Below are 144,179 nucleotides of genomic sequence, written 5' to 3' on the forward strand. Positions count from 1 at the left end.
TGCTCGGCCTCCTGCACCACTGCGGGGTGGTGGAGTTTCACCCTTCCCAAGCTCCAGAGGCTTTCCTTGAGCCTCCAGGAGAGAGAAAACAGTCTCTCCCGGGCTCCGGGTGAGGGAAATGGGCCCATTTTCGGACTTCCAAAACTTCTGGGAGGCCCGTTTTTTCACCCTCCCCAGGCTCTGGAGGCTTTCCTTGAGCCTCAAGGAGGGTAAAAATGGCCTCCCCAGGCTCCGGAGACCCTCTGGAGCCTGGATACAGCTCCGTTTCTGGATGTCCGAAAGACCGGTATTTCGCCCTCCCAGAGCCTCCGCGCGGGGCCTGCACTTACCTGGCATCCAAAATGGGCTGCGTGGAGAGGGACAGGGTGGACAGGGCCAACCAGTACTTGCAACTACTGATTCGGTGAACCAGATGTAAAATTAGCATCTGGTTCGCCCGAGTGGTCCTAACCGGCAAAATTTTGGAGCAACTCTGAGCCTCAAATCTTAACCTCTTGTTTTCTCCCTTGGAGAGAAAGAGATCTTTATTTGGAGGCTGCTGAAGCTAGACACCAAAGTGCATTAGATCAAAAGCAATCTAGATCTAACAACCATCTTTTTTCTATGCTGGCCTCTCCTGAATCATTTAATCAGGAAGCCTCAAGATCTTTCTTGGCAATTTCTCCTTCTTTCAAGTTCACGCCCCCTGAGGCAAGAGGTACTCTGCAAGAGGTTGAGTCAACCTTTCTTTTCCTGGCTCCCTTCTGGTCATGTTGGACTTCAACTACCAAGAACTGACCCTGTAATTTCAAAGATCTCGAAGCATGCATGTATACAAGAAATGGCTTTTTTTTAAAAAAAAGCACAACCTCAGAGAGAAGATATTTTTACCCAGACTTAAGAATTATGTAGCTTCTGCTCCAAAAAGAAACAATTCCCACGTACAGATTTCTCCACCTGATCAGAAAAATCTTTTGACCGTTCTCCCAAAGGTGCTTTTTCCAAAAGGCAACTTGGAACTTTCTTGGGTTTTTCTTTGGAAACGTTTCGCTTCTCGTCCAAGAAACTTCTTCAGTTAAACGTTTGCAAAGAAGCAACCAAGAAAGTTGAGTTGCGTTTTGGGAAAAGCACATTTGGGACAACCATGACCAGGATGATTGAGACTACAGACATACACTCTTTTGACAGCTGCCATGCCTTCTCTTCAAGAGGGAAATTTACGCACCACTGATCTGGCAAGGTGGAAGGTCTGTTGTGCAGTTGTGTGCAAAATTCTTGCCAGGCCAATCTGATCTTCTAAGTCATTCCTTGCCATAATCTGTGTCCTTTTAAAGCAAGCCGCAACTTTCATGATCAAAGCACACCTCAACCCCAGCACTTCAGAGAAACTCACATGCACTGAAAGCTAGCTTTGAATTTTTCACAGATAACAGAACAAAGAATTCCTGGGATTCTCTTTTTCAGCTCAATGGATGGGTGGATGCAAAAAATAAAAATAAAAAATCCCCCATCCTTGAAAAAAAAAAGGAAAAGATCTTGAATCAAAAATCCTATCTAGCTAAACCTCTCCTGAAATTTATGCTTCTTAAAAACAGTCCTACTGGCCACTCTACATATGTATAGAAAGAAAAAGCACATATACGACATTACATTAAAACGACACCCTCCTTCCCCCCCCTCCCCATTCTATTAAAAAAAAGGTTGAAAAATCAAACGGAATTGCAAAGCGAATTTGTTCTTTTCTTTTTTTTAAACAAATTAAAGAGTTCCAACTGGGGGTCGTCTGGTTTAAAGAAATATTTATTATTTGATCATATCTTATTACAAAGGGTCCCAGTCCAGAGGTGGTATTCAGCAGGTTCTGAACAGTTCTGGAGAACCGGTAGCAAAAATTTTGAGTAGTCTGGAGAACCGGAAAATACCACCTCTGACTGGCCCCGCCCCCATCTATTGTCTGCCTCCCGAGTCCCAGCTGATCGGGAGGGAATGGGGATTTTGCAGTATCTTTCCCCTGCCATGCCCACCAAGTCACGCCCAGCAAGCCACGCCCACAGAACAGGTAGTAAAATCTTTTGAATCCCAACACTGGTCTCAGTCCAGGAGCTCTTAGACCAGTGTTTTTCAACCTTGGGAAATTTAAGATGTATGGACTTCAACTCCCAGAATTCCCCAGCTGGCAGGAGGAACAAGTGGGCCTGATACCCAATGACAACCAGAATTGCACTCCAGACCCTTTCTAAGCAAAAGCTGAATCTAGTCGTGTAATAGAAATAGGTAAGAAGTCTGGAAATCTACATGGCTACATTCAGGCCACTGAATCGTTCAGCTTGAAACTTGGCATTTCCTCTGATGTGTCAGCTACTCAAAGATTAGAGCATTCCCATGAAGCCAGTGGTGGGACCAGAAAACTAAGTCTATGCAACAAACAATTGTGTTAAGATTTTAATGCTTAAAAGTTTATTCTTTCTCATGTGTTTCTCCCCTCCCCTCCCTTTTTGCACACTTATAGTTTGGCACATTTGTGAGTTTAAGCAATACATCAAATTTTTAAAAAAAGAAGTAAAAATGGATGTCTATTCTGAACATTCACAATGTAAAAACAATGTCACAACGACAACTTATTTCAGTAGATAAATCTAACCGCTCTACTTGATCACACCAGATCATACTGGTCCGAACTTGGAAATGCTTTGTAACATTTAGATTTGCCATTCTATTTCTAGGGAAAATCCCCAATTCTCAAAAGAATAGAGTCCCAGCCTTAAATGCCAAAAGAAGACCAGGTGCCAAGTGAAATTTTGCTTCTGCTGATGAATTTAGAACTGAGATACTTCATTAAGCAAAGGGGGGGGGGAGACTAAACACCCTTTTAGAACTATAAAGTCTATTTGTGTCTTGGTGAGATTTTGTTAGAAGTAAAAGGAATTTTTTAGAAGAAAAGACATGACTGCTTCTGAATTTGGAATCACCGGTTTCTATTAAAAAGGTTAAAAAAAACCTGCCATCTCCCTCTGAAAGAAAAACTAAAGCTCTTAAAATCTAAAACACGAACCAGATCACATATAGTAACCAACCCTGTTCAGACAGACAAGATGATCTGCATAACAGTAGGACAGTGGGCCCCTCTTGAAGGGATCTCAGGAGGAAGGTTGAACTTCCATCACTTGCCGTTCCTCCTGATGTCCCTTCTTATCTATCTAGTGACAAGGAGGAGAGCAGAGGTGGGCTGTTGCCGGGTTGCACCAGTTCACACGAACCTGTAGTTAAGATTCTCTGCTGTTCGGCGAACTGGCAAATCCCACAACTGGCTTGTTTTTTGGCCTGTTTTTTGGGCCAAAAACAACGGCCTGAAAACAGCCCGAAAAACGGCTGAAAAACAGGCTGAAAAATGGGTGGGGGCGGGGCCAGCCAATGGTGGAATTAGTCTCAACCGGCTGAACCCTACTTCTGCCTTTGAGGCGAGTGGCCAGAAGGTGGGACTGGGTGTGATGAGTGACGTCACCCACCCCGTCTCATAACCAACCGGCCACGCCTATCCAGCCAGAGACTGGTGGTTAAGTTATTCAAGTCCCACCACTGGAAGAGAGAATATGATTGAGGATACATAGCAAAGAGAGACAGACAGAAGGAAAGACATCAGTCCTTGCTTCTATTTCTCTTTTCTCTCCACCAGTTGGTCTGCCGCTCTGTGTTGGGAGACCAGTCTTCAGTAGTTTTTTTCCTCCACTTTCATCATGACTCGTTCAAAGCCAGAAGCCACTCAAAGCTAAAAATGAAACTGACCTTCCTAAGGGTGCTCAACTCTTCCACTGGTTCAATGTGATTCTGGACAAAACAATCGGATGCTGAGAGGAGAACATGGGCCCAACGTCTGCCATAGTAAAGCAATTGGCAGAACTCTCTCATTGCCTAGGAAATACTTGTGCTACCTCCACCTACAGGGAAGGAGGATTGGAAGTTTGTCAAGCAGCAACTAACTTAGCTTAGTTTGGTGGTTGGGTGGTTGGTGCCTGCACCAAGTCCCCATTCTTGTCCCAGTTTGATTTAACAGCTGTCTCCATTCAACTGAATGTCCACCCAAGAGGCAGAACTGCAGAAAATATAACAGCAGGAGGGAGAATCATGTTTTAGGTGGCTGGGGAAAATAATTTTTTCTTTTTTAAAAAAGTTGGTTTTTACAATTTCTAAATTTCTTGAAGAGAAGTCACATCTGTGCAACAATGCAGCTGATAGAAATCCGTAGTGTACAGTAAATGTATCCCCCAGAGAATGCAGTTATCAAAAATAGCTTACGGTTCCACATACAGAAGAAAACTCTGCACAGGAGAATGAACACAATCATTTCAACATCTGAAAGAGGGGAGGGGGCGGAAGAGGGGGAGGAGAACAACATCCTATCACAAAGGATGGTAAGTAAAGTTTTGAAAAGTTCAACAAAATAACCTTGGTCTGGTCTATTTTTTTTTAAACATGGAAAGTACTATTATAAAACAAGCGATTATGAAAATCTTTCTTTTTTGGGGGGGAACGATTCTATTTTGTTTTCTACAGCTCATTTAGAAAACCCATTTCATTCATTTCCAAAGCGCAGGAAAAAGAAAAAAAACTGGGGTCAGTCTTAAGCCAGGAAAAGGGGAAGGTGAGTGGGTGGGTGGGTGAGGGAAGAATTGACATCAAAACAAGTCGAGCCGAAGTTAGTCACAACTGGCAATCTGGTTGCCAAAATGTTGGTCAGTGCTTAAGATTTATTGGTAGATTAAGACCACTCGAAGGGCAGTGGGCAAGTTGTCAACTCTGACAAAACAGTCACAGTTGGGCCAAAAGCAGCTTAGATTTCAATGGGACTTAGTTATGACTAACGTTCCCTGGATTAAGCCCATCACTGAAAAGTCACTGCTTCAGTGGGTCAGTATTCAGGCACTTTGCTTGAAACGCAACGTAACACACTTAAAGCTATTAAAAACACGAGTAACTTGTGCTCTAAAACTGCAAAGAGTGTGCCCTCAAGCACCACAGAGATGGGATCTTTTTTTTAAAAAATTGGGCGGGGGGGGGCAATTCACATCTTTCTCTAAAAAAGGCCAGCCGCCAATGGTTGCTACCTCTTCGAAGCGATTGTGGCCCTTTTGCCACAGTCGCTTCTCAGGAACCTGGTGTCTCCATTGGAAGGAACCGAGACCCCACAGAAACAAATGGGGCTCTGGGCTCTGCCCAGAAGTGGCATTCTACCAGTTCGGACCAGTTCGCCTGAACTGGGAACGGAAGTAGTGGGTGGCCCCGCCCACCTGCTCCGGCTCTATGGCATCCCATTAAGGCCCTTTTTTTCGCCAAAAGCACATGCGCAGAAGGCTCAGGCGCCGCTCATGGTAGGGAAGGTGAGCTAATACCACCTCTGGCTGTGCCCCGGTTTTGTTTTAATAGCGGCTTTGGCAATGTGGGAGTAGATGATTGTTCAAGGCAAGCAATCCAAGGTTAGGAACAACGCTTGGGAAAGAACAAACTGCTGATCCCCAGATGTTCTGAATAGGACTTTTCAGCAGGAAGTTTGTTGGGTGCGGGAACCTTGCCTTTCTGCTCAAATATTGCACTTCCTTTGTTCACTCATGACAACACACAGAAACATGATTCATAGCTTTAAAATATAGATTTTATATATATATATATATATATATATATATATATATATATATATATATATATATATATATATATATATATATATATATGCATATATAAAAACCTGCTCTGACACTATCACTCAGGGAAATACGAGAAGAATGAAACTTCTTAAAAGTTTGAATCAACACCACCATCGTTACTCTTCTATATATATTTTTTTCTTTAAAAAAAGAAAGAAACAGCAATGGGAGAAAGATGTAACTTCACGAAAGCACTTTCTCTGCTTGTGGAAGGGGTGGGTGGGCATCTCGAGAGAAACGATCTCAAGTTGTGCAAGGGAATTTAAAGAGGCCCGCCTGCGATTCTAGTCGAGCAACCGTCAACCAGAACTCATAATAATGGCTGAGGCGGAACAACGATCTCGCCCAACGGGAGGCAGCGTAACATGGAACTTTCCGGGAAACCGCTACAGATCAGCAAAAGAATCCATGCTTCGGGTGCACAAGTTTGGGGAAACCGAAGAGGAGAAGAAATAGGGCCTCAACTCTCCAGTGATACGAGTTAACACAAACTTTCCTATTTGGACCAAACCAACTTAACTTGCGTAGGTCTTTTTTTTTTCCTCTCTCCCCCTTTTGATCAGGCAGTGCGTGTTGAACTTGTACAAGGACTCACTGCTGCCTGATCCGTGCACCAGTTAAAAGTTACAAAGCAACCTGGTTTAAAAATAAAAAAATCCCCACATGCCAAGTTAAAACTGAGTTGCTGGCCTGGGTTGCCAAGAACCTCCATGCAAACGGGAAAGGCAGAAAGCGACACAATCGTAGGGCCAAAGAGGGTAGGCCATCCCTGAACCTGTACAGTTGAAATGGATAGGGGAAGAACCACTGCATTCAGGAAAAGAGTCTTCCAATGCCGTGTTGTCAGTAACATGCCGCGGGGGTTTGCCGCAGTTGCTTTCACATTTTTCTTTTTTTTTTAAAAAAAAAAGGTAAACACAATAGTTGCATTCATTCCACACGACCTCCGACCTACCACCGAAGAATTAACATTTCTTGGGAGTTTATGCAAGAACAAGCTTAACTGAGCAATTCAGCTTAAAACGTAGCGTACACAGTATTAAGGGAAATGGCATGTTAATATTCCAGAAAGAGCTAAAAAGAAAGAGGGGAGAAGAGATGGACAAATCCATCCGGGCACGATACCGTCTACAGGACAGACCGGATGCGATAGTTGGAACCTCAAGAGAGACATTTTAAATTCTGAGTGCGAGGGGAAAAAAACACAAACACAGCAAAGGATCAGAGATAGCAAACCAGCTTACAGCAATACTTCAACGGGAAACCGCTTCAGGAGAAGCGTTCCGCAGTGTTATTGTTTGCGATCGCTAGTAAATTTAAGCATCGGGAAAGAGATAGACGGACAGAGAAAAGAGCGAGAGATTCATTGCACGATAAACAGCTGCCAGACACACAGCTTCAGCTTTCAACACTACGGAATCCAATAGGCCTGATGCCACCCCAAAAAGGGCAGCCTTTTACTGCTCGTCTTATTTGGAAGTTTGGCTCCTAAGACCGCGTTGGGCCTGTCAGGTCAAGTGACGGGTGATGGCACGAAAGGCGTAGAGCAACTCCGCCTGCATTCGAGCTTCCATCAGAAGAAGATTCACGTGGACCTAAGGAAATAGTGAAGCAAATTGATAAATGTCTCAAAGGTGCTTTTTTAAAAAGCAACTAGACTAGTTGGTTGTTGTTGTTTTGAGGAAGACGGAGATGTTTCGCTTCTCCTCCAAGAGGCTTCATCAGATGGGGGGATGTAAAGAAGGTTTCCATCCCGCCACCATAAGAACTGATGATGCTTCCTGGAAGAGAAGAGAAGTGTCTTCTTTTTCGTCCTCAAAATAAAATAGTCCAGTTGCCTTTTGGTTTAAAACCACATTTTCATCCAATCTCCTTTCTTTTAAACATAGAAAATTCCACCCACCAGTTTCGAAGAGGAAAGAGGTGGCCATCACTCTTGATCACTGGGAAGAATATTAAACGCAATGAGAAGGTGTGTTTAGTGTATGGATATGACAATTTGCTGCCCATTTCTCAGGGTAGATTCAAAAAGGAGGTGTGTTAATGTGTTTGAGCAGGGGTGTCAAACTCAAGTCCCACGGGGCCGGCCTGGAAATATCAAAGGACTGGCCCACAGTGCTTCTGCTGGCTTCCATAGCCTCCTGCAGCATTCTGCCGGCCGAAAATGTGTCATGCGAAGGCCCCGCGAGGGCTGCCCGTGCCTTGTTTTTGGCCTCTATGGCCTCCTACAGCACTCTGCTGGCCCAAAACGGATCCTGTGGAGGCCCCACAAGGGCCGCCCATGCCTTGTTTGTGGCCTCCATGGCCTCCTGCAGCACTCTGCTGGGCGAAAATGGCTGGCAGAGTGCTGCAGAAGGCCAAAAACAAGGCACGGGCGACCCTCGCGGGGCTTCTGCACGGCCTGTTTTTGGCCGGCAAGGTGCTGCAGGAGGTGTACATCCCATCTCCCTCCCACTCCCTGCCCCCCCATCCCCCCACTATCGGCCCGTGGAGAACTTCCATGCTGATTTGACTGTCGAAGAAATCCAGTTTGACACCCTGCGTTTGAGGGACTCACCTTTTCTGAGTGCTTGAACTGGCGCCAGTAGCTGTCGTACATGCGCTTGGTAGTTCTCTCTGGGTAGCAGGTCACGGTCTTAATGTAAATCTTCAGGTTCCGTTCAAGTAGTTGATTAACTTCGCCATAATCATAGTCATCATATCTAAATGAGATGAAGATTTTCTTGAGCATGTGATATTTTGAAAAAGCAATTCTTTTTCCTTTTTTGGAGGTTGGGGGAATTTGGAAAATCCCTTCAAATTGCGCATCAGGATAAAAATGCCTGGTTGTGACTCTTATCGTTCCAATATCATATAGTTCAATTAGCTTTGTCAAACCTTTAACCTGAAATGCCTTTGAAAAAACCCAATCTCTCTCTCTCTCTGTATGTATATTTATATTTTCGTAGATTTTAACGGGTGTAGGTATGCTGGTCTTGTTGTATTCGGTTCTTTTCTCATGTAAAATTTAGATTGTCTTGGCAACGTTTCGCCGAGGTCTTACTCGCCATCTTCAGGCTGGTGTTTTCGGCTTAAAGCGTGGTCGGAACTGCCGTCTTTCTATAAATCTTGGTGGGAGTTTATATATATATAAATGAGGCTGTGTGTGTGTGTGAGAGAGAGAGAGAGAGAATCCCGAGTTATTTAGTTAGCAAAATTTCACCCACAATTCAATCATGGTCATCGATCTGAAAAGTTCCGTGAAGAATAATGCAGAAGTGGGGGGTGGAAGAGATATTGCAAACATAGGATTGTATATTGCACTGTATGTGTGTATATGTGTATATGAGTGTCCTTGAACAAACTGTGCTCCAGAATTGATGCAGGTCAGACTCACAAAGATTGAATAGGCAAGTGGAGAAAAATAGACTAGAAGACCTCCAAGGTCCCTTCCAACTCTGTTATTCTATTCTGTTGCTTTACCCAAACTAGGTAACATTAGATGTGTGGATGTTACCTAATTTGGCCAATTAAACGTTGGCAAGAAAAACCGCAAACTCAGAGAACACCAAGGACCAGGGGTGGGATTCAGCCAGTTCGGACTGGTTCAGGTGAACCGGACACTAATTTTACATATGATTCGCCGAACCGGTAGTTGCAAGGGCTGGCTAGCCCTGCCCCCCCTGGAGTCTCCACGCGGCTCATTTTGGATGCCAGGTTAAGTGCAGGGCCCGCGTGGAGGCTCTGGGAGGACAAAAAACAGGCCTCCTGGAAGTTCCAGAAACGGGCCCGTTTCCTGCCGCCAGAGAACCTCCGGAGCCTGGGGGAGGCCGTTTTTGCCCTCCCGGAGGCTCGATAAAAGCCTCCAGAGCCTCCAGGAGGGCGAAAACGTGCCCTTCCACTGTATAAGAGGCCGAGTAGGCTACACCCGCCATGGCCACGCCCACCCAGCAACTGGGCAGAGAACCGGTTGCTAAAATTTTTCAATCCCACCCTGCCGAGGACTCCTCGCTGACCCAGATGGCAGGGGACAGGAGAGGACACCGGAGGTTTCTCAGGCTATTTCTCCAGCACGGCCCAAAGGAGGGCTTGGAATTGGAATCTGGTGTTTATCATGGCCAACAATCCAGAAGATAGGCTAAAGATACAGAAGGATCTTGACAAACTTGAACATTGGGCGCTATCTAATAAAATGAAATTCAATGGTGAAAAGAGTAAGGTTCTAGATTTAGGCAAGAAAAACGAAATGCACAGGTACAGTATAGGTGGCACCTTGCTCAACAGTAGTAACTGTGAAAGGGATCTTGGAGTCCTAATGGACAACCATTTAAATATGAGCCAGCCGTGTGCAGCAGCTGCCAAAAAAGCCAACATAGTTCTAGGCTGCATCAACAGAGGGATAGAATCAAGATCACGTGAAGTTTTAATACCACTTTATAAGGCCTTGGTAAGGCCACACTTGGAATACTGCATCCAGTTTTGGTCGCCACGATGTAGAAAAGATGTGGAGACTCTAGAAAGAGTGCAGAGAAGAGCAACGGAGGATTAGGGGACTGGAGACTAAAACATATGAAGAATGGTTGCAGGAACTGGGTATGTCTAGTTTAATAGAAAGAAGGAGTAAGGGAGACATGATAGCAGTGTTGCAATATCTCAGGGGTTGCCACAAAGAAGAGGGAGTCAAACTATTCTCCAAGACACCTGAGGGTAGAACAAGAAGCAATGGGTGGAAACTAATCAAGAAGAGAAGCAACTTAGAACTGAGGAGAAATTTCCTGACAGTTAGAACAATTAATCAGTGGAACAGCTTGCCTCCAGAAGTTGTGAATGCTCCAACACTGGAGGTTTTAAAGAAGATGTTGGATAATCATTTGTCTGAAGTGGTGTAGGGTTTCCTGCCTAGGCAGGGGGTTGGACTAGAAGACCTCCAAGGTCCCTTCCAAGTTTGCTATTGTATTGTATGGTGTGAAAATTTAATGCTGCTCTTCCGTCCTGTGGTCCAGATGAGGAACATTCTTTTGAAGCTGATTAAGTGGGCTACCTAACAGAAATAAGGAAGTGAGATTTCTTCCAATTATCTCCCCCCCAAATAGCAGCATTTGTAGAAAGTTTCATCAGGACTACAGCAGGGAAAGGAAAATAGGGTTAAATATTAAAAGAACACAGGTAATCCTCCCCTTATAACAATTCATTTAGTGACCGTTCAAAGTTCACGACGACACTGGAAAAAAGTGACTTATGACCCTTTTTCACTCTTACGGGCACTGAAGCGTCCCCAGGATGCACGTAATCAAAATTCCGGCGCTTGACCACTGACTCATATTTATGACAGTTGCAGAATCTTGGAGTCATGTGATCACCTTGTGCGACCCTCTGACAACTTAACAACCATGTTACTTATTTAACAGATGCAGTGATTCACTTAACAATCGTGGCCAGAAAAGATATAAAATGGGGATGTAAAACTCACTTAACAACGGCCCCAGAGCAATTAGCAAGAGAAATCTGGGCTCAATTGTGGTCATAAGTTGTGGACTACCGGTATTAAAAAGCAAGGCATAGTTAACATCATATTTACTCTGCCCCTAAATGGAAAAAGAAAGCTTCCTGATCCTACAGCATTTCTTCAGTTCTTGGGAAAACAAACAAACAAATAGTGGCTGGATATTACTATACCTCGAGCGAATGCCATCATATTACTTTTGACTGTGTTTATTTCTGTTCTCTAATTATACATGCATATTCACTTATGCCTTTCTATCTCACTGTGTTCAGGGGAATGCAAGATAACGTATACTGAGGTTCTCTCACTCAAAAGGGTAATGTTTATGACTATGGTTATAACTGCCTCTATTGCATCGTATTCAATTTTTCAAACATAAAGTACTATTTAACTACAATACATAACACCGCTGATTATAGAGAGTCCGGGAACTACGGAATACCATCCATTATCCCAACCAGTGTATAATCTACCTTATTCCAAACATACAGTGAACGTAATTAAATAAAGCTCTTCTTAACATGGTGGTGTCAACATCTTCATGGCTGGCCATGGTATTGTAGGTGAGGTTGTAGACCATCCGAAATTTCTCGTCCAGGAGATGGCCAATGTCAGAATACAGTCTGTTCACAAGGGAGAAGCCATGATTTTCCCAAGTGTAGTCCTATAAAAAGAAATCAATTCCACCAATTTGTTTATGGTTCAGCAGTTCTTTTTCTACACCTAAACAGTTCTGGTACAGCAGGGGTGGGATTCAGCAGGTTCGGACCGGCTTGGGCAAACCGGTAGCTCCGACCATCAGCTGGGAGCGAACGGTTTGTATCAGTGGTGGGATTCACAGAATTTAACAACCGGTTCTCTGCCCTAATGACCAGCTGGGTAGGCGTGGCTCAGTGGTCATGTGACTGGGTGGGCGTGACCAACTCAACGTCACTCCCGTTGATGGGCACTTAGCTGTTACAATGTAATAAGGTTTAACCGGAGAGGCAGTTTCTGTAAACAGGGCAATAAAGATTAGGCTAGAAACAATACCAGGATGTTTCCTTCCTGCCTTCTTTACAGGATTAGCCCTGAAAAAGTGGGGAAAAACCAAAAACCCAAGAGATTTCTTCCAACAACCGGATCTCCCGAATATGTTCGAACTGGCTGAATCCTACCACTGGTTTGCACTGACGATGAAGTGGGCCCACCTGCCTGCCCCCGAGCTATATCGACCTATATTTCTTTTGTTTGAAGATGAGCTGATAGGTGCGGGAGAGCGGATTCACACACCACAGTTGTTTGACTCACTGGGGCTGCAGTAGAAGGTAAGTTTTGAGCTGTTTTCAAAGCCACTGAGCATGCGCAGAGCATGCATTTGGTGTGTGTGTGTGTGTATGTGTGTGTGTGCGAGTGAAGTGCGCACTCAGCGAACCGGTTGTTACACTGGTTAAATCCCACCACTGTGGTACACGTAATCCTTTAGTGACCGTTCAAAGTTACGGCACTGAAAATAGTGACTTATCACCATTTTTCACACTTATGAGTCCCAGGATCACGTGGTCAAAATTCAGATGCTTGGCAACTGGTTCATACTTACTGCTGATCATTGCTGTGTCCCGGGGTCATGTGATCCCCCTTTGCAACCTTCTGACCAGCAAAATCAATGGGGTAGCCAGATTCACTTAACAACTTATCAATTGCGGGGATTCACTTAGCGACTGTAGCCAGAAAGGTCATAAAACGGGGTAAAACTCACTTGACAAATGTCTCACTCAGCAACAGAAATTTTGGGCTCAATTGTGGTCGTAAAGTCAAGGACTACCTGTATATTGTTGGTTGCTCCCTGAAAGTTGTTCTAATTTGCTTGAAGAAAGAGCTTAAGTGTCATCAGAAAATGAATTCATCATTGGGGTTAAAAAAGGAAACTTTTCTGACAAACATGTTTTCTTACATTAATTTATCTTAGAATCTTTTGAGATATTTTTACTCCAACAATAACGCTTTTTAAAGAATCTATTAATCACAGACAAAGAACAAAGTAAAGTTAAAGGTAAAGATTCCCCTCGCACATATGTGCTAGTTGTTCCCGACTCTAGGGGGCAGTGCTCATCTCCGTTTCAAAGCTGAAGAGCCAGCGCTGTCCGAAGATGTCTCCGTGGTCAAATGGCCGACATGACTAAATGCCCAAGCTGTGCGGAACGCTGTTATCTTCCCACCAAAGGTGGTCCCTATTTTTCTACTTGCATTTTCTGCTAGGTTGGCAGAAGCTGGGACAAGTAATAGGAGCTCACTCCGATATGTGGCACTAGGGATTCGAACCACCGAACGGCTGACCTTTCGATTCACGAGCTCAGTGTCTTAGCCACTGAGCCACCGCGTCCCTCACTGAACCACTGTCAAAGCTGAAGCTGGCCTGACTGAGGCAAATTTTGAGGCTCCAGGGTTGCCACAATGGAGATTGAGGGTTAGGGAAGGGGGGGGAATAGTGATAGCTGGGGTTTTGTTTTAGTCAAAACAAAATAGTTCCCTGTGAACCAAGGATATTCCCACAGGTGGATGAAGAAAGGAGGAGTGATGTTATCAAGCAACCGGACTGCGCTTTGATTGGACCATGTGACTGATTGTTTGGAAAAAGGGGGAAAACATTTATTTACAATACAATACAATAGTAGAGTTGGAAGGGACCTTGGAGGTCTTCTAGTCCAACCCCCTTACTTTTAATTAGGTGAAAACCGCAGGAACCTTTAGAGTCGGTTTTCACCAGCCTGTGCCGATACAATATATCCAGAATAAATTTGAGGAATCCACCTGCCTTGCTATGGGTGTATTACTTGGAATCCCGACAGTCACCAGGACAATCCCAGGCATCTCTAGGTAAGGCTGGGAAGATTCCTAGTGTTAAGTTTCAGGAAGGAGCTTTCAATTCTGGCCTTGATAGTACAGCTTTCCCGTGTTCAGAGATGTAACAGAAAAAGAGTCATTTTGAGCAAAAGCCAAGGATGCTCACTTCAAAAAACTTAGGACTGACAAGAAGCTGCCTTCTTTACTTCTTATTTTGGTTCTCCAACGGTAAGTTTGCACATGTCACGTAAGAGTTACCTGGGCTCGAAATGTTGGAAGATGATCTTCTCCCCGTCTTGCAAAATCTTTGTAACCAAACCCAGGGTCTTCAACGTAGCAGGAAACGTCGCCGATGGAAATTAATTTGTCATCAAACGCTATTAAAGAAAAGGACAGCAGACAGTAAAATATACCCTTTTCCCCCCTGATCAGATTCATCTCAAAACAATTGTATGTTACCAAATGGGGCATGAGCCCGGGGTTGGTTCCTCATTAGCTTCCCCCAACCTAATCTTACTTCCTAATTTAGAAAGGAAATTGAGCTGCGGTGGCACAGTGGTTAGAGTACAGTACTGCGGGCTACTTCTGCGGATCACTGGCTGAAGACGTCTCCGTGGTCATGTGGCCGGCATGACTAAACGCTGAAGGCGCACAGAACACAGTTACCTTCTCACCAAAGGTGGTCCCTATTTTTCTACTTGCATTTTTAAAAAGTTTTCAAACTGCTAGGGTGGCAGAAGCTGGGACAAGTAACGGGAGCTCACTCCGTTACGCGGCACTGGGGATTCAAACTGCCGATACGCCGACCTTTCTGATCGACAAGCTCAGCGTCTTAGCCACTGAGCCATCGTGTCCCTATGGATTAGCAGCACCAACCATTGAAGGCAGGGCATCTCTCTTACCAAGAAACCCTCCATCCGTTTTCTCCTCTCTGCCAACTAAATGTTCAAAGGATTTAAGTTTGCTAAATACCCTTTTTGAAGCTTGACTGCTGCAAAGGTGTTTGCAAATTATCTCACTTCCCCATCTGGGCTGACTCCCAGGCATCCTAATGAAATTGGGTGGGGAACCTGCTCGGTGTCTATTAGAAGCCCCATTAAAAAGAAACCCTTGAGTTCACCCAACTGTTACAAGGCCACCTTTATTTTTTTAAAAAAATTCTGGCTCATTCATTAGCCAATTAAAACATAAGTATGTGGGAAGAAACCTTATTGGCAAGCATCCAAATAGTTTCTTAATGCGGTTTAACAAATCAGAAGTTGTCAAGCCTTGAATTATGTCTTGTTTTGTGACTGATTCCTGCCATTTCTTTTGAAACAGGCTTTCTGGAAGGTATGTGACAGCATTTTTAAAAAACAACAACAACAACTCCAACATGTTATTAAAAGCAGAAACTAAGCAGTAAAAGAGTTTCTATCTGCCTTGTCTTTGCAGCCTACATCCTTTTCGTTTTCCATTTTGAGTGGTATAAAAAACATTTACTGTATGGGATAACTTGCTTCAAAAACATTATTTTTTAAAAAAAAAAGTCAAGGTTGATCAAAAGACTTAAAAAGTTATTTAAAGGCAAAGGAAATGCTTTCAGGCTGCTAACCAGCCCCATGGCTGCATGGTCCTCTGAGCTCTTCACCCAAGGCCTCAGAGCAGGGGTGCCAAACTCACGGCCCGATGGCCAGATCTGTCCCACGGGGTGCTTAGATCTGACCCTGGAAACAGTGAAGGTCTGGCCCATGGCGCCTTTGCCAGTGAAAACGGTGCTTGTGAGGGCCGCTTGTGGCCCTCCCGAGCGCCATTTTCACTGGCAGAGGGTTGCAGGAGGCCGTGGCGGCTGAAAACGGAGCTTGGAAGCCCATTTTTTCTGGCAGAGTGCTTGGGCTACCACAGGCGCCCCTGACACGAGTGACATCAAGCTGGTCACATCCCCTGCCCTCCCGAGGTCAAACACAACCCTGATACGGCCCTTAATGAAATCGAGTTTGACACCCCTGCCTTAGAGCCATGTTTCACTCCTTTTTGGAAGGCCAGGACAGTAGGGGCCTGCCTCACTTCCAGGAGAATAATAATCCACATGGCAGAGCCCGCCAATCAAAATGCTTACACTCAGCAATATCCCTTCCCTGCCTGATCGGGTAGGACAGGCTGATTTAATGGGACGAAGATGGTTCCCTAGAGAGCCAGGCCCCATGACATATAGGACTTTAAAGGGCATAACGAAACACCTTGGATTGGACCTGGGAGCAAACTGGCACCCAAAATGCAGTTTGCAGAGCAAAAGTGTTACATGGCTGGCTGAGGAATTCCAGGAATTGAAATTCACACCTCTCGAAATTGCTGAGGTTGGGAAATACATTGCTCTAAAGTCTCTAAGATTTCACTGAGCTACCTGGGGCAAATCTTTTATTATTATTATTTTTGAATATGTCACTTCATATTCCCGGTGATGAATGAGCTATTTGAACATTCCAAGACTCTTTGTACATCTTCTAATCTCGTTTTCATTTTCTTTTTGCAAAGTTAGCATGTCAGAGAGAAGACGAGCTAAAGCCTTCCAGACTTTTTTTTTTTTATGACTAAAAATTTATTGCCGGTGTAGGGAAACATACAAAGAGTGTCCCACTTAGAATACTCCGAGTCTGAAGAAAGCAGATTTCTCTGCATGTATAAACTGGCTCAGAAAAACCTCCAGCAAGTGAGAACAGATCTGTAAGTTTAGCTTGATTTTATTGCATTCAGCGGACGGATCTGAATTACGAAAGGAGCTCCTGTAGAGCAGAGAGGGCAATACCTTCAGTAACAACTAGGAGGCTCTCTGATTGTTCTTTCTCAAAGCGTGTATCCATTTCTTCTGGGGAAGCCTCGTCCTCCTCTTGCAGCCTCTTCATTCTATCCATCAAGGCCTCCAACTCACTTAACGAATCAGAGAGCTAAAACAGACCACAAGTAGGAAGAATGTTAACAGTTATTGATTTCTCTTTTGAGATGAAACTAATTTTTGCTTACTATTCTACTCCTACCGTATTTCCCCCAAAATAAGGCAGGGTCTTATTTTCTTTTGACCCCTGAAATAAGCGCTTGGCCTTATTTTCGGGGAGGTCTTATTATTTTTGAGGTGCAGGAAGCAGCGAGCGTGGTCACCTGATGGCTACTGCTGTGTTGCAATATTTTTGGGGAGGGCCTATTTTCAGGGGAAGGGTTATTTTAGTGCATGCACTCAAAAACCCGATTGGGCTTATTATTCGGGGAGATCTTATTTTGGGGAAAACAGGGTACTACGACTACTACATTTATGTTGGGAGCACAGAAGCGCTTCCAGGTTGAAAGGTTTGAACAGTGATACCACTCTTGCCTGTGGGACACCCAGTTTGGGTGTGTGTGTTCCTTTCATGTGCCCATTAACCTGCGCACTGAAGTGGTACCCATCTACCTACTCATGGTTGCCCTCTTTCAAACTGCTGAGTCAGCAGGAGCTGGAGAGTATGATGGCAGCTCATCCCTATTTTATATTCTATTCTATATGGCTATTCTGCTTTTTATATTTTATACTCACCAAAGTTTTTTGGGGGGCAGAGGGATACTTGTGTTCTATTCCTGGCTAAATTAATTGGAGGGGAAGCATTTATATTCTTTCCTAGCCATGGTAGACAAGTTATTAAGAAAAGAGTCAAAATACACCATAGGGCTGAAAATACCATTTAGGCTCTTGGATCTAAATTCTCACTTCATGCAAAAATCCAAATTAAAGCATCTAGAACAGATTGGTGACCAGATGGGGATTTTCTGGCTAATCAAGCTTCTGATAAAGGAGATATTATGGGATCACCCATTTGCACTCCAGACAGCAGCTCCTCATAAGTGGACTGCTCATGATTAGAATGGCTGGGAGTCAAGGGATTTCCACCAAGTTCACAGCCATCATGTAGCCTTATGGACAGAAAGTTCTGTGGAAACATATTTCTTAATCACTTTTTGAAATTGCTCACCTGTTATTCAACTATTAAGAGCCTTCTGTACTACAAATTTGATGTTATGCACAAGGGGAATTTAACTTCTTGAAAGACGTTTCAAAGGTAAGTTTAAGGGAGATTACAATATTGATTTTAAAAATTTATAATAAATAGATGAAGGGCCCAGATGGATTTAGAATAAACATTTCAAATTATCATTACTTCTCATTAGAAAAAGCTGTCTTAAAGGAAATGATAGGATGTCAAGTTGAATCTTGGACACTGGAGGGAATCAGAAGAAACTAAAGTTTACAATTATAAGAGAACACTACTTATATTTGACTTGTTACTACAGAATGGGGCAAAATATTTGAACACATGGGTGTTTTGGAGAATATTTTTGAACAATGGACCCCGAAGACAATTTTAAGAGTGTCTGTTTTAAGAGTGTAGATAGACTGTGTTTAAAAGATGTTATGGAAGAAGAACAAGTTTTACTGGATAAGACTGACACCAATCTGAAAGTGGATTTAAAAATGATAAATTACAAGAATGGTATGGAAAAAGATGCTAGACTGGATTTACAAATGAAACCAGCTAACGTCTTAATAATTATAGGGGATGCATAAATGGGAAACCAAAAGAGCAACTTGGATATCTCTCTTATATTGGATTTACAAAAGAGACTTTTCAAAGTTCTGAAGAATTTTGTGAGAAGGGGCAAAGGAAAAAAAAATTGAAAAGAAAACCAGTTCTAGAATTAGAGTTTGAAAGAACTAAAGATCAAGATGGTTACAAAGAAAAAGAATGAATTTAAAATATTTTTTAAAAAATCAAATTTAAAATAGATGCGATGATATTTCTGGGTAACCTGTTAATAGACTTTTGCTGACGAGGATTGAATGAGGGGTTTAAGAATTTGTTTACAGATAAGAGATGAGCTACAAAATATTGTTTGTTGCATTTGAAGAGATGGTGATAAGTTACTAAAATTGTTTATACTTGTGAAAGGGAATTCATTTCTTTATATATTTGTTCTTTCTTTTCTTTATTACATTCTTATTTTTCTTTTCTGTGTCCTTTTTTAATCCTTTCTGCACTTTCTATTTTTTTCTATTTTGTAGTTTATCAATGTACTTATCCGTATTAATAAAATTTTCTGAAGTTTAGGAAAACTTTTATTTTTCTTTCCAGCTTTGGGATTCAATGACATTTTCTGTATAAGAAGGAAATCACTATTGCCAAGAAATTTAAAAGGCGAATTGTTGGGAAATGTGGTTCCCTCCCTTCCTATGGGTCATTTCTTCAGACTCTTTACCAACTGCTTGCATCTTAATCCCAACAATATTTTCTCCTCCAAGAACAGACGGTGCCCTACAACTACCACTTCTGTTGACTTTTTAGCCCCTGCTCTCCATCCAACCCTTGGATCTTAGTTCTGCTGGGATTTGCTTCCCACATGCCGAGCATTGATAGACTCCAGAGAAAACCCGCAAGCCAAAATGATCTCCCCTTCCAAGCCAGCTTTTATAACATCAACGAAAGTCAGAGGAGAGACGAGAAAGGAACAACCTTCAAACAACTAACCCCAAAGCTGTTACTTTTGAGGGTTGCGTTTTCAATGTTGTTGTCATTGGCGAGATCACAGACGCAGAAGTGGTTAACTGATATGAGTCGGTAGCCGTTGGAGGTCCCAAAATCTCTCTCTGGATTGATGCCACTGCCAAAAACGAAACTTGCCAGGGAGTGATAATGTGCCAAAAGGACCACAGCATGCACTAGTTCAGGAAGAGACCAATTATTTTCTCCTGTCTTCACAAGTTTCTGAAACAAAAGAAGAGGGGAAAAAAACACTACATATGTGAAAAAACACTACATAAATTCATATATATATATATTTGAGTCATATTTAGTCATACCAGGGGTTGTAACACAAATACATACCTATTTCCCTGGCTCAACTGATAAGGAACAGAGCCCGTGGCTTAGTGGCTAAAACTCCTGCCTAAGATATATACAGCCCGGGTTCAAATCCCAGTAAGGGTATGGCTAGCTGATGAGAGCTAATTAGCTCGAAATAGATCTATACTAGTCTCCCTTTATTTATTTATCAGTACAAATATAACACAAATATATATATGTGTGTATATGTATATGTATATGTATATGTATATGTATATGTATATGTATATGTACATGTACATGTACATGTATAGGAACAGGCAGGATGTGTTTTCCCCGGCTGAGTTTTAATTTCTGAATTGGAAGCAGCAAAACCAGAGTATGCCAGGAAGCCTTCTAATCTAATCTCCTTGAATCATTTCAGCACAATTTAGAGATACTGTGTGTTTCCCACCCTTTCAGTTGCAAAATATAAATCAAAATGGAAAAAACAAGACTCTTTAGGGTTTAACCAGGATTGTAATTAACTGGTTTGATATCTCAAGACAGATTGATTTTTTAAATGGAAAAGCTCAGGGGCTCTTAGCTCTCAAACTTTGAACAAAAATGATGGTTACAAATCGCAAACATTGCATGTTGGCTATTCCTCCTCTGGAATATTTATAGATAATAAGGTTCCTCAGCTACATTTCATCCACAAAGCCAAAGTCCTTCCAAAGATGGTAGGTTTTTTTTCTGCTTTATATGAAAGGGAGGCATCGTGAAAATCATATTAATTTAACTCATTTAGAGTTAAATTAATATGATTTAGATTTAACTCATAACTTTTAAAAGTAAATTAACTTAAATCAAGATGGATTGTATTCTGGCCTTGCCAAATTACTGGGATCTTGGCTCTGGGGTGCTATTGAAATGGCAAGAGTTGCCTTAGCCTTGTGCATGCCCGCTTTAAGGTATTTTACAGTTTAATTGTATTAAATTAGGTGAGAAAAACCAAAAGTACACATATAAACTGGGTGAAACCAGGCTTAATAGCAGTGATGGTGAGAAGGATCATGGAGTCTTAATGGACAACCAGCTAAATATGAGCCTGCAGTGTGCAGTGGCAGCAAAAAAAGCCAATGCAATCCTAAATTGCATTAACAGAAGGATACAATCAAGTGAGGTACTAATACCACTCTATAAAGCCCTAGTAAGACCACACCTAGAGTACTGCATCCAGTTTTGGTCATCATCACATTATAAAAAAGATGTTGAGACTCTAGAAAAAGTGCAGAGAAGAGCAACCAGGATGATTAGGGGACTGGAGACTAAAAGATATGAAGAACAGTTACAGGCACTGGGCATGGCTAGTCCAGTGAAGAGAAGGACTAGGGGAGACATGATAGCAGTGTTCCAATATTTGAGGGGTTGCCACAGAAAGGAGGGGGGGGATGTCAAACTATTTTCCAAAGCACCTGAAGGCCACACAATGAATAATAGATGGAAACTGACCAAGGAGAGATTCAACCTAGAAATAAGGAGGAACTTTCTGACAGTGAGAACAATCAACCAATGGAACAGGAGTTGCCTTCAGAAGTTGTGCATGCTTCATCACTGGAGGCTTTCAAGAAGAGACTGGACTGCCATCTGTCAGAAATGATGTAGGGTCTCCTGCTTGAGAGGGGATTGGACTAGATGGTCTATAAGGTCCCTTCCAACTCTTGTCAATGTGTTTGAAATTTCAAGTGGAGTGGCAGGAAGGCAAGCCATACCTGCTTTTGTAACAAACTGTAAAATGAGCCAGTTCTTTTCTGAAAAAAAAGTCAAAAGCATAAACACTTTTCTCTTTTGGCTCTGCCTCATTCCCTCTAGAAGGGGCCAGTTATCACTTCCCAGGCACTACAACATGACTTAGATATGCAAGGAGAAGTTTCGGTAGGTGGGGTTTTGGATGATAAACCATGCCTGCAAACTTCTTCCTCCTTTGAAAAGAAACAAACAGACTTCCCCATGGCCTGACAGATCTTTTAATGACAAAGCCCCCAAACCCCTCAACCAAACAGGAAAAACGGCTTTAGGAGGTATCGACGGGAGAGAAGCGACATCTATAAAATGTTCCTTCTGGCTGCTCTTCTATTCCTTGACTCTGTGACGTCCGATTTACAGAAAGGTGACACAGAGCTCAAAGAAAGCTGGAAGGAGAGCTCATTCCCATCAAATCCTAGCAAAAGCTGTAAAGCAGGGGTGTCAAATTCAAAGCCCGGGGCCCAAATCTGGCTCACAGGTGTTGTGGTCTGCCAGTGGCCAGCAGAGCTGGCAGCAGAGTCGGACAGTGAGGAGGTTGGGGAGGAGCATGGGCCAGTCCTGGAGGCTGGGGAAGGCTCGGACGAGTACTCTGCGTCGGAGGCAGAGGTTGGGCCAAGGCCATCTGGTAGTGATCAAGTGCCTTTTGGAGCTAGACAGCAGTGAGGCAGAGGAGCAGTTGAAGCCTGTTCCCAGCGCAGAGCTGCCAGAAGAAAACAACAGCTAAGAAATCAGGGTTGACTTGGGAGTAAAGCCACAGGTGGACGATGAATGGCCTCTCCCATAGGAAATAAAAGAGGAGTGGAAGGGGAGTGCGGTTTGCAGGAAACAATTTGTTTGTTTGTTTGTTCGTTTCAGGAGTGCGAAGATCTGTCCATGAATCTCAGAGACTCTGTGCCAAGTCTTTCCTTGCACAGGACCTCATTTGGAAAATATTTACATGGCAGCTTTCCAAGGTAGATAAGGTTTATGGTCATAACTTCACCTTTGAAAGACTGTTTACCAGGCCTTTGCTGAATGGGAATAAGAGGAATTCACATTCGTTTAATAAAAGGAGTTTTGTCAGGACCAGGAATCTGCTTTGTGTTTTTTGGGGAAGCCTCGATCAGAACAGCAGGGTGCTTAGATCTGGCCCACGAATACCCTGGAACAGTGAAGGACAAGCCCACAGTGCCTCTGCCAGTGAAAACAGAGCTCGGGAGGGCCGCGAGCACTCGGGCCACCCCAAGGGCCCCTGACACAAGTGACGTTGAGCTGGCCACACCCACCCTGGCCATGCCCCCCATCCGACAGAGGTGGGTTGCTGCTGGTTCAGCCCGGATCAGCCAAACTGGTAGTATTGGTGACGGGAGGCTCCGCCCATCAACCCGGACGCTTCTGCACATTGCGCATGTGCAGGAGTGCATGCAGGAGCGCCCCTCAAACCAGTAGTAAAAAAAATTAGCAACCCATCTCTGCTCCCCCACCCCCTGAGAACAAACACAACCCTGATGTGGCTCTCAATGCAATCGAGTTTGACACCCCTGCTGTAAAGTTTTGGCACAGGCAAATGCTTGAACATCTGGCTTTGCCTTCTCTAGCCGATTCTTTAAAAAAACAAAGTAAATGTACCTGAATGTGCTCTTTGGAAACCAGCCACGGTCGGTGTGCAAGCAGCTTGTTGATTTCGTTCAGATTTTTCAGCCTTTGAGGAATGTATTCTAAGCCGTTCAGCCATTCTGGTATCCCTCCAGTCTTCAGGAACTCTTCCACATGTATATTTATTAGATAGGAACACTGGTGCCTGGCAGCAGCCTAAAGGCGACACCCAAAGAAGCAGATTGGAAAACAGATAGGCAGATGTAAGAGGGGAAATAAAATCGCTTTACAACAAGGAAGAGAGAACCCGGCATTCAAGTCTTTTCACAAGAAAAGTTTACAAGAAATTTCGCTGCGATTGTTTTTAACAGAAAAGAAGATGTGTGAAACATATTCAGGTAGACCTCGACTTACAACCAGTGGTGGGATTCAGTCAATTCAGACCGGTTCGGGCGAACCAGATGTTAATTTTAATCTGGTTCACTGAAGCTGTAGTTACAAGGACTGGCTGACCCCACCTACTCCTCCCCGCCTCTCCGCAGGAGTGTCACACGGCCCATTTTGGATGCCAGGTAAGTGCAGGGCCCTCGTGGAAGCTCTGGGAGGGCAAAAAACTGGCCTACTGGAAGTATTGGAAGTCCGGAAATGAGCCCATTTCCGGCCTCCAGAGCCAGGGGTGGCTGTTTTCGCCCTCTCGGAGGTTCGAGCAAAGCATCCAGAGCCTGGGGAGGGCGAAAACGCCTCCCTGTCGCCATGGTGCAGGACGCCAACTAGGTCACACCCACCATGGCCACGCCCACCTAGCAACTGGGCAGAGAACCGGCTGCTAAAATTTTTAAATCCCACCCCTGCTTACAACAGTCGGTTCAGTAACTGTTTGAAGTTGCAACGGCATTGGGGGGAAAAAGATTTATGACCATTTTTCACACTCATGGACCACTGCAGCACACACACACACACACACGCCCATGGTCACATGATCAAAATTCAGATGCTTGGCAACCGGTTCACGTTTGTGATGCATTGTCCTGGGGTCCTTCTGCGACCTTCTTACAAGCAAAGTCAATGGGGAAACCAGATTCACTTACCTTGTTACTGACTTAACAACTGCAGAGATTCACTTAACAACTGTGGCAAGAAAGGTTCTAAAATGGGGGGGAAAACTCACTTTTCAAATGTCTCACCTAGCATCGGAAATTATGGGCTCAATTCTGGTTGTTAAGTTAAGGTCTACCTGTATATTGCCTAAAATGGCCAAGGCTAGGTGTACCCATTACGTCAACGTTCTGTACAAAAATAAGAACTCTGGCACAACACTTATGACTGTTAAGCTGTTAAGTGTAGAAGCCATTCGCTTAAATTTTGCCTTTCTCAGGAATTCATTGTGGCTTTAAGAAAACGGGTATTATTCAACCATAACTTTTCCAATACCACCACGAGAATAACAATATATTGTACTGCAGTAGAAAGTTTTGACTACTGGAAAAAGTATTTACCAATGCTGAATGCTGTATTTTAGCTATTGCAAAATTTTGAAAACTATAGATTATAGTTTTAATTGATTCCAAGCGCAGAATTCAGAGTTCCTTGTTTAAGATGGGTGCTTCGATCTGGCCCTGGAAACAGGGAATGACTAGTGCACGGTGCCTCTGCCAGCAAAAACAGAGCTTGTGAGGGCCACGTGCAGCCCTCCTGAGCTCCGTTTTTACTGGCGGTGGGTTGCAGGAGGCTGTCGCAACTGAAAACAGAACTCGGGAGCCCATTTTTGCTGGCAGAGCACTCGGGCTACCACGGGCGCCCCCGACACAAGTGACATCGAGCTGGCCATGCCCACCCTGAAACTCTGAAGTCAAACACAATCCTGATGCAGCCCTCAATGAAATCAAGATTGACACCCCTGATTTAAAAGATTATTGGCAACGTATTATTATGGATTATTGGCCACGTATCTCACACAATGATCGTAGATAGCTCACAACCGCCACATTTTGAGTGAACAAAGCATACCGTACCCGTAAAGTGTTAAAAATGAAGAGACTCCATCTATGACTATAGACTAGATATGTGTGTGTGTGTGTGTGTGTGTGTGTGTGTGTGTGTGTGTGTGTGTGTGTGCATGTGTCTGTGTGTCTTAGGTCCAGCTGCTGGGTATCTTGGAGGAAAGATCAACTAGATGTGGGTGACAGGGTTATCTCTTTTCAGTTCAGAAGAAGATCACGCTTGCTTTAACTTACAACACTAGGGGAAAACATAATGTAATTATGACAGGAGATGAATCAAGACTTTTTCAGGGCTTACCATGATTGCTATGTAGTGCCGGTAGGGCAAAGGAAGAGGACCATCCACACGCAACATATAAAACTGACTGCGGAGAAAAGACTCCAGGTACTGAATGTGTAAACTCATGACCTGAGTGACATTGTCTAGGCGACCAGATGTAGAATATTCTTCCACCAGCAGATGCATACGTTCATTCAAACTATTGGCTTGCATAACCTTTGGAGAAAGTTCAAACGAAAAAAAAAGAAGACATTATTGATCTGATTCAGTTTTACATGTTATAAATAATTATTCCAAGAGATTATTTAAGAAGAAGCAGGTGTGGAAGTTTAAATGAGATTAAGTGAAAGAACTAAAATAATAATAAAATAATAGCAGGAGCAATAGCACTTAGACGTATATAACGTTTCATAGTGCTTTTACAGCCCTTTCTAAGCTGTTTACAAAGTCAGCATATTGCCCCCAACAATCTGGGTCCTCATTTTACCGATGTCAGAAGGATGGAAGGCTGAACAATATATATATATATATATATATATATATATATATATATATATATATATATATATATATATATATATATATATATATATATATATATATATATATATATATATATATATATATAATATCAGCCATAGTATAACAGAATTTCAGCTGCACTGAAGGCCATCTGAAGAAACCTACTGTATTTTTCAGAGTATAAGACATACCTTTTTCCCTGAAAAAAAGAGGCTGAAAATCTAAGTGCGTCTTATACACTGAATACAGCATTTTTTTTTTGCCTCCAGAAACCCCGCCCCCTTTACCAAAATGGCTGTGCAGAGCCTCTAGGAAGCTTCTAGAGTGCTCCTGGGGGGCTGGGGAGGGTAGAAATGAGCCAAAAACACTCCGTTTTTTGCTCAATTTTGCCCCCCCCCCCCCGTCCCCAGGAGCACTCTATAAGCCTCCTAAAGGCTATCCATGCCCTTTTTAAATTGCTTTTGCGCGCGCCCCCCCAGGAGCACTCAGCTAGCCTCCTAAAGGCTATTCATGTCCTTTTAAAAAAACCGGGCCCATTTTTGTGAAAAATGGGCCCTTTTTGGGAGATTTGCAGAGTGCAAAACCTTTTTTTAAAAAAATTTGCCTCTTCAAAACCTAGGTGGGTTTTATACTCCGGTGCGTCTTATACTCCGAAAAATGCGGTAGTTGTTTATCCTAAGTGGTTTAGCAGAATGCTGAACTAAAATCTGTTGAACAAAGCCTGTGTTAGTCTTGAAGATAGGTTGACAGATCTGCTGCAACTTAGGCTTCTAAGTAAAAAATGATCCTTAACACCATTGGGCTGAGAAAGGCATAATTTGCACAATCCCTATAGTAGATTATTTCTCCGGATGGATTGGTAATGCAATCCTGGCTTGATGTCAGACCTTCCTCAGCTTGATCTTCTCACTAAAAACGATCCTTAACTCCATTTGGTGAGCAAGGTATAGTGTACTAGAAGTCAAGTGAATGACAGTACTGCAAAGCCAGAACTGAAATTCGTGCGCCAAAACCTCAGGTGAAAACTGTCCAATAATTTCAAAGAAGAGATTTTGGAATCGGCCACTCTGATTGTAGGCTGGCTTGCAGCACCATTCTTCTCATCATGGAGCAACCTTAAGCGCCGTCTCGGGCAGGCAACTTCGCTTTCTTAACTTAACCCTCCCGCCAAGTTTCATGACAGACTGGTACTGAAACGATTGCAGAGTGCAGGCCTGAGGCGGCAGTTCTGACTTAAGCAATCTGTTCTTTTTGTTCTTTGGTCAATACCAGAAAAAGTAGGCAGAGCAAAGAACAAAAATGAAGCAATATCTTAAGTCCAGACACAGCAAAATAAAATACGACAGGATATGAAAAACAGAAGACAAAGTCCTTAGTGTCCCAAGATTATGTGATTACCTTTTGCAACCTTCTGATGAGCAAAGTCAATGGGGAAACCAGACTCACTTAACAATCGGGTTACTAACTTATCAACTGCAGTGATTTATTTAACAACTGAGGCAAGAAAGGTTGTAAAATGGGGTAAAATCACTTAACAACTATCTCACTAAACAACAGAAATTTCGGGCTCAATTCTGGTCATAAGTTGAGGACTACCTGTAGTTAAAGGTAAAGGTTCCCCTCGCACATATATGCTACTCGTTCCCGACTCTAGGGGGTGGTGTTCATCTCCATTTCAAAGCTGAAGAGCCAGCGCTATCCGAAGACGTCTCCGTGGTCATGTGGGTGGCATGACTAAACACTGAAGGCGCACAGAACGCTGTTACTTTCCCACCAAAGAAGGTCCCTATTTTTCTACTTGCATTTTTTAATGTGCTTTCGAACTGCTAGGTTGGCAGAAGCTGGGACAAGTGACGGGAGTTATATTCCGTTACCCGGCGCTAGGGATTCGAACCAACGAACTGCCGACCTTTCTGATTGACAAGCTCATCGTCTTAGCCACTGAGCCACCTGTAGTTAGAGTTGCTCAAATTCAATAGTAAAATGGCCAAACAAGTTTTCCTCAGCCATTCTATCATTGCTAAGCCATTACCAAGAAAGTACCGCTCTGTGTATTATCTCCCCATATTCTGACAATTTAGCTACAGTTTTATCCTAATTCTTCCTTAACAAATTCCCTCTCCCAAAACCCTTAATTTTCAGTGTCATATCCTTGTATTGCACAATTTGGGTACATTCCTGCACATTAGGCACAAATAAAGATCTATTACTATTCAGCACCAGATTCATATTATTTTCAAATCTATCCTAATATTCCTCCTCGATACAGTTTTTCCTCTGTCAAAAAGCTAAAGAAGCTTAGACCATTATTAAAAAGCAAAGTTTTAATGTGGCATAAATATTCATAACATGCAGTCCACTCTAGCTGATACATTTTTAACAACCAAAAGCATTCAAATCATTTCAAATCAAATACATAAATATCCAAGTTCAAAATAACTATTTTAATTTACAAGAGGGGAAAAATAGAATTTTTAGTAAGTTTTGCTACCAAAGTTTAAGCTTTTGAATTTCCTGTACATCAGACTTAAGCCTCAAAAGCTTGATTCAAAGCTTTGGATTTTAAACTGTTGGGACATTCCAGAAATTAAAATGGCCATGGTGGAAATTATTCAATAGGTCCATAATCTCCTTGCACTGCTTTGCTGCTTCATGTTCATTTCTTCAAAGGAAGGAAAAAAGAAGAACAACTTACATCCTTCTCTGGTATAAAGGCACTTGGTCCTCTTGTTAAAGGCAGAGATACTCTGATTTTCTTTTCCTGTAAAAGAAAGTAACAGATGCAATTTTTAGCATAACTTTATTTGAGTGATCTTTAATATTAATATTTCCAGATGGTAATGAATCAATTGATGTTGATTGCAAAGCTTTTATGAAATCAATGGCTATATTTTAATATCTTGTCTCACGACTAACCTAAGTAAGAGGTCAATGTCAGAAGTCCACGGCATGGCCCACAAACCCTTCTACAAACTGAAAAAAACTATCTGTCTGTCTGTCTGTCTATCTGTCTGTCTGTCTGTCTGTCTGTCTGTCTGTCTGTCTGTCTGTCTATCATCTATCTATCTATCTATCTATCTATCATCTATCTATCTATCTATCATCTATCTAAAGTGGTGTGTGTGTGTGTGTGTGTGTGTGTGTGTGTTCCAGCATAACTCTGGAACGCCTCAAGCAATTTCAATCAAATTGGTACACAAATGACTTACTCTCTGGAAACAAATACTGTGGGGGTAAGACACCCCTAACACCCCTAGGGGTATGTGTTCTGTTAAGATACAGCCTGTTGTGCCTTAAAATGGATTCTACTATACAGCGCAGTGGAGTTGGCATGGTAACAGTTTCACAGTACTCCACAAGGAGGCTCCCTTGGGTATGAAGGGGGGCGGAATCCAACATTAGAAATTATGCTTCTGGGGACACAGGGAAAACATTTTAAACTATATAATTGTTGCCAAAATCAGGGCTTCGGAAGAAGTTCAGAGGTGGGTTGCTACCGGTTCGCACCGGTTCGGGCGAACCAGTGGTAGAAATTGTGACAGGGTCCCCAAACCAGTAGGAACGGCAGGCTTGCCACATCCCCAAACCGGTTCCCCAGTCACTGTGGCATGTTTTTTTGACATTTGTAATGTTCTGCGTATGCATAGACCTATTTACAGGCAACTGCACAAGCGCCAAACCGGCAGTAATGCCAGCACTCCTTGCCATTGCCTCTTCAGGAATTGTGGCGACATTCACGGAAAGAGGGAGGACAGCCCATTGCGCACTTACGTTGCCACTTGACATCGCCATTCCTGTCTAGTACAGGACTGGGATAAGTAAATACCCAGGCAACACCAGGTTATCAGCTAGTATTCTATAAATGCTACTTTCAAACTCAACTTCCATTGTTCCAATCCAATTGCAGAGCTGGATAGAATGGGTGATACAGGTGGGAAAAAATAAAGATAATTTAAAAAAGCAACAAAAGTGGTCTCAGAATTCATAAAAAGACACCCAATTTAGTAAGCTATCCCATTAAAAAAAGCATACTACAGCACTGTCGAAACCACAGAAAAGATTTTCATATTTATATATCTCATTTTTACTAAATTCTGACTCCAAGACAGTATTAAAAGCAAAAATGCAATATTATCTTAAAAGCAACTGGAATCCCATCGCCATGCACATTAAGAACCTGCTGACCAATTCTTGTGGCAAAACAGCTTTGGGAAGAGGTCACTTATTGCAAGAGAGGCATTAGCAAGCAGAATGAATCAACACTATTATCAAATTATTGTCAAATTTATTTACCATCTCATGCTACAAGGCGACTCTGAACATGCCATTCCTTTTGTTACTCCACCCGCCCAAATTCCAGATCTTGGTTCACTTTTGTTTATTACACTCACAAATCTCATCTCTACCCTGCAGTCTCAGATTCCTGGTTGTCAACAATTCTATCAACTGTGCTGTAGTGCTTATGGTTAAAATTCATTTCCACGATACATACTACCCGTTCAATCTTTTGCATTCCTTCTTAATATTCACCGCTTTGGCTTACTTCCTTAACCTCCAGCCTCAATTGCAACATAATCCCTCAATGTCTCATCAATCATGCTTTCTATCCAATCTTTCATTCCCAATCTTCCCTGTGATATTAAAGGGATCTGTAGGGTAATGACAGGATACAGCCTCCCTCATGGTCTGTATACAGAATTGATTTCTTAAGAACAGATCATTATTAGATACTTATTGGATATGGGCGTGAGCTCAGTATTAGAGCAGAGGGGCCTCTGTTTAATCTTCAGTCTCTCTAGGCCAGGGGTGTCCAAACTTGGCAACTTGAAGACTTGTGGACTTCAACTCCCAGAATTCCCCAGCCAGCAGAGCTGGCTGGGGAATTCTGGGAGTTGAAGTCCACAAGTCTTCAAGTTGCCAAGTTTGGACACCCCTGCTCTAGGCAGAGTTAGAAAGACCCCTATTCTGAAAAATTGGATACCAGAAGCCAACCCCAATGGCCTAAAGTAGTTCAATCCAACAGTATATAATCTAATATAATCCTCCAGGCTTGGATAAGATCTCTGCACCAATTGTGATTGTTAATATGACAGAAAGGGGAAATTATTTAAAATGCAAGGAATAATCACATTAACCGTATTTAATTCAATTCAATTAAAATCCTACTTCTTTTTCCCTTTTTCTGATCAAATCAGAGTTCACAATATGTGCTCCCTTCATTCATGCTTCTCAAGGCCAAAAGAGACCTTAAATCTGAAAGAGACTGGGCTACCTAGCCAGGGGTGGCAAACTACAAGTTCGCGAGCCTGCACAGTTTGCAGGAAAACAGCTGAGGCGCGGCAATCCACTCTGCCGCGCTGATCAGCTGGGCTAAAAAACAAGGAAATATAGGTGAGTATAACCTGGAGATAGGCGGCCCACCTGAAGGCTGGAGTGAACTGGTTCTCTCTCGGCTGATCTTTGCAGATACTGGTTCACCCGAAACAGTATAATCCCACTCCTGTACCTAAGCCAGAGGTGGGTTGCTCCCGGTTTGGCCCGGTTCAGCTGAACTGGTAGTGGTAATCTGGGCTGGGTCGCAGAACCGGCAGCCACCCAGGCTAGCCATGTCCTCAAACCGGTTCCCTGGTCTCCCTTGCTGGCATCTTGTTTATTAGCTTTTAATGGTCTTCACGCATGGGCACAACCATTAACAATGATCTGCGCATGTGCAAGCAATGCATGGCCAGCACGCGCAAGCGAAGTGAGCAGTGTATGTGCAAAAAGCGCACGAGAGCGAACTGGTACCATTTCACTCAGAATTAGACATCTTTAAAAGTTCTACGTACATGGTCAGAAATGAGGCAACTGTAACCCTCCAGATATTGCTTAACTATCATTGTTATAACTCTAGTTTGCATGATCAACGACAAAGGATGTTGGAAATTTAAGTTGAGCAACTCTGGTGGGTGACACCTCCTTTGTCAACAGAATGAAGACAGATCACAACCTTGGTTTGTCCTGTCCTCTTGCCTAGCTTTTGTTTAAGGTTTAGGAGTCTTATGTGCCTAATATATGGTATCTCTGTTACTACAACTACCTGCCATAAACCCAGAGACAAATGCTGTTCAGTTCTGATGATTGGACAGAGTAATTAGTTATGAGGCTATTATTTTTTAAAGCATTATTTGACAAGAACATCTCTAGGCAGAGTTAGAAAGACCCCTATTCTGAAAAATTGGATACCGGAAGCCAACCACAATGGCCTAAAGTAGTTCAATCCAACAGTATATAATCTAATATAATCCTCCAGGCTTGGATAAGATCTCTACATCAGCAAGAAGCCTGAACATTCAAAGGGTTCTTAACCAAAGTCTTTTAAACAAGTCAGATTTATTTCATATTGAAATCTACCTCCCATAGATTGCTATGTCAGTAATATGACAAAACAAGATATTTGGAAACCCTTCTGGTCTGACAGCAATTTTCACTAACCACAGGCAGCCATTTGTAAGACTGTTGTAAGATTAGAATGTTTTATTCCAGGTGGGCACAAAAACGAATCTGACATCTCAACAATTCATGCTCTAAGGCAGTCAAACAATATGTCAGTTCTTGGAAAGTATTAGAAAAATAAGCTGCAGCAAGTTCCAACAAGAAAAAAATAAAATAAAATGAAGACCTGCCAAGTCAAAATGCATCTGTCAAGCTTGCTGAGCAGAAAAGCAGACTCATAAAGAATTAATGCAAATTGTTTCCAACTCTTGAAAATGTTGGACTAGAGTGGAAGATATAAAGAAAAGTAGGCTTGTTCCATGATGGCTGTTTATTAATTTTAAATTTCCCATGTTTTGTACTTTTAGAGTGTTCTTTTTTTTGTCACTTTAGTCTCAAGTTCAAAAACAATATTTAAATATTCAGAAAAATGTAATGTAGCACCTTCTCAATCTTGACTTTCCCTCCATGGAAAATTTTCCTAACATAATGCCTTTCAGATCCGTTGGAACCCCATATCCTTAATCTGCAAAATCATTGGCCATTTTGCCTGTAATTCCTGGACTTCTGCATTTATATGAGATGGAGAAATTCATTTTAGTTCTGTTCTCTCTAAACCAGTATCTCTCAACAACTTGAAGAACTTAATTTCCAATACCTTAAGTATCTAATACTATAACAATCCCATTATAATTTATTTCAATCTATTAGTTATATTGACTAATAATACATTTTCTATACTTTAGATCATTTCTTTTACTATTAATTCTTATTACCGTGTTTCCCCGAAATTACAACATGTCCTGATAATAAGGCCATGCCACATTTTTCTGGTGGGCAAAAATATAAGTCCTGCCCCGCAAATAAGCACCCTGGCAACCCCCCACCTCCGGCCAGGCAGAGTGCTGCTCACCAACCTAGCGGTATGCCGAAGATGCCAAGCCGCGGGAACAGGGGAGGAGGCAAAGGTGATCGCATTGCTTAGCGCCTTCGGGATACCGCTAGGTTGGTGAGCGGCTTTGTGCCAAGCTGAAGAGGGGGATTGCCAGGCGGCTGCTCTCTTGCATTCAGGCTCCCAAAGAGCCGGGCACAGCCTCATGGGCGAATGGCTGTGTTGCGCTGTCGCAGCAGCGCAACACAGCAGCCATGAAGCAACCACACTCATGAACAGTCACCCGACAAACCCCCTTTCCAGCCGGGCACAGCGCCATTCACTGACCTAGGGGTATCACCAAGCCATGTGAGCGCCTGTTCGCCGCCGGCCGGCTCCCGCGGCTTGGCACCTTTGAAATGGCAGTGAATGGCACTCTGCATGGCTGGAGAGAGGGGGTGCGCGAGCGGCTGTTCCGCTCTCGCTCTCGCGCCTCCCAGCCTCACAATGCCCTGGCCCAGCTCTCTCCGCAGAGCCAGGCGAGCTCTGCTGCCGCTGCATGGCTTTTTCTGCAGCTTCCAAACCAAGTGTTTCGGCAGTGCCCGCTCTGGGCATACACTCTATGGTTGTACACGCTGCCGGCAGCTGGCCCACAACCATAGAGCGTACACCCAGAGCAGCTTCTACGCAAGTCCACCACATATGATAGTACGAGCCTGGTGTCTGATGGCATTTCCAACATTTGGCTGATTTATCTTGGAACATCTTCACCAGTCTTGCCGGTGACCAATGCCGTCTATTAAAAATGGTGGATTTGAACCTGAAATTCGTTGAACCTCCTGACGAGCATCATCATTAAAAAAGTGGGAGAGATATAAAGATCTTGTGTGTATGTGTGCATGTCACTAATATAAAATAAGATATTGTTCATAAACTAATGGCAACATTAAAATGGTCAAGTGTTTACATAGCTATTCATCAGGAACTAAAAACATGGGAGTGAACATAAACGTCTTAAGATGCTGGGATTAATTTATTAAAATATCTTCATGAGGCAGACTTACTGCAACTAGTCGTTTATTAATTTGATTTATGTCTTGCTTCTCATGCAGGTGCTCAAGGAATCCTCCTACTTTTCCCCACAGCAAAAACATCATTTTGCTGAGTGGTGGTTTTCCAAACACTTTTACTTCTCAGACAGCTGACATTCAGTGGCATACTGCTTCAGACACTGGCAATACCCTACAGCAGGGGTGTCAAACTCGATTTCCCTGAGGAACGCATCATGGTTGTGTTTGACCTCGGGTGGGAGGGGGACGTGGCCAAGGGGGCGTGGCCAGCTTGATGTCACTCGTATCAGGGATCCCTGTGATGGCCTGAATGCTCTGCCAACAAAAACGGGCTCCCAATCTCCGTTTTCGGCTGCAACGGCCTCCTGAAACCCTCTGTCAGTGAAAATGGAGATCGGGCGGGCCACGCGCAATCCTCCTGAACTCCTTTTTCACTGGCAGAGGGTTGCAAGAGGCCGTCCCAGCCGGAAACGGAGATTGGGAGCCTGTTTTCACTGGCAAAGGCACCGTGGGCTGGTCCTTTGCTGTTTTCAGGACGGCCCCACGGACCAGTTCTAAGCACACCGCGGGCCAGGTTCGGCCTATGGATCTTGAGTTCGACACCCCTGCAGCCATTGACAATCGTCTTCTTTACAAGTGAACTTTTTTTTAAAAAAGTAATCTAAAATACAATAGTCAGTATTCCATCATTTAGGTTATGGTACTAGCCAGAAGAACTGTAGCTGGGGGTCAGCATCAAGTGGCTGCACATAGACCATAAATCAGTTACAGGAAGAGTATACATTTATTTCTCCTCTCCTCCTAATACCAACTGGGCAGTAAGACAGCCTCTTTCATGAAGGTCATTTTGGAGATACTACCTTCTCAAAACCCTACTTAAACTTCCAGCAAAAACACCAGCCTGATCAAACAGCAAACATTTGAGTCTGAAGGATGTGTATCTGCATTTGTATGATTTTAAATTATTCCTCATATTACCCACTTTTCCATAAGACATTATTCTACCCAGGAACTAAGCAGGTCCAGACCTGCATACTTTCAGAGATGGAACTATATTATGGAGCCAACTGTTCCCTGGGCCTGGGCCATTCTTTAATTGCAAACTTAGTTCCAGGAAAACATTAAATTGGTGTGGGTGAAGTGAAAGTTTTGAAGGGGGAAATGGTTTTTCTAATAAAATGCAGCTTTTGATTAAAAAAAGAAAGAAAGAATGCAATGAAGAGCTGTCAGAATTCCAAGTTCCTTCTGTACAAAACACAAACACTGATTTACTTTCTAAAAAAGATACTAGACAATAAATAACTGAAAAGGGGAAGACTCAGAAGTCTCAGATGCTTTATTTTATTCTCGGATAGTGTTCAGAGGTTAACTACTACTGTGTTTCCCCGAAAATATGACCTGTCCTGAAACTAACGCCTTGCCACATTTTTTGCATGGGCAAAAGTATAAGCCCACCCCTGAAAATAAGCCCCCTGGACACACACACCCGTCCGGCCAGGCAGAGCACCGCTCACCAACTAGCGGTATCCCGAAGGTGCGAAGCTGCGGGAGCAGGGAGGGAAAGGTGCTCAAGTTGCTTGCTGCTTTCGGGATACCGCTAGGTTGGGGAGTAGCATTCTGCCTGGCTGGAGGGGAGAGTTGCCGGGTGGCTGCTCCCTTGCAAGCAGACTCCCAAACAGCTGGGCACAGCCTCAGGGGCGAAGCAGCAATGAGGTGACCATGCTCACGAGCAGCCGCCCGGCAAACCCCATCTCCAGCCAGGCAGAGCACCATTCACTGACCTAGAGGGTATCCCTAAGGCGCCAAGGCCCGTGGCGCTCTGCCCACCCCCCAGCTTCCGCGGCTTGGCACATTCAGGATACCCCCTAGGTCAGTGCATGGAGCTCTGCCCAGCTGGAGAAGGGGTTGCGTGAGCACCTGTTCCGCCCCCACCGGGTTCCGAGCCTTCCAGCAGCGGTCACTCTAGGTGTGCGCTCTATGGTTGTAGGCTGGCTACTGGAAGACTCTCTGTCCGGAAGACTCCCTGTCTGGCAGCCGGACCACAACCATAGGCACTCCTAGAGCGGCCGCTGCTGGAAGACTCGGCAGCCGAGTTTTGGAGTTTGGAAGCCGGAGAAGTAGTTATGCTTGGAGAGTGGCGGGGGCGGAACAAGCCCTCGCGCAACCCCCTTCTCCAGCTGGGCAGAACTCCATGAGCTGACCTAGGGGGTATCCCGATTGTGCCAAGAGTTGGGGGGCGGGCAGAGCGCCACATGACTTGGCGCCTTAGGGATACCCCCTAGGTCAGTGAATGGCGCTCTGCCCGGCTGGAGAGGGGGGTTGCCGGGCAGCTGCTCATGAGCGTGGTCACCTCATGGTTGCTTCGCCCATGAGACTATGTCTGGCTCTTCGGGAGCCAGTTCGCAAGGGAGAAGCTGCCCGGCAACCCCAAAACAATAAACCCTTCCTCTATAATAAGCCCAAGGCCATATTTCATGGGGCAAAAGAAATAAGACCCTGTCTTATTTTCGGGGAAACATGGTCTGAACTTAACAACTATCTGTAAAGGTAAAGGTTTCCCCTGTCTAGTCAAGTCCTACTCTATGGACTTGTGCTCATCTCCTTTTCTTAGTTGAGGGAGCCAACGTTGCCCAAAGACACTTCTGTGCCCATATGGCCATCATAACTACAAGTTGAGGCGCACAGAATGTTGCTACCATTCTATCGAAGTGGTACCTATTTATCTACTTGCACTTGCATGCTTTCAAACTGCTAGGTAGGCAAGAACACTTAATAGCTGTATGATTGGATTTGAAACATTTGGGCCTTTCTTCCCCATCAAGAATCGTTTTAGGAGACTTTCCTTGAGGAAATAGGAAGTAGTCCTTGAGGACTTTCCTTGGTGCACTGATGTCTGCTTCTCCTCCCATGAAGACAGGACGGGTCAAGAAATGTCTATAGAGACAACCAATAAAAATATTACATTTCTTAGATAGGTCAGTCGAAAGAGGCTAAGTGTGGTCCCAGGGCTAGCAATTGTGAATCTCTCAACTTTTTTCACCAAGTTGTTTTTCCTCCCTATATAAAATATTAAATCCCTTGAGATCCTCGTTTCTATTTTGGAGGGAAGAAACAAATAAAAGTGCAAGCATTATGGAACAGCGAATGCCTTCGAACTATTAATCCGGGAAGGGCCAGCTTCCCATATTTTATTGCAGGTTAAAGTCAAGACCAAACATATAACACCATGTCAAGCACAAACCAGAACCATAAACTTGTTTGTTATATGGCATTTCAGAGTATTAGAAGAACATTTATTCCACACAGTACTTCTGAGCAGCTGGGATTACGAGTTTCAATGTTCTACTGGCAAATCAGTCAAAGGGGAACTCATTAGATGGCAGCACTAAGCAAGTTATTGCTTACAACAAAGCAGTTCAGCTGCAGGGAAATTCACCTTAGCAGATGCTGCAAAGGTGAGCATAAATACACACACTCATAACACCGTGCAAGAATTGGTGCTTTCGGCTGTATTCACATTATTTTTAATGCTATTTATGCACGCAGGAGGGTGAACTGGTCTTTTGAGTACAGCCAGTTGCCGGAAGTCAAATTGAAATTTTCCTGCCTTGGCCAGTTCGAATGGTAACATGTTTGCCCATCCAGGGCATTTATTGGGGGAGATTTAAAAACCAGAGGAAAAAGTACTTCTATTTCAAAAACATACTTCTACCAAATGTTTAGAAAAATAAATAAAACAGGAAAAATATAGACCAGAATGATCATATTTCACATGGCTGACTTTATTTATTTTTTTTTTTTTACTGGTTGCTAGAGCCCAGAGGTTCTTAAATTGTGGGTAATTATCTCCAAGTGAATAATTTGGGCATATCCAGGAGGTAGTGGAGAATTTGTAATTGCTTGTTTGTGAGTGAAGGATCCAGTTTGGGATTGCTGCTATTGAGACCTGTGTATTTAAAAAAAGGTTTGTTGTTTTGTGGGGCTAATGGCATTGTTTGATACCAGGAAAGGGGGTAATTGGGTCTCCCTGCTTTAACCCAATTAGATCACAAAGGAAATCTGAGCAAATGGAATATTCAACCATCCCCACATAATGCTACTGCTTTGATTAAATCCATCTCTTCCAAAGAGATTGGATCCACATAGGAAGACACCTTTATTTCTCCATTCATTTTGGACAAAACACAGCTTTGCAGCTGGGGGAAGATTTTCATGAAGTACTGAAGTGTTAAATTCCCTATCCCTATAGCTCAAATGTTGTTGTTGTTGTTGTTGTTGTTGTTGTTGTTGTTATACTTTATTCATTAAACATGAAACTCAGCCAACTGAACATTCAAAAACGCGTCACAAATACCACTGACTGGTGCTAATAGTTGACATGGGTTGGTGCAGGAAGCTGCAATTCGTTGATGTATATTATAAAATTCTTGGACATGGTACCAAGTGCCCCGATGACAAGGGGCATCACTGTTACATGTTTCATCCATAATTGTGTAGTTTTGATGGCCAGGTCGCGGTATTTTGTGGTATTTTCCAGGTTTTTTTCTTCAACTCTGGCATCTCCTGGTACCGCGATGTCAATAAATTGTACGTTTCAGTTTTCGACAACTGTGATATCTGGCATGTTGTGTTCCAAATGACGATCCGTCTGTATTCAAAAGTCCCACAAGATCTTTACCTTCTCATTTTTGATAACGTTTTCCGCTTTATGTTCCCATGACTTTCTGGATACAGTAAATTGTATTTTTTACATAATGACCAGTGGATTAATTTAGCAACTCAGTCATATCTAGCTTTGTAATCAGTTTGTGCGATTTTGCTGCATTCACATATTAAATGTGAAACAGTTTCGACTTTGTTGTTGCAAAGTCAGCAGTTTGGATTGTCGGTGGATTTTTGTATCTTTGCTTTCATGGCATTAGTTTGTAGTGCTTGTTCTTGAGCAGCAAGTATTAAACTTTCTTTCTTGATGGTTCCCATCTTAAGCCATGCCCATGTAAGGTTGTCATCACATTTTCCTTCAATGTTTTTCAAGTGTTGTCCATGCAAAACTTTGGTTTTCCATCTATTTAATCTGTCATCCAGCTGTTTTTCCTTATATTCTGCCTTTGTTTCTGTTGTTTTTATAATGTTCTCTGTTTCCACAGCCTGCAGCAAATTTTCTGTACTTTGGTTCACATATTATTATTATTATTGTTATTATTACTATTGCTATTATTATTGTTATATTATGGTATTTTTAAAAAAAAGGCAGAGGTAGAAAATGCATTCATGTATTTTACATAGCATCTCATTTGATCTCATCAAGGGGTACAAACCATGTTTCTGTTGAGCGTTTTTAAATCAATCTGTTCCCAGTTGAGGCCATGTATTGGTTTGTCCATCTTGGAAATTATGGGACTTTATAATTGTGCACAGGCTAATAAAAATATGGAGCAAGTAGTGCCTCTACATTAAAAAAAAATCCTAGTAAAATTTTATACTATACTACACGGTTAACAACATAGCTGTGCTGTTGATTTACTCTGCCTTGTCCAAGCCCCGTGTTACATGCACGGGGTAGCAGATCAAGTGTAAAGATCAAAGGCTGATTACAACCACAGGAAGGTCGGTGGAAACACCCTCCTATTCACACTTTCCTCAAAATAGAACAAAAATTGCTGCTTTAGAAGGGCAGGTGAACAGTTACCATTCATAAATGTGAACAAATGAACAAAGAAGAGCTACTAAGGTAGAGCTGAGACCTTTTCTTTCCTTCTTTTGTTAAGTGGGGAGAGAAACCGTCACACACACACAAAAAGATTTTGTTCACATCAACTTTTATCATTAACCTGTGGAGTTTGCTCCCCCAGGGTGAGCGCCTCTTGAGAACTTTCGGTTATATAGCTTTTGAAAGGACTTATTAGACTCAGCCTGTCAATAATTTGAAGTCACAACAGCTCCAATGGAAACTTCAGTCTATCTAATGTTTGGGTGAATGTGGGAGAAATGTTGCCTCCCGATCTAGGCTTGTGATAACCACTACATCTGGAGGCATCTGGTTACTATAGGTCAGTGATGGCGAACCTATGGCACCCGTGCCTGAAACGGCACTCAGAGCCATGTCGCCTGGCACGTGCAGCGTCGCCTGTTCCTCTTCCGGTTACTGCCACACATGCGCATGTGAAGATCAACTGGCTTTTGTGCGTGCGGCAGTGCCGGAAACCGGAAGTGCTTGTTGGTGTGTGCGCATGTGTGGCAGCAACCAGAAGACTAGCTGGCCGGCGCACATGCACGCACAGGAAACTGAAAGTTCATTTTCCAGCGCGCGCATGTTCCCTGGGCAGCTCCTCTTCCTGTTCGCGGCCCAGTTGATCATGCACGTGCGTAAAGTGCTCCCTTTTTGGCACTTGGTGCCACAGGTGCGCATACATGCTCCCTTTTTGGAACTCAGTGCCGAAAAGGTTCGCCATCATTGCTATAGATGGAATATCGTTACCAGTATGGCATATCGAATGCCCTCCTTTATGAAATAATACTAGGGGAGGGGGTAATCGCAGGGGATTTTTAAAAAATGGATCTGTGTGGCTTATGCCTTTAAGAACCCTGCATTTATTTGTTCCAGTGGAATAATCTACAGAAGAGTTCCCCACACGTTTCCAGCTTCGCAGACTGGCGGGAGGGGGGGGAGAGGGGATGGTTCTGTGTGAGTGGCCAGCAAGCCTGTGTGTACCCACGCAGCTCCACTTGCACAAGCAGTGTGCGCACACGCCCGCCGCTTACTGAAATGGAGCACATGGGCTCACCTGCTGCTCACACAAACGAGGATGCGTGCCTACACTTGTCGGCCGTTTCCGTGGCTCAGTTACAAAGCCCAGAAAGGGCTATAAAGCACTGTGAAGTGGTATATGTCTAGGGTCTATTGCTATAAACCCAGGATGGTGAACCTGTGGCACGCAGAGCCATTTGTCAGGGCACGCGAGGCATTGCCCTGTTCAGGGTTTTTTAAAGCCATTTTTCACCCTCCACAGGCTCCAGAGGCTTTATAGGAGCCTGGGGAGGGTGAAAAGAGCCTCCCCCGCTACCCCGGAGGCCCTCCGGAGGCTTCAGGAGCCCCCGGAGTGCAAAAAACTGGCCCTATGGGCAAACCGGAAGTTCGGGAACGGACTTCCGGTTTGCTTGTAGTGTCGGTTTAAGCCCTCCAGAGGTTTCAGGGACCTTCAGGAGGCTTCCTTGAAGCCTCCGGAGGACTAGAAACAACCCTACGAGCAAACCAGAAGTCACTTCGCTCCCCCCCTTTATGGCACGCGAGCCAAAAAAGGTTCGCCATCGCTGCTATAAACTGTACAGAATTGCTATAAATAATTCTAAATAATTTGGCTTCAACTGCCTTTTCTTTTCCTAAATAGTTCCCAGGGTTAATCTCCAGCTGTGCTAATACTCTATGAAGATGTCATGGTTCTCTTTACTTCTGTTCTCGGCTTATCTAGAAATATGTTTCTTATCCTTAAGGTTGAGGAGATGTATGAGGTACGGGTTACAGCATGTTTTTTCTATATCTTCAGGATCCAAAATGGGGATATATTCAAACAGAAACATGCTTGGTCTTCAAGGGCTGGAGTCATGGGCACAGAGAACATATTTAATTCTGAGAAAGCTAAAAGTATCCTTTTCCTTTATGATATAACTGCAAGGTTATTTTGGAAAAAAAAACCATGCACGGAAATATTTGGACAAATAAAAATGTTACGGTATCTTGTCATCTACCCCAGTAGCAACCACCTGACAAACAAGGCCAAAAGGGTTATTGTTGTGCCCCCCCCCCCAGCAGTCAGTGGAGCTGGTAGCAGATTTGGACAGTGTGGAGGTTTGGGAGGAACATGGGCGAGTCCTAGAGTCTGGGGAAGGCTCTGATGAGGGCTCTGTGTCGGAAGCAGAGATGGGGCCAGGGCCGCCTGACAGTTATCAGCTGCCTTCGGAGTCAGACATCAGTGAGGCAGACAAACATCTGGAGCCTGTTTCCAGTGTGTGCATGCACAGAGTTGCCAGAAGAAGGGAACAGCTAAGGAACAAGGGCCGACTTGGGAGTAAAGCCACAGGTGGACGTTGTATTGCCCCTTCCATAGGGAATAAGAGGAGCGAAATGGGAGGGGTGTTTGCAGGAGACAATTAGTTTAGTCCTGCATTCTTGCCAAGTATTGCGGTGTCTGAAAGATATTGGCCTAGCCCCTCTCCAAGCCTGATAAAGGTTGGTAATTGTGAACTATCTTGAAAGGCTGTGGGGCCAGGACTTTGCTGGAGAAGTAAATTCACTGTAAATTAAATAAAAAAGAGGTTTATCGTGACGAGGACTTGGCTTCGTACTGCTGGGGAAGCTTACGTCAGAACAGTTACGTACAGGCATGGCCAACCGAAAATTGTCTACCCCCCTATCCCTTTTTAACAATCAAGACATCTCCCTCTACACAAACAAACTCACTAGCTCATAAAAGTGGTGTAATGCCAATTACATATACTTGGTTTGTATAATAGCTGCATAAACAAAAAAAAAACATTACACATACGCTTACAGCAATAACATGGAATACCTGACCACATGAATTCTGCTGATCTTTGTAGTTAAATTTGAAAACCAGTTCTAGTTATATTTTTATACACATGCAGTCCTTGCCTTACAACAATTCATTTACTGAGTTTGTTCAACAGTTCATTCAAAGTTACTGAAAAAAGTGAGCTGTGAGCATTTTTCACATTTATAACTATTGCCATATCCCCACGATCACGTGATCAAAATCCAGACACTTAGTGACTGGTTCATATTTAAGATAGTTGCAGCGTCCTGGGGTCATGTGATCACCTTCTGTGACCTTCTGACCAGCAAAGTCAATGAGGAAGCCAGATTCATTCAACAACCATCCTATTAACTGCAGCAATTCATTTAACAACGGTGGCAAGAAAGGTCATAAAATGGGGCAAAACCCATGTAACAATTGTCTCACTGAGCAACTGAAATTTTGGGCTCAGCTGTGGTCTTACGTTGAGGATTACTTGTGAACATTTTATTGGCAGCATCATGGAAAAGAGGCTGTTAGCTATAATAATAGAATGAACCTTCTCTCGAAATGCTGCTGAAAACATGAAACGTTGAAATCTAACTCAATTGTTAGACAAAAGGACTTGGTGTTATCTTAAGTAATGAACCAATTTAGTTACGCATACTTTGCTCCTACAAAACATATTTCCTATTATTCCTATAATAAATAAAACATATTTATTGTTTAGGTTTCAGTAGATATTCCAATGTCACATTTTGCTTCATATAAATAATGTGAAAAGATCTGCTTTAAAAGTAATATAGGGGTTTCCCCCCCATGATCTACTTGTTTTTCTTCTGTTTGGTAAGTAGATATGAACGTTGAATTATTTAACTTATCTCGGTTTAGAGGTTTTTCGAGACTTTGGGACAATCATAGCAGGGATGTTTCTGTTGGAAACATCATAGGTTTAACAGGTGGAGTATGTTGATCTCATAAACAAGTAAACAACCTAGTAATCAGCATAATTTACCATCCCAGCCTCAGCCGAGGCTCAAGGAGATAAACTAACTTAGGCAGGATTTACAACCCTGGCCTCCTCCCATATGCCTTAGGATGTCTCATGTTTTTCAAGGGGCATCAAGTGGAGATGAACTGCACATCACAAAATGAAAGCAAAAACCAAAAACAGAGAAAATAATCCTATTTATTGCATAGTTAAGATGTCACAGTATTCTGGTCTGGATCAATTCAGAATTTGGATGAGAACACCAGTTTATGTTCTTCATCAACAAAGCTGTTGTTGCAATAATTATATTACTTAATATGTAGCTAATTAAAAATAAACAAAGCACATTCTTCCTATTTCTAGGATGGTGTAATATAGCTTGCATTTTGCCATCTACTATCCTAGATCTGGAGCATGGTGCCTATAGACATTAACATACCAGTATATCCTCCTTTGGTGGTCATTATGCACGAAACTATCTGACTTACATGCCCACGGTGGCAGCCGTTTTGTGAGAACACGGACAGTCCGTTTGGAAATGTACCAAGTCCTTCTAAAAGACTGGGGTCACCGATTTAAATATAGAAATGTTCTTAGTGTTGCAAAGTCAGCCAAAGGTGTAAGAACACAAATGAGTGTCTTCATCTACTTTGATCTGTTTAGGCCAGGGATGTCCAAACTTGGGAACTTTAAGACTTGTGGATTTCAACTCCCAGAATTCCCCAGCCAGCATGGCTGGCTGGGGAATTCTGGGAGTTGAAGTCCACAAGTCTTAAAGTTCCCAAGTTTGGACACCCCTGGCTTAGGCTGTGACTCGCTTACAAGAAAAGTAGAGGTGTGTGGTTTAGCTACATACTATTTAATTGTACATGTGTACACAATTTTAATGGTGGATGGATGGATGGGTGGGTGGATGGATGGATGGATGGATATATTCTCTAAAATAAATTTGTTCCTTCCTCCCTACAAATGATTATGTTTGCTGCTTGATACCAAAAGCTAGCATACCATAGGCAACATGTTTATTTTTATTCTTAAATTATCCTGCCTTTATTATTTTTATAAATAGCTCAAGGCAGTGAACATAATACTCCTTCCTCCTCTTCTTTTCCCTACAACAACCCTGTGAGGTAAGTTGGGGTGAAAGAATGACTGGCCAGTTTTCATGCTCAACTAGAACTCACTATTTTGGCTTTTTCTATCACACAACTTTTTCCATATGTTAAGCATAGCATATATAAGCGAGGTGCCCTTTAAATATGCAGTCCCCACATACTGTTAGCATCCAGATAACTCAAAATGTAACAGCCACCTTCTAGGCAGGTGTGTTGCAACTTGAGCAATTTTAAGTTGTGTGGACTTCAGTTCTCAGAATTCCAAAAGTTGAAGTCCGCGTATCTTAAGAGTTGCTAAGGCTGAAAAACATCGCTCTACTCTAATGCGCTTAACATTTGTTAAATTGAAATAACTATTTTTGAAAGCAGGACTTATGTTTCATTTGAAAGTCTCCTGAGATTAATCTGTGATTTCTTTCTCTTTTTTTTCAGTTTTAAAAGTAGTCAGTTAGGTACCCTGCAGGCTTTCTTCAAATCGTTTTAGAATTAAACATTCAACTAAATGATGGACTATAGGATAGCATAATTTTCCATTAACCTTTGTGAATTGAAGCATTTTGGAAAGTTGCTCTGCCAGTTCAAGTATACATTTGGCACAGCTTAATGGGTGTGGGAGGCAATATTCTGTACAGGCAGGTAAATAAGGGGGAAGTGGGGAGAAATGAGTGCTTTGTTTAAACACTGAACCAGAAACCTAGACTGTATAATAGACCAAATGTTTATTGACGTAAATTTTCAGAGGAATCAGGCTTTTTTAAAAGCAAAAGTAATCCATAAGGTATCCAACATTTCTATTAAATAGTGCATATGCATTTCCAAAAAAATATGCATTATTCTTTCTTAATTTCCAAATTTTACTTATAAGTCAGAATTTTGATTAATCTTAAAAGAAAAATCCCACATAATGGTTCGGATGGCTTTAAACCTAGTCAGTCTATCACCCTACAGTCTTTTCAAGACAGATAAGGGACTATACCTTTTATCAGCATAAATCACAGTCATGTGACCATGGATCACTGCAAATGGCCATAAATGTGCGTCAATTGCTAAACGCCCAAAATACAGTTATGTCACCATGGAGGCCGTTGGAATTTTGCAACTGAGTTGTAAGTATCTTTTGGTTTGTCCGTCATAACTTTGAATGGTCACTAAGCAACTGGTTGTAAGTATATGGTAAATGCACAGTCAAATAATTTCTTATCCGTGTGGAAGAAAGAATATGTACATTAGAAAATCCCTGGAATCTCAGAGGGATGTATGTAAACCAGTTACACCAGGGGTGTCAAACTCAATTTTATTGAAGGCCGCATCAGGGTTGTGTTTGGCCTCAGGGGGTTGGGGTGGGTGTGGCCAGAGTGGGTGTTGCCTGCTCGATGTCACTCATGTCGGGGGCAGCCCGAGTGCTCTGCTAGCGAAAACAGCCTCCTGAGCTCCGTTTCCGGCTGTGATGGGCTCCTGCAATCCTCTGCCAGCATGGCCCTCCCGAGCTCCCTTTTCACTGGCAGAGGATTGCAGGAGACCATCGCAGCCAGAAATGGAACTTGGGAGCCCGTTTTCCATGGCAGAGGCACTGCGGGCCTGTCCCTCACTGTGGGTCCACGGACCAGATCTAAGCACCCTGCGGGCTGGATCCTTGAGTTTGACACCCCAGACTTCATACTGGTAGCTTAGAAGGAAGAAAGAGGCCAACAGTATATGAAGAGTTAATACTGACCAAGGAAGAAAATGTATTTAGTTAACCTTGCCTATGACAAAACTCCAATTCAGCAATAGAACCAAAGGCAACAGTGCAAAGCCATTTCCTGCCTCTGGCAGATAATAAAGCAATTCTAATAACGAAACTCCATGTAATCTTTCTTTTGTTTTGTTTTTACATTAACTCGAGCAGGAACTAGGACAGGCACTTCAAGACTACGTAGGAGTCAGGCCACTCCGTGTTCAATCATTTCCAGTGTGGGTCCTGACTGCCACAGACTGGTGCCTTGCAAAGCTGCATGAAGCTGGCAACCAACCTGGGAGGATTATTATTTTTAATATGGATCAGAGTTCAGAAATGTTCTTGTAATATGTTCCAGGAAACTGAACAGACATCCCAATATCATAGCACATCTAATCTCTCTGGAGGCTATTAAGAAATGTAAAAACAGTACTGAACAAGCAGACGATCCAATGGCTTTTTCAATAAGAGCTACTGCTATGAAATCATTAGATAATATATAAAGTTTTCCTGGTTAGGGTTCATTACAGTTTTCTCTAGGTAATTTTTTAACTTGCATCTCCTGGGAACAAAGTAAATAAAAAAGGAGAATTGGTTCTGGGGAAGTGGGCTCTTTTTTTTTTTTTTTTTTTGAACGCTCGTCAGCTGGGCATGATCTACAGATGAAGCAAAATGAAAAAATTACCATGGGTTTCTGTATGCATGGGTAGAAGTACACAAAAATACTACATTTAATATATTTCCACATTTTTTTAAAAAAAATGAAATTCTTTGTGTGTAGACTCCATACAACAGAGAGACTGGACAAGGATGACTTTTAAAATAATATTTCATTTTTCTAACTTGGGCTGTTGTGCAAATAGGTACAAGATATGCATACCACAAAATGAATAGGAGTTGAGGCAAATTAATTGGGTGTACTGTCCTTTACTTTAAAAAACTACGAGTTGATTGCGATGACAAAGACCAGAATTTATGTTCTCTTTTGAACACTCTCTCTCCCCCTTTCGTGTCTTTATAATGAACTAAAACCCCATATGTGACCTCTGGATGTGTATTTCTTAAATCTGTCTCGTAAAGCTTCCAGAATTGAAACTGACCAACAAAACAGAATATTAAATATTCTTTCACTACATCTCAGCCTATTTCCAGAAATATCAAATAGTGCTGGTGAAGTCTTATGCACTACCAGCATTACCCCTCACCTTATGCTATGCCCATGATGGCAAACCTATGGCACGCATGGCAGAGGTAGCACGCAGCACCCTCTCTGATGGCACGTGCGCCTCCCACCGGCCAGCTGGTCTTTGGGTCTCTGCCGTGCATGCGTGGGGGGCATGTGGGGGGCACCATGTGTACATGGGGGGAATGCAGGGGGTACGCGTGCATGCGCATGGGGTGGGGTGCAAGCAGGGGTACACATGCATGTACCGGGGGGGGGGGATGATTGCATTTTGGTGATTCAGGCGTGCGTGGTTTGGGCACTCGGTCCGAAAAAGGTTTGCCATCACTATGCTATATTATCACCAGGCCATCTTTGTAAGGTTCAGTAAGTAATGTGGGAACAGTTGTACATAGACAAAGGATGCATTTTTTGGCTATATTGCACCACTTCTAAGAATTTCTTCTATAGTGCTCATTGGCCACTGTATCTACCATCTATCTCCAACTGAGAACCTTCAGTATACATTCACAAAAAGCTGAAATGGGTAGAAAACTAGGATTCTTTGGGAGAAGTCAAGTTTAGAAGACTAACTGAAGTTCATGGTTTCGACAAAACTTGGAGAACACTAGAGGCTGCTGTTCCCCTTCCACCCATCCACCCCAATCCCGCAGAATTGAAATGAGTCCTTGGGTGCTTCGCTCATTGAACAATTCTCCATTTCACAGATTAAGAAATCAGCTTTACATCTTGGCACAAAGGTTGCAACATAAACCTTGACATGAATCACATTTAAGAGTTTCTAAAGCAAATATCAATGCTTCACAGAATAGTTAAACAAACCTTGAGTGCCACAGGTTGTTTTCCTGGAAAGTAATTGTAGACCTTCCAAAAAGTGTATACAATATAAGCAATGAAGAGTGTTTTGCACGATATATAAAATCTATTTCATTCCGACAAGAGGAAGCTTGATTAAACTGCCATAGGAAGAGTTGAACTTCATGTTTGTTATACATTAATTTTGCAACCAGGGATGGGCTTCTCTTTGGTCAGTATAACTGCTGAGGCTGCAGTATGAAGAGCCAAATTGACTCATGGTTCTTTTGTCAGAAGAATAGGATAAGGCGAAGAGATACATCTTTCCTAACAAGTCTTCTTTCTCAAACTACTATGGTTTGTAGTTTCACTCTTGTACAAAGTTTAAAATGAACAAACAAACAAACAAAAAGAACAGAGGTGCATGGAATTAAAAAAAATCATTGCCATCAGTTGATCCTAAGGCTTTTCTCACAAACACGTTTAATACAGAACAAAACTGTAATAAGCTTATTTATTAAAGCTTGTTAATTTTAAGGACTTAAATGCATTAAATTAATATGATTTATTTTCAAGAAAACACAGATTGTTTCCAGCTGAAACTTTTACCCTGCAATCACCTTGCTACATTAATTTTACTGAGAACTCTAATCATTATATTCCACTTACAATTCTTCTATATTTTTTAATCTTCCTTTTTTTCAGTCAGAGAGAGGGAGAGCAGTGGTGGGTTGCCAATTTTTTTTACTACCGGTTCGGGTGTGATCCCATATGTGCTCAGACTCATGTGAAACGCTTCTGCGCATGTGCAGAAGCGTCCGAGTGGGTGGGCGGAGCTTCCTGCCACTGCTACTAACCAGTTCGCTCGATCCGGGCTGAACTGACAGCAACCCACCTCTAAGGGGGAGGGGGAGAAGAGAGAGGAGGGAGGGACAGAGAAAGGGGGGGGAGAGGGACAGAGGGAGGGAGGGAGGGAGGGAGGGAGGGAGAGACAGACAGAGACAGAGACAGAGAAAGAGACCGACCTTTGTCTAGAAGCATTTCTGCTTAAGTTGGAAAAATAATTAACACATTGCTCCTTCTGATGAAGAAAACTGAGCCAACATGGACTCCATTTTAACCTTTCATTTTTCAGGTGTACAGGTAACAATGCAGAGCGAAAATGCTACGTAGAAGTGGGTACCACATTTTAAGAATGCTATTGATCAACTTGCCTTGGCAGAAGTAGGAGGAATCTGGAAGAGCTGTGCAAATTTAGCCTGCTGGCAAGATGCAATATAAATCTTTAGATATCTAAATAGATGTACATAATGATGGAGGAGGAGGAGGAGGAGGAGGAGGAGGAGGAGGAGGAGGAGGAGGAGGAGGAGGAGGAGGAGGAGGAGGAGGAGGAGAAGAAGAAGAGGAAGACAGCTTGTTCTTGTTTCTGATCCAGAGGCAAGGTAGATAGTCACTGCAAGAAAGCAGCATTCAGTTAAACCTTGGGAGAAAAAGCCCAATAGTAAACCATGGAGATTGATGGCTTTTCTTTCAAGGAAGGTATTTTAACAGAGCTCCATTAGCCAAGCATTGCAACCTGAACTGCAAATCCTGCACCGAGTTAAGTAGACTGGAACAAGATCCCTTCCAAAACCACCTTTCATCAAGCATTTATGAAGAAACACATAACGACGATACCATTATCAAAAACATTGCTTCCTGCGTCTCCCTAGGGACTTGTTGGAAACTCAGGAGTCCCTCCATATGATGTGTGAAATGATCCTTACCAAGATGAAAAACAGAAATTGATAGTGTATTCTGCAAAAAAAAAAAAAAGCCCTCTATGTTCTAATCATAATCCTTGTTTATCCCTTTCTTATCTTTTCATCAAAACAACACTTGATATCTAAGATGCTTTTTAAGGCAGCCTTTTGCTTCCCAGCCAATGTCAAAGTAAGAATATGCATTTCAGCCACATCTGAAAACTGCCTGCTGACCACTATTCCTCTGCTCAAGAAAAGGCAGCTTCCCATAGCTGCAGTTCAAAGCCAACGTCTAATGAACGGGTAAATAAAGCAACATGATATTATTGTTCTGACCTAGGCTTCCCCAAACCACGAAGCAGGCTCTTTGTCCTGACAAAAAATCCTTTTTATTAAGTTACTGTGAATTCCTCTTTCACATCCAGGAAAGTCTTTCAAAGGCGAATGTACAGTCACAGACCTTATCTGGCTTGGAGAGCTGCCAGACCGCTATCTTCAGAACGTGGCAAGGAGTCTCGGAGAGTCATGAGTCAATTAAGTGAACTAATTGTCTCCTGCAAACTCCACTCCCCTTTTGCTTCTCTTTCATTTCCTCTGGGAGGGACCGTTCATCATCCATCTGTGGCCTTATTCCCAAATCAACCCGTTCTTTAGCTGTTCCTTTCGTCTGGCAACTCTGCGCATGCGCACACTGGGAAGAGGCTCCAGTTATTCGTCTGCCCCACTGATGTCCGACTCCGAACACAGTCAACAACTGTCAGACAGCCCCCTCTCTGCCTCCGACACAGAGCCCTCATCAGAGCCTTCCCCAGACTCCAGGACTGGCCCATGTTCCTCCCCAACTTCCTCACTGTCCAAATCTGATGCCAGCTCTGCTGGCTGCTGGTGGGCCACAACAATTATACCACTGTCTACTGTAACTTAATGGCAATTGAATAGCAAGAGGTAATGTTTGCTTTTATAAAACAAAGTTTTCCATCATTCTTCTTCTTCAATGGATTCGTCCCCACACCATCCACATCAATGGAAACATCCTGCCATTGTGCCCTAAATAACATGCAAAAATGTATTTCTCATTCAAAAGAAGGAAGCTGGTTTTGGGTTACCCCCCACAGTATTAGAAGAAAAGGAAACTTATTTATGCAAACGGATCGAATGTAGAAAGTACAAGGGAGATATGCAAAGTATTCAAATGCACTGAAAGTCTCAAGAGTTTTGCTTTTGAACATATCTGAAATGACCTGTATTTAAAAATAAAAATTCAAAACGTTTTTGGATGAAAATACTTCAGCAACAGAGTGGTCAACACATGGAATGCTCTACCTGACTCTGTTGTTACATCCTCAAACCCCCACAGCTTCAACCTCAAACTGTCTACTGTGGACCTCACCCCATTCTTAAAAGAGGTCCGTAAAAGGGGGCGTGCATAAGCGCACCATCGTGCCTTCCGTCCCTGTCCTACTGTCTCCATTTATTTGTACTCATTTCCTTTGTTCATGTCCATGTTTATATTTATACCTGCTATCCTGTACATATTTGACAAACTAAATAAAATAAAAATAAAATAAATAAAATATATGTCCTACCTGAAAAATTTAGAGCAATCTGCATCAAACAGAAGCCAAAGAAACAAAAGTTTCGCAGCAATAAAATAAATCTTTAAAAAGCTGCATTCTCATAATAAAGACCCATAGGAGGAACAGAATCCCACATTAATATCTGCAGATGGCTTTGATTTTACTTAGGAGAGCTCCTGAGGTCTGTTTGGCATCTTCTGCAGAAACTGATAGGAATTAAGAAGTAATTATTCAAATAGTCCATTTTATAGACTTAGGATGTAGTTTAGCTACACAGTTTTAGACCTTGGCCTTTTGCCTTTCTCCTTTAGCAAGACAGTCCATATACAAATATATATTATTTCAACCTTTTTATCCCATGCCACAGGTGAAAAAAGAAGACAAAATACTCTGAGTGTATATATGACATGGTATAAATGCTTAAATCACAGCACTGGGATAATTTCTGACAGTTTGACATGGGATTTGTTTATTTTTAAAAGGCACCATTTTTAAGAAATATTTTAATAGTAGGTTTCTTTCTTCCAAAATGGAGCGAATATGTATGTATGTATGTATGCATGCATCATGCATGCATGCATGCATACATTCATACATACATACATACATACATTCATTCATACATACATACATACATACATACATACATACATACATACATACATACATACATATATATATATATATATATATATATATATATATATATATATTCATAGCTAAATAAGGATATTTTAAACATGTTTTTTTCTGAAAAACAAATCAGTATTCTTTAAGCAGAACACAGCTTAAAGTATTATTTAAATTAAGAGCATAACTCTTAATTTGCCAAATTCATGCTCAATGCACAGCTTGTAGGGATCTAGCTGGTTACCATTTTCTGTCTTTCTCTTGGAGGTCACATTTATAATTTGCAGCGGTTCTCTCTCCCCATTGGTTTCCAACATTTTAATTAAGGTATGTCTATACTAAAGGATCCAACATGAAAGTCATACAATACCAAGTAAAATTAACCCCTTTTCTTAGTGTTGTACTTCAATGAATAGTGATGCTACAAATTCATTATCAGTGATGACCGTCTTGCAATGCAAGGCATGCAAAAATAATACTGTACCTCTTAAACCTGAAATGCAAGAATTAGATTCCCCCCAATTCCTGAGATGGGAACTTGACTTCTATTTTTGTCAGAAAGGAAGAATGAATAAACAGTGACAATTTTACTAAAGGTCAAGTCAGTCAATCTCAGGAACATTTCATAATCAGTTGATTATTTCTGGAAAAAAAATCTTTTGCAAGTGATTTGTCCATCATCATATCCCACAGATCTGCCTTTACTGCTACCCACACAATGTTCAACAAACCTATTACCCTGTTTTCCCAAAAATAAGACCTCCCCGGGCAATAAGCCCAATCAGGCTTTTGAGCATATGCGCTAAAATAAGCCCGCCCCTGAACATAAGCCCTCCCCTAAAATATTTAAATGCATGCGCAGCCAGTCCCCACCATTTCCTAGAGGGGGAAAGGGGGGGGAGATACCCCACACGCACCACATGCACTTACCATCCACGCAGAACGGGCTCACGGAGGCTGCTGCCGCAAAACCTAGCTACTCACCCCTTCTCTTAGTGGCGGCCACAAAAAGAGCGACAGGCCCAGTGACGCTAGGGCTGGCAAGAGTATGCCAGAAACAGAGACAGAACTTCCAGCCCTCTCTGGATTGGCTGATCCGCGGGCCAAGGTTAAGGGGCCTCCTGCACCTCAAAATTAACAAGACCTCCCCGAAAATAAAGCCAAGGTCTTTACAGGGGAGAGCAGAAGCTGAAATCCATGCTAGAATCCGAAGAGAATAAGGTTACTAGTGAAGACGCCGGAAAATATCAATTAATCCAGAATGCAGAGCCCTGCTTTTTGGCTGATAAAAGATGGACTGTGCCCATGACAGCAGTGCACTGGGTCCTGTACTGTCTATCTTGTTTTTCCCGAGTAGAGAGAAAATGAAGAAGAGTAGGATTATGGAAGTAAGGTTTCCCTCTCTTCCTACCTGATGGTCTCTGGTATCCATGAGCTGGTTTCAGGATTTACATGTAAATCAGCTCTGCAGATTGCATCACTCAGGAGAGGCAGGTAAAAATAACTTACTTGAGACACCTAAGTTCTTTGTAGATGGACTTAGATGGATACCTATCCAATGTTGGATCATTTCACATGTCCCTTGTATTTCTCTGAGTTCACTACCTCCTTCCTCCACCAAACTATGCTATCTTCTTCTGTTGTGCTCTCAATGGAGTAGAGCAAGATAAGAGTTGCTAATCCAGAGAATCACTGGGTGCTATACTGTAATTTCCAGCTTCAAAGCTACCCCAAGGGCCACGGCCAATATTTTGTAAGGTGTACACCTTGCTGGCTAGTTTAGAGTTGGCGCTGCCCAGTGACTAATATATCATGGAAGGATGGATTCCATTTGGTGTTCCAAGGATTTGCAGGCCTTGTTGCCAATCCTTTGCTTGTCCAGCCTCAAGTGACCCTAGTTTTGTTTCCTCCCTTTAGTCCTTTATAGATCCCGTAAGCACATAATTATGCCTCTCAACAGACTGAAAGCCAACATATCAAAAGGACTTCTTAAACACCAAGCTGTTTCTTTTTATAGCACAGCATTATTATTAATGACCAACCTACAAGGCCTTTCAAAGCAAGAGAAGGACAAGTTGTAGGTAGGCCAACCCAGTCAGGATGAGACAGAAGCCCCAAGTAGATGATGTTTCTGTTGGAGAACCCCCCCTTAAATCCCAGTTAACAAGCAAATGATGTCTATATGATTAGCAATGCTGGTTTGTTGCTGAATTGCGCTTCATTAACTCACTTCCTCTTGACTAATGATGGCCACCACCGTTGAGAACGCAGAATAATTCAATAGACAGACAAGGAAGCAGGCATTTCATATCATGCATCCAAAGCAACGACCCTGCCACGTGTTGCTTTGCCCATAATACATGCATTGCAATGTGCCCTGTTGCATATTGTACTGCACCATTTGCTGAAAATCAAAAGTGAGTGACAGGAAAGCACCAGAAGGACTGAGGATTGGCTTGGGAACACTTCCTGAACTACTTTATTTTTCTGTAGGTATGAATGAAGATGCTTGCCTGTTATTGGGGCATCTGTCTATATGACTTTTTAAAATATCCAGAGGGAATAAGACATCATCTTGCTTGTCTCCTCAAGCACCAGAATGTCTTACTTTGGTGCTGCTGATTGTGTGGAAAACTTCAGGCATTTAATTTATTTTTCATGTTCATATGCATGACTGTTCCTGTTTTGATTTAAACACACACACTCCTATTTCTCAATGTTTATACATTTGTGAGTGCTCAAAATACGTGTAAATAATACATGCTTCTTGTAACTAATGCATCCTCTCCAGGAAGATCACTGAACTCCCAATAGTTTTTCAGGGATATTAAAAACTTAGGATAAACATCTGACTCGAAAGATCTAGGATAGGTAAGACATAAAATAGCAAAGCAGCACTCATCTCCATGGAAACCCAAAACAATTATACAAACAACACAATTAAAGCAGACAGTTTTCAATCTTTTGGTTGAATGGGCTGAATTAAGACATTACATTTGTGATTTCAAGACAGCAATTTACAGAATAATTAGGAAACTAGCAAGGACACAAAGGTTATTCTACAAGATGTACCAAGAATGAAGAGTGTACTTTAGTCTAAAATTACTATTATTTGTCCTGGGCTTTTGGAAGAAGTTTAGAATAATAAACCTGAGGTTTGGGGACACCAAATCCCAAGTAAAACACTTTATTTCATCCAGCATTACACACATGGGTGAATATTCATATGTTAAATCTCAGAGTTCAGTAAGAATTGCCTGTGCTTGTTTAAATCAATGCTGGAGAGCTGATTCATTATAATCACAAGGTCAGGACAATGAGCCAAGCTGGGTTCAGAGATGGCACTAAGTCATGGTTTGATTAACTGTAAAACACAAATATCTTGGTTTCCACTGTATACTAAGCTAAAGCCAGATAACCACGTACAAATCTCTGAATGAATAGTCTGAATCCAATACTTTTAAGTCCCTAGACATTTAGTTATATTGGTAATGAAGAATTCTTGCCCATCTACCACCATCTCCTGTGTGGCCCTTGGGATTGTATTTATAATTTATTTTTATGAATGCAATTACTGAACTCTTAAATTGCACCTAGCAGAGGTAAGCATAAGCAGTTCTAGTTATCATAGTTGAAAACACCAGACAATTGGAACACACAGTAGATCTACAAGAGGGTATGCATTATAGGTAGTACTCACCACTCTCATCATGGAAAAAAAAAGTAAAAGGAAAAAGCTGAGCTAGTTGCTGCCTCACCGTGGATGACTCTGCTTAACCTCACTGGTGCTCTCCCTCCCCAAGTGTAGTGACTTCCTCCCCAGGCCCCCATTCTTTCTCTCTCTCACACACACACAGCTGGATAAAACTATATAAAAATCTAGCCCAGCTTCACTGATTACAAGTTTGAAAAGGCAACGTGGCTCCACCTGCAATCAAACTACACTTGGGGAGGGAGAGCACAAGTGAGCACTGAGGAGACCACAGGAGGAGGCAGGAAGCCAGGCAAAGAGCCATGCTGTAGTACACACACTTCCCCCCAGCCTCTTTCTTTTGGAAGGCTCGGATCGGCTCCCCTCCAGCTTCTCTGCCTCTCCTCTCACCCCAGCCTGCCAGCAGGAGGTGGTGGGTGGGCTTTATTGTGTTCCAGGCATTTCCCACCCAGACAGCAGGCTGCATTTGCAATGGTGGAGGTGTTTAGGAAAGGCAGCAGGGGAATGGGGGGGGGGGATGGCAGAGGAGCTGCTTTCAAGCCACTGGAAAAGATATCCAATCCAACTTTTGTGTGTGTGGGGGGGTTTGTTTCAGAGTGAGTGAGAGAGGGAAGGGGTAGGATAGTCCAATCCAACTTCTGTGTGTGTGTGTGTGTCTGTGTGTGTGTGTGTGTGTGTGTGTGTGTCTGTGTGTTTCAGAGAGGGGGAGGAAGGGAGAGAGGGAGGAAGGAGGGGAAGGAGAAGAAAAAGAAAGAAGGAGCAAAGGAGAAAAACAAATGCTGTTGCTTTAAATTGGAACTGAGCATGCCTGGCTGTGGAATTCTGGGAGTTGAAGTCCACAAGTCTAAAAATATTTGAAACTCAGCACTGTGTCAGTGCCTCACCAGTCATAAACCTCACCGCACGTCACTGGTAGTACTCACCTTACGACCATAATCGAGCCCAACATTTCTGTTACTAAGGGAAACATTTAAGTAAATTTTGCCCCATTTGACGACCTTTCTTGCCACAAGTAAGTGAATCACTGCAGTTGTTAAGTTAGTGTCATTGTTAAATGAACATGGATTGGATTTATTAGATTTATATGCCGCCCTTCTCCCAAAGGACTCAGGGCGGCGTACAACATTAAAAAACACATATCACAAAAGTTAAAAAGAAAATAAATAAGTATCCAAAAAAACAAACCCAATTAATATAACAATAACATTTTAAAAATTAGATAAAATTAACAGGCCAGGCAAGCTTGCTGGAAAAGTCAACTTTTTAGGGCGCGTCAGAAGGACCGGAGATTGGGGATTATGCGAAGCTCCGGGGGCAGCTCATTCCAGAGAGAAGGCGCTCCCACAGAGAAGGCTCTCCCCCTGGGGATCGCCAGCCGACACTGTCTGGCCAACAGCACCCTGAGGAGGCCAACCCTGTGGGATCGCACTGGATGGTGGGAGGCTACTGGTGGCAGTAGGTGGTCTCACAGGTACCCTGGGCCTAAGCCATGGAGCGCTTTAAAGGTCATAATTAGTACCTTGAATCGCACCCGGAAAACAACCGGCAACCAGTGCAGGCCGCCTAAAAGGGGTGTAACATGGGAGCACCTAGGTACCCCCATGATAACCCGCGCGGCCGCATTCTGGACCAGCAGAAGCCTCCGGGTACTCTTCAAGGGCAGCCCCATGTAGAGAGCGTTGCAGTAGTCCAGGTGAGAAAGGACGAGGGCATGAGTGACTGTGCATAGAGCATCCCGATATGCAACTGACGTACCAGGCGAACCTGGTAAAAGCCCCCCCCTAAAAGGCTTCCGCATTGACTTTGCTGGTCAGGAGGTTACAAAAGGTGTTATCATAACTTAGTGGTGGGATTCAGTTTTTTACTACCGGTTCTGTGGGTGTGGCTTTGTGGGCGTGGCTTTGTGGGCATGGCAGGGGAAGGATACTGTAAAATCTCCATTCCCTCCCCACTCCAGGGGAAGTTTACTGCAAAATCCTCATTTCCTCCCGATCAGCTGGGACTGGGGAGGCAGAGAATAGATGGGGGCAGGGCCAGTCAGAGGTGGTATTTACCGGTTCTCTGAAGTACTCAAAATTTCTGCTACCGATTCTCCAGAACTGGTCAGAACCTGCTGAATACCACCTCTGAACATAACCCCGGGACACTGCAGCCGTTATAGGTATGAGTCAGTCGCCAAGCATCTGAATTTTGATCATGTGACCATGGGGAGGCCGCAATAGTCGTTAAAAGTGTGAAAAATGGCCATAAGACACTTTTTACAGTGCCATTGCTACTTTGAACAGTCACTAAACCAGGGGTGTCCAAGCTGGCTGGGGAATTCTGGGAGTTGAAGTCCACAAGTCTTAAAGTTCCCAAGTTTGGACACCCCTGCACTAAACGAACTCTTGTAATTTGAGGATTACCTAGTATTCAGTTCAGCCAGAGCCCAAGGTGAAGGATGTTGCACAGACAATATTTCAGCATTGGGAAGGTCAGAAAAAGATTTTTTTTTAAAAAAAAAACTGCTCGACTTCCCAGTTTTACAAGCAAGAGAAGGAAGATATGAGAACTGACTGTGAACCTGGCAGCCTGCCAGACAAAGTATGTTGACCCACCCATCCAGAGCCAGATTTTCAGCTCAGCAAGTAGAATAACAGCGTCCCTTTACTTGTTTACTCTTATCCCCAGTGGGAATTGGAAGCAGAAGTTAGAGCCCAATCCCTCTCCCCACCCACCCCCAGCTTGTTTGGATAAAGGAAGGACTGTGTCTGCCTTGCAACTAGAAAGGCAGATGCTTTGCATCAAAACAAAATGGCACATCTCAAAACGGCCACCATCCTTTAGAAAAGAAGGGCCAGGCGGTCTTAAATTGCACGATGGGGTGTATTCTAAATTCATGCTGAAATGAACTACCAAATGGAGCTCCCCGCTATCGTGTTTCCCCAAAAATAAGGCAGGGTCTTATTTTCTTTTGACCCCCAAAATAAGCACTTGGCCTTATTTTTGGGGAGGTCTTTTTATTTTTGAGGTGCAGGAGGCGGCGAGCGTAGTTACCTCATGGCTGCTGCTGCTGTCTTGCAATATTTTCGGAGAGGGCTTATTTTTGGGGGAGGGCTTATTTTAGCGCATGCGCTAAAAAGCTTGAGTGGGCTTATTATCCAGAGAGGTCTTATTTTCAGGGAAATAGACTAACAACTTAGTGTTCCTCATGCTAATATGTAAAGCAGAGGTGTCAAACTCTCAAGGCCTGGGGGCCAGATCCAGCCCACAGGGTGTTTAGATCTGGCCCGCGGGGCCACCCTGGAAACAGCAAAGGAGCCGGCCATGGTGCTTCTGCCAATAAAAATGGAACTCGGGAGGGCCGCGGGCTCTGTTTTCACTGGCAAGGTTTGCAGAAAGCTGTCCCAGCCAAAACCGGAGCTTAGAAGTCCAAGCGACCCTAACACAAGTGACGTTTAGCTGGCCATGCCCATCCTGACCACGCCCACCCTGCCCATGAGACCGTGGTGGGATCCGGCAGCATCCACATGGACGCACGCAGTGCGCGCATGTGTTTTAGCACCTCATCGACCTCCAGCTGCTCAGCGGAGCATCGCCAGGTGCTGTATGTGCCATGCGCGTAAGTGCTGAAGACTTAAAAGACCGGTAAGGAGCTCAGGTGGGCAGGTGCTCCGGGCAGGCAACGGTACACCCGTACCGGGGCATACCGCCTGCAACCCACCACTGCCATGAGACCACATATAACCCTGATGTGGTCCTCAAGGAAATTGAGTTTGACACCCCTGATGTAAAGCAACCCCTAGTTTCGCCTTCCACGTGATTTCTTAAGGATTTTAGACACACTTGTGCTCGCTTATTTTCATATAATATTTGGAAGGAAAACTGCTGGTCCAGTAGGCGTATGGATGGTTCGTGATGATATTAGCTCTTGTGTAACAAACTTAAAATTGGAAAGCACCCAACAAACTCTTAGGCTATATTAGAAAAATAGTCAGGGAATCAAAAACATATCCACCAATCACTAACGAAAGGATGATTGAGCAATTGATAAAATGACTTAATCCTCTTTTGGAATGTTTTAAGGGGTCTTGAATTAATTCAAATCTATCTTCATCAGACAAAACAGGCCATTCTGTGTACTGTATGTAAAGACTGTAGAACAGCAGTCAACTGTCTTCAGAATCAGAGGGGGTATTTCCAGGCCTACTTCAGCTAACAAAAGTGAAGCTATTAAGGCAGGGGTGTCCATGCTGGCTGGGGAATTCTGGGAGTTGAAGTCCACGAGTCTTAAAGTTCCCAAGTTTGGACACCCCTGTATTAAGGAGTGTGCCTAGATGTAGCATATTTATATGTCTATATCTTTCTTGGCATTTCAACAAATCCTGATTTATGTTAACATTGCCTAACTGTGTCAACATGGATATTCTTCTTTTGAACCTAATGAAGTGGGTAACATTAGTGACAGCAAAGGTTAATTCAATAACAGTGGATGTAGAATCATATAAAGGTTGCATAAAAGCTTGGCATTAGGATATGCAAGTTTTAAAAAATTAAATTAAATTAAATTAAGAGAGGGTTTCCCCTCTCTTCTAAGGCTGATTGATTTGAAACAAGGTAATTTAAACCATGGTTTAAAACAAAAACACCACCCTAATGTAACTAATTTTCCATCGCTAGAAACTAACACGACAAGAAATATTCATCATCTCTTTTCTAAACAATGGAGCCATTGTCACCACTAAAAATGTTTATGAGGACATATTACTTGAATTGTAGCTTTTTCATTTTTTGGAAGCTGAGTCTTGCATCTTTGTGACACTGTATACTGTGTATATTATTGTTTAAAAAGTATAAAATCTCTGTTAAATAATTCGACGTAGAGATTCTTTACAACTAGTTAACATTAACTAGTTCATAAAATATAGACATTTTAAAAAACACATATGGGGTAACCTACCTGTTAGGCTGCACTGATTCATTTTAGAGACTCTACAACTAATGTGTTCATATTTATGTTTAGCATTAACTTCAGTTATTATTTAACAGAAAATAGGCAACACATTTGCACAGGCGCTCATTGATTTTTACATACTATTTTTCCATGGCAACTCCCTTCTCTAGGTTTTATTTAATACTGAAATCTAGAAAAATCTGATGCTATATGTGGCAACTTTATGGGGAATTCCATCTTCCCTTGCCAGAGGGTAGTGAAACCAGCATATCCAAGCAAATAATGTAAGCACATTGGGAGGATAAATAGTATGGTTATAGCAAGACATGTTACTCAAATATATGTGGGATGAGGGGCACACTCCAAAGACAGATATGACAGCAAGTTCCGGATCCCGTTCCAACCCGTACGGTTGGAACGGGCCCGGCGTCACCCACATGGGTGGCCAGGCGTCACACAGATCGTACCTGCCTGCGACGCCTCCGCAAGCCTCCGCGATGCTCCAGCTGCTCGGCGGAGTGTCACACAGGTGCTGTATGCGCCATGCACGTGCACAGAAGCACCAAAGGCTTAAAAGACAGGTAAGGAGCCTGGGCGGGCGGGCGGGTGGGCCCTCCGGAGCACCGTACCAGAACTCCAGTACTGTATCCAGTACTCTAGGCAGGCTCCGGTACGCCCGTACTGGGGCGTACCGCCTGCAACCCACCACTGGATGAGAGGCACACTCCAAAGAGAGATGCTTGTTAGTCCAGAGGTACAGGTAACCCTTAACTTAGAACAGTTCATTTAGTGACTGTTTGAAGTTACAACGATAATGAAAAAAAGTGTCTTACAATCAATTTTCACTTTTGACCATTGCAACATCGCCATGGTCACATGATCAAGAATCAGATGCTTGGCAACTGGCTCATATTTATGACGGTTGCAGTGCCCGGGGTCATGTGATCCCCTTTTGTGACTTTTTGATAATGGGGAAGCCGGATTCACTTAACAACCGGGTTACAGGTAATCCTCAACTTATGGCCACAACTGAGCCCAGATTTTATGTTGCTAAAATGAGACATTCGCTAAGTGAGTTTTGCCCCATTTTATAGCTTTTCTTGTCACATTTGTTAAGTGAATCACTGTACCTGTTAAATTAGTAACACGGTTGTTAAGTGAATCTGGGTATTCTGCTGACTTTGCTAGTTCAGTAGGTCGCAAAAGTTGATCACATGACTCCGGGACACTGCAACTGTCATAAACATATCAGCTGTCAAGCATCCGAATGTAAATCATTTGACCATGGGGATGTTGCAATGGTCCTAAGTGTGAAAAATGGTCATAAGTCACTTTTTCCAATGCCATAATCACTCTGAACGGTCACTAAATGAACTGTCGAGGAGTACATGTGCTAGGTTAATAGCTGCAATGATTTACTTAACAACTGTGGAAAGTAAGGTTGTAAAATGGAGCAAAACTCACTTAACAAACGTCTCACTCAGCAACAGAAACGTTGGGCTCAATTTTGGTCGTAAGTTGAGAACTTCCATCTGTCACAGTCACATTCAGAATACGAAATCGTGCCAGATGTTTCTTTTTTTGCAGACCATACGGCAATGAAGGAAAAGGAAACACCAGCCCCATTGCTCAGTAAAGTCAGGTACATAATCACAGGTAACAATGAAAAACTTGAGCTATTCAACTTATCTTTTGGGCTCAGTCTCCCTGGAGAAGAGGCTGACTTTTCTGTATTTGATTTCAGGTAATTGGTCAAAGTAGCAGGCTCAAGCCTGACTGAAAAGTCAGGGAACGCCTATAGAGGAAATCTCTTGGGGTAGCTAAGGTACTGAAATAGAACTACCCATTAGCCTGCACTTCTGAGGAATTTTGGAGAAAAGGCGATGCGATCCCCTTTTGCTACCTCCTTCCAAGCAAAGTCAGGGGGGAAGCCAGATAGCAATAGCACTTAGATTTATATACCACTTCACAGTGCTTTATAACCCTCTCTAAGCGGTTTACAAGGTCAACCTATTGCCCCCAACAATTTGCGTCCTCATTTTACCCATCTCGGAAGGATGGGAGGCTGAGTCAACCTTGAACCTGGTGAGATTTGAACTGCCAAATTGCGGGCAGCCGGCCGTCAGCAGAAGTAGCCTGCAGTACTGCACTCTAACCACTGCTGCATCGTGGCTCAGATTCACTTAACTGTGTTAAACCGTAATCGCTGCAGCGATTCACTTAACAACGGTGGCAGAAAAGGTTGTAAAATGGGGCATAATGCACTTAACAGCCGTCTTGCTTAGCGACAGAAATTTTGGGCTGAATTTGTGGTCGTAGTCTCAAAGACAAAAATGAAGCACACAGATACTCCGATAGCTTAGAAAATTAGACTGAAATTAACTTTAAGTAAATGTAAACAATTTCATGTAAGAAAGAGTCATCAATGCACACATATACCATCAAGGATATCTGTGAAAAAGGATCTTGGGAGTTATAGATTATCAGAAGATGAACACTGTTTGAGTTTGGCTGTCAAATGGAGAAACAGAGTTGTCAGCTGAACATAAGTTTCTAAATCATGGGAACAAAGAGTTCACACTTTATTTTGCATTGGTCAGATGACATGTTAAGGATCTAAATAAACTAGAACAGATTCAGAGAAGAGCAATGGGAATGTTCAAGGATAAAGAAATGAAATGAAAACAAATTGAATGAATAGAAAACAAACAACACTATTAAAACTAGCAGATTCCAGTTAAAAAGCTATAAAAATCACATTAACAATAGTAGCGGCTCACCAGTAGAAGCATTTCTTTATTTCAAGGTCCCCTTCATTATCTATCTATCTATCTATCTATCTATCTATCTATCTATCTATCTATCTATCTATCTATCTATCTATCTATCTATCTATCATCTATCTATAAAAAAGATAGATAGAAATCACTCATCACAAAATTTCCAGAACCATAAAGCCTACAAACTTGAAATTTGGCACGTATGCTCCTCTTGGCTTCTAGGGGCTCACTTAAGAAAGGATTTTTTGAAATGACCATCAGATCATTAGTATTTCTCATACAGTAATTAAAAAGCTCTGATGCTAAGGAGTTCTACTCCCCCTCCCCACCTGAAAAGAACTCTGTTCCAACTGCCAGTTGCCTTATATTAACAAGCTCTGATGCTGAGGACTTAGACATTCTACTCCCCCTCTCTTATGTGTTTCAATCACCGACCACCACTGATCCAACAAATTGTGAACTGAATTTCTCCTGCATAGCCCGATCACATAGTTTTGTCGTGAAGCACGGATATCCAGCTAGTGCTGGGATGGCGAACCTATGGCACACGTGCCAAAGGTGGCATGCGGAGCCATTTGTCAGGGCACGCGTGAGTTCATCCTTTTTAAAAGCCATTTTCGCCAGAGGCTTTATAGCAGCCTGGGGAGGGCAAAAAGAGCCTCCTTCCCCCCCCCCCCCTGGAGGCCCTCCGGAGGCTTCAAGCCTATGGGCAAACCGGAGGTTCGGGAACGGACTTCCAGTTTGCTCGTAGGGCCGTTTTTAGTCCTCCGGAGGCTTCAGGGAAGCATCCTGAAGGTCCCTGAAGCCTCAGGGGGGGGCAGGGGAAGCTGTTTTTGCCCTCCCCAGGCTCCTATAAAGCCTTTGGAGCCTGGGGAGGGCGAAGAAAGCATGCAAAAAATGGGGGTTGCGCCTCTCATGCGGGCATGCACACTGGGGGGGGGTTGTGCATTGCATTATGGGTGCGGCATGCCCGTGCATGCCCTCCCTGCGCTCCCCCCCTTATGGCACGCGAGCCAAAAAAGGCTCACATCGCTGAGCTAGTGTATGTATAAACAGAAGCAGGAGAGTCATCTGACTTATGGTTTTCCCATGATTGTAGAAACCCTGAGGAGAATCAAGACTGGCAAACTCTAGTGCACCTACCCTCTGTATATAAATAGAGATTGCATCTGCACCACTATGTTTTTATTTATTGTTTTCTTAGACTTTCACTTTCATCTATATGCTGAATTAAACAAGTGTTAATCTAATTTAATAGTTCTTTTAAAAAATAATTCCAACGACTTTCACAAATAATTTTCTAGTTACAGCTGTCAAAATGTTTCGGCAGAACTGCAAAATGCAAACAAGCAGCAAATTAATGGTGAATACTTAAAACATTTCTGCTTCTTTTAGAGATCTGTACTCAGAACACTCCTATAACAAAATACATTGTGACTCCTTCAAGTCAGATATGAAGTCTACAAAGTAAAATATTTGGCAGCATTCTTAAAATCCTCATCAAAACCACAGCCTTCTCTTAACCACCATTTAATCAGTTTAACATGATGGAATGTCTTATCTTCCTTGATCAACCACTCAAAAGGCCTCTTAAAAAATAAAAGAATGCCAACACATGTCTCTTCCATTATATCCACTTAATATTTTTTTTCAAATTGCTTGGTTCTTGGCAATAACAATTTAACTTTGTTAGACTGCATTCTGGCATTTACTTGCCACTGTTGGTCAATACTGTAAAAGGTTAGCGGTTTTCTACAGAAACTCAAGAGAACGTGTCTTCTTGCTTCTATAAAGCTTCTTATTGGAGAATTCTGCTAAAAAAGATATGATTCAGTGGCCTGCAAGGACTGAAAGACTCCGGATTGTTGGAAGAAAAAAACAACACACAGGGAAAAGTGACACAATAAGAATCACTAGCTCAGACTGTCAGCAAACACTGGTTTACCCTTGGCCCAGAATGGCAAGATTACAGTAGAATCAGCTCAACTTTCCTGGATGTGACCAAGTTAGCCAAAACATCTGTCCATTGCTTTTTCTCAATCTGCTTTGGAAGGTGTGTGTGTGTGTGTGTATTTGTGTTACAACCCCTGGTATGCCCAAATATGGGAGGGAGCTCACTACTCCCCCTTTCTGTCCTTCGGCTCATTCCAGAAGACCATCCAGGCCGAAAACCATATTTTTATTTTTAATGTTGCCTTTGCTATGTTTGTGTTGTATTTGTGCTGATAAATAAATAAAGGGAGACTGGTATAGATCTATTTCAAGCTATTTAGCTCTCATCAGCTAGCCATACCCTTACTGGGATTTATGGACATAAAGTTTTTATGGACAGCATTAATCTACAACAGGGGCAGTGGTGGGTTCCGGATTCCATTCCAACCGGTACAGTCACCCACATGTTCGCTATTTGCCTGTGACGCTTCCGCAAGCCTCGACACTCCAGCTGCTCGGTGGAGCGTCGCGCAGGCGCCGTATGTGCCATGTGAATGCTCGGAAGTGCCAAAGGCTTAAAGCACAGGTAAGGAGCTCGGGCAGGCGAGTAGGCCCTCCGCAGCACCATACCAGAATGGTATCCGGTGCTCCAGGCAGGCTCCAATATGCCCATACCGGGGTGTACCACCTGCAACCACCACTGAACAGGGGTGTGACAAACTCACGTCGTCACGGTGGCATCATGTGACATATAGGCGGGAGTGGCACCAGCATGCGACGTATCCAGCCCGCAGACCGCGAGTTTGACACCCCTGATCTACAAGTAGGGAAACCAATGACTACTAAAATTATACATGAGGTCATTCCAAATGTTGACATGACTAAATAGACATATGGTACTGATGATATACTAACTAGGTGATATACAAATTTTGGCCAAAAATATATTTAAAACAATTAAGTTAACGTCGGGCAGGAGCCAAACATTACCTTATTAGAATGAGTTCCCAGTCTTCATAACCTACTTTACGGAGCAAATAAACCTGTTCACTAATTAAGATTTAAGGGCCTGCTTCATCCTTAGAGCACTAGGTGAACACAGAGGTATCATTTTTTTAAATGCTCACAATAACCCCTCACAAACGAGCAAAAACCGTATTTTTCAGAGTATAAGACGCAGGGGCGTATAAGACGCACCATAAGACCTCCCAAAAAAGGGCAGGCATAGCCTTTAGGAGGCTTATAGAGTGCTCCTGCGGGCGCCCCCTTCCAAAATGAGCAAATAAATTGCCTGTTTTTTGCGAAAACAGGCCCGGTTTTTGTTTTAAAAAAGGGCAGGCATAGCTTTTAGGAGGCTTATAGAGTGCTCCTGGGGGCTGGGGTAAATAAAGCGAAAAACAGTCAATTTTTCGCTCATTTCTGCCCCCCCCCCAGCACCCAGGAGCATTCTGCAAGGCTCCTAAAGCAGTTATCTATTCTTTAAAAATTGGTACCGCCAGTCCATTCTTTCAAGTCTTGGAAAAAGCTCACATTGCTTGACGCCTTTGGGATACGGCTAGGTTGGTGGGGGCACTGTGCCCAGCTGGAGCGGGGGGGTTGCCGGGCAGCTGCTCTCATGAGCAGCTGCCCGGCAACGCCCCTTTCGAGCCGGGCAGAGCGCCACTCACCGACCCAGTAATATCCCAAAGGTGCTAAGCCGCGTGGCGCTCTGCCCGGCTGGAAAGAGAGGTTGCGCGAGCACTTGATCTGCCTCCAGCTCATGTGCCTCCCTGCCTCACCATTCCCAACTCTCCCTGCAGGGCTGGGCCAGGGAGTTGCCGCCGCCTCCATGGTCCGAGCATAACCGGCTTCCAAACTCCAGAGATCTGGTGCCGAGACGTCCGGCAGCAGCCGCTCTGGGACTATGCTCTATGGTTGTGGGCTGGCTGTTGGAAGACTCTAGTACACCTCATGGCGGCTTTGTTGCACTGCTGCAACAGCGCAACACAGCCGTTTGCCCCTGAGGCTGTGCCCAGGTCTTCGGGCGCCCACTTGCAAGAGCAGCCACCCGGCAACCCCAAACCAATAAGCCCCTCCCCCAATAATAAGGCCCAAGCAAAATTTGGGAGCCAAAAGAAAATAAGACCCTGTCTTATTTTCGAGGAAACACGGTATATACTATGTTTTTAAAAGATTACCAAGATTGAAGATTGGTAATCTTTGGCTCTGATAAACTATAATAATAATAATAATAATTTGAATTTATTAGCCGCTCCCTTTCCAGGCAGGACTCGGGGCGGCGTACAATGGAACATATAGAACATAACACATGTGTACAAACACATAAACATACATATATACAAAGACATACATGCACGGAGGAGGTAACAAATTACAACATGTAAACAATTAAAATCACCATTAACATACCCCAATAGTAAAAACCCAATGTACAATTAAAATTTAAAATTTAAAAAAAGACAGTCAGGAGGAGTAAGAAAAATTACGGTTGAGCCAGGCCAGATAATTGAAAGAGGTGGGTCTTCAGCTGTACACGGAAGGAGCGGAGATCGGAAGTAATCCTGATGTCACGGGGGAGGTCATTCCACAGGGCTGGGCCCATCACAGAGAAGGCTCTGCTCCTGGGTGTCGCCCCCCGACACTGTTTGGCGGACGGCACCCGGAGAAGTCCCTCTCTGTGTGAGCGAATTGGTCGTAGGGATGTGTGGGGCAGGATGCGATCCTGCATGTAACTAGGTCCTGTGCCATGAAGCGCTTTAAAGATCATAATCAAAATAATAATAATAATAATAAATATTTATTTCTTAGCCGCACACTCTCCCGAAGGACTCGGGGCGGCGTACAACAAAACATAGGAAATAAATATATCGACATACATATAACAAAACATATACCAAGACATATATACGACATATACAAGGAGGAGGTGAACTGATAGATAAAAACCTTGAAACGCACTCGGTAGACCACAGGAAGCTAGTGCAGCTCGCGCAGGAGAGGTGTTACAGGGGAGTATCTAGTCCTCCCCATAATCACCCGCGCGGCCGCGTTCTGGACCAACTGTAGTCTCCGAGTGCATCTCAAGGGAAGCCCCATGTAGAGAGCATTGCAGTAGTCCAGGCGAGACGTCACTAGCGCATGGGTGACTGTGCGTAGGGCATCCCGGTCCAATAAGGGGCGCAATTGGCGCATCAGGCGAACCTGATGGAACGCCCCCCTTGCCACGGCTGTTACATGGTCATCCATGGACAGCCGGGCATCTAGGAGGACGCCCAAATTGCGCACCTGTTCCATGGGGGCTAGTTGCACGCCCCCAATGGCCAGAGATGGAAGCACCTGGTTGAACCGGGAGGCCGGAAGCCACAGCCACTCCGTCTTGGAAGGGTTGAGTTTTAGTCGGTTGCCATCCATCCAGACCCGTACGGCCTCCAAACACCGGGACATCATTTCGACGGCCTCATTGGGGTGGTTCGGGGTGGAAATGTATAGCTGAGTATCATCAGCATACAGATGATATCCCACCCCAAAACCACGGATGATCTCGCCCAGCGGTTTCATGTATGTGTTGAACAGGAGAGGCACCGATCCCTGTGGCACTCCACATGTGAGTGACCTCCGGGTCGAACTCTGCTCCCCTGCCAACACACGTTGCGTCCGGTCGGAGAGGTAGGAGCCAAACCACCGTAAAACGGTGCCCCTGACTCCCAGCCCCTCTAGCCGGTGCAACAGGATACCATGGTCGATGGTATCGAACGCCGCCGAGAGATCTAATAGGACCAGCATAGAGGAACAACCCCTATCTCTGGCCCTCCAGAGATCATCAACCAATGCGACCAAGGCCGTCTCCGTGCTGTGCCCGGGTCGGAAGCCGGACTGGCGCGGGTCTAGATAATCATTCTCCTCCAGGTGACGTGGGAACTGCTGTGCCACCACACTCTCTACAACCTTCGCTAAAAAAGGAAGGTTGGAGACTGGAGGATAATTGACTAGGTCCGTTGGGTCCAGGGAAGGCTTCTTGAGCAGGGGCCTCACCACCGCCTCTTTCAAGGCGGCCGGTAGAGACCCCTCACCCAGCGAGGCGTTCACTAGGCCCAGGAGCCAGTCGCGCGTAACCTCCCAGGATGCCAGTACAAGCCAGGAGGGACACGGGTCCAATAAACATGTGGTGGGTCGCAGACGTCCACGCAACCTGTCCAAATTCTCGATGGCAACCGAGTCAAACTCCTCCCAAAGCGGTCCCTCAAGACTCGCCACGGGCGTCTCTACTGGACCACTGAAAGGGGCCCATCCCATCCGGATTTGAGCGACTTTGTCCTGTAGATATTTCCCAAACTCCTCTGCTCTGCCCTATGGATGCAATCCAGCTGCCCTTAAACACAAAATAATCTTGGCAAGGATAGTATGATTTCTGAAATTCCCTTTGTGATGAAGTGAAAGAGGGTAACATTTATCTCAAAGCTGCGAAGTTAGTGTAACTGTAAAACTTACTAATAACATAGTATTATTCAAGTATATTTAGCCCACAATGGAGAAATTGGTCCTCCCTATTATAACTCTCTTTATGTTTTATCAGTAACCATAGTAGCTGGCTGCAATTTTTTTTTTACTTTAGTATTGATAAATTGCATAGTATATTTGTTAGTATAACAAATTGCAGGCAGTCGACAGTCAGCAGAAGTAGCCTGCAGTACTCCACTCTAACCACTGCGCCACCGTGGCTTAACAACTCACTTAACAAATGTCTCGCTCATCAACTGAAATTTTGGGCTCAACTGAGGTCGTAATTCGAGGACTACCTGTCTTTCCCACATCATACTGGTGTGGGGAAGTGTCGAATAACATCTTTAGTGGAATAGGTAAGTTGTGACACTAAGATATTTATGAACTACAACCAGGTAAATGCAGGGCCCATGTGGCGGTTCGGGGAGGGGGGGGAATGGGCCTACTAGAGGTTCTGGAAGTCCGGAAATGGGCCTGTTTCTGGCCTCTGGAGCCTGGGGGGAGCAGTTTTCGCCCTCCCAGAGACTTGGGGAAAGTCTCCAGAGCCTGGGGAGGGCAAAAAACACTCCCCCCACCATGGTGCAGGAGGTCAACTAGGCCACACCCACCAGGGCCACACCCACCCAGCAACGGGGCAGCGAACCTGTTGCTGCAATTTTTGAAGCCCACCCTGACTACAACTCCCAGAAAGCATTAGTCACTTTTGAAGACTGCGGGGATTTCTAATTCAACAATAGCACAAGTTTCCTACCCTGGTCTCTGCACCTGGATTTTTAAAATAAAATCTGAATCGGGGATGATCTAATTCACACGTCTATTCCACTGTCTGCACGGTGGAGCTTATCCAAGACAGAAGACCCTCTAGTGAAGGGAAACCTCAGTCAAGACTGGAATTCAGCTGTACATTTCTGTGCTTCTCAAGTTCATGAAATTTCTCACAAGTTGCAAAAGGGGTGAGGGGGAAAGATCAAGTAGGATGTGTAATATGATCCATTAATACGAGTGCCTGGAGAGCTAGAAGTAAATACCCGTAGCAAACATAGACATCGGTTAGCGTAGGATACAGTTTTTATGAATCTAAAGCACTTACAGGAGAGCTTTAAAAAAAAAGTTTTATCCCCCTACCTCCCATGCCTGTTTTCCAGAGCCAAACCCTTTGGGAGAACGGAAGACAGAATTCTACAATTTCATGGCTTGAAAAACAACTTTGATTGGCACTTGGCCTCACAGAGGAAGGAGCGGGGGGGGGGGGGGGGGGAACAGCTTTGGGACAAAGAGCACAAATATTTCAGCTCATTGCCTTACATGTTTCTTCATATTTACAAGAGAAATCATGGTGCAAAGATATAATTAGAAAGAGGTTGCCAAAGTGAGACTTGAGGTTTTCCCACCCTTCTCTCTCTCTCTCTCTCTCTCTCTCTCTCTCTCTCTCTCTCTCTCTCTCTCTCTCTCTCTCTCGAGAGAGAGAGAGAGAGAGAGAGAGAGAGAGAGAGAGAGAGAGAGAGAGAGAGAGAGAGAGACCAGAACAAAGGCAAACAAAACTTTTGCTGTAAGTTGATGCTTTTGCACAGCTCAGCAGTTTTAATTCATTTGCACTAGACAAATAAAAAACATCTCAGCTAATGCATTCAGTTAGCCACATATCCTAAGAGATAAACTGATCAGAATATTGCTAACCGGTAGATGACCAGGATGTTAATATTGTTAAGAATGCGCTGTGAGAAGTTTGGGAGGGTTTTTTTTTGGGGGGGGGGAGAGGGGGAAACAGAGTTTGGTTTATTGTTTATAGGGCTTCGACTTTACTTACACAGAGCTGGGAACAAGCATTACTGTCAAGTACTCCTCCTTATCCTTTCCCCACTCCCCCTGTGTTCAACCATTACTTAGCTTAGAATCTTACTTGTGTTAATGTCCCTTGTAGGAATTTAATTGGAGAGTTTCAACTTTGTGCCAGTTTACAAGCTAGCCAGGGTTCTTAACATTTTTTCCCCAGCCTGCCTGTATTCCACAGAGAAGTGGAAGATAAGCTTAATTAGGAGACAGGTGGCACAAGAATCACCAGTGAATATCATTGCTGAACAAAGATTTGAACCAAAATTCCTCCTGTGTATACTATAACCCATATTCTTATTACTGTAACAAAGTAGCTGCTATTGCCAACTAATGGAATATAATGTTGATGCAGTTGCAGGGACTTTTACCCGAGTGTCACGTGGCAAACAAATTACATTGTGTTTGGTTTATTTATTTCTTTTGTATCCCACCTTGTCAGGAGCGCAAGGTGGGCACAGTGTTCTTTTCCTCAGTATTTCTATCACACAAAAAGGGTGCAATCCAAATACGTCGTTCCTTTGAATAAACTTGCACATGGGTGCGCATGATGATTCAAAGCCCCCCCTTCCCTGGCACCCACCAACTTGCCCTCCTGGGAAATTGCTTTACCAAAAATAAAAAGCTGACATGCTGGAAACAAAATGTCAACCTCTGTCATGACTTTTTTTTATTTATAAAATGCCTTTGTAATCCAAATGGGCCCCAGAAATCTCCTTGGAAATAAACATTGTGAAGGATGCCTCCAGTGATTTGATGCAGGTACACTACTCATCCCTGCTTGAAAAGCGTAAATGTTGCATAAGTAGGAGCCACATAGATGGTACTTGTGTGAGGAAGTAGCAAGATGTTTGCTAAATTGGGGATTTACAGAGCAGACATTTTATGAGCAGAAAACTTTACTCGCAAGCAGTTACTTTGGAAGAATGCCTGCCATGTTCCTGAAATTCCAGTTGTAATCTCCATCTACCAGAATTTGAAGCCTTCCCTGCTTAGACATGATTTTGTTTACCACTGTTTATTGAACGGCCTTAATTCACACAACACACTGGCAATCATGATTTCCCCAAGGCATTAAGGACTTGGATGAAAACCAATGACATTGTGGCTTAGCTCACTTTCAGAACCAGATTGAGTTTCAAAATGCAAATTAAATAAGTGGTTAGGTACCATCTACCTGGACAATAACAGCAAATTGACTCTTTTCCTTTGTGAAAACAGTGGGAAAAGTCTCTCGACATATTAACAATTTATACTTTTTAATATCATACATTAAAATAATAGATCTATTTAAATTCAGGGCAACTTTTATTAATTGGATAAGACAAATCTATGCATGTCTTAGATTTGTATTTTTATGATTACATAAAAACACCAATATGGACAGCATGCATGGATTTCTCTTGTCCAATCAATTACAATGTAGCTATTCAACAACAGATTATGTGCCATCAAGATAGTGTTGATTCTTCACAATCACATAGATTTTCTTCAATAATGATAATACATTTATTATTATTTGGACAGAGTAAAAACAAGTTACCTCTACTGCTATTAATACAATAAACATATTTATACATCAATTGAGCCACAGTCTGCTAAACTATGGTTTACTGAACAAACAACTGGATCCATATACTATATGATGTAATGCCTGGTTCAGACAACAAGTTAGAGTATAATATGGTTTGCATCATTGTGGTCTAGTGCAATGCATGTACCCAGCCGATGATATGCAGGGAGTAAGGAATGTTCCCTTAATTGTATACTTCAACATAACAAAGATCTCACAAAACATTGATGGAGCATAACCAATCAGCTGCACAAACGTATCCATTTTCCCCAAGACTTGTGTTGAAAACAATATTTGGAAGACACACAAATCACTCAGTCTGATTGTAGCAACCTCACTCCCCAGCCATTCCTCACTTTTACAATTTTATTCTGCTATCAGAAGGAATTTATTATTGTGATGGATAACACAAGAACAATCAATTCTGAAGACAGTGTTAGTCCTTTAGTGTCCTTTGTTAAAAGTTCATCAGATGCAAAATCTTAGCATTGTCCAAAAGCATTTTCATTAGCAATAACTATATAATGAAGGAAAGAAGGGTAAGATGAGAAAAATATAGTGAAATTTTCACACACACAATTATGCTAGGGAGAAATTGATATAGGAGACAATATCTGTAGAGGTCAAAGCTTTGAAAGAGGAATACATAATCTAAACAAAAGAACTTGGTCACAGTATTTGTTCTGAATTTTTCCAAGATTGAATCTTCAGGGTCAACAGAGCAGAATTGAAATAATAGGGGGAAAAGCAATAGTATAAAAAAAACCAATAGAAATGCAGCAATACAAACATTATAGTTATTAAAATATGAACCCACGTCAGTTTAGTTGCCAACTGAAATCAGTGGGATTTATAAATGCTTATAGTACTGGATGAAATATAGATATGTATGGATAATGTTTAATACAGCCTTCCCTACCTTAGACCATATAAGGTGATTATAGAAACTGTGATCCATCTGTAAGGCACCAGATTGGTGAAGGCTGATCTTAAGATATTAAACAAAACACAGTATGATTTCAAAAAACCTGCAAATCATGAATCTGCTGTTTTTGGCACTTGGATCTATGACACAACAAATATCATTTATCTTTCTGTGATGGAAGTGCAGAAGGCACTGCAGTGTTCACAGTTATTTAGCCATTATCTATTTTTGTATTTTATTGCAGCATAAAGATTACTAGCATTGCTTGTATTTTATTACTAGCGCAAGTATTAGTAGCATTCACAAAGACTCCATTCCTACATCCATATTTACTTGCAGTAAGCCCTATATTCTAGTTGGATATCAAGTTATCACTTAGAGATGATCAAATGAACATCTCCTCCATTTTTTTGATGTTAATGAACATGATTACCTACTATATTTGTTCCTGAGTATCATGCACTATTTTATTCAAAGCTGTTTTTCTTATGCATTATCCCCAACTCTTTTCCTCTTAAACAAAGTGAGGTCTCAATTAAAAAAAAAAACCACATTTGTTTGGGAAAAGGCAAAACCAGAAGCACCACCACATACAGGAAAGGCACAATGGGAATGCAACATTACCAAACGGTATTCACACAACATGCAATCAGCACATAAGTTGACACAAAAACGCTAGGTGTTTTTTTACTGCCTGTGCCTTAATTTATATCCCTGAAGCAGGAGAAGAGATATAGGGAAATGTGAGTGCACATTTATTGCTATAAAAAAAAAACTTAGCGATCTAATACATATATGTCTATATATACATAATTTCTCCTATATTTGTGTATACATATATCTGAATGAAGCAGCAGAGGAGCAGGAGTGTGTGTATATATACACACACATATAAATAACATATATACATATATACATACATATACACATACATATATATACATACATACATACATATACACACATACATATACATACATATACATATATACATGCATATACACACACATATATATACATATATACATACATACACACATATGTACCTGCGTGTGTATGTTTATGTGCATCTATATCTAGATTTTTGAGGAAATCGTTACAAAACCCTCCCCAAGGTACAAAACAACCCGAAAGCAATAACAGATTTTCTTTTCTTTTTTTAAAAAAAGGAGACGATTCCTGCCCAGCTTCCCTCTCAAAAGCCATTCTGAAAGGAGGTGTGGCCGGAGCCAAGCAGCCCCAGCCGCCTTCCCTCAGCCTTTTCCTCGGCCGAATCCCCACACCCCCAGGGGGACCGAAAAACTACATAACCCGTCATCCTCGGCCAGCGCCGCGGATGATGGGCGCTGTTGTCCTGCGCTTCCGGAAGAAGGGCACCGGGGAAGGCTAGCCAAGGCGGAGCAGCCCCACGGCGTGTCTGGGAGAGAGAGAGAGAGAGGGCAGACCCACCTGCCTCAGGACTTTCCGACAGTTGCTACAGACCCGGCGGCACTCGCTGCGCCCGTGCCCGCTGCTGTGGCCGTCGCCGGGGACCGTTGGAGGGCACGACGTAGCGCCGCTGCTTCTGTTCATGGTGCAGCCGGCGAGCGGGGGGCAGAGGAGGGAAGCGGTGGAGGGCTCAGCGTCCGGCTGCCTTCGGAGCCCGGCGGCGGCAGCGGCAGCGGCGGCGGCGACTGCAGCCCCAGCAGAAGCGCCTCCGGCCGCCGCCCCCTCCCCCCGCCCCTTCCAGCAGCGCCGCTCGGCTTCCCCAGCCCAGGAACAGCCGCGGCCATTCCCCCTCTCGCGCACACCCCTCCGCCGCGGCCAATCGCCGCGCTCCGGCCACGCCCCCCTCGCTCCCCGACCGGCCAGTAGAAACGCCGGGAGAGCGCGAACCAATCCGGACGCTTCTCTCGCGTCCTCATCTCCGGGCAGTCTCCGAGTGAGGGGGCGTGGAACACCCACCTCCCCAGAAGGTAAAGGGGACGGGGCGAAGAGGAGGCGCGCCGTCCAGCTGGAGGTTTGGTGGGCTGGGCTTCGCCGCCAGCCAACCAGAGGCGCCTCTGTCAAGGGAAACCGGGGGGGGGGGGAGCGCGCGCGCACGAGGGCTGTCACGCCCCCCTTTTGCAGGCTCCCGGGGAAGGAAGGAAAGAAGGAGGCAAAAATAAAGCTCAGTTTTTCCTTAGGAAACTGTAAAGCTGCGGGAATGCATCATCCTTAGTTTAGCTGCTTCCAAAAACGGGAGCAGAAAATTATTAAAGTCTAGTCTCTCTCTCTTTTTTTTAGAGAAAAGGGGGGGGAAGGGTTGTGTTGATTACGCAATGCTTTGTTCCCTTCTTCCACCAATCCGCCAGATATTCATAGGCTCCAACTCCCATTATTCCCAGTCAGTTCAGCCTTGCTGGCTTTAGTCCATGGGCATTGTAGTCAGATGCAATTAGAAGACACAAGGTTGGGAAAAGCTTGCTCACGCTTTGGGGCTTGTAGTACCTTGCAAAACTCGAGAAACAGCCCTATTTGTTGGGTTCACAGTGCACTAATCCATAGTATGCTGTAATAAAAGAGCAAAGGAAGCTACAAACCATGATTTACAAACTAGGACATGATTTATATAATCTTGAACATGATTTATAAACTAGTGTTCTAAATTTTAAAAAACACCATCTTATAGCTGAATAAAATACATGCATACCTTGAATTTGTCTCAAATTGGTTGTTGTTAGTTGTGAAGTCGTGTACCACCCATCATGACCCCATGGACAATGTTCCTCCAGGCCTTCCTGTCCTCTACCATCCCCTGGAGTCCATTTAAGCTCATGCTTACTGCTTCGGTGACTCCATCCAGCCACCCCATTTTCTGTTGTCCCCTTCTTCTTTTGCCCTCAATCTTTCCCAGCATTAGGCTCTTCTCCAGTGAGTCCTTCCTTCTCATTAGGTGGCCAAAGTATTTGAGTTTCCTCTTCAGGATCTGGCCTTCTAAAGAGCAGTCAGGGTTGATCACCTCTAGGACTGACAGGTTTGATCGCCTTGCAGTCCATGGGACTCACGGTATTATGTATGTATGTATGTATGTATGTATGTATGTAATATGCTTTAATAAAACTGCAAAAGAAGCTACAAACTAGGACATGAGCTATATAAACTTGAACATGATTTATAAACTAGTGTTGTAAACTAAAAAAAAAACCCACCAACTTGTAGCTGAATACAATTCATGCATACCTTGTATTTTGTCTCGCTGAGGCCAGTTAAATTGGTAAGAGATTGCTATCTTGGTGGTAAGGCCCATTGAATGAACGAGATTCCACTTATAGGTCAATGGTGTGGATTTGCATGAGTTTGCTTTTAAGTTTGTTCTTGCCTGTTGCGTTGAAGGGTTGGACAAAAATGATCTCAAGAAACAAATACAGTATGATGTTTGTTACCGAAGCACTTATCCAAGCCTTGCAAGGAGATTATTGAGAGAGCCTTTAAAAAAAAACCTTGGCTTTACTGAAGCCATTGAAATCCAGGAAGAATGCAAGCATTTAGAGTGATTCTACAGCCCATCTACCTTTAAAATGCACAAGCGTGCTTGCTCAAATAAAAGGAGCAAACTCAAAGGTACTAATGGGGAAATTCCCGGGCGTTTCTTGAGAAAAACATAAACAGGAACCCTGTAATGCCAGAGAGGAGGCAGACAATGACATGGCTCTTCTGATTACAAAGACTGGGCTCCACTGAGTATGTTTAACCCAATCACTGCCATTAGCAGTGCTGGCTCACAAGAGGAAACCAGGGAGAACAGTGCAATAACAAGGAACAAAATCAAGAGACTGAGTATCCAGATGCCGTTGAACAAAGCTGAGATTCGCAAAACGCTGTGCCCCGAAGGCCTAATTTAAGCCCAAAACATATTGGGGTACAGAAGAATGAATTTACATCTCCTTGGCAGCACAACCTGAGCATAAGCCCAGTGTGGGTGCTTTGGATGACACATCAAAGAGCACTGGTATACATGATGCAGCTCTTGTATTAATATCACAGTGACATAAATCACATTTTTGTTGAAAGCTTTTTTCCCCTAGCAATGAAACAGTAGCAGCTGGCCTGGGTAACGTTTTGCAGTCTGCTCCATGCTTTCTGGACTGTACCACTTCGGAATACAGGTGGGATCTCACATGAGGATGCTCAACAATTCAAACAATCCCTCTGTGGCATAGCCGTGGGACCAGGCAGGAACTTGCAGATTCAGGCAATTTTGATGTACTCTTGTTTCTCTTCAAGATCCTATCATCAGCTCTGCAGTTGCAATGACCAATTAAAATGTAAAGTCAGCTAAAATGAACAGACAGCTGGATACAAATCTATGCTAAGTTTCTTTCTTTCTTTTATTTTATTTCCTGAGGTTATTTCTGCACAGGGATTCTTCCCAAATGCTAGAGACACTCAAAAGGCACAAATACTATTTAAAACTTTTGGTATGACTTGGGATAGATAAGATGTGGGGAGGGGGGTAAATTTTCCACGAGTGGATTACAATAATAAGTTTATTAACAGAGAGTTTTGAAACTTTAATCTTGTTTTACTGCTCTTCTTTCTGTTAACTATTTTGTTACTAATAGAAGACAGGTCAATAATTTGCAATTAGATTTAGTTTAGATTTAAAAATTTTGGGAGTGTTCCCAGGGGTGGGAACAGTGGTGGGTTGCAGGTGGTACGCTCCGGTACGGGCTTACCAGTACCTGCCAGGAGCACCGGGTACCATTCCAGTACAGTGCTCCGGAGGGCCCACCCGCCTGCCTGAGTTCCTTACCTATATTTGAGCTGTTCAGGGCTTCCGTGCATGCGCACGGAGTGTACAGCACCTGTGCAATGCTCCGATGAGCAGCTGGAGGCGTCATGGAAGCATCATGGAGGTAAGGACTGTGCGCGTGCATGTGGGGTATGCCGGGCCCTGTTGCACCGGGCCCCGTTACACCGTACCGGTTGCACCGAGATCCAGAACCCACGAGTGGGTGGGAACGACTGTTGTAGTAGTGCCGTGATGGTGAATCTATGGCACGTGTGTCAAAGGTGGCATGCAGAGCCCTCTCTGTGGGCACGTGCACCATCGACAGTTGCTCTTCAGGTTTTTGGCCCAAAAAACAGCCCCAAAACAGCCCAAAAAACTGACCTGAAAACAGCTCGAAAAACTGACCTGAAAACAGCTCGAAAAACAGCCCAAAAAGCTGACCTGAAAACAGCTCGAAAAACAGCCCCAAAACAGCCCAAAAAACAGACCTGAAAACAGCTCGAAAAACAGCCCCAAAACAGCCCAAAAAACTGACCTGAAAACAGCTAAAAAAACAGCCCCAAAATAGTCCAAAAAACCCGGCCTGAAAATGGCCCCCAAAATGCTCCAAAAACAGGATGCGCGCACCGGCCAGCTGATCTTTGGGTTTCCAGCGCTCCGGCACGCACACATGCACATTCTGGTTTGGGCACTCGGTGCCGAAAAGGTTCGTCCTCACCATAGTAGCGTATTAATCAGTATTCAACCAGAGGGGATTATATGTGTTTGTGTGGTGGTGTTCTTGTTTTTTGATGCACCTTTTTTAAATCTTTTGTTTTTGTCTTTTTTTTCCTTTTCTGTGGAATTTTTTTTTGTTTAGACTTTTGTATTTTAACCCTGTCTTGAATAAAATAAAAATACAGATAAAAAGGCACAAACACAGTGTCCTCCGTGGTTATCACTCGGTCAAGGACCACAATAATACCTATGGTGGTAGTTGTATTGAGTTTAAAATCATGGGTGGGTTGATACTTTATGTACTTTCCCCAAGCCCTATTAAAGCACTGTAAGCGAAGTGGTTCTCATTTTCGGTCTGACAACCAGTTACATATTTGTACACTGTGTGCAGGAATTACAGACTCAGAAAATAGCATGTGGTTATTCACGGCTCTGCAGCTGCACAGGTCACCATGAAAAGCTGCTTGAAAAAAAAGAAGAAAATGACCCATTATTTCCTGCTTGCAAATCCTTTCTCTCCTGCCTTAAGATTAAATCAAAAGGGCAGGAAATACTGCAAAAAATTTTTTTTTCTTAAATAAGTTATATAATGGAAGCTGGCAATTTGCATCACTCTAAATCCAGCTCTGTGTCCACTGCTGTAGCTCTCTTCAAATGTATCATTAAATATCTCTTTACATTTCCTTTGTTGCATTTGCTTCCATTAAATTTCTTGTTCTGAGAGGCAGAAAATACGTAAAAACTGTTTTATACAGGCTTGATATATTGGTAGTCCTTGACTTACGATGACATTTGAGCCCAACATTTATGCTGCTAAGTAAGACATTTGTTAAGTGAGTTTTGCCCCATTTTATGACCTTTTTTGCCACAGTTGTTAAGTGAATCACTGCAGTTTTTAAATTGGTTAAAAAAAAAAATAAACTGAATATGGCCTCCCCATTGACTTTGCTTGTCAGAAGGTCGCAAAAGGTGATCACATATCCCCAGGACACTGCAACCGTCATAAATATGAGTCAATTGCCATGGCTCTGAATGTTGATCATGTGCCCATGGGGATCCTCTAATGCTTGTAAGTGTGAAAAATGGCCATAAGTAACTTTTCAGTGCTGTGGTAACTTTCAACAGTCACTAAATGAACTGTTTTAAGTTGAAGACTGCCTGTAGTTAAACACTGATAAAGAAATAAACCATTTCCTCAAAGAAATCCAGTTTGAAAAATTAAAAAAAAAATCCACTTCCTTGCCCTTCTACAAAAGCATTGGAGGTAATTTATAGCTACCCATATCTTTTTCAAAATCACTCCGGCTGGCAAAAGCTAACATCCCGCTAGGACGGAAAATATTTAATTTATGGAATATGGAAAGTCCAGCCTTATCGTAAAGCGAATTTGTGAAATGACAAAAAAGTAACAATAACAAAAATTAGGGAGCAGGTTGGAGAAGATAGCCATGCATTGCACAAGTGAGCCCGATGTTACTTCTTCAGGAACATCCATTGCCTTTGGCAAAAGAATAAAAGAATTAATAACCACAGCTACAGCCTAGCTTGCTTGCACATGCAGAAACAAGATAACTCTGCTGGAAGGCAGCAGGAGATTAGATATTGGCTCACGGGGGCTGGGGGTGGGGGGAGTTGAAAAAAGTTGGCATGTGCATGTGAGGTCTATTTGCCTCAGGTTGTAGTGTTAGGGAAAATGATGAGTCAGAGTACCTGGTCTCTGTGCTAATGCACTGAGAAGATATAATTAGGACAGAGCTGACGGGGACTTGTTTTTTCTATGCTACAAAGCCACCTCAGAATACCTCCCGGACAGGGTAATCACACAGCAAAATATCAAGAGAAAGTTATGTGGGGAGAAATATCCATCTGATTCAGTTCCAAACCGGGAGAAAGGCACTGGAGGCAAAATGGAGGCGGATTGGAAAGAAGGTCCGTTTATTGACGAACAGAACTACATGTTTCTGGTACAGCTGACAAAATGGAATTGGGGGGGGGGTTATACCTTCTCTTGGGCTTTGCACTTGAGCTTCCTGTTCCTGTGCAAGAACATGTATTCTATTGGCTATTGTCAGACTCCCTTGGGGCCATGTAGGGGTCATAGCTGGCTCTATAGGCAAAGTAAAAATCTTAGGTATTTGTCTGAGCTAGGTTTGGTTGAAGATTGGGCTGCTCTGAGGGTGTTGGGCAATTCTATTGTGCCTTAATGGGTTTTTCCTGAAGGATAATCCATCATCCTGGAGCTGAAGGTCTTTTGTTTTGTAGATAGGCTGGCCCAGTCTTTCTTTAATGGGCACAAAATATCTGCAAAATATCTATTAAGACTGAGTCTGCTTCCTGCCCAGAGGTGGGTTCCTGCCAGTTCTAACCTCTTCTATAGAAGAGGTTCCACAAATCTACAGTGCCGTTTAGAACCGGTTCCAGCTCCCTCCCCCCGCCCATCCGCACATCATCAAGATGAAGAGCGAGAGGAGGAATTCTGGGAGTTGAAGTCCACAAGTCTTACAGCTGTCAACTTTGAACACCCCTGGTTTTTTTTTCTAAAGGGTTAGGGGTGCAAGGGTCTTGCAACTTGGCAGCTTTAAGACTTGCGTGCTTCAAATGCCAGAGTTTCTGAGCCAACATTTTGGTTGCTAAGCAAGAACATTGTTAAGTGAGTTTCACCACATTTTACATGTTGGCCACGCCCACCCAATCACATGGCCGGCAAGCCACTCCCACAAAGCAGGCCACACTTACAGAAGAGGTTCTAAAAAAATTTGAAACCCGCCACTGTTCCTGCCTCTTAAAAGCTCCACTTCTCCCTTTGGGAAATATAATATTCTGCCTTTTTTAATATTCCTCAAAATACTTCTTTCTTCTAGGAGAGGTCTGTGTTGCTACCCACAATTGTTTTCTGTCTGTTTGAGTTTTTGTTGCAATTCATCCCCAGATTTGGTAAGAGCTAAATTGTGTTTTAATTTGGGAAGAATCTGCAATCCCCAGTAAGCACTGCCTGCCCTCTAATAGAGATTGAGCAGCCCCAAAAGACTAATTCACAATTGCCCACTTACTTATTGATTGCAGACTATGGAATAACAGAGTTTGGCTTGGAAGGGACCTTGAAGGTCTTCTAGTCCAACCCCCTCCTTAGGCAGGAAACCTTATACCATTTCAGACAAATGGTTGTCCAATCTCTTCTTAAAAACTTCCAATGTTGGAGCTTTCACAACTTCTGGAGGCAAGTTGTTCCACTGATTGGATGGTCTCCCTGTCAGGAAATCTCTCCTTAGTTCTAGGTTGCTTCTCTTCTGGATTAGTTTCCATCCATTGCTTCTTGTCCTGCCTTCAGGTGCTTTGGAGAATAGGTTGACCCCATCTTCTTTGCAGCAGACCTTTAGATATTGGAGCACTGCTATCATGTCAGCCTTTTCCATTCCCCAGGAACAGTGTTTCCCAACCTTTATAACTTGACTTCAACTCCCAGGATTCCCCAGCCAGCCTTGAAGTTCACACATCATAAAGTTGAAGTTGAAGTTCACACATCATAAAGTTGCTAAGGCTGAGGAACATTGCCTTGGAGGTTGCTATTGAATGGGTGAATCAAGGTAGGAAAAAAAACACAGTCTCATTGAGTCAAATCTAGATTATAAGTTGAGCGGAAAAAAGCAAAGGGGTCCATGCAGAAGATCCTACTTGTACAGGCTGGCGTGGATTTTGGTAAGATGATTTTGTTTCTAGGGGTTTTGTGTTGTTGTTTTCTTGTTATCTGCTGCATTCAACTTGCAATACTGGTGGATGAGCTCCCAAAAAGGACATAAAATGTTCAGTGTAGAAGCACAAGCCACAAGTCCCAAAGGTGTTATCAGGATTCCAAGTAACACCCCCAATAAAAGAAGATTCCGAGATTAGAGATTTCTCAAAGCTCCATTTTATTAGAGATGACATATTGGCACATCTGGGAAAACCCAAATCTGAAATCTTCCAGGTTTTCCTCACCCAAATAAAAGTTCAAGTCCTTGCCTAGCACCCACATGTCCGTCACATGGCCCAATCAAGCATCGTCCCAACTAGAGATGCCTCCCAGTCACGCCACTCCGGGTACAAGGCAAGATGTCATTGACTCGCTGAGAAAGGAATGTTATTTTGACTATATCTACCGCACTCCATATAATCCCCCCTCCCTGTTTCCCACAGCAATTAATGTGGCAGCCCTGAAGGGCCAACGCAAAAGATGGCTTCCAGGCCTGACAGGTGTTTTTCCAAAGACAACTGGCCTTCCTTTGGTCTTCCTTGAAGCTTCTCATCCAAGAGGCTTCTTCAGTTCTTGGATGAGAAGCAAAACATTTTCAAGGAGGAATAAATAAAGAACATGAATGTCCAGTTGCCTTTTGAAAAGCCGCTGGGACAACCATGATTGGGATGATTGAGAATCTATATAAACACAAGCCAAAAGGCATTTTCTCACAACTTCCTACTTTCCTATTGATTCCAGCCTTCCCCGTTCCATTGGGGATGTAATAGAGTATGTTATTTATAGAATAAGAAATAGAAAAAGCTTTCGTCTAAGTCTAAATCAAGACCTAGGCATTTGGAAGTGGGTAACAATCTGGATGTTAGGAGTTTTCAATAAGTAAAGGTAAATATTCTCCTCAAATATACTGTATGTGCTAGTCGTTCCCGACTCTAGGGGGCAGTGCTCATCTTCGTTTCAAAGCCCAAAATAACCAGCACAGTCCAAAGATATCTCCGTGGTCCTGTGGCCGGCATGACTAAATGCCGAAGGAGCACGGAATGCTGTTCCCTTCCCACCAAAGTTGATCCCTATTTTTCTACTTGCATTTTTACATGCTTTCAAACTGCTAGGTTGGCAGAAGCTGGGACAAGTAACGGGAGCTCACTCCGTTATGTGGCGCTAGGGATTCAAACTGCTGAACTGCCGACCTTTCTGATCGATAAGCTCAGCGTCTTAGCCATTGAGCCACCAAGTCCCTTTTCAATAAGGTAGAATCTGTCAAATTAAGGCAGAATGAGCTGACTTCCCTCTGCAAAAATGTGTTTCAATCTGTCCTACACCTCTGTTTTACTCTTCTTTGTGAAGCTGGAGAGAGAAGAAATACAGAAAAGGGAAGTACGGACATTTATTTATTACATTTGATGCCTTTTTATGACATTCCCATGTGAGAAGTGAGAACCAACTTCTAACCATGTTCAAGATGAACATCCCTCTCTTCTGATTTTTATGCAAATGTCAAAGGACACAATACGGTTTTGACCATCAGAGGCCGACCCAATTTACAATTTAAATTGAGCTCTCCAAGATTCATTTTTGCCTCTTTGAGATTCCTGTTTGTCCTTAAAGCAGGCAGTAGGATGTTTTTGAAATTCAGTTCTGCTCCAAGCTGCTATCAGAGTTGATTTAAACAAAGGCTGTACCTTGTTTCCTGGACAGAATCAATCACTTTTGTGGGAGGCAGCTGCTCACTATATTATTGGTTTTGAGCACCTGTCAACATCTTCTCTGCCAAGTTAATTGGGGTCTGAACAGCTAAAACATTTTTCAGATTGATGTCTTGATAGATCCGTTCTGTGGCCATGGTCATAAACCCACCAACTTCCCTGTGTTTGTCCCTCTGGACTCTGCTGGTTTAGTTTAGCCATTTCTCATTCCAGTCTGTATTGAGTATATTTTTTTAAAAAAAATTGGGTAGAAACGAAGAGTTTCCATACTTGGTGCAGACAGGAATGGTTAAACCAAGCAGATCTGGACATCTGATAAAATTACCTGCCAAATGCAGCACTTGTTATTGTATGCATGTGAATAAGTTTTATTCATGAGAAGGTTTACACAAATTCATTTATTATATTAAGGGGTCGCCGTGTTGAATTATTGCAGGGTCGCTGAAATTTCATCTGGGGAAGAGTTGCAAAATGGGAACTTTAATGCTAAGCTTTATTTTGATTGGATTCCAAACTCTTGCTAAGAAATTAAAAATTGGGCCAGTAAGGGTAATTTTCCTGCTTTCCTTCCCTGAGTAATGTTGTTTTCAGCAAGAATGGAGAAGTTAAAACAAGTTAAAATGATGAAACTCTCCATGAGGCCCAGCTATGAGGAGACAGAGAAATGCTGACACAAGTATTTTAAAACGGCATCTGATTATTTAAATGAAATAGTGTAAGGACCAAAGATATTGCTTGGACAGACTTTCTTTCAAACATAGAGAAATGGATACTAGTTTTTGCAATCGTCCTGCACCCGAGTCTCTATCCCCCAAATTTTCTAGGACCGGTAAGGCAGGGGTGTCAAACTCATGGCCCGCGGGCCACATCCAGCCCGTGGGACCATCCTAGTCTACCCAATGTGAAAAGGAAGCAGCGGGCCAGCATGGCTTTGGCCCGGTCTATCCAATGCGAAGAGGAAACATGCCAGCAGTTTGGGGAGTGGCCTCAAGCTGGCCATGCCCACCAGGTTGGCCACACCCATCCAGTCAGCCACACTGACCCTGGCCTTCCAAGGTCAACCACAGCTCTGATGTGGTCCTCAATGAAATTGAGTTTGACACCTCTGCGGTAAGGTAATACGAAAGCCCACCTTTTAAAAAAACTGAAAAATTCTCCACTTCTTTCCTGCTCCTATAGGCAGAACAAGAAGCAAAAACATATTTTACACAGTTTATTTAAGAACAGAGGATGAAAAATGAGAATAAAGATAAACTTTGACATACCTATTTGTTTAGCTACTGCTTGAATTTACATTGGCACAGAAAAAAAAATGACTTACAACCGATCCTTGCAATTGCCACCACATCCGCACAGTCACGTGATCAAAATTTGGTCACTTGGCCAAGGGCATGGATTCATAATGGTTGCGATGTTCGGGGTGTGTGGCATGTGATGGATATTTGTGATCTTTCCAGCCAGCTTCCAACAAAGTCAGTGGAGGAAATTGGATTTATACCCTGCTTCCCGGAAAATAAGACCTCCCCAGATAATAAACCCAATCACAATTTTGAGCACATGTGCTAAAATAAACCCTTCCCCGAAAAGAAGCCCGCCCTGAAAATATGGCAACACAACAGCAGCCATGAGGTGACCATGTTCGCTGCTTCCTGCACCTCAAAAAATAATAAGACCTCCCCAAAAATAAGGCCAAGCGCTTATTTCAGGGGTCAAAAGAAAATAAGACCCTGTCTTATTTTCAGGAAAACACGGTGTTATTAATAACTTAATATGATTCACTATTAGCAAATACTATTAGCTGTGGTAAAATTGGGGGTGATTCCCGCAACTGCCTTGTTTAACAATGGCTATTCTGGTCCAGTGGTGGGTTCTGGATCCTGTTGCAACTGGTGCAACGGGGCCTGGTGTCCCCCATATGTATGTGCGCAGTACACTCGCGCATACATCCTTACCTCCACGATGCCTCCGTGATCTCCAGCTGCTCGGTGGAGCATTGCACAGGCACCGTGCGTGTGTGCGGAAGTGCCGAAGAGCTCAAATACAGATAAGGAGGGCAGACAGGCGTGTGGGCCCTCCGGAGCACTGTACCAGAGCGATACCTGGTGCTCCCGGCAGGTACCGGTACACCCGTACCGGGGTGTGCTGACTGCAACCCACCCCTGTTCTGGTCTCAATCCTGGTTATAGGTTGAGGATTACACGTCATGAAATAGAATACAGATTGTCCTCGACTTACAACAGTTCATTTAGTGACTGTTCTAAGTTACAGTGGCACTGAAAAATGTATGTTTTTCACACTTACAACCTTAGCAGCATCCCCATGATCACACGTGATCAAAATTCAGATGCTTGGCAGCTGGTTCATATTTATGATGATTACGTTGTTGCCAGGATGATGTGATCATCTTTGGCGATCTTCTGACAGGCAAGGTCAACGGGGAAGCCAGATTCACTTAACGACCAAGTTAGTAACTGAACGACGTCAATGATTCATTTAACAGCTGTGCCAAGAAATGTCGTAAAATGGAGCAAAAGTCACTTTAACAAATGCCTCACTCAACAACAGAAATGTTGGGCTCAATTTGTCGTAAACCGAGGACTATCTATATTCACAAATGAAGTCGTATTGCTAAATGTTTATCTTTGTAAACTGCCTGTAGTTACTGAGAGTGGGGAGGCCATATGAATTTTCTGAAATAAATATGTGACTATTCCAGAAAATTGTAGATTTTTATCAGATAAATTTGAGGGACGCAGTGGCTCAGTGGCTAGGACGCTGAGCATGTCGATCAAAAAGGTCGGCAGTTTGGCAGTTCACATCCCTAGCACCACATAACAGAGTGAGCTCCCGTTACTTGTCCCAGCTTCTGCCAACCTAGCAGTTCGAAAGCACATAAAAATGCAAGTAGGAAAATAGGAACCACCTTCGTTGGGAAGGTAACAGCGTTCCGTGGGCCTTCGGCATTTAATCATGCCATCCACATGACCACGGAGACGTCTTTGGACAGTGCTGACTCTTTGGCTTTGAAACAGAGATGAGCACCGCCCCCTACAGTCAGGAACGACTAGCACCTATGTGCAAGGGAAACCTTTACCTTTATCAGATAAATTTAACAGTACAGAATAAGCTACGGTACAAAAGACTGTTCTCATCCATTTTTTCCTGACATCTGATCTACTGTAGATCAATCATGCTCCTTCCTTAAGCAACCCATCTGGGCAATGGGGCAATTGCTCTAAATATCTGACACTGTTAGTGCAGCAGCTTTAGAAGTCTTTCAGATTACTCCAAGTTCTCATCCATTTTTTCCTGACATCTGATCTACTGTAGATCAATCATGCTCCTTCCTTAAGCAACCCATCTGGGCAATGGGGCAATTGCTCTAAATATCTGGCACTGTTAGTGCAGCAGCTTTAGAAGTCTTTCAGATTACTCCAAGTTCACGAATGGGGTGTGCGCTCAGTCACAATTCCTAATTTCAGCATGCCAAGCTGTTTTTACAGCCAGAGAAACCTTCTAATTAATTTTGTGCAAATGAAACTTCCTGTAGCCGAAAGGCATTTTAGATTCTTTTCACAGGCTGGAAGTTATATGATAACATCCAACAGATAGCAGCCAGAATCTCGGGCAGCAGACATTTCCAAACAAACTTCCAATAGGAGCCTGGTAATTGGTTGTGGTTATTATCCTGTTCTAATGCATAAGTGGTCAACATGTAGCCCCATTCATTCATCCACTGCCTACCGGTTCTATGGGCGTGGCTTGGTGGGCGTGGCAGGGGAAGGATACTGCAAAATCCCCATTCCCTCTCTACTTTGGAGCCAGCCAGAGATGGTGTTTGCCAGTTCTCCAAACTACTCAAAATTCCGCTACGGTTCTCCAGAACCTGTCAGATGGCTGGTGTGCCATCACCAGCTGCTTATCTGGTTTCCCGACCGTTGGAGCGCGGGAAAGCAGCCCAAAACACCCCCAAAACAAGCTGTTTTTAGGGTCATTTTTCTAGGCCATTTTTGGCCATTTTTTAGGCTGTTTATAGGCGCTGTGGCAGAAAAACCAAAAACGGCCTGAAAATGGCCCATAAAATGGCCAAAAAACAGGCATGTGCACATGGGCCAGCTGGTCTTTGGATTTCCAGCACTCTGGCGCATGCACACATATTCTGGTTTGGGCATTCGGTGCCGAAAAGGTTTGCCATCACTGGACTAGGTTAAGAATTCTGGGACTTGAGTCTGGGACAGGTAGAACCCATCTTGACTGGAGGAAATTTCTCCTATGCTTGTAATTCTATAATTTGTTTTTATTTCATTGAATTATCTCCTTTAGCTTATGGCCATCAAGTTCTTTATACTAAGAGAATTGGTTCTCCATTTGTTGATTCTTAGGTAGCTAAAAAATCATGTTCGTTGTAGTCCAAATTCCCTGAGGTTTGCAGTAAGATGTACACTTTCCGTAATATTTCGTAGAAAGATGTGTGTGTAATATATTTCCAGACAGAAATTCAAACACTAGTTTGTGAATCTACTCACTTTCTCTTTTGCTTCTCTATTTCCAACACAGTAATTTTTTTCTCATTAGAAATTATACATCCTTAAATCCTTGTGGTTTATTTCTGATTGCAAACAGGCAGCCCTATAGTATCCGAAGTATCTACTGCATCAAATAAAATAAAATAAAAATACTCGGCTGAGTATTATTCCAGCTGGTTTGATGTGGATTATGCTGCTTCTAAAAAGAAATTAAGAGCTTTATATTTAACACAGAGAACGTCTAATTTACAACAGCCTCCTTTGAGATATTATGAAGATACATTATAAGATGCTAATACTCCAGAAGAAACAGAAAGCAGAGGAAAAAAATTCTGGTTATTATTAATAAATGCTGCTCTTTGCAAAGAATTTGAAACCTTTTGGAATTTAATTTCCGGAGCTTTCACCGCTCCCTCCATCCCAGATTGCTGCATACCTGGGGGAAAAAAATGTTTCAAATCCATTTTTATGGAGCAGGGGCAGCCTTTTGTAAATATGACAAACAAGATGAGATCAAAGTTACTTACCGCCCATAGTAGGAACCAGTGTCAGAAAAAGTGATCATTAACCTTATTTCAACAGCAAAATCTGATAAGGTTCCTGGCTAGGATAATATATCCATTGAACACATTAAAAAAAATGTAGATGGGCAGTACCCTTTATTAACAGCTTACCCAATAGATCAGGGGTGTCAAACTTAAGACCCGTGGGCCAGATCCGCCCCACAGGGTGCTTAAATCTGGCCCACAGGCCCGCCCCCAAAACAGCGAAGGACTGACTTGCAGAGCTGTTGCCAGCAAAAACGGAGCTCGGGAGGGCCACGGGTGGGCCTCTTGGGCTCCGTTTTTGGCTGTGACAGCCTCCTGCAGCCCTCTGCCAGTGAGGGCTGCCCTCCTGAGCTTCATTTTCACTGGCAGAGGGCTGCAAGAGGCTGTCGCAGCCGAAAATGCAGCCTCAATGAGTGATGTCGAGCTGGCCACACCCATCCTGGCCACACCTCCTGCCCCCTCCCAAGGTCAAACACAATCCTGATGCGGCCCTCAATGAAATCAAGTTTGGCACCCCTGCAATAGATAGTTCTGATTTGATCTCTTTATGCTGGAATAGGGCTATACCAATTCCCCTATATAAGAAGGGGGAAATTGAAGACCCTGTCAGTGATAGGCCAATTAGTTTGTTATTAGTTCTGGGAAATCTTTCTGCAGGATATTTAAATGAAAAAATAGCCCCTTACCTTGAGAAACTTTGCTTTAACAAATGCTCAGGCTGCTTTCAGGAAAAGCTGGTCAGTCATCTACCAGTGTTTTCTATTAGCTACATAATTATTTAATTATTTGCTGCTTTTATAGATTTTCTTTTAAAGAGACCTAATGGATCAAGCAATATAATTTTCCAGATACTGTATAGCTTAGTTGGAATTTCTACCAATTCTTCTGCTTGCCACACTTCTGAAGACTTATCATCAAGTTGCTGTCACCTTCCAATGGGATAGTGACTAGATAGCTAATCAAATTTCGTTATCTAATGCTAGAGGTTCTTTGGAATATTTTCTAAAGTATTGTTTTAATAAAAAAATATTTTTGATTTTCAAAACAAACACAACACATAAAATCTTCCTTCTTTACATACTGTAGAAAGTGTATCAGTTGGTTACAAAAGGCTTTCGTGCATCTCTTCCACAGTCATCAAGCATAGTTCCTATTAACTCAAGTATTTTAACTCAGACATTTATACATGTTACCATAATCATACCTCCATTTTCATTTGACTATAATTGTTTAAACATTCATCATAAAATATACCAAGATTTAATACATAACCACATACTGGCATTTCATTTACTATATCTAAAATCCTCCAATAACACTGAATGTTATGTCCTATTCTAGCTAAACATCCATAATATTTAATAACAAAATTTTCTACTCCTCCTTTCCAAATCATTGTTTACAATTTACATCCAGTTTCCTTATGTTGTACCCATACATATATATATACTTGTTATCATTATCCCTCCTTTATTTGACTGTATCCTGTATCATAACATTTCCCCCCTAATAATCAAGACTTAATTGTATCTAACTTAGTTCTTTTTTATTAACCTTTATATATACTCCAAAAGGATTTCTAATCTTCCTTTCATGGGTACCATTCAATATTCATATCCAATTATTACTTATCATAACACTACACCTTGTATACATTATCATTGTCAATTATTTATTTAACTATATTTGTTGTCACTAAATTTCACTAAGTTTAGCTAGTTTTAAATTATACTCTTCCATCTATCAACCTGTATCTTTCCAGTAGCAAAACAGTCTCATATCTCCTGCCATTTGTTGTATCAGTCCTCTAATCATCTCCTTAATCAAATTTGTATGGACTCCTCTTAGCAACTCCTTGCTTATAAAATCTCTCATGTAATTTCAATGCCCTTCTTCTGTTTCTTTAATCATTTTATCTTTGATTGTTGGTAGTGTTATCAATGATGTTGTTAATAAAATTTCTCTCTTTAAATCCATAAATTCTTTTGCTTTTTCTTCTTCTGTGTCTTGCCATCTGGGATAGAGTTCCCCTCCATTGAATTCCTCTTTCAGTATTCCACTCTTTCCATTTTCAGAGACAAACCAATCACCATAAATATCAGCAAATTTAATTTCTTTATAGTCATTTTCCTCTTCGATTTTTAGGATTCTAACCACCACTTTTTCCACTTGATAAACATCTCCAACTTCTTCATCATATTTTACTGTTAGATGCTCTAAGTCTTCCAACTTCTTCTATCCTCTCAAATGTGTTTGATAATTTCTGTATTTCTAAGAATATCTTTTGCAGACTTAAAGTTTCTTTCTGCTGTTGAAATTGTGCCATTATCTCCAGCTAACAAATACTACTGCTCTAGCTTGGAAGGTTTTAACAAGACCAAACATAGATTCACAATAAAGTTTTATTTTCACTTTTCTCTGGTTAAAGATATACTTCAAAGGGACATCTGTATGCTTTTCTTCTTATCACTCTCTATAAACAAGCAGTGAGACCTTGGAGTGCCAAGCCAGGATAATCAGTGAGAAAAGTAAGAGTGTTTTGTTTCCAATACACAAACCTCCAGCCTCTGAGTAGCAGTGTTATTGCTGCAATTTCCTTTGTTTCTTTTTGTATCTTTTTTGTATTTCAAGTTAAAAAAAGTCTGATTCTTGAATGAGTTAGAAGAACACCCACAGTAATGAAAGGGGAGAATTTTAGTCCATAGGTTACAAAGAATAATAAAAGAAAAAAAATAGAAGAAATCTTAATCCATTCGTTTTAAAAGGCTTGCATAAATTTCATCCATGAACATAGCATTTAAAAAGTGAGATAACCCACTGTCCAAATCCATTGCAAACTTAATTCCGCCACTTATTTCTTCTCTTCTCCAATTTAAATTAATTTTAAGTTTTTTATAGGCAGTCTCTTTAAAAATGGTAAAAATTCCTCACCAGCTGGAAACACTTTCTCTTTCCGTATCCTTCCGGTTTGGAGCCGCCCCGACTTCATCAGCCTAATGGCTGGATTTTTTGTCACCGACTTGAAGAACTTCTCTTGGATCGATCAGGGACTTTGCGATGTCCCTGAGATCAGCAAGACGTATTCTTCCTTTTCACTATCTCTGCGGGACGATTTAGGTCCGATTGGACCACCCAGCGGCAAAAGTATCGGCTGCGGTCTCGGAGCATCGAGACCGCACCTCTGTATCGTCACGACATTGGCTCCTCCTCCATCGGAATATTTTCTAAAGTATTGTTGATGTTAACATCTCTATTGTATCGAATTTGAGTATTCTTTTTTCCACCCGTGTTCAAATTTTTTAAAATCATTATATAGATACATACAGTTTATATATATGTATATAAGATACATACAGTGTCTGTGTGTGTGCATGTGTGTGTTTGTGTGTGTAGACAGACAGACAGAAAGACAGATAGATATGATGGATGGATAGATAAGATGGATGGATATGATGGATAGATGAATGGATGGATGGATGGAGATAGATAGATAGATAGATAGATAGATAGATAGATAGATAGATAGATGATAGATAGATAGATAGATAGATAGATAGATAGATAGATAGATAGATAGATAGATAGATAGATAGATTGGATGGACGGACAGACAGACAGACAGATATAATGGATGGATGGATGGATGGATGGATGGATGGATGGATGGATAGATAGATAGATAGATAGATAGATAGATAGATAGATAGATAGATAGATAGATAGATTGTCTGTCTGTCTGTCTGTCTGTCTGTCTGTCTGTCTGTCTGTCAGTCTGTCTAGCTAGCTAGCTAGCTAGATGATAGAGATAGATAGATAGATAGATAGATAGATAGATAGATAGATAGATAGATAGATAGATAGATAGATAGATAGATAGATAGATTTTAAATGTTCAACTTGAGGTTAGAGCTTTTGGAACATTTATCCTCTTTTTCAGTTTCTATCATCATCTTTACAGATGTTGTAACACTGCTTTTTGTTTCTTCTAATAGCACTCTGAAGTTCTTTGTTTTCTTCCTGTTTGTCTTTTTTTAGCTTGGGTTCGATATCTGCTCCCTGGCTGAAATTGGCTCCAAAGGAAGGAACTGCGCATGGCTAGTCTAGTGAAGAGAAGGACCAGGGCAGACATGATAGCAGTCTTCCAATATTTGAGGGGCTGCCACAGAGAGGAGGGGGTCAAGCTATTTTCCAAAACACCCGAAGGCCAGACAAAGAATAATGGATGGAAGCTGATCAAGGAGAGATTCAACCTGGAAATAAGGAGAAAGTTTCTGACTGAGAACAATCAACCATGGAACAGCTTGCCTTCAGAACTTGCGGGAGCTTCATGACTGAAGGCTTTTAAGAAGAGATTGGATTGCCATTTGTCAGAGATGGTGTAGGGTCTTCTGCTTGGGTGGGGGGTTGGACTAGATGACCTACAGTACAAGGTCCCTTCCAACTCTGTTAGCCTGTTAAACTATTTGGTTTTAGAGTTGACTTTTGACATCTACATGACAATTTCAGTATTAGTTGTTATTTTTATGGTCTTTAAAGTCAGCCCTGACTTCCTATGATTAAGTACAATTTATTGTTTTTATTTGTTTTCCAAAGCGCTGGATACTCAGTCAGGAAAGCAAGTGAGCGCAACTAACTGATGCCCAATATGGGATGTGGAAAACTGAACACAGAAATAGCTTTCAATTACTGTCACAGCAATAATTTCTTTTCTCAAAAGCTGCTTTAATTCCCCAGAAACACGCACTATTAAAAATATATTTTTCCCTCTAGGCTCACAATCTAAAAATGACTAGTACCATGGAAAGTGTAGATGAGGAAGTGATAGAGGAGAAAAGCAGAACTGAGAAAAAGTAGGAATTGAAATACAAGAACCTCAAAAACCAGTATATGTTTTTAAGATCTTGTGGGAGAAAAAATAGGATGGAACTCAAGACTTTTTGGTCGTCATGATGGAAAAAAAGATTTGGAGACTCTGGAAAGAGTGCAGAGAAGAGCAACAAAGATGATTAGGGGGCTGGAGGCTAAAACATATGAAGAACGACTGCAAGAACTGGGTATGTCTAGTTTAATGAAAAGAAGGACTAGGGGAGGCAGGATAGCAGTGTTCCAATATCTCAGGGGTTGCCACAAAGAAGAGGGAGTCAAACTATTCTCCAAGGCACCTGAGGGCAAGACAAGAAGCAATGGGTGGAAACTAATCCAGGAGAGAAGCAACCTAGAACTAAGGAGAAATTTCCTGACAGTGAGAACAATTAATCAGTGGAAAAACTTACCTCCAGAAGTCGTGAATGCTCCAACACTGGAAGTTTTTAAGAAGAAGTTGGATAACCATTTGTCTGAAATGGTATAAGGTTTCCTGTCTAGGCAGGGGGCTGGACTAGAAGACCTCCAAGATCCCTTCCAACTCTGTTATTCTATTCTATTCTACTTTATAAAATTAATTTGTTCAAGTGTCATCCAGCCACTTGTCTGCCAATATTTTAGGACCATAATGAGGACAGTAATAGTTGAATATGGATTAGGCTATAAATGACCAGGATGAATGTGATCTAAATCTACACTCTTCCCAGAGTGTGCAATGGAGATGGATCAAGAATGTGTAAAAAGGTAGCACCCACCCCTCTCCTAGAAGAATGAAATATTTGAGAAATATTAAAAAGGCAGAATATTATATACCACCAAAGGAGAAACATGGTCTTGGAGAGCAGCCCTCACCTTTCTTAATAGCCCCAACAGGACTGGGTCAGCCGATCTACAAGACAAAAGACCTTCAGCTCCAGGGTGATGGGATTAAGACCTGACCCTCCAGGACATAATGGGATTATTAGCAGCAGGGCTTACTGCATTGCAAAATCACCTGGGGACATTGCATCACCCAGCGAGCTTCAACCAAACTTGACTTCAAGACAAACATGACCTCACATGCGCACATGGGAGTCTGATAACAACCAATAGAATACATGCTCTTGGCACAGGAAGAGGAAGCTCAAGTTCAAAGCCCAGAGAAGGTATAAATAACCCTCACTCTCCACTCCATGTGGTCAGAGGCATCAGGTCCATGTGCTTGATGGTTCTGCTCTATTAAACCATCTTTCCAATCAGTCTTCATGTTCCCAGTGTCTTTCTCCCTGCTTGGAACTGAACCAGAAGGATATTTCTTCCAACAAATGGCTGACTGAAAAAAATACAGGCACAGGTACAAACACACACATATATTCTCTCTCTCTCACCCTCCCTCCCTCCCTGTGTGTGCGTGCGTGTGAGTGATTGAAAGTGACAGCCAACAGACATTGAAAACGGATAGTCCCACTCCCAAAGATGCTTCTTCAAAAGACAACGGGACTTTCTTCGTTTTTCCTTGAAGACGTTTTGCTTCTCATCCAAGAAGCTTCACTTCTTCTTACCACCTCTGAGTTGAAGTCCACACATTTTAAAGTTGCCAAGGTTAAAAGACCCTGATCAGTTCAAGCAGCTCCCACCAATTCAGTGCACTCATCTCAAATTCGGATCTTGAGGGCTCTCCATGTATAGATGTCGGGATCTGGGAGTGATCCCATTCTTCGGGTGAAGGGGCTTCCTACAATTATTTTGGTTTTTAGTGTAACCTTTTAGGCATCCATATACAACGTGGTATATCAGGGGTGAAATCCAACAGGTTCCGACAGGTTCTGGAGAACCAATAGCAGAAATTTTGAGTAATTCGGAGAACTGGCAAATGCGCCTCTGGATTGCCCCAGAGTGGTGTGGGAATGGAGATTTTGCAGTATCCTTCCCCTGCCATGCCCACAGATAATAAAAAAACTGAATTTCACCACTGTGGTTATATGAATAAATAATTTGAGCACTTCTGCATATGCAGGGATTAATTTTGAAGTATATGAAGTCTACTTATGCCTTTCAAAGCCCATTTAGCAATTATGACACTCATAGTACTTTTTAGTTCACTGAACTTTAATTCTTTGGCAACAAATGGAAAGGTATACTACAATATTCATCATCCCAAACCTCTTGGCTACCTTAAAGGATTATGATATTTATAGTCCAGCACATCTGAAATGTGTCTATTTACTTTCCTAATGAACAAAAAACACCAGAATTACGCCCCAATTCCTGCTCATGTAATAATGATCTGCTGGTATTAAACTACAGGTTTAAAAAGAGTTTTTTTTAAAAAAAACGTGTCTAACCTTTAACTAAGCTACTACATGACAACTATTGGTTTTGTTTTTTCAGTGCAAAAATAATTACTTTTCCTCAACCGGCTCATTGTGCAATATCATCAAAGCTTCAGCTTCAGATGTTTTTCGCCTGGTAACAAGATGATGTCAGTTGTACAGGAAAGTGACCAATCAGGAGGAGGAATGCATCAGATATCACTGAGATTTTGCTCAAGCTGTTTCCTAGCAAACTCTAGGCAGCAACTTTGGGCATTGCAAAGAGGGATCTCCATGCTTCCTTTGCACTTGGCTGCAGAGACAGGAAGTCTCTGGTCACTGCTTGGTAACTTTGCATGAAGACTTTACAAGGTTGGCTTTGCAGCAGGTGATACGGAAATTCTGTTCAGAGCCATTGCTTTCTTCTCTATTTTATTCCAAGGTGTTGGAAGGAAAATCCATCTTGTTCAGTTCTGTAGGGAGTTAGCACCCATCCCTCTCCTGGAAAAATGAAATAGCCTAGGAAATATTGAAAAGGCAGAATATTATATTTCCCTGGATGTGAAAAGGGAGAAAAGTGTTTTAAAGACAAAGTAGCTCCCTGCGGCTTCCTGCCCACCCCCCTTTTGTCAATGAGCCATTAAAGCCTGAGCTAGTCTACTTTACATAATAAAGGTAATATCAGCCTTTCACAGAAACTCACCACATGGCATCTGGAAACTCAATCAAACTTGGGATTCAAAACACAGCCTAGAGCAGGGGTGTCCAAACTTGGGAACTTTAAGACTTGTGGACTTCAACTCCCAGAATTCCCCAGCATGGCTGGCTGGGGAATTCTGGGAGTTGAAGTCCACAAGTCTTAAAGTTCCCAAGTTTGGACACCCCTGGCCTAGAAAGTTGCCCCTGCATGGCCTCATGGGACAACCAATCCAAATACATTTCTTACACAGGAACAGGAAACAGAGAGGTGGGACCGAACAGAGAGTATAAAAAGCCCAGCAAGCCCCTTCCTCTCTTCTCTTCTTCTTCACCCAACATTGAAGCATGTGATCCCCCTTTTCTGTACAGGACTCAAGCCATGTGGTCCTGTCCACCACTAAACCATCTTTCCAAGCAGCCTCCGTGTCTCCAGTGTCTTTTTCCCCACCTGGAGCTGAACCCAGAAGGACATTTCTTCCAACAGTTTCAAGCTGGCAGAAAGGGGCTGGAAATAAAATAAGAGGCTGGAGGCTGATTGGGGGAAAAAAAGATTGGCGAATAGGACCACCAGGGTCTGTGGTTCTGGGGCAGCTGACCAATTAGCTACCCTGTTTCCTTAAAAATAAGACCTCCCTGGATAATAAGTCCAATCGGGCTTTTGAGCACATGCGCTTAAAAAAGACCTCCCTGAAAATATTTAAACGCATGCGGTCCCTGCCATTTCCTCTGGTTGCTTTCCACACAAACAACACGAGGTGAGGAGGTCAGGCCAGAGGAGGGGAAAGGGAGAACGAACATGCCCCATGCGCCCCACACACCCTTATCTAACGGCCACTCCTGCAACCCTTGGCACTGCACCCCTCCTGTCGCGCTAATGCCTGCCGCAAAAAGAACGGCTAGCCCAGCAATACACAACACAGCAGCAGCCACGTGACGACCACACCCACCACCTTGCAAACCTCAAAAATAATAAGACCTCCTCGAAAATAAGGCCAGGCGCTTATTTCGGGGGTCAGGGAAACATGGTAGATGAGTGCCAGGATTTTTATGCAGGTCCTGAAATGCTACTGGGAGCTGGGGAGTTTGTGCAATGAAGGGGCTGGTGTTCTGAAAGGGTGTCAGGCAATTCCCATTGTGGCTAATGGCTTTCGTCCTCCACTAGATCTTGGGTGAGGGGCTGCTTGTTCTAATCCTACCATTCTGCCTTTGTTAGCGGTTTTGACATATCCCGTCTTGAATGGGCTTCTGTATTTGCTTTGTTTATGAATGGAGCCATCTAGATAGTTGGCTTCCTCTTTCAATAAGCTCTTTATCTCCTTAAGTGCTGGCATCTGCTGTGGGCTATTAAGAAAGACTGGGGACTGCTTTCTGCCTCTAAAAACATGTGTCTTCATTTCTCCTTTAGGGAAATACAATATTCTACCTTTTTAAATATTTCCCAATATATTTCATTCTTCAGGGGGTGGGGGACTTCCCACCGGAGGTGGCAGCTTCTGACCAATTCTGGAGAACCAGTAGTGGAAATTTTGAGTAGTTCGGTGGACGCCCAGCCTGGATGCACCGGGATCCAGAACCCACCACTGCATGTGATCCCCCTTTTTCCCCAGGACCTTAAACCATGAGAACCTGTCCCCCATTAAACCAACTTTCCAAACAGCCTCCATGTTTCCAGTATCTTTCTCCCCACTTGGAACTGAATCCAGAAGGAGATTTCTGCCAACACTGGTATGATATAAAGTCTCCTTCTTTGAGCAGGGGATTGGACTAGAAGCTCTTCTGGAATAGAAGACCTTCAAGTTCTCTTCCATCCCTATGATTCTGTCTTCCATGTTCTAAGTCGGTGTCATTCTGACTCTCTTGTTTGTGTCTTGGGCTTCACACAAGATCCTGCTTGTTGTCCCAGTTTCTGACTCAGTCTTGCAACAATGGATTAGTGGGTGAGAAACTGGTTCATAACATAGAAACGAGAAGACAAGCAATATCATGAGTCTCAACATGCATGCAATTGAAAACAGGGAATGTTCTCAAGTGTAAGTTACCCAGTGTGTGTTGTGCAAAGTGCAAATAGGAAGGATGGCGCTGAAAATATAAAAATAGTATTTCAGCGAGTGGAGATCTACTCTTCTCCAGCCCCTTAATATTCAGAAGTTTCTACTGAGAAATATTCCTGACTAGCAAATGTGTGCTACTAGGATTGTTATTGCACCGGGAAACATAAAACAATTCAATTGGTAAAGAAATAATTCTGGATTAAATGGCTTGGTGCAGAATTTGTTTTAAAAATCTTTTTAAAATGGAGGGAATGGGAAGGAAGTACATAAATAAACGCAACTGCAATTGTGATCTTACTCGTCACCTCCCGTGGTTTTAAAAAACAAAAGTGCATGAGAGAGGATGTTTAAGTGGCAACTGTTCACATATTTTCGAGGTGTTTATTTTTGTGGTCCATAACTGTAACAGTTTGAAAGGTGCTTTGGTAGAGTTACATAATTTTATTTACCTATCAAATTTTGAAATTGCTATCTCCCTCACAGAATATTGGGAGTAAGGATAAAAGTTTAGGATTGCTCAGTTTTTTTTTATTATATTCCATATACATATATATATATATATATATATATATATATATATATATATATATATATATATATATATATATATATATAATGTTGTATTTGTACTGATAAATAAATAAAGGGAGACTAGTACAGATCTATTTCGCGCTAATTAGCTCTCATCAACTAGCCATACCCTTACTGGGATTTGAACCTGGGCTGTATTATATCTTAGGCAGGAGTCTTAGCCACTATGCCACAGGCTCTCCTCCTTATCAGTTGTAACACAAATACATACATACATACATACATACATACATACATACATATATATATGACACAATACATACATACATACATACATACATACATACATGTATGTGTGTGTGTTACACCTCCTGGTATGCCCAAATATGGGAGGGAACTCACTACTTCCCCTTTCTGTCTCTCAGCTCACTGCAGGAGACCATCCAGGCAGAAAACCATATTTTTAATGTTGCCTTTTTATATTTGTGTTGTATTTGTGCTTTATTGTGCTTTATTTATTTATCAGCACAAATACAACACACACACACACACACACACATATATATAAAGGATGTTGCAGTATGTAACTGTAGGATGTGGCATTTGTTCCCAAAATTTTATTTGTTTCAAGAGTTCTATATTGTTTGCCCCCTTCAGAAATAAGATTTCAAGAGGACTCTAAATGGCATCATATACACAGCTGTTGTTAATCTCAACAGCTCAATTTTTATTTTCTAAAACCCCCTATAAAGCCATTTCTGGAGACAATTAAAACCAATTTATTTAAAAAGATGTATTAAAAATGAAAAATAATTCCTGCACCAAGAGTAAGTTAACATTCCTGGATTAAAATAGTGATGTTATGAATCAGTGACCTATACTTTCAGAAGGTTCTGGAACTTGGATGTTCTAAATGAATGTTGTTCATTACGTTCTCTTTCACTTTTTTTAAAAAAAAGGTCTTCTTTTAGATGAAGGCTGAGTCATGCTACTCAAAATTAGCTCAAATTATGCATCAGCTTTCAAGTAGGCCGCTGATCATTCCATCTATAAAAAATAATCTCAGACAGCATTTTATCTGAGGGCCTAGAAATCTGATTTATTATTCCAGCCCTGGTACGGAGTACTATTTTATTTTATTATATCATTTTATTTTATTTTATTTTATTTTATTTTATTTTATTATTTTATTTTATTTTATTATTTTATTTTATTATTTTATTTTATTATTTTATTTTATTATCATTTTATTATCATTTTATCATTTTATCATTTTATCATTTTATCATTTTATCATTTTATCATTTTATCATTTTATCATTTTATCATTTTATCATTTTATCATTTTATCATTTTATTTTATTATTATTTTATATTTTATTTTATTATTTTATTTTATTTTATATTATTTTATTATTATTATACTTTATTATTTATTTTATTATTTTATTTTATATTATTATTTTATATTATTATTTTATTTTATCATTATTTTATTTTATATTATATTATACTTTATTATTTATTTTAGTATTTTTGCTGCGCATTTCATTCTGCAAAGCAACTCTGGACAGCTTTTTTGAATATTCATGGCTGGCCTAAACCTTGATATCTTTATTTAATCCAGCCTCGTTTTGCTGAAAAACAAACCCTCCATAAGGCGTAGCCGTCTGGTGGCTGAATCACTGCTGTGCCATCTGGGGCACAACTCATATCTCCCACAGGCTGAGGCATTAAAGGATGCACCATCAAGCAAATGCAGCATGGATTGTGCTTTTTAGGTTAAGGAAACAATGGCATTCACTTTCTCCACTATGACTTCTTCCATTGTTCTGGAGGAAGGAGTAAATCCTGCTTCAGAACTGAATCAGCAGAGACAAAGAGGCCAGTTGTCTGTAGAGATTCTCAGTCATCCAGGTCATGGTTGTCCCAAAGGTGCTTTTTCAGGAGGCAACCGGACTTTCTTGCTTTTCCTTTTGAAGACATTTCACTTCTCATCCAAGAAGCTTCTTCAGCTCTGAGAAGATAGTGGGGTGTGGAAGGATTTATATTCCTTGCAGACAGCTGTTCATTTGCATCCTTTTAGAGCAGGGGTGTCAAAGTCAACTTCATTGAGGGCCACAACAGGGCTGTAGTTGACGTCGGGGAACGGGTGGGTATGGCCAACTGGGTGGGTGTGGCCAGCTTGACACTAGTCCCCAAACTGCCGGTATGTTTCCTCTTCGCATTGGATAGACTGGGCCGCACTGATGCTGGCCTCTTACATTTTCCAGGGCGGCCCTATGGGCCGGATCCAACCACATCACAGGCTGCATCCTGCCCATGGGCCTTGAGTTTGACCCCCTTGTTTTAGAGGGTCTTTGAAGCACTTGGAGGTTTATCTGTGCCCTCAGGGTCAGGAACCAGGAGGATTACTCAGGTGATCCCGAGGACACAGATCAACCTCCAAGTGCTTCAACCACCCTCTAAATGGATGCAAATGAACAGCTGTCTGCAAGGAATATAAATCCTTCCACTCCCCACTATCCTGTCAGAGCTTAATCTTCTTGGATGAGAAACTAAACATCTTTTTAAAAAAAACCCCCAAGAAAGTCCAGTTCCCTCCTGAAAAAGCACCTTTGGGACAAAAGGAGTGGTGGGATCCTCCCGGTTCTACAACTGGTTCAGTGATCGTGCAAGCTGCGTGCAAGCTGCACACGCACGCACAGTTTAACTTCACTTCTGGGTTTATTTGGAGGAGTAACACAGCTGATTTGTGCAATGAGCTCTGCCGCATGAATCAGCTGAGAAGATAAAAGTAGGAAAATAGCGTTGGCAGGCCATGGGCCCATCTGATTGTCGTGATGAACCAGTTCGCTCCCAGCTGGTCGACAGAGCTACCAGTTTTCCCGAACCAGTCCGAACCGATGGAATTTCACCCCTGGACACAAGACCAATTGATTGTAAGAGTCCTACCTTCCTAGCTCCTTACTGACTCATTTGCTGCCCACATTTCATTCAACCTGCCAAACAGCTACTAAGTTAAAGGATGTAATTCTCAAAATGGGAGAATGGGAGAATGGAGGAAATGTGCTTTGTTCCTCTTTGTCTTGGTTGAGTTAGGCAGCAACAGAAATTGAATAAATAAATAAAAACAGGTGGTCCTCAACTTATAAACATTCATCTAGTGACTCTTCGAAGTTACAACAGCACTGAAAAAAAGTGAGTTATGAATATTTTTCACACAACAGTTGTTGTACTCCCCCCCCCCCATAGTCGCATGATCAAAATTCAGACGCTTGGTAGCTGATGGGTATTTATGACAGTTGCCATGTCCTGGGGTCATGTAATCACTTTTTGCGACCTTCTGATAAGCAAAGTCCATTTACTTAAGAACGGTGTTACTAACTTAACAACTTTTGCAAGAAAGGTCATAAAATGGCACAAAACCACTCTGTTGCTTAGCAACAAAAATTTTTGGGCTCAGTTGTGGTTATCTGTGATGGGCCCAGCCCTGTGGAATGACCTCCCCCGTGACATCAGGATTATTTCCGATCTCCGCTCCTGTACAGTTGAAGACCCACCTCTTTCAATTATCTGGCCTGGCTCAACCGTAATTTTTCGTATTCCTCCTGACTGTCTTTTTTAAATTTTAAATTTTTATTGTATATTGGGTTTTTACTATTGGGGTATGTTAATGGTTTTTTAATTGTCTAAATGTTGTAATTTATTACCTCCTCCGTGCATGTAGGTCTTTGTATATATGTATGTTTATGTGTTTGTACACACGTGTTATGTTTTATATGTTCTAGTGTACGCCGCCCCGAGTCCTGCCTGGAAAGGGAGCGGCTAATAAATTCAAATTTTTTATTATTATTATTATTATTATTATTATTATTATTATTATTATTATTATTATTATTATTATTATTATTATTATTATACGTCAAGGACTACCTGTATACCATCTGTCCGTCCCTAAACTATATACAAATTGTGGATAATAATATGGGGAATAACTGAGTAGTTTCTTTGGTTATTTTAAAAATCTTTCAAAATGATGTGTGATTTGGTCCAGTTTGTTACGGTTCAAACTTTAAGAAGAGCCAAGTAGGAGGCACTGTAATTTCTCGCCCAGATTTCTTCATGAGTGTCCAGGGCATCAAAAAAAATCAAAATGATGTCTGCAATCACATGACGGAAGCCGTGCAACTTGTTTTTACAAGTGTCACAACTTGTCGGGTCCTTAGAGCCAAATAAGAGATGTAGAGTTACTTCCGAGCAGTTTCCTTTATTGTTCCTCGCAAGACATAAATGTTGCCTAATGAAAGCAGCGTTTTGCATCACTAAAAGATACACTCTGAGAATTGCTAGGGAGTCTTAACCAGGGGTGGGATTGAAAAACATTAGCAACTGGTTCTCTGTCCAGTTGTTGGGTGGGCGTGGCTATGGGGGTATGTGGCCTAGTCGGCTTCCTGCACCACAATGGCGGGGGAGGGGCATTTTCGCCCTCCTCAGACTCAGGAGACGTTACTTGAGCCTCCGGGAGGTTGAAAATAGCTCCGGAGGACCTCCAGATGCTGGAAACTGGCCCATCTCCGGATTCCACTAGGCTGTTTTTCGCCCTCCCAGAGCCTCCATGTGGACCCTGCACTTACCTGGCATGATGAATGGGCCACATGGATACTCCTGGGAGGGCCAGGGCAGGGTGGGTGGGGTCAGTCAATCCTTGTAACTACCAGTTCAGCAAACCAGATTAAAGTTAACATTCGGTTCGTGCGAATTGGTCTGAACCGGCTGAATCCCATGCCTGGTCTTAGCGCTCTTTCTCCTATCTGAAATATTTAAGCTGGATTCTCTCTTCGTTCTCTGGAATGCGGTCCCTACCTCTTGGGAATCCAGACTACCTTCCACCACACTGGTGCAATTTATGGAAAGGAAGAGAAAGACTTTCATTGATGCCCTCTTGATATTTTGAGGCCTTGTGAGTCTACCAAAGCTGCCCTCTCTCTTTTTAAAAAGTAACGGAAGAGACAAGGCCCCAGACTGCATTTTGTATATTTTGTGTCTGCGACAAGGGATTTATTATTTCTTCTGAACAAACATAGAACCGTAGTTATCACATTTTTCTAATCTTATTTGGTTCTACCACAGAGAGCCATGTGACCATATAGCCACAGGATACAAAAACAAGTTATGTAATAACTGAATAAATGCATGCTAAATAGCAAGTGGCAAATAGCAAAACAGCAAATTCATCTGCACTCTCCTAGGTATTAAAATATAAAAATAAAGAAGTGATAGACCCGCTATTGAAAATTCATCACACAAATACAGTATATCAAGCACTTTGAGCTGGTGTCACATCTTGTAGAACACACTTCAAACACTCTGTAATTAGCTGGTCAAGAATGTCAACCTTAATTGAGCTATACAGTCCCCCACATAATGAAAAATTGCTAACAAACCTCAATATTTTTGTTTCTGGTTGGAAGCTGAGGTGATATTCAGCAGGTTCTGACCAGTTCTGGAGAACCGGTAGTGGAAATTTTGAGTAGCGGTAAATACCACCTCTGACTGGCCACGCCCCCTCTATTCTCTGCCTCCTGAGTCCCAGCTGATCTGGAGGAAATGGGGACTTTACAGTGTCCTTCCCCTGCCATGGCCACCAAGCCACGCCACACCCACCAAGCCACACCCACAGAACCAGTAGTAAAAAAAATTGAATCCCACCACTGATAATAGTCCTCCAAATTTAGACATGGTATTTGAATAGGTTGTTTAGAGTCTGGGAAAGGGATAACAGTTTGCAGACTACTACAAGTGCAGACAAACTGCATATTCTGCATCATATATATTCACACACACACACACACACACCGCCCCATGCATCATGACAATAGTTATATTCTGTAATCTAATTCCAGTTATCTTTCAATAAATCTGATTAAAGAAGACTTGGTGAATCTTGCTTTTTTAGTTGTAAGCACTGCCAGGGGAGTGACAGGTATCGTTCGAATGCACAACTAAAATAACTAACTCCTTACCAGTGTCAAAACAGGGTCTCTACCATATGCGAAAATACCACCTTAACTCCAGTTTGCTCATGATGTCAGGCTAGCATAGAGGTCGGAAAGCCAAGTTGCTCCAGACAAAATGTTGCAGAGACATTTTGCAGCACTTCCTCAAAAGCTGACAGATTCCCCACTAATAGAAAGTTTTAACATCTTTTTTGTTTGGTTTCCTAGATTTAGGTAGGTAGGTAGGTAAGTAGATAGATAATAGATGGGTGGATGAATGGATAGACAGACAGATAGATAGATGAAAGATACAAAAATAGATAAATAGATAGATGTTAGATAGATAGATAGATAGATAGATAGATAGATAGATAGATAGATAGACAGACAGACAGACAGACAGACAGACAGACAGACAGACAGACAGACAGACAGACAGACAATAGATGGATGGGTGGGAGGTGGGTGGGTGAATAGATAGACAGACAGATAGATAGGGAGGGAAAGAGAGAGAAACAGAGAAAGACAAAGATGATAGATAGATAGATAGATAGATAGATAGATAGATAGATAGATAGATAGATAGATAGAAAAAAAGAGACCGAAAGAGAGAGAGAGAGAGATGCCCACACATAGAATAGGAGGTGACAGTCAGCTCTTCAAAGTAATCTAGACAGAAAACAAAAACTATTAGTATGTATGTATGTATGTATGTATGTATGTATGTATGTATGTATGTATGTATGTATGTATTATCCCGCCTTTATTATTTTTATAAACAACCAAAACTGGCAAACATATCTAATCTCTTTCCTCCTCCTATTTTCCCCACAGCAACTATCCTATTAGGCAGGTTGGATTGAAGGACTGCCCAAAGTCACACAGCTGGCTTTTATGCTTAAAATGGGACTAGAACTCACAGTGTCCTGGTTTCTAGCATGGTGCCTTTACTGGTTATCTTTACTGTACACTTACAATTACAGAATCAGAGGTGAGTTGCTGCCGGTTCGCCCCGGATTGGGCGAACTGGTAGTGGTGGTGATGAGAGATTCCGCCCACCTGCGCAGGAGCGATGCGTAATCATGTGTGATTGCGAGTACGCAAGAGCAAACCAGTAGTAAAATAAATTGCAACCTACCACTGAACAGAATATTGCAGATCTGAAACCATTTCCCTCCCTCGCCTTAACTTTCCAGGCAACTATACAATACAATACAATACAATACAATACAATACAATACAATACAATACAATACAATACAATACAATACAATAGTAGAGTTGGAAGGGACCTTGGAGGTCTTCTAGTCCAACCCCCTGCCTAGGCAGGAAACCCTATACCGTTTCAGACAAATAGCTATCCAACATCTTCTTCAAGACTTCCAGTGTTGGGGCATTCACAACTTCTGGAGGCAAGCTGTTCCACTGATTAATTGTTCTCACTGTCAGGAAATTTCTCCTCAGTTCTAATTTGCTTCTCTCCTTGATTAGTTTCCACCCATTGCTTCTTGTTCTACCCTCAGGTGCTTTGGAGAATAGTTTGACTCCCTCTTCTTTGTGGCAACCTCTGAGATATTGGAATAATGCTATCATGTCTCCCCTAGTCCTTCTTTCTCTTAAGCTAAACATACCCAGTTCCTGCAACCGTTCTTCATATGTTTTAGTCTCCAGTCCCCTAATCATCTTTGTTGCTCTTCTCTGCACTCTTTCTAGAGTCTCCACATCTTTTTTACATCGTGGCGACCAGCACTGAATGCAGTATTCCAAGTGTGGCCTTACCAAGGCATTATAAAGTGGTATTAACACTTCACGTGATCTTGATTCTATCCCTCTGTTGATGCAGCCTAGAACTGTGTTGGCTTTTTTGGCAGCTGCTGCACACTGCTGGCTCCTATTTAAATGGTTGTCCACTAGGACTCCAAGATCCCTTTCACAGTTACTACTACTGAGTAAGGTATCACCTATACTGTACCTGTGCATTCCGTTTTTGTTGCCTAAATGTAGAACCTTACTCTTTTCACCATTGAATTTCATTTTATTAGATAGTGCCCAATGTTCAAGTTTGTCAAGATCCTTCTGTATCTTAAGCCTATCTTCTGGAGTGTTGGCTATTCCTGCCAGCTTGGTATCATCTGCAAATTTGATGAGTTCCCCATTTATTCCCTCATCCAAATCATTGATGAAGATGTTGAAGAGTACTGGGCCTAAAACAGACCCTTGGGGTACTCCACTGCATACTTCCCTCCATGTAGATGCAGTTCCATTGAGAACTACACGTTGAGTGCGGTTGGTCAGCCAGTTACCAATCCATCTGGTGGTGATGCTGTCTAACCCACTAGGGAAGGTCCCTTTGAGGGTCTCTTTTTGAGACTGTTATATAGGCTGTGAATCTTCCTTCTATCTCCCAAGGTTATTCTCACATCCCATTACAGAGAAAGGGTGCTCAAGGTAAAGCCAATGTTGATTTTCACTTCCCTACCTGGCCATTTAAATAGCCCTTCCACTTTTCCCTTTCTTTATCTACCCAAGCTCCATCAAACAATAAAGGAGGACATTCACAAGCAATACAACAGGGAGTAAGTGCTAGTAGCTGAGTGTAATTATTCAAGCTTCAACGCAGCCCAATTTTTAAAAGGGGGTTGGTCACCTCCCTGTTTGTCTTAGGAAGTAAAATGTCTTGGTTTGGCTTTGGCAATATGTATGCAAAAATGCAGATGTGCTGTTCATTCAACAAACTATCACCACACCTCCCCCCTCCCAAGATCACAGTCTCTGAATTTAAATATCTTTCTCTACGGATGAGACATATATTCTCCTTAAGCACTTGAAACAAACATCTGGTTTTTCTTGCTCTCTTTTTTCTCTCCCTCTCACGTTCTCCCCCCACTTGCCCCCTCTCTTTGTATGTATGTATGTATGTATGTATGTATGTATGTATGTATGTATGTATATGCTGGTTTTGTTGTATTCATGTCTTTTCCCGTGTAGAATTGAGATTGTCTTTGCAACGTTTTGGCAAGATCTCACCTGCCATCTTCGGGCTTGGGCTTATGAAAATCTACGAAAACAAATCTCTTAGCTCTAAGGGGAGGAAACCTTCTTGTTCACCAGATCCTATGAGAGGCTTGAAGTCCGAAGAGCCACCATCTTATGTGACTAAGCCCAAGCCCGAAGATGGCAGGTGAGATCTTGCCGAAACGTTGCAAAGACAATCTCAATCCTACACGGGAAAAGACCCGAATACAACAAAACCAGCATACCTACACCGGTGAAAATCTATGAAAACACACACACACACGTATGTATGTATGTATGTATGTATGTATGTATGTATGTATAAGAAAAAAAGTTTTTAAAAACTTAATTAAGTAGTCCTTAATGGGTCTACGTCTACATGGAGGGAAGTAAGCAGTGGGCTACCACAAGGTTCCGTCTTAGGCCCAGTACTCTTCAATATCTTCATAAACGACTTAGATGACGGAATAGAAGGGGAACTTACCAAATTTGCAATTGATACAGTTGGAAGAAATGTCCTTCTGGATTCAGCTCCAAGTGGTGAAAAAGACACTGGAAGCATGGAGGATGCTTGGAAAGATGGTTTAATGGGGAATAAGACCACATGGCTTGAGCTCCTGAACAGAAAATGGGGAACACATGCTTCCAGATGTTGGATGAAGAAGAAAAAGAGACCGAGTTGCTGAAAGTCCCTGGTCTTATACCCTTTCTGGGCTTTGAACCTGAGCTTGTATTCTGATTGATTGTCAGACTTCCATGGGACCATGCAGGGACAACTCTATAGGCCAGAGGTGTCCAAACTTGGCAACTTTAAGACTTGTGGACTTCAACTCCCAGAATTCCCCAGCCAGCTCTGCTGGCTGGGGAATTCTGGGAGTTGAAGTCCACAAGTCTTAAAGTTGCCAAGTTTGGACACCCCTGCTATAGGCTATGAGTCCAGGTTTTGTTGAGCATTGCTTCTTCCCAAGGTGCCCTGTGGTGCGATGGGTAAAAGGCTAATACTATCATGCCTTAATCCCATCACCCTAGAGCTGAAGGGGGAGATCTGTGTTATGTAGAATAGACTGGCCCAGGCTTTTTAATGGCCCGTTGACAAAGGTGGGGGCTATTAAGAGTGAATCTACTTCCTGCCTAAAACATGTTTCTCCATTTCTGATCCAGGGAAATATAATATTCTCCCTTTTCAATATTTCCCAGGATACTTCATTTTTCTAGGAGAGGGGTGGGTTTTAACTTCCTACAATACTAAACTGGCAGGAAAAGCTAATACCCTAGAAGATAGGCTCAAGATCCAGAAGTATCTTAACAGACTTGAACACTGGGCCCCATCTAACAAAATGCTATTCAATGTTGAGAAAAGTAAAGTCCTTTTTACTTTAGTTAAGAAAAGCTAAAAGTACACAGAGAGACTGGGTGAAACCAGGCTTAATAGCAGTAACCGTGAGAGGGATCTTGGAGTCTTAATGGACAACCAGCTAAATATGAGCCAGCAGTGTGCAGCGGCAGCCAAAAAAGCCAATCCTAAATTGCATTAACAGAGGGATACAATCAAGATCAAGGGAGGTACTGATACCACTCTACAAAGCCTTAGTAAGACCACACCTAGAGTACTGCATCCAGTTTTGGTCACCACACTATAAAAAAGATGTTGAGACTCTAGAAAGAGTGCAGAGGAGAGCAACCAAGATGATTAGGAGACTGGAGACGAAAAAATATGATGAACGGTTGCAGGAACTGGGCATGGCTAGTCTAGTGAAGAGAAGGACCAGGAGAGACATGATAGCAGTACTCCAATATTTGAGGGGTTGCCACAGAGAGGAAGGGGTCAAGCTATTTTCCAAAGCACCTGAAGGCCATACAAGGAGTAATGGATGGAAACTGACCAAGGAGAGATTCAACCTGGAAATAAGGAGGAACTTTCTGACAGTGAGAACAATCAACCAATGGAACAGAAGTTGCCTTCGGAAGTTGTGCATGCTTCATCACTGGAGGCTTTCAAAAAGAGATTGGATTGCCATTTGTCAGAAATGCTATAGGGCCGTGATGGCGAACCCATGGGGCACGGAGCCATTTCTGAGGGCATGCGAGGTGCTGTCCTGTCAGCTCCAGTGCGCATGTGAGTGCTGGCCAGCTGATTTCAGCCTTGATTTTTGGCCGTTTTCCCCCCTCCGAGAGAACTGATTTAGGGGTGTGGCAGGCCGAGTTACTACCTACTCGTCTGAACCGGTCAGAACCAGTAGGAACCCACATCTGACACACACAAACACACACTCATGCACGCACACCCCAAATCTATTTTCTTTCAGTAGACAGGCAGTATTTTTGTCTCAGTTTTTTTTTTTTAAGTGGTGTGGATAAACACAAATCAACCTTCACCAACCCTGGTGCCTACTGCATGTGTTGGGGCTCCGTTTTGATTAGCTAGTCTAGTCAAGATAGGCATTATTCTTTACTTCAAGATTAAATGAGTAATCTTCTAGACATTAGAATACTGCTCACTTAATTCAGACATTTAGATGGCCACCCATGGTGACTCTAGGTGGCTTGCAAAAACAAACAAACCCTCCCCAAAATACAAATACAATACACCCGCCTGGCTAGGTGGCTCAGTGGCTAAGACGCTGAGCTTGTCAATCAGAAAGGTCAGCAGTTCAGCGGTTTGAATCCCTAGTATAGGTCTCCGGCGTGAGCAGGGGGTTGGACTAGATGACCTCCATGGTTCCTCCTAACTCTGTTACTGTTGACAAACAAGAATGAAACATTAAAATAATAAAACGGTGACCACTATCATCCAATCAGGACTCTGGCACATAAAGGCTTAAGGAAAGAGCAAAGTCTCTACAGCTTTTTAAAAAGCCAGCAGGATCAAGACTGAATTTCCAATACATCTGGTTGAGGGGAAAAACATGCTGTAGAACAGGGGTTATAGAACAGACTCACTGGAGAAGAGCTTAAGGCTGGGAAAGATTGAGGGCAAAAGAAGAAGGGGACGACAGAGAATGAGGTGGGTGGACGGAGTCACTGAAGCATTAGGCGTGAGCTTAAATGGACTCCAGGGGATGGTAGAGGACAGGAAGGCCTGGAGGAACGTTGTCCATGGGGTCGCGATGGGTCGGACACGATGTTGCAACTAGCAACAAGAACAGGGGTGTCAAACTTGATTTCATTGACGGCCGCATCGAGGTTGTGATTGACCTCAGAGGGCCGGGGGTGGGCGTGGCCATGGTGGGTGCAGCCAGCTCGATGTCACTTGTGTCGGGGGTGCCTGTGGTGGGCCAAGCACTCTGCCTGTGAAAACAGGCTCAAAAGCTCAGTTTTTGGCTGCGAAGGCCTCCTGCAACCCTCTGCCAGTGAAAATCGGAGGTCAGAGGGGCATGCGCGGCTCTCGCAAGTGCTGTTTCTGACTGTGATGGCCTCCTGCAACCCTCAGAGCTTGGCAGGGGGGACTACATGCGGCCCTACTGACCTCCGTTTTCACTGGCAGGAGCACCACAGACCGGTCCTTTGCTGTTTCCAGGGCGGCCTCTTGGGACAGATCCAAGCAATCCACAGGCCAGATCTGGCCCCCATCCCTTGAGTTTGACACCCCTGCTATAGAATGCCTGAAAAGATGATGACAGGCTTGGTTCTCTGAAAAAGTAGCCTACCTCTTAAAGACTGGATTTCCGTTTGTTCCATTTTGTTGACAGATTCTACCTTTGTATTTTACCAGGATTCTGCTAGTGGTAGGGAACTTGCAGTCTAAATTATGATAGAGTGGGAGACAGAAAATATAAACATGCAACTGTCTCCAGTGGAGAGGATGAGGAGAGGGAAAAAGAAAACCAAGGCTTAATCAATCTGAAAAGAGAGGGAAGGGACATCGGAGGTTTTCTAGTCCAACCCTCTGCTCAAGTAGGAGACCCTGTATACCTGTGATAGTGAACCTGTGGCACATGTGCCATAGGTGGCATGCAGAGCCTTCTCTGCGGGCACGTCAGCTGTCGTCCATTGCTCTTCCGGTTTCCGACGCACCAACCAGATGGTCTTCACATACGCATGCATGCCAGAAACTGGGAGAGCAGCATCCTGGTGTGCATGTGCGTGCCAGAAAGATGATCTTCCAGTTTCTGTCTGGCACACGCATGTGCACTGGCTACCTGGTCTTCCAGTTTCTGGCACGCATGCGCACACAAAGACCAGCTAGCTGGTGGGCATACATCAGTAGTGGGATTCAGCCAGTTTGCACCTATTTGGGAGAACCGGTTGTTAACTTTCTAAGCAGTTTGGAGAACTGGTTGTTGGAAGAAATCTCCTTTTGTTTTTTCCCACTTTACAGGGCTAATCCTGTAAGGAAGGCAGGAAGGAAACATTCTGGTGTTGTTTCTAGCCTAATCTTTATTCCCCTGCTTACAGAAACTGCCTCTGTGATTAACCCTTGCTACATTGTAACAGCTAAGGCAAAGCGCCCATCGACCTGAGTGATGTTGAGTTGGCCATGCCCACCCGGTCACATGACCACCAAGCCCCGCCTACCCACCTGGTCATTAGGACAGAGAACCGGTTGTTAAATTATTTGAATCCCACCAATGGCAATACATATGCCGGAAACCGGAAGGTCATCTTCCTGGTGCGGGCAACTGCTGTTCCGGTTTCTAGCATGCACACACATGTGTGAGCATGCATGCTCCTGTTTTGGCACTTTAATAGCCTTTAGGAGGCTTGTAGAGTGCCCCTCCCCGGGGGGGGGAATGATAAAAAATGACCTGTTTTTTGCAAAAACAGGCCCATTTTTTGTCAAAAAAAGGGCATGCATAGCCTTTAGGAGGCTTATAGAGTGCTCCTGGGGGCTGGGGGGAGGGCAAAATTGAGCAAAAATCTACCAATTTTTCACTTATTTCTGCCCTCCCCAGCCCGCAGGAGCACTCTGGAAGCCTCCTAAAGGCTATGCACGGCCATTTGGTGAAAGGGCGGGGTTTCAGGAGGCAAAAAATACTGTACTCAGTGTATAAGACGCACCCAGATTTTCACCCTCTTTTCTGAGGGAAAAAGGTGCGTCTTATACTCCGAAAAATACAGTACATGGTGGGGGGGGGGGAGAATCCTGCAAGTTTACAAGACAGATGGCATAGGAAACAAAGCTGTTACAGAATCTAGTAGTCCTGCTGTGCATACTTCGAAACCTTCTCCCAGAGGGGCGCAACAGAAACAGACCCTGAAGTGGATGTGTGGGGTTTCTTAACAATGCTTCAATCTCTAAGCATAGTACTTATAAGCAGTTTTCTGAATAATGGGATGCAAGCTTCCTATAATCTTCTCCACTGTCCTCACCATTCTCTGTATGGGCCTTCTATCTGAGGCACTGCTGCCACCAAACCAAACAGGGATGCAGTTTGTTAAAACACTCTCAATCGTGCCTTTGCAAAAAGTGGTCAGGACAGAAGAAAAAAGATGTGGTCTCCTCATCCAACGCAGGAAATGCAAATGCTGGTTTGCACACTTCACTAAAGTTTCTTCTTAAAGACCTCCAGTGACTAAGCACCCACCACTCCTGAAGGCAAGCTGTTCCTCGGGTTAATTGTTCTCCCTGTTAGAAAGTGTCTCCTTAATTCCAGGTTGCTTCTCTCCCTGATTCGTTTCCATTCATTATTCTTTAGGAGGCAGCAGTCTGAACGGGTGCAAACGATTTTCAACCACAATCGGCGCAGCGTCTGTAACATTTATTTCCCCCATTCAGAGACGGTGAATTCTCTGGTAAAGGTGCTGTACTCTGTCTGAGGATAGTGTGAGGAATCCTTGCCAAAGCTGATTTTATTACATGCTGGATTGCATGCTTGTATGCATGCCAAAAAACTCATGGCAAGTACGTTCCTTAAAGTTGGGACTTTGCCAATCATGGCTTGCGTAACCCAGGAACTGCCTGAGCAATAATAGAACGTTTGAGGGGTGCGTAGTGCTCCCTGAGCTTGCTTGTTTTCTTGCAGATGTTTCATTACCCTAACCAGAGGTAGTATTCAGCCGGTTCGGACTGATTCACCCGAACTGGTCGCAGAAATCCCAGGTGGGCCTGCCCACCTGTCCTGGCTCTATGCTGTCCTATTTAGGCATGTTTTTGAGACCATGCATGGATGGATGCTGTGCGCAAGAGCAAAGCCCATGCACGGAAGGCCAGGCGCATGCATGGAAGGGGTGCATGCACGCGGTGAATCGGTGGTAACAAGATGTGAAATCCACCACTTTTACCCTAACCCTAACAAGGTAACGTCATCAGTTGTAGTAAGGAGCGCTGTTTGCTGTCAGTTTACATTCTGGTGTCTTGCCTGGCAAATAGCACTCCTCGTTAGCACTGATGACATTACCTAGATCGGGTAATGAAACGTCTGGAAGAAAATAAGCAAGATCAGAGAACACCAAGGAGCCCTCATTTCAAGCTTGAGCTACAAATATTCTCCTTTTTTAATACAATAACAGAATAATCACGACCTTTGGAAGGAGCCAGAAACACAGGGCTCCTAAGTACTCCTACCAATAAAGCACTGAGTCTTCAGATTTGCAGAGCTTTAGCAAAGTCGCTGAAATACAAATCTTTTGGTTCCTCGGGGCAGAGCCATTCTTTTCTCGTGTACACATAATAATGGACGGCATCTTCTAAAAGAGTGCCTTATCTTCTCCAGCCTGGATGTCCTTCAGCTACACAATCCAACTTCCAGTGTTATCACCGTTTGCAACATTGGCCGTGGAGGAGTGTCTCAATTGAAAGGAAATCTTCTGAAGAGCTACATTTGCAAGCAAGCTGAGCAGCCAAGTGAGCATTATAGGGTGTGCAGACACATGCATGCCTGCACACACAGGCAGTAAACCTAACTTCCTCATTGGCTTGCTGTGAACCTGAACTAAAAATAAAACCATCCCGGAGGCTTCAGATAGGACAAACACACACACACACTCACACACACTCACAAGGTTAAAACCAGCCAGGTGACAATCCTGCAGACTATTTATTATCACTGCAAGCAATAGACCTGACCATTTTGCTCAGTCATATCAACACCATGGTTAACCAAGAGCTGTTGACAAAAGGCCTACCATGAGATGGGATGTGGTTGGGCATGGAAGGTGCTGCAAAAATTCCTTGTGTTTTTCTTGGAAAAGAATAAAATTAATTGAATAATTGTCTAATATTTTTGGGGGGGAGGGGGAGGAATGGTGGCTCAACAATTAAAGACACTGAGCCTGTCAACTGGAAAGCTGACAGCCTGAGTTCAGGACCCGAGTGCCATGAAAAGGGGTGAGCTCCCGTTAGCTCCTGCCCACCTAGCAGCTATAAAGCATGCAAATGAGAGTAGATGAATAGGTACCACTTCAGCGGGAAGGTAACAGTGTTCTTATGCACCACAGTGTATAGCCATGCTGGCCACATGATCACGGAAGTGCTTTTGGACAATGTTGGCTCCAGACGTGGTATTCAGCCGGTTCGGACAGGTTCACCTAAACCTGTAGCGGAAATCGTGGGTGGGACTGCACACCCGCCCCAGCTCTATGCTGTCCTATTTAGGCATGTTTTTGAGGCTGGGCGCATGCACGGAAGGCACGCACACGAGCAAAGTACATGCGCAGAAGGCGCATGTGTGTGAAAGGCACGTGTGCGTGGAAAGCGCACATGCACACAAAGAGTAAACCAGTGGTAACAAAATGTGAAACCCGCCGCTGGTTGACTCCCCCAGCTAAGAAACAGAGATGGGCACCACTCCCAGGGTTTTTACTACATATTAACTAGATTGGGGAAGTATAGACTTGCCCAAAAATCCTCCGGAGGACGCTTCTCTTCCACCTGACTTTCTATTCTCAATGCAACTTGAAAATAACTCTATGTTACCTTGACTTCTGTTGACCTTGAAATGCGGAGTCTGTACAGAGAGCACAATCTGGTTGCAGTAGGAAAAATGGTCTGTTCCCCAAGTGTGCGCGGTTTAAAAGAAAATGCCAGTGTTGTTGCAGTTTCCAGTAAACTGAAGCCAAGACAAAAATAAACCGTGGCTTCCGAAAACAAGGGTACTCGTGAGATACATTGGGTCTAGAGTTGATCCCCAAGTGTTTCAAAAGCTTGATGTGCAAATATTCTTTGACATAAATGTTCTCCAAGCTATAGGAGCTCAGAAGGCACTTTATGACCACTGGGAAGAGAACATTAAGCAAGGATATGATTGTACTGTTCAAATCAGTGAAATTGTTACATGGTAGAAAGCCAACTTTTGTCCTCTATTGTTCCAGAATACGAGACATAATGAAATTACAGAATGACAGAATCTACTAGCAATAACATTTAGCATTTGGCACTGAAACTTTCATTTGAATCGGGAGTCTCATACACAATTGTGTATATTACAATTTTCCCGAATTGGTTTTTAGTTTTGATTTTAATTTTAATGTTTACTTTCAGTTTTGATTTTCATTTTAAATGTCTGCCCTTGAATTGGGGTGTTGGCTTTTGGATACTTTCATTTTCATATCCCCTCCCCCACCTGTGTTATTAATATGTTCTACTAGGTAATGGATATTGTTTAAAATATTTTAATAATCTCTTGTAATCCCTTCGGGTAATTTGAGTAATTGGCATGATATTATTTATCAACGTCTAGATCACTTTTCTGAACTGTTTCCTCTTTTGAAAAGGATTCAACAAATAATATGAAGACACATATGCCCCCCTAAATGTGAGAAGGGATTTTTTATATATGTATGTTTGTGTGTATATATGTACCACACACACACAAACCTGTGGTGGGTTCCTACCGATTTGGACTGGTTCGGCCGAACCGGTATTGGTTTGGTGGGCTTGGTCGCTGGAACCGGCAGCGACCCAGGCCTGCCACTCCCCAGAACCGGTTCTCCTACAGTGGTGCCATCTTATTTTTTTGCTTCTGCGCATGCGCAGAACAATTTTTATTGTATTGCGCATGTGTGCATGTGTGGTGCGTCCACAAGCAAACCGGCAGTAGCGGCTGCCGGAACCCACCACAGAAACAGACACACACACACATATACACCGTATTTTTCAGAGTATAAGGCGCATCTTTTTCCCTCAAAAAAGAGGCTGAAAATCTGGGTGCGTCTTATACACTGAATACAGCACTTTTTACCTCCCGAAATCCCACCCCGTTCACCAAAATGGCCGTGCATAGCTTTTAGGAGGCTTTCAGAGAGCTCAGGGGGCTGAGGAGGACAGGAATGAGCAGAAAAATGGGCCTGTTTTTTGCTTAATTCCCCACCCCCCAAGCCCCCAGAAGCACTCTACAAGCCTCCTAAAGGCTATTCGTGCCCTCTTTTTGGAAAAAAAATGGGCCCATTTTTGCAAAAAATGGGCTGTTTTGGGGAGGTTTGCAGAGTAGAAAAAAAAAGGTTTTTTAAAAAATTTGCCTCTTCAAAACCTTGAGTTAACCAGAGAGGCAGTTTCTGTAAGCAGTGCAATAGAGATTATGCTACAAACAGCACCAGAAGGTTTCCTTCTTGCCTTCCTTATAGGATTAGCCCTGCAAAGTGGAAAAAACCCACAAAAGGAGATTTCTTCCAACAACCGGTTCTCCGAACTGCTTAGAAAGTTAACAACCGGTTCTCCCGAATAGGTGCGAACTGGCTGAATCCCACCACTGACACACACACACACACACGCACACACACACACACACAAACACACACAGAAAGCCAGAATTCTTGTTCTTTCTAGAAGTCTAAGTCAAATCACATTTCAAAAGTAGTCATCTATCATCTTTCTTTCCTTCATTTTTTTTAACGGTTTCTCTTTCTGTTTTAAACATTTTTGGAAAGGAAGAAATGCTTGCAAAGTCTTTATGGAACATGCACAAAAAAAGAAGCAAATTGTCTAGTCAGAAGTTCAGTTCGGAGAGAGTAAATTTTACAAGCCAGATAAAATACATCTCATAGAATGAACTAATGCAGAATATTAATATGTAATTAATACTGCTTTATAATGCCTTGGTAAGGCCACACTTAGAATACTGCATCCAGTTTTGGTCGCCACGATGTAGAAAAGATGCGGAGACTCTAGAAAGAGTGCAGAGAAGAGCAACAAAGAGGATTAGGGGCCTGGAGGCTAAAACATATGAGGAATGATTACAGGAACTGGGTATGTCTAGTCCAATGAAGAGGAGGACTGCAGCTAACAAGATAGCAGTGATCCAATATCTCAGGGGTTGCCACAAAGAAGAGGGAGTCAAGCTATTCTCCAAAGCATCTCAAGGTAGGACAAGAAGCGATGGGTGGAAACTAATCCAGGAGAGAAGCAACCTAGAACTAAGGAAAAATTTCCTGACAGTTAGAACGATTAATCATTGGAACAACTTGCCTCCAGAAGTTGTGAATGCTCCAACACTGGACGTTTTTAAGAAGATGTTGGATAACCATTTGTCTGAAGTGGTGTAGGGCTTCCTGCCTACGCAGGGTGGGACCTCCAAGATCCCTTTGAACTCTGTTATCCTATCCTATCCTATCCTATCCTATCCTATCCTATCCTATCCTATCCTAATGCCCAGTGATTAATAAAGAAGCGATTACACCTTTCTGCCTTAGAGCATCTGTTCTGCTTTACTTCAATAAAGATAAAGAAAAGAAAACAATTTCAAAACTGCATCCATCTATCTTGGAGTCATGTTAGCTTTAATTAAAAAAGATTTTTTCCCAAATTTTGTCTTAACAAACTGCGGCCATCTGTTCCTTGCATTGCAATATATATGCAACACACACACACACACACACTCACACACACACTCACGCACATCAAATAGACACAGAGTGAAACACATAGTAATTCAAATAGAATCTTTGCATCTAAAATCCAGATAATTTTCTTATATAATGTGGAGTTGGTGTTTTGACACCCGTAAAAGAATGAAAGCTGAGTCACAGCAAGAGAGTGGAGAAATAAGGTAGGTTGGGTGGCTTTCAGTGCTGAAATGGACTGTAGGTCTCATCAAAAGCACCAAGGAACTTCGATGGGGACCTGTAAAGCAAGTTTTATCATTGTTGACTTGTATTATGGTGTGAATTATTGCAATAGGTACTGTTCTGACCTAAGCTTCCTAAGAGCATGAAGCAAACTCCTTGTCTTCAAACAAACACCCCTTTTATTGATTTACTGTGAATTCTGCTCATTCAAATCCAGCAAAGTCTTTCAAGGGAGGATTTACAGTCACAGACCTTATCTGGCTTGGAGAACTGACAGGCCAATAACTGCAAAACTTGGCAAGGAGTCTCGGAGAGTCACGACCCAATTAAGCGAACTAATTGTCTCCTGCAAATTCTACTCCCCTTTCGCTCCTTTTATTTCCTCTGGAAGGGGCCATTCATTGTCCACCTTACTCCCAAGTCGACCCCTGTTCTTTAACTGTTCCCTTTGTGTGGCAACTCTGTCCATGCACACATTGGGAACAGACTCCAGCTGTCCATCTGCTTCACTGATGTCTGACTCTGAAGGCAGCTGATAACTGGCATACGGCCCTGGCCCCCTCTCTGCCTCCGACACAGAGCCCTCATCAGAGCCTTCCCCAGACTCCAGGACTGGCCCAGGTTCCTCCCCAACCTCCTCACTGTCCGAATCTACTTCCAGCTCTGTTGGCTACTAGTGGCCACAATAGGTACTTTCCTCGGAGTACTCAAATTCTCACAAAGAATTTGCTGATCTAAACCAGACAATTCCTGCCCGTGAATAAGGTCCTCTGCAGGCAAATGGCCTCTTCCACCCTTTAACTTTCTCCTCACGATCTACCAAAAATCTCCCTCCAAAATCTGGCCGGTTGGACATTTTTGAGGTTTTGAGAGGGGAATTGAAGGTCTTGCTTTGATTCTCACCCTTATTTCTTAAGAAAAAATGGATTATGTCCCACAAATGTTGCCATTTTGCGGCCAAGATTCATACGTTTTGAGGAACCAGAGGCTATAAACAAGATACTGAAGGCCGATTTGAAATGAAAACAGTGATAATTAATTCGTCCACACACCATCACTGATATTTTTCGGAAATATACTCATCCCTAGATGCCCTGGAATTAGCTTCTGAAGCACATTGCCATTGAAGTTCTATATTGGGCCCAAGACGTTACCTGTGTTTTACCTGTTGTGATGTGCAAGGATAGTCGGTCCTCTTAACTATTATTCATTTGCTGGTGTGTTTTTCTCCTTGTCTTGAGTGCAGTGGTGGGTTCCGGATCCCGTTGCAACTGGTGCGGTTGGAACGGGCCTGGCGGTATCCACATGGACGTGCGCAGCACACGCATGCATCGTAGCACCTCCACGACGCTCCAGCTGCTCAACAGAGCGTCACACAGGCGCTGTATGTGCTGTGTTCGTGCACAGAAGCGCCGAAGACTTAAAAGACCGGTAAGCAACTCAGGCAGGCGGGCGGGCCCTCCGGAGCACCGTACCGGAACAGTATCTGGTGCTCCGGGCAGACTACGGTATGCCCATAACGGGGTGTACTGCCTGCAACCCACCACTGGTGCTGGGATATTTACATCTGCTTTTCAATTGATATTGATTGAACTCAAGATGACCTGAAGACATCCATCCAGAGTCAAAGACTACAGCTTAAAAAGAAGCTAATTTCAACACGAGAAAGGGCGGGTAGCAATAAAAGCCGGCCTGATCATATGGTCTGGTCCATCTATTCAAATAGGAATGAATGGTTCTCCAGTGGGATGCCAATATATCATGGACACATTTAATGGTGTAAGGCAAGTCCCTTATCCACCTGTTTTTCCCCATTCAATTTTACACAATTACACCGAAGCACAATGACTATATATGTATACCTTTTTGTTCTATTTTTTTTTAAAAGGAGGAGAATACATGTTAAAATTAAATATGTATATTGAAAAGGAATTATAAATGGCATCAACATAAAATGGAGCTTGCTCAGAGGCTGAAATACACCAAGTAAATGAGATGAAGAGTGGGAAGTATCGGAGAGAGGTAAGGGAAGGAGAGAGGGATAGGAGAGAGGGCAAGGGGGGGAAGAGGAGGAGAGAAAGGAAGAGTGGAAAGGGGAGAGAGGAGGAGGAGAGAGGAAGGGGAAGTAGAGAAGGGAAGGATGACAGAGGGAAGAAAGGCGGTAGGGAGGAGGAGGAGAGAGGGAGAAGAAAGTGATGGATAAGGTACAAATATGGTATATGGAGAGCAGAAGAGCCAATAATCATTTTTGGGAGTTGATGGCAAGATGAAGTGATGTAAACATTTAATAATACAATACGATGCTGGCTATGTAATAGTATACATGTGATTACGTGTTATGAAAATAAAAAAATAAAAAACTTTATAATAAAAAAAATTTAAACACAGATTGAATAGAACAGTGATGGCAAACCTTTTTCGTCTCAGGTGCCAAAAGCACACATGTGTGCACTATCGTACGCAAACTTGTGCATAATTTAATGCCACCCCCGTGCTATGCCCCTTGCGCATGCATGCGTGACACCCCCCTGCTGCCCTGCGCATGCGAAAACGACCTTCCCCGCCCATGCGGAGGCCCTCCAAAGGCCGGAAACAGCCCGTTTCCCGACTTCCAGTGGGCTCATTTTTTGCCTTCCCTAGGCTCCGGATGCTTCCTTGGAGCCTGGGGAGGGTGAAAACGACCTTTCCCTCCCCCCCGGAGGCTGAAAACACTCTCCCAGAACCTTTGCGCAAGTCCTGTACTTACCTGGCATCGTGTGTAGACTCCTGGGAAAGGAAGGGAAGTGTGGGCGGGCCAGATGAAAACCAGCTAGCCAGCACATGCATGCGCTCTGGAGCCGATCTAGAGCAACAGCTCGCGTGCCATAGGTTTGCCATCACGGGAATAGAAAGTCATAGCGCATTGCGGAGGAAAATACTACTTCAACCATCTTCTGCCTTTTCCCAAAGGCTTCTGGAGACTGCAGTATCTTTCTGAAAAATAAATCACAGCAACATTGGAGGCAGGAGGTAGGGAAGTAATAAGGCACGTGGGATTTAATTTCATATAAACAACTGAGCAACTTTGGAACTATCTGTCTTTTATCCTTACCACTTTCTATAGATCAGTGGTTCCTGTTAGATTGGGTAATGGATAGTCACACACTGGCTTAACGGTTTACAACAGCTCTTTATTAAGTACAACAAGTGAGAACAATCCAGCGAAGGTTGAGTCTGACAGCAGCCCTTTTATAGGAGCTGTCAGACCTTTCGACCAATAGGATTAAACCTCTGTTCCCGCCGGAACAGAGGACCTTGGTGGAAACCACTGTAGTTAGAGCAAGTATCTAATAGTTCGCAAGCTTTTGGGGGGGGGCCATGCCCCACCTAAGCATCTCTAAAATCCTGATGCCCTCCCCTTCGTGACACATAATTCTTACTTTACTCAAAAAGTGAACTCTGCTCACATGGAGGAAGCCTAAAAGGCCATTAACTTGGTTTAAACAAGGTTCAAATTGCCCCCATTAAAAATCAAATTGCCTCCACCCACCCCACCCCATGGGGCGTGGGGCGCATGTTGGGAACCACTGGTGTAGAGGGATGATGACTAAAAGAACCTTGTCGTATTGTATTTCTGTGTGGTTTGGGAGTATTATTGTTTCAGGCAGAGCCATTGTAGGAATTTGCCCAAGGCCCCTTCATTACATCATCACCCAGCAAGGCTCAACCAAGCCTGGGACTCAGGACAGCTGGCAGAGTTGCCCCTGCATGGCCCCATGGGAGTCTGACAACCAATCAGAGTACAAGCTCAAATTCAAAAGCCCCGAGAGGGCATAAAACCAGGGCACTCTCAACATCTCTTCCCCTTTTTTCCTCCCAGGACCTCAAACCATATGGTCCTGTCCACCATTAAGAGCCATCTTTCTAAGCAGCTTCCATGTTTCCGGTGTCTTTCTCCCCACTTGGAACTGAACCCAGAAGGACATTTCTTCCAACAGCTATTTGTTAAATGAGCTTTGCCCCATTTTACAACCTTTCTTGTCACGTTCGCTAAGTGAATCACTGCGGTTGATAAGTTAGTAACCCGGTGGTTAAGTGAATCCGGCTTCCTCATTGACTTTGCTCCTCCGAAGGTCACAAAAGGGGATCACATGACCCTGGGACACAGCAACGGTCATAAATATGAAGCGGTTGTCGAGCATCTGTGTTTGGATCACGTGATCAGAGGGATGCTGCAAAGGTCGTAACTATGAAAAACGGCCATAAGTCATATTTTGTAGTCCTGGTGTAACTGAACGGTCACTGAAAGAACTGTCGTAAGTTGAGGACCACCTGTAGCCTGTGTCACAAAGGACATTTCAAGGGGTGCAATCACATTGGCTGACATTGGTCACTTAAACATTTCTAATCGAGTAGAAAATCGTTCTCCCTCCCCAGTTTATTTTTGCAAAGACATATTGTATCGGTGGCCATGTAATGTAGGATTGGTCCTGTTTATCTACAGGAGATGTTTCGTGGTGTGGTGTGCAGTTTTTAGAAAGAAAATGCTCCCCATGGTCCTATGGCCATTTCTCCTGCAAAACATGCACTGTGTTTTCATTGTGTGCACGTAAACATTGCAAGAAATATTACAAAAAGCAGTGGCCACAACAGAACCCAACACTGCAACGAGAATGTAGGACATTTTTGGTCTATAAGAAAAGACAAAATCTTGAAAGGAAGATTAGAAATCCTTTTGGAGTATATATAAAGGTTAATTAAAAAAGAACTAAGTTAGATATAGTTAAGTCTTGAATATTAGGGGGGAAATGTTATGATGCAGGATATAGTTAAATAAAGGAGGGATAATGATAACAACGTATATATAGGTATGGGTACAAAATAAGGAAACGGGATGTATATTGTAAACAGTGATTTGGAAAGGAGGATTAGAAAACTTTGTTATTAAATATTATGGATGTTTAGCTAGAATAGGACATTAAGATTCAGTGTTATTAGAGGATATTAGAAATAGTAAATGAAATGCCAGTATGTGGTTATGTATTAAATCTTGGTATATTTTATGATGAAGGATGTTTAAATAATTATAGTCAAATAAAAAGGGAGGTATGATTATGGTAACATGTATAAATATCTGAGTTAAAGTATTTGAGTTAATATGGATTATGTTTGTTGTGTGTGGAAGAGATGCACGAAAGCCTTTTTGTAACCAACTGATACACTTTCTACATTATGTAAAGAAGGATGTGTTAAAATTAAAAAAACTTTCTAAAAAGAAAGAAAAGACAAAATCTAGAAAAGACAAAATCACTTTCCAGATCTGAACCAGATTCCCCCCCCCCAACTCCCCCTCCCCGGAGAAGGATGGACACTACCAGAATTTTGTTTTGACTAGGTTTTTTGTTTTTAATCCCACTGTGAATTGGGTTGGCAAAAATCCATGCTCACAAGATTTCAGAATTCCTTAAGTTGTAGGCACGCTGTAGCTTGCAACAGTGGAACTTTGATGCCGGTCTGTGTAAAAAGACACTCATGGTGTCAGATTTTCTGACAAAATGTAGGAATTAAACATTAAAGTGTTGGAAGAAATGCCCATCTGGGTTCAGTTCCAAGTGGGGAAAAAGATACTGGAAATATGGAGGCTGCTTGGAAAGATGGTTTAACGGTGGACAGGACCACATGGTTTGAGCTCCTGAGCAGAATCCACATGGCTTGAGTTCCTGAGCAGAAAAGGGAATAGATGCTGAGAGTGCCCTGGTTTTATGCCCTCTCTGGGTCCCATCCCAAAGCTTCCCGTTCCTGTGCAAGAAATGCATTCTGATTGGTGGTCAGACTCCCAGGGGGCGGGGGTCTTAGCTAACTTTGTGGGTTGTCCTGACACCCAAGCTTGTTTGAGCCGCTGGCTGATGTAATCTTCCCAGGTGCCATGTGGTGAGTTTCTGTTTGCTAGCTGGGTCATCCTGAAGGAGGTAGATCTTTGTTATGTAGAATAGACTGGCTCAGGCCTTAATGGCCCATTGACAAAGGTAGGGTGGGGATGAGTTCCTGCCTCCCTTTTAGGGGGAAATATTCTGCGCTTTTTATATTTCCCAAAATATTTCATTTTGTAGTAGAGGGGTGGGTTTTAACTTCCTACAAAAGGGACAGATCTGCGGTGGCAAAGAATCTTTTTTATATTATTCTTCTTGTACTAGTTGAAATTATACCAAACTTGCAAACATGTGGGAAAGTTCTTTTGGATTCTGATCTCAAAGATTATAACAAGAGCTACTAGATCTGGGTTATAAATCTGTGGGATCAATTCTCTTTCTAAAATCAGTGCTTGAGTCTCCAGTTGTAGATTGGCTGCACACACCTGGAATTTCAATGTGCCCCTTGAGTAGTTACAGAAGACTCGCTTTTCATGGTTATCAAAAGAGAGACTTGTTATACAGATCAGGCATTTGATAAATAGGCTTTAGAGATAGCAGCACAGGGAGCTAAAATATAAAGAGATGAAAGAAGAGGAGGAAGAGGGAAGGTCTCAGTAACAGAGCAACCAATGAAATGGACTATGTAGAGCCAGTCTTTGATTGGCTGGAGCATCTCCTTCTTAAATTTGGGCAAATGGATGTCAGTGGTAAGATAGTCTTTGTATTTTGCTAAACATCAAATTACATATTCTGAGGATCAGCTCATCAACAGGGCTTGCAAGCGTCAATCAGTATTTCTCAAACTTACGAGAGCATAGGTTTGATCCAATCATAAATTTGGTTATGATCACGAGGGATCATAATATCTTATGAAAATTGTAAGAAGGGCAGACTCAGTTGTCCGACTGGAAGGCAGGGACAAACGGGGAAAGAAGAAAAAAAATATATTGGAGAGAATGTTGCCTTGTCTACACGATTTAATGTCTTGATGGCCTCCAGGAATAGCCCTGTCCATTTAACTGAAAGATAGTCCTCATGTCTTTCTAGATACAGGTCAAATGTGCCCCTAACAGCTATTTTCATGTGACATGTCCTCATGTTGTTACTTTCGACTCAACCCACACCAACACTTGCAACGACTCTGCCACCTAGAGTGATCTTAGAAGCAAGGTGGGTGGCCAATAATAAACAATCTCAATCTGGGCATCTATCCTTCGTATATTTTGACTCGGCCTGGAGAAAGATCAAATACAGAGGCTTTCACAGAGCCATCTTATTGGCTGGTGAGCTCTTACGCATGTAGGAAGTTAGCACCCACCCCTCTTCTAGAAAAATGAAATATTAAAAAGGCAGAATATTATATCTATCATCTATCTGTCTATCTATCTATCTATCTATCTATCTATCTATCTATCTATCTATCTATCTATCATCTATCTATCTACCTACCTACCTACCTACCTACCTACCTATTATATCTATCCATCTCTATCATCTATCTATCTATCTATCTATCTATCTATCTATCTATCTATCTATCTATCTATCTATCATCTATCTATCTATCTATCTATCTATCTATCTATCTATCTATCTATCTATCTATCTATCTATCTACCTACCTACCTACCTACCTACCTACCTACCTACCTACCTACCTACCTACCTATTATATCTATCCATCTCTATCATCTATCTGTACGTCTCTGCTTCTGTCTCTCTATCTTTATCATCTTATCTCTATCTTAATCTATTTAGCCTTTATCTTTATAAGTCTAGAATAGAATACAATTATAAATATTTTCGTACCATCTAGCATGGAGGATAATAGGCTCAGTACTTAAGAAAGTAAGCATTTTATTTTGTTTACACTTCAAAAGTTTGCCCTGGAATATGATAAGAATTCCTGTGACACTTTTCCCCCTGACTCCCCCATTTTTGTTTCCAGAGGCATGATTTTATTAAGCACATTAGCAGTTTAGTGCACCAATTTCATTGCGAATTTTTATATAGTAAATCAGAAAATTGCACTACCAAAATTCAATATAAGGGGGGGGAAAGCTCCATTACGATAATTTAATCTTGGCAGACTCCAGAGGGAGTAAGAAGAAGGAAAAGGGTTTATAACAAAGCCTTCAGTGCAAGGCTGTCTCTAAAGTCTTTAAGAAGCTTGAGCTGAGAATTCCGAGTTACGTATCCATGGCTTTATTAGTAAAAATATTATTTTCTCTTTGTGTAATTAAAAAGATGAATTGCAGCAATGATGGAAGTGCAGAATTGCAGCCTAATATAAACACAGGCAAATGATAGGGAGATTAAAATCCAAAATACATTTGAAAAGGAGCCTGCCACTGGCCTAACAAGCACCAGTGAGACATGTTTTGCTTTGGGTCCACCAATTTATGAAATGGCTTCTCTCCAATCCATGGAAGTGGCGGAGCTGTGAAAAGTTCTGTCAGTATCCATATGCACATTTTCACTTGCTATGGAAGTACTGAAAGAGGTGACCTTTGTGTAGTTCAGTGTCGGCTAACCTTTTCAACACCGAGTGCTGAAACGGGAGGGCACATGCGCGTGCCAGAACCCGGAAGAGCAATAGGCAACAGTTTGTGTGCCCGGAGAGATGGCTCTACGTGCCACTTCCAGCACACATGCCATAGGTTTGCCATCATGGCTATAGTTCATAGCTTGATCAATTTTAGCTTGGTTTAAGATTCCATGACAGTCCATTTATTTACTTACGTTTGTAATTGGACTTTATTTATTGATAGTTACCTTTGCTTTCTATTTACTGGCTTAAAAAAAGTTAGAAAATCCATTGGTAAGGCAGATGGACTCAAGTTACTGTAGCAATGAGTGCAACATTGGAAGATCTGAAAGATGAGGTTAGACATGGACACCATGGAGGAAGGACTAACATATTGATGGCTCAATCAATGATCACGTGTCCTTCCTCGCCATAGCCCCCCCCCCCCCTTTTTTTTTTTTGCAAATTAAGGATCTTTCTTTTTTTTGACAACTTTTGCTGAAAATTAGCACTACAAAGTCCTGCTATGTGGTTTCCCCCAAATTAAAATAAGTATATTTCTTTGAAACAAAAGTCACCAAACCCATAAATTCTACATCTTAAACTCACCCACGTAGTGTATTTGAAGTATGTTAATTCAAAAATTGCTGTCATATAATGTCTAATTGAAGGTCTTGGTTAATTCTGAGGATTTGGGCTAATTGAAAGTCACAAAACAGATGAGAGTTTTTGTAGTATATAGATTGACCAATTAATGGCATATCAGTCAATATTCTGACTTTAAAACAAACAATGTATTTTTCAGAGATAAACAAAACCTGTACCTAATATAATCAGGTACAGAAATGTTCTTCATGGAGGGTGAGAAAGAAGAAGAAACCAAAAAATTCAAGATTGTTAGAACAGAATAGAACAGAATAGAATAGGATAACAGAGGTAAAAGGGATCTTGGAGGTCCAACCCCCTGCCTAGGCAGGAAACCCTACACCACTTCAGACAAATGGTTATCCAACATCTTCTTAAAAACTTCAAGTGTTGGAGCATTCACAACTTCTGGAGGCAAGTTGTTCCATTGATTAATTGTTCTAACTGTCAGGAAATTTCTTCTTAGTTCTAAGTTGCTTCTCTCCTTGATTAGTTTCCACCCATTGCTTCTTGTCCTGCCCTCAGGTGCTTTAGAGAATAGCTTGACTCCTTCTTCTTTATGGAAACCCCTGAGATATTATAACACTGCTATCATGTCACCTCTAGTCCTTCTTTTCATAAAACTAGACATACCCAGTTCCTGTAATCATTCTTCATATGTTTTAGCCTCCAGTCTCCTGATCATTTTTGTTGCTCTTTTCTGCACTCTTTCTATAGTCTCCACATCTTTTCTACATCGTGGCGACCAAAACTGAATGCAGTATTCCAAGTGTGGCCTTACCAAGGCATTATAAAGTGGTATTAACACTTCATGTGATCTTGATTCTATCCTCTGTTTATGCAACCTGGAACTGTGTTGGCTTTTTTGGCAGCTGCTGCACACGGCTGGCTCCTATTTAAATGGTTGTCCACTAGGACTCCAAGATCCCTCTCACAGTTACTACTATTGAGCCAGGTACCCCATACCTGTGCATTTTGTTTTTCTTGCCTAAATGTAGAACCTTACTTTTTTCACCATTGAATTTCATTTTGTTAGATAGCACGCAATGTTCAATGTTCAAGTTCATCATTGTATGATGAACAACCTTATTTGTCTGTCAATATCTAGATTCTATAACTAGATATAAGGGACGCTGTGGCACAGTGGCTAAGACGCTGAGCTTGTCAGTCAGAAAGGTCAGCAGTTCGGCAGTTCAAATCCCTAGTGCCACGTAACAGAGTGAGTTCCCATTACTTGTCCCAGCTTCTGCCAACCTAGCAGTTCAAAAGCATGTAAAAATGCAAGTAGAAAAAATAGAAACCACCTTTGGTGGGAAGGTAATAGCGTTCCGTGTGCCTTCGGCATTTAGTCATGCTGACCACATGACAATGGAGATGTCTTCGCACAGCACTGGCTCTTTGGCTTTGAAACGGAGATGAGGACCGCCCCCTAGAGTTGGGAATGACTAGCACATATGTCCAAGTGAAACCTTTACCTTTACCTAGATTGACAAATCAATGACGTATCAGTCAAGATTCTGACTGAAAATTTCCATCAGTACTTTAAAACGAACAATGTATTTTACATAGAGATAATAAATAGAGATAATAAACAGAACCTTTAATATCATCAGGTACAGAAATGTACTTCACGGAGGGCGGGAAGGGGGAAAGAACCAAAAAATTCAAGATTGTATGATGGACCATCTTATTTGTCAAAAACTAGATTCAGAATTATTAAAATGACAAAGAATGGAGAGGCAGATGAGGAAGGAAAGACAGCGAAAGGTTATTATTTTTTAATTAACAGGCAAAAAAAAATATTCACATTGACGTAGTTAAAAAGCCTGCTGCTTATACGGCATGTCCCACGTGTTTTCTCATTGACAAATGCCTGGATAAGGTTATAGGTTTAAATGTACCATTAAATGCAACATAATGGGTTGCAGACCTTTAATCTCGCTTTCTCTTCCGCTGGGTTGTAGCAGTGTTCCATATCTACTTAAAGGAAGTGCATTGTCAGCGAGATCTAAGCTGGGCACTGGTCCATGTTTTCCTTATGTTTAAAAGAGTCATTGACCTGACAAAGGCCTGTAGTGAAATGTGAAGAAAGAAATGAGACCAGACGTGGCTGTGTTTGCTGAAGCTTCTTTCATCGGACAGAAAGAAAAAGAAAAAAAACAGGGCTATGCATCTGCCTGCAGTCATCAGAATACTGATTGTATATTTTATGAATGCTCAGCAATTGGTTTTAATTAGAAAGTGCACGAGAATGAATAAACCAGCCAAACTGGTCACAGAAGGTAAGAGCACTCACACTGGGACAGGCAAATGTCCCTGGCCCTCTTCTCAATACAACACAATAGCAGAGTTGGAAGGTCTTCTAGTCCAACCCCCTGCCTAGGCAGGAAACCCTATACCGATCCAGACAAATGGCTATCCAACATCTTCTTAAAGACTTCCAGTGTTGGGGCATTCACAACTTCTGGAGGCAAGCTGTTCCACTGATTAATTGCTCTAACTGTCAGGAAATTTCTCCTCAGTTCTAAGTTGCTTCTCTCCTTGATTAGTTTCCACCCATTGCTTCTTGTTCTACCCTCAGGTGCCTTGGAGAATAGCTTGACTCCCTCTTCTTTGTGGCAACTCCTGAGATGTTTGAAAACTGCTAGCATGTCTTCCCTAGTCCTCCTCTTCATTGGACTAGACATGCCCAGTTCCTGCAACCGTTCTTCATATGTTTTAGTCTCCAGTCCCCTAATCATCTTTGCTGCTCTTCTCTGCACTCTTTCTAGAGTCTCCACTCTAGAACGCTGATACGTTCCTAGTCTTTTTAGGTGATGTTGTAAACTGCATGTAAGCCTTCCTCAATCACGATGGATAACAAGAAGAGTGACATTTTTAAAAAGGATTGCAATTAATACGGTCACTTTTGCCTTCCAGACACTTCAAAGTGGTCTCCAATTGAATTGGAGATAGTGAAAAATGTGTGTGTGTGTGTGTGTGTGTGTGTGTGTGTGTGTTTGTGTGTGTGTGTGTGATGGCTCAGCAGTTAAAGAGGCTGAGCTGGTTAAAGAGGCTGAGCTGACAGCTCCGGTTTGAGACCCGAGGGCCATGTAACAGAGTAAGTTCCTGTTCATGCCTCAGCTCCTCCTCACCTACCAGTTCAAAAGCATGCAAACACAAGTAGATAAATAGGTACCACTTTGGTAGGAAGGCTATAGTGTTCTGTGCGCCTTTGGCATATAGTCATGCTGGCCACAAGATCATGGAAAATGTCTTCGGACAACGCTGGATGAGTTTTGCCCCAAACTAGAAATAAATGCTGGTTTTGGGCTAAACCATTGTAAAATGTGGTCCTGTGACTGTGGTACATTCCAAACAGCCGTCGATGTGGAACTGTGGAGGAGACTAACTTTGAAATCTGGATCATAATCAGCCCTCCTGGTAGAACCATCATTACTTTGAACGGTTACTAAAGGAACAGTTTAAGTCAACAACTATTTCTAGCGAAGGAGAATTCGACACTTAATGTGGCAACTGATTCCACTGGCCAGTAGCTCTTGTTGTCAGGAAACTCCTCTGAATGTCTCAAACGAGTGACTCGTTTCTTATCATTTTAACTTAAATCACATCTGACTAGAGAGCCGCATGGGTTACAAACCCAGATCTTATCCCAAGTCATTTGCTCCAGGAATGAAGATCCGTTCAGTCATGGTGGTTCTATGATTGCCAACCCGAGCCAAGGCATTCTGTCTACGGGACTTCATCTGAGGTTATGGAAGAACCAAAGTGTTGGAAGTTAGCACCTCCCCACACCTCTCCTAGAAAAATGAAATATCCTGGGAAATATTGAAAAGGCAGAATATTATATTTCCCTGGATAAGAAATGGAGAAACATGTTTTTAGCAGGAAACAGACTTACTTTTAATAGCCCCCACTTTTGTTAGTGGGCCATTAAAAAAAAAAAAAAAAAAAACCAAACTAGTCTACTGTACATAACAAAGGTAGGATTAGCCTTCTACAGAAACTCACCACAGGGCACCTGGGAAGAAGCAATGCTCAACCAAACTTGGACTCAAACACAACCTAAAGAGTTGCCCCTGCATGGCCCCATGGGAGTCTGACAACCAATCAAAATACAAGCTCAAGATCAAAGGCCAGAGAGGGCATAAAACCAGGAACTCTCAGTATCTCGTTCTCTTTTCTTCTTCACCCAACATCTTAAAGCATGTGATCCCCCTTTTCTGTTCAGGAGCTCTAAGGCATGTGATCCTGTCCACCATTAAACCACCTTTCCAAGCAGCCTCCATGTTTCCAATGTCTTTTCCCCCTGTTAGAACTGAACCCAGAAGGACATTTCTTCCAACAAAAGTACATTGTTTTAAGCACAATGTCCGCCAGGCATACTTAGCTAATACTTCTCTAACCTAGATGTATTTTAAGCATTTGCTGCTCACTCCTTTTAAACTAAGGCTCCGAGACTTCTGAACGAACATGTGAAAAGGAGATGCTTTACATGCCTCATTCCTGACATCTGTTTTCATTCCTGTGGAAAGGGAAAAGCAATGCAAGTGTCTCATTTTCCATTTCTTTTCTTGTATGCATGTAATTGAGCAGGCGTAAGTCTGAACCAAATTTACAGGGAGGGATACCGGCATAAAACTCTTTTAACATTCCTCAACTCTGATCTGCTAATCTCCAATAAATCAACTCATGATTTTCTCAACCAACACAGTCCCCACGGAGGATTTATGCCTGAAGGAGTTATCCTTTCCCACCAGCCTTAATCCTGATTCAAAATATACATGTGGGTTTAAAAGGGCTGGAGAACCTGGAAGAAAATTCGAATTTTCCATTGAAAATCTGCCCCCACTTTTATTTGGAAAGCCAGTTGGGTTCTCAGGAATGGGCAATTTTTTTTTAACTGCATGACCATTAGAATTATGATAGCAGTGCATGGATAGGACATTGAATGCAAGGTGAAATCATTTTTAAAAATGTTGCTATTAATCTTTAATGGTTTGCTATCAAATTTCTCTGGAGCCAGCCAATTGACCCCTATTTAGAAAACAATTTCAGATTTCAACTAAGTGTGCAGAGAGAGACTGAGTTTTTAGTAAAGGTTCCAAGTGAAGTTCCGTGATACGATACACACATAGAGACATACGCAGAGCAACACACAAACACACACACAAATTCTTGTGCTACCTGGGACACAACCTCATAATAACCCAGCTTTGTTTTTAATCAACATATTCCCCACCCCCATCTGTTTAGCTTCTAAGCCAGCTATCGCTCATCATTAGTTCTTGTTGGAAAATTCAGTAAACAGACAAATGAATAACCAGAAAGTGTGTGTGTGTGTGTGTGTGTGTGTGTGTGTGTGTGTATTTGTTTTCGTAGATTTTCACAGGTGTAGGTATGCTGGTTTTGTTGTATTCAGGTCTTTTCCCGTGTAAGATTGAGATTGTTGTTGGCAAGGTTTCAGCGAGGTCTCACTCACCATCTTCAGGCTGCTGCCTTTGGCTTAAAATGTGATTGGAGCTGCCGTCTTTCTGTAAATCTTGGTGGGAGGGGATGGGGTGCTGGCTTTGTTTCAGTAAGTGGAATGATTGGTTGTGTGGTTGTATCATGATTGGTAGATTGGTCTGATTGGTGCTAGCTGTGTGTGCATTGTTGTTTTGTATTGTAACGGCCTGGGTGGTAGGTGGTGGGTGGTGTTCGTTTGTTGACTAGGGCTGGTTTCCAGATGTTTGGTAGGCGGGAGGTATCATCACGTTTATTCATGTTGTGGGAGTGTTTCTCTATTTTGAAACCAGCCCTAGTCAACAAACGAACACCACCCACCACCCAGGCCATTACAATACAAAACAACAATGCACACACAGCCAGCACCAATTCCACCCCTGCTTCCATCCTTCCAGGGTTGGTGAAATGAGGATTGTTGGAGGCAATAGGCTGACTCTGTATATTTTGGAGAGTGGTGTAAAGCACTGGGTACTAGTCGAACCGCTATTGCTATTGCTAGAGCAGCCATTAAAGAACCATGGTGGTGCAGTGGTTCGGATGCAGTACTGCAGGCTACTTCTGCTGACTGCCAGCTGCCTGCAGTTCGGCAGTTCAAATCTCACCAGGTTCAAGGTTGACTCAGCCTTCCTTCCTTCCAAGTTTGGTAAAATGAGGACCCAGATTGTTGGGGGAAATAGACTGACTCTGTAAACTGCTTAGAGAGGGCTGTAAAGCACTGCGAAGCAGTATATAAGTCTAAGTGCTATTGGTATTGCTTATTGGTATCATATGGTACCTAGTGCAAACAACCACAAGTAACATCCCAAAGCACCTTTCTGGAATCAATTTGAGAGCACTGCCTATCCCTAGCATAAACCCAGCCTATTCAGCCAGTAATGGTAAAGTCATGTCATACAGGGAGATGTCAGCTACATCCTATGAGTGTACAAATTAGACTGAACTGATTTCATGTTAGAACACATCAAGGGGTTAACAGATGCTGAAATGCCTTTGGAATAGGCTAACAAATTTCTAAAACCTGTGTGTGTGTGTGTGTGTGTGTGTGTGTGTGTGTGTGTTGGGGGGGAGAGAGAAATTCAAAAGCAATAATAATAAGATCTGTATCTGGCCAAAGGAAGTTTCTGAAAGCTGTTCCTTGTTCCAAAGGAAGTGGCTACAAACACTGAGTGGAAGGGTGTGTGTGTGTGTGTGCCCTAATTTTTGTGTCTACCACATGCCTGTTTTCTTATTTTAAGTCCATATAGAAGCTCATCCCTAAGAGATATGGGTGATAGTACAGGCCAACTACAGTCATAAGTCATGGCTGTCATAAAGTGGGTCACCGCATGACTGATTTTATGAACTTTTTTGGTAATTGATAGGCAGAAGTGTTGGTTGTAAAGCACAGGTGGGAGTCACTTTACATTTGCAGTACTTGTAAACTGTTAAATTGTTTGTACGGGGAACTTTTTCATGGAAACCGGAAGCAAATGTTGGTTTCCAGCAGAAACATGGTCAATCACGGTCAAGTGACCTGAGGTGCTTTAAATTTGAGCGGGTTGAGGAGTGTCTGAAGTACAGTCGTGTGACTTGGGGAGAGGGGAAGATATTGGAAGTTTGAAACTGGATCATAAATCCCTTTTTCAGGGTGTTGTAAGTTTGGGTGGTTGCTAAGCGACTGGCCCTAAATTGAGGACAACCGGTAAACACACATTCAAATTGGGAGAAAGAGGCCATGTTTGATTTTGTACCCTATAGAGGAGCGGCCATTTAACAGATTAACAGAGTTGGAAGGGACCTTATAGGTCATCTAGTCCAACCCCCGCCCAAGCAGGAGACCCTACACCAGTGATGGCAAACCTATAAACGGAGCCATTTATCAGGGCACGCAAGGCACTGCCCTGTCAGCTGGCCAGCGCATATGTGTGCACTGGCCAGCTGAGTTCACCCTTTTTTAAAGCCATTTTTCGCCCTCCCCAGGCTCCAGAGGCTTTATAGGAGCCTGGGGAGGGCGAAAAGAGCCTCCCCCGCCCCTCTGGAGGCCCTCATGAGCTTCCCTGAAGCCTCCAGAGCGCAAAAAAACCGGACCTACGGGCAAACAGGAAGTTCGGGAGTGGATTCCTGTTTGCTCAGAGGGTTGTTTTGACTGCTCTGGAGGCTTCAGGGAAGCCTCCTGAAGGTCCCTGAAGCCTCCAGAGGGCTTCCGGGGGCGGGGAGGCTGTTTTCGCCCTCCCCATGCTCCTATAAAGCCTCTGGAGCTTGGGGAGGGCGAAAAACAGCATGCAGAAATGGGGGGGGGGGTTCGCCTGTAGTGCACGCATGCGCACTGGGGGGATCACACATTGCATTATGGGTGCGGCACGCCTGCACACGACCCCCCCTGCGCTCCCCCCATTTATAGCACGCGAGCCAAAAAAGGTTCGCCATCACTGCCCTACACCATTTCTGACAAATGGCAGTCCAATCTCTTCTTGAAAGACTCCAGAGATGAAGCCCCCACAACTTCCGAAGGCAACTCCTGTTCCATGGGTTGATTGCTCTCACTGTCAGAAAGTTCCTCCTTATTTCCAGGTTGAATCCCTCCTTGATCAGTTTCCATCCATTATTCCTTGTCCAGCCTTCAGGTGCTTTGGCAAATAGCTTAACCCCTTCCTCTCTGTGGCAGCCCCTCAAATATTGGAAGACTGCTATCATGTCTCCCCTGGTCCTTCTCTTCACTACACTGGACATTCCCTCTGGAATGAGCTGCCCCCGGAGCTTCGCATAATCCCTGACCTCCGGTCCTTCCGACGCGCCCTAAAAAGTTGGCTTTTCCAGCAAGCCGGCCTGGCCTGTTAATTTTAACTCATTTTTTAAATGTATTGTTCCATAAATTCCATTTGTTTTTTTGGATATATATTTAATTTCTTTTTAACTTTTGGGATGTGTGTTTTTTAATGTTGTACACCGCCCCGAGTCCTTTTGGAGAAGGGCGGCATATAAATCCAATAAAAACAAACAAAAACAAAACAAACAAAGACTAGTCATGCCCAGTTCCTGCAACCGTTCTTCATATGTTTTAGTCTTCAGTCCCGTCATTATCCTGGTTGTTCTCCTCTGCACTTTTTCTAGAGTCTCAACCTCTTTTTTATAGGCCCAAACTACCCTTTGGGCACCAGGGACCAGGGGTGTGTGTGGTTTCATGTATATCCCTTGCATATGCAGATGAAGCTTTTCTCGCCTGCATAGCCCGGTTCTTGATTTTGGGCTCCATTGTGGTGTTTAAGTCAAGGATTACCTGCAATGAGACATTTACAATATTGTGATGCCACAACACAAAGGGCAGAGTTTGCACGGCCGGGGACATTTTATCCTTTTGTTGGCAGGGATAGAGTTCAGCAGTGGGACCAGCCAATGCCACCTTGGCCTCCTTTCCTGCTGCCAGAAGAATGGGTGGAGAGCCCTTTAATTCAGCCGTTGGGGAAATGCCCTTAGTTAGTGAATTATTTGGGGCCAGTCCTGCATACAAAGCAGGTCTAATGGAACTTGCTCTTTGTAGCAGCCAACAGATTGTATCAGTAGAAGGAGAGACTCCTCCTTCTTTTCCAGAAGAAACATCAGAGGGATTTGAAGGAAAGACCGAAAACTTTCAGGAAGGGCACAGCTGTTCTTCCTGATTGCCCCATCACCAGGCCATGCCCAGCTTCCTGAGCATAGAAATAGATGGAACTGCCTTCCTGTCGCTTTCTGTGTTCCAGCTTTGATTTAAAATCTGTTTTTTTTTTTAACCCAACCATCCAGGGGTGGCCTTCAAAAATTTCAGCAAAAGGTTCTCTGACTATATTCTCACGCCTGGGTGGGCGTGGCCATAGTGGGCGTGGCCTAGTCGGCCTCCTGCACCATGGGACGGGGAGTGTTTTCCTTATGGGTGTGGGCATGCAACAACAAAAAGGTTAGCCATCACTGGTTTAGGGGCTGCCTCTTATCTTCCAGAAATGGAACAAAATGGAATAAAACTCCCCCCTCTCCCTCCCCCCCTCTCCCCCTCTCTCTCCCTCCCTCCCTCTCTCTCCCCCCCTCTCTCCCTCCCTCTCTCTCTCCCCCTCTCCCTCCCTCCCTCTCTCTCTCCCTCCCTCCCTCCCTCCCTCTCTCTCTCTCTCTCTCTGTATAATGTTTAACATGTGCAAATAATATATTGCAAATGTGTGAAATATGCTCCTTGAAATGGCAGCTTATTTGTTTCTGTGCAATTATTTCTTTTTTTAAAAGTCTCAGCAGTGATTTGACGTCACTGAAAAAAATATTGTGATGATGCATAGTGCAAATTAGTCAGGAGGAACATTCATTCATCAGTAACTCAGATGAAATGCCCCCACCCCCAAGAGAGGATAGAAATGGGAATAACATTAAGAAATCAGTGCTAACATTTAAGCAGAAATGCAACGCTCCGTCGGGACTTTCGTTGGGCATTTCCTTAGCCCCCCCCTCAAGAGAATGTTTTTTCCCCTGTCTTCTTTTCCTTTTTTAAGTGGGCAGAATTTCGAAATGGGGATTGCCTTCCAAAATGGTCTCCAAAGTCAAGTAAGATTTCAAAATGTCTCGGTTTTAATTCCTGATATTGTAAATATTGATCGATATAACCCACATAAACTAAAGCTGTTTGGTGAATATGGGCTTGCTTGATGACTTTTCATTTAACGACGGCTGCTAAAAAATAAGGTCATTCAGTTGGGCACAGTCACATGATGACCCACTTAATGACTAGCATGGCTTACAACCATAATTCCAGACTCAATTACCATCTTAGGTTGAGGGCTGCCTATATAGGTGAAGATAATTCATTGATTTAACAGGTCATTGTTGGGTGGATTGCAACAATGGAGAACATCAGTCCAGCAACCCAGGAAGAAATGACCTCATGGGGCAGTGAATAGCCAGTGGAGAGGAGGTGACTGTTTCACGGGCAGCTGTCCTTTTCCAAATGCTGGAGAGGGAAGGAAGGTACAGAAATGTTTGCAATCTATTAAACTATTAAATGGTTAATGCCACTTTATGATGCCTTGGTAAGGCCATACTTGGAATATTGCATCCAGTTTTGGTCGCCACGATGTAAAAAAGATGTGGAGATTCTGGAGAGAGTGCGGAGAAGAGCAACAAAGATGATTAGGGGACTGGAGACTAAAACATAGGAAGAACGGATGCAGGAACTGGGTATGTCTAGTCTGATGAGAAGAAGGACTAAGGGTGACATGATAGCAGTGTTCCGTTATCTCACGGGTTGCCACAAAGAAAAGGGAGTCAAGGTATTCTCCAAGGCACCTGAGGGCAGGACAAGAAGCAATGGGTGGAAACTAATCAAGGAGAGAAGCAACTTAGAACTAAGGAGAAATTTCCTGACAGTTAGAACAATTAATCAGTGGAACAGCTTGCCTCCAGAAGTTGTGAATGCTCCAACACTGGAAGTTTTTAAGAAGATGTTGGATGGCCATTTGTCTGAAGTGGTGTAGGGTTGCCTGCCTAAGCAGGGGTTGGACTAGAAGACCTCCAAGGTCCCTTCCAACTCTGTTGTCCTATCCTATCCTATCCTGTCCTGTCCTGTCCTATCCTATCCTATCCTATCCTATCCTATCCTATCCTATCCTTCTTATTCTATTCTCTACTTCTTATTCTATTTTATTTTATTTTATTTTATTTTATTTTATTCTATTCTATTCTATTCTATTCTATTCTATTCTATTCTACTCTACTCTATTCTATTCCATTCCATCCTATCCTATCCTTCTTATTCTATTCTCTACTTCTTATTCTATCCTATCCTATCCTATCCAATCCAATCCAATCCTATACTATACTATACTATCCTTCTTATTCTATTCTCTACCTCCTATTCTATTCTATTCTGTTCTATTCTATTCTATGCCACTTGACCTTCCGCATATGCCAAGCATTGCAGCTGGATGAACCTGAGATAACATAGAGAAGCAGTCTGGTCCAGTGGTTAAGGCCCAAGGCTAGAAAGTGGGAGATCAGGAGTCCTACTTTGGTCATCAAAGACAGTGACTTTGGGATAGTCACTCTCTCTCAGCCCAACCCCCCTCACAGGGTTGTTGTTGCGGGGAACATAGAAGAAGGAAGGTGTGCTTGATATTTTAGCCATCTTAAGTTATTTGAACAAATAAGGTAAAGAGTTCCCTGTCAATTACATCTGACTCTAGGGCACAGTACTTACCTCTGTTTCTTGGCTGAGGAGTTGGCCTTGTCCAAGACATTTTCTCTGGTCATATGGCTACACACTGTTACTTTCCCACCAAAGTGGGATACCTATTAATCTACTTGCATTTTCGTGCTTTCGAAATGCTAGGTGGGCAGTAGCTGGAGTAAGAAAAGGGAGCTCACCATGTCGTGTGGCGCTTGGGTCTCCAACCCAGGCTACCAGCTTTCCAGAGGGCAAGCTCAGTGCCTTTAAGCACCGACCATTATCATCAAGGGTGGGATACAAATAAATAAACGCTGGGATTGTGCCATCTGATTCCTCACTTCTGGTGGATTTGCAATTCAGCACACCTGTGTTCCTTATTTTCCATCCTGACCAAATTTCCCTTCCTTTTATTTTTAATTATTTAATTTATTTATTTAGTTTGTCAAACGTGTACGAGATAATAGGTGTAAGTGTTAGATCCGTAGTGAGGAGACTGAGGCAGCGGTCAGTTCAACGTAGTTTATTAAGGAACAGGCTAACTGACAACGGACAAAACGCGAGCCGGCTGACAGCTATTTATACTTACAGCTGTCAGCCGGTAGAACCAATAGGAAACCTTGAATTCTCCCGCCGGCTGGAGCGCGCGCCTTGGCCAATCAGAGGGCTTCCTCCGAACGCCCTCTGCTGGCCAGGCTCCTCAGTACTCAACACCCCTTTCCCCCGGATTGCGCATGCGTAATCTTCCAAATATCTTGGTCGTCTGCGCACGCGCTGGGAACGCCTTGGCATAGTTGGTGTGGCGTTCGAAGAGGAAGGAGTGTCGGCCCCGCCCGTGTGACGAGGCCCTGGAGGAGCGGCCACGACAGGCCCAACCCTAGGAGATGGATGCGTCAGAACAGGTAAAGAACCAAACGCACCGGGGGCAACCTGCGCCGACTCGGAGCTAGAGTTTTTTGTGCTGTTGGGCCGGCAGGCGGCGTTGTTAGGGCCTGGCTGTTTCTGTCCGCTGGTTGCAATTCCGGGAACTTCTGCCGGTCGTCGCCGCAACAGGTCTACATGGCGCCTCCAAGATCTCCCATCGTTGAGGAGGACCCTGTAAGAGCAGGGCCCTGTTACATCTGAGATCTTCCCAGGCACCCATTTGGGTTCCCCCGCATAATTCCGGGCGAAAACCCCCACTAGAAAGGATCTCGGGGAGGTGGAAGGGTGAAAGGGGGGGGAAGAACAGAGGGGATGCAGGCGGTCTAAAGTAGACCTGAGGCGGCGACCCATGAGTAGCTCGGAGGGGGCTTTGCCCGTGGAGGAACAAGGGGTGGTGTGTTGGGTGCGGAGATACGTGTGAATGCGGTCCGGCCAGGGTAGTGCTGCCATACGGGCAAAGGCATCTTTTGCAGAACGGACCGCACATTCCGCCAGGCCATTGCTGGCCGGGTGATATGGTGATATTGGGGCATGGCGGATGCCCAGGGAGGTGAGGAAAGAAAAGAATTCGGAGGAGGCGAATTGGGGCCCGTTATCGGAAACGATAACATCGGGCAGCCCATGGGTTGTAAACAGGGAATTGAGAACGCGGATAGTGGCCGCGGAGGTGGTAGAGGTCATGGGGAATAACTCAACCCATTTAGACCATGCATCTACCACAACTAGGAAGGAATGGCCATCAAGGGGACCCATGAAGTCGACGTGCAATCGACTCCATGGGCCTAAAGGTTGTTCCCACTCGCGGGGAGGTGCAGTGGGGGGGGCAGCCTGCACTCGCTGGCAGGCAGAACAACCTTGGACGTAGGAAGCGATGTCCGCATCCATAGACGGCCACCAGACATATCCGCGGCCAAGGGCCTTCATTCGGACAATGCCTGGGTGGCCGTCATGGAGGCGAGACAGCACAGAGGCGCGCATGGACGAGGGAATTACGACGCGGGAGCCCCAAAGGAGGCAATCCTGCATCACTGAAAGCTCGCAACGGCGGCGGAAAAACGGCAGGAGGAGGGGGTCTGTAGAGTAAGCTGCCCATCCTCGAGTTACGGCGGCCATAACTCGGATAATGACAGGGTCGGTAGCAGACGCCGCAGCTATGTCCGAGACGGACATAGGAAGGGACAAGTCATCAATTAGGGATACTTGAACAGTAGGAGCCGGGTCAAGAATGGGCACTGGCAAGGGGCAGCGGCTCAAAGCGTCTGCGTGGGATATATGGCCGCCAGGG

At 43.0% G+C, this 144,179-nt stretch overlaps 1 protein-coding gene across 1 annotated transcript; it reads right to left on the minus strand.

Moving 5' to 3' along the window:
- Positions 1–5,696: 5,696 nt before the first annotated feature.
- On the minus strand, positions 5,697–76,615 carry SESN3 (sestrin 3). Its single transcript, XM_081950706.1, has 11 exons — positions 76,325–76,615; positions 28,690–28,755; positions 25,491–25,688; positions 23,226–23,408; positions 19,515–19,751; positions 16,769–16,907; positions 14,242–14,360; positions 11,634–11,824; positions 8,236–8,380; positions 6,029–7,273; positions 5,697–5,987 (listed from the first exon to the last, which is right to left on the minus strand). The coding sequence occupies exons 1-10, from the start codon at positions 76,445–76,447 to the stop codon at positions 7,187–7,189; spliced, it is 1,488 nt and encodes a 495-aa protein (XP_081806832.1). The 5' UTR covers positions 76,448–76,615; the 3' UTR covers positions 5,697–5,987; positions 6,029–7,186.
- Positions 76,616–144,179: the final 67,564 nt, after the last annotated feature.

The sequence above is a fragment of the Natrix helvetica genome, assembly GCF_964273705.1.
Source record: "Natrix helvetica genome assembly, chromosome: 4".
Classification (NCBI taxonomy): domain Eukaryota; kingdom Metazoa; phylum Chordata; class Lepidosauria; order Squamata; family Natricidae; genus Natrix; species Natrix helvetica.

Coding starts and splice junctions, on each gene's coding strand:
- SESN3 (XM_081950706.1), bottom strand. CDS start 76,447: ATGAACAGAAGCAGCGGCGCTACGTCGTGCCCTCCAACGGTCCCCGGC. Junction 25,689..28,689: donor CCTTTATACCAGAGAAGGAT/GTAAGTTGTTCT, acceptor CTTTCTCCAAAG/GTTATGCAAGCCAATAGTTT. Junction 14,361..16,768: donor CCTCCTAGTTGTTACTGAAG/GTATTGCCCTCT, acceptor TTTCTTTAATAG/CGTTTGATGACAAATTAATT.